Below are 141,471 nucleotides of genomic sequence, written 5' to 3'. Positions count from 1 at the left end.
CACACTAAAAGTTGTTAATAAAGACTCTCTTGGCTGGGTGTGGTGGTGTACACATGTAATCCCACCTACTCAGGAGGCTGAGGCAACCAGCCTCAGCAACTTAGCAAGACCTCATCTCAAAATAAACACAAACTAAAAAGGGCTAGATATTCAGCTCAGTGGTAGAGTGCCCCTGGATTCAACCCCAAAAAGAAAGAAAGAAGAGAGGGAGGGAGGGAGACTGATTTAAATCATGAGATTAGAAGTGATTGTGATTTTCTTTTTACCTTCTATTGCTTTGAAATGATACTATAAACATCTTTTTCTTTACAAAAATGTCCTTAATGTAAATGCTCTCATAATTTTGTTCTACTACTAAATGGATAGGAGAGTTTCCAGTTAATACTTTAGTGTGTGTATGTGTGTGTGTGCGCACACGCGCTACTAAGGATTGAACATGGGTATTCTACCAATAAACTACATCTCCAGCCCTTTTAAAAAACTTTTTTGAGACAGTCTCACTAAATTGCCAAGGCTGGTCTCGAACTTGCAATCCTCCTGCCTCAGACTCCCAAATTGTTGGAATTATAGGCATGTGCCATCACTCCCAACTTCCAGTTAATTCCTATCTCCATAAAATAATCCAGAAGCAACTAGAAACCATACTTTCAACTTTACCTACTACGAGAGCCCAAACCCTGACAAGGCCACTACCATAGTACCTGGTACCAGAAAACAAGGTCTCAAGTTACTTCTAGCCACTAGCCACTATTGGTCATAGCAGACAACTTGGGATTCAGTTCTTCCAGAGTCTTTCAGACTCATTTATGACCAACATCTTTTTTTCCCAGCAAGCCCTCTTCACCTCTAGTCTGGCTTAGGTTTTCTTCCCACAAGCTCCCTTCAGAAGGCCCCTGTCCATTGCTGATGACAACTATGAACACAATCTTGGAAACTGCCTGATAACTTGTCAGTGCCCCTTCCTGGACTGGCTATGAGAGGACATTCTTGGCACTGGGCACAACCTGGCACAAACTGGTGGTTCTTAGCCTGTGTGTGATGGTCCTTGAGAGACTGTGATCCCACCTTTACAGACCCAATGCAAGTTTTGATGTAATATAATTGAGGATAAGACTTTGGAGTTACCTATCAGACAGTTGATCTGAGTAATCACTGAACCTGTGGCACACTTTCTTTTAACTACATGGTTGGATACTTAGTATGTAACATTGGGGTATGTGTATGCATGTGTGGTGGTGGTGGTGTTTTCTATTTAGGCAACACCAAAAAGCAACAAAGGGATTCATATACAGAAACTAGAGGTCCAAATTATCCCTTCTTCAAGGAAGCATAAAAGCCAAGAACCGGGCTGGGGATATGGTTCAAGCAATAGCGCGCTCGCCTGGCATGCGTGCGGCCCAAGTTCGATCCTCAGCACCACATACAAACAAAGATGTTGTGTCTGCTAAAAACTAAAAAATAAATATTAAAAAATTCTCTCTCTTTCTCTCACTCTCTCTTTAAAAAAATAAAATAAAATAAATGTGCACCACCATGCCTAATTCCTTAAAAAAAAAAAAAGCCAAGAACCATTTATTTTGAATTTGTCTTATTTTGGTTTGCTGTTTCAAACCATCAAAACACAAAACAAACCCAAATCTATTAACTTATAAAAGAACAACCTTCAAGTGCTACAATAAGAACAGGGAATCTGGCTGCCACCTAAACAAATTAAATGGCTCACTGTCAAAAGGAAACAAACTCTTCTGTTCTGCCCAAAGAACATATTGCATCATCTATACTCCAACTACTTAGCTCAAGGCTACGGGCAAACAGCCTGAAAGATAATGCGCAAGTTGGAAAAAAATCCAAAAAGAGGAGAGAGTTCTGAAGAGACTGCAGAACAAAACCCATGCCTGACATTTCACAAGAGGAGCAGCCTCAGTCCTGGGAGGGAGGTGCTGGACAATTATCAGTGGTGCTGTGTATTGAACCAAGGTCCCCTCACTGCTCTAGCAGCCTCTTCCTGTCCCACTGGCTTTGTTCCAGTGGCTCCATCTGTCCATTCCTTCTTCCTTCTATCCAGGTCTTATTCAAATGTCACCTGGGGATTCTTCCAGCCAACACCATTTGCTACCTCCTCTCACAGCAATCTGCAGCCTCTCCACCCATTTAACCTTAGCATATAGTCACATATTGTTCTTATTTCCATTTTTTTTCTTTTCCTCCTTCTCTAAGGGCCAGGACCCTATCTTCTTTGTCTTTTATTTATCCTGCTGAACTGATATGGGGGTGGCATATCTCAATCAGGGCAATAGATTTTGGCACCTAGGCATATGATTCCTTGTTGCAAAGCTCTGATCTATGCAGGAACTTCTCTATGCAGCCCTCCCACCTCTGGTTTGTGCCTGGTCCACCCTTCCTTCTCATTGTGTCATTAGTCCTATCAGCACATGAGAGTTTGAAGTCAGACTTCCTCCTAGCAGCTGTTGGCAGCTTTACTTTCATGATGGGGGATGGAGGGCACTCAGATAAGAATTCACCCTCAAAGCAGTCACTCTTACCAACATCCAGACATCCTGTGCAAAGAGTCAATGCCAAAGAAAATCCTGACCAGTATTTTCCCCATTATCACTGCCATGATCTTAGAAAATAACCAATTTCCTAGGCTAAAGAAAGCTTTGTATGGGCTGAGGGTTGAGAATTGGTTCTGAAAAAATTGGCATTTAATAGTTTGATCTGTTTGTTCATTTGGAGAGTCCAAGGAGCAGCCATGCTTCATTTGTACATTTAACTAACATACTAACAGCCTGGTAACATATGAACAGATTAGCAAAAGGTACTGAGGACTGTGACCCAGACAGACTCTTCACACAGATCACAGCCAGCTGGGAAGGAGAAGCCAGTAAATAGACCCATTGGGTTCCACAGGAGCCCCAACTCTCACCTGTAATAAAACAGGAATCATGAAAAGGATTATTTCAATCAAAGGAAAGTGCCTCAAGCATAAGGAACAAACTGTAATGAACACTTAAACCCAGAAAGGACTTGGTCCAATCTAGGAACTAAGATTCAATACAGTTGAAGACACAGTATTAAGGAAATGGTTGAGTCTTGAGTAAAGTACCAAGAGGGCAGGTCACAGAGGTGCCTGTAAACCTGTATAAGAACTTGGAAGAGCAATGGGAATTCTAAGAAGGGTAAAGGAATGGGGGGAAGAATCAGGTGATATGTGAGATTTCTGTTCTAAAACCACAGCTTTAGGTCCCTTGTACTGAACAACCTGCAGAGTATCAAGGAGGGATGCAAGGGATCAGTTGGGAGGATGAGGTAGTCCAGAGCAGCGATGGCGGCCTGAACCAGCTAGGGCAGCAGGATGGACTGGAAAAGTGACGTATCCAAAGAGAACTTTGGATGAATTCGATGTGGGTGGGTCAAGGAGTGGTGGAGAGAATTGCGCCCAAGTTTCTGGTCGGGACATCTGCGTGGAAAGCAATGCCACGGCCAGAGAACTAAAACAAGGAAAATCTGTTTCCCCAGCTTTCCCACTCCGTCTCGGTTCAGCCTAGCCAACCCCTGGGCCCACCAGGACCTGTGCGGGAACCAGGGCAGTCAGAGTAACGCCTCCGGTCCTCCTGCTTTCGGGCTGGCCAGAGACAGTGTCTATCCGTCACAGGTGGCCCCATAGTCAGGTCCTCCTCGGGCCCTCAGGGGCCAGGCAAGAGCGCGGAAATCGACCAGACCAAAGCTTCAAAGCCCGGGACAGAAACACAGGTTTCCGCAACAAGAGACAGGCCCTGCAAAGCGTCCAGAGATGGCACCGGAGCCAAGCCCCCCACTCAGCTACTCCTACCGTGATCCTAGGTCCCAGGTCCCGATCCCGCCCCGCTGCCGACGCCTGAGCGTCTCCCACTGATCTCCGACCAAGGGGTCAGGCCCTCGCCCCTCCCGGGTTCACTCACCCTCACTGAGCCCGCCGCAGACGCGAAGCCCTCCAGCGTGAGCCTAGCCAGCCCCCGTCCCGAGAACGCTCTCTTTCGGCCCGCCCCCGGCCAGCTTGCGCACGCGCGCTCCCTCCCACCCGTCTATTGCGCCACGGGCCACGCCCATGCGTCGGGCCACACCCCCTGTCCGCGGACAGCCGCGCGCACTGCTTACGTGAGTCCACGTGTGACTAACAGCGGACGCAGTGCTCTCGTCTTTTTGACGGCGACACCCAGCTCCAGCCCGATTGAGGCCTATGGGAGCTCCAGGTGACTGGCAAGTTGCAAATTAACCCCGAGAGCCCCCAGGAACCAGGTTCGGCGTGGGAACTAGGCTAGCGGATCTGGGCGCGACGCACTCTACAGCTGGCTCCCAACGCCAACACCTCATCTTTGGAATCCCCGGTTCCTCCGACTGCAAGTTGAAAAGAAAAATAATAGGAAACTTAATTCCTTTCCTAAGAATCGGCGAGAAGACGCTGGTGCCGGCCTTGAGTCCAGCGTTTCCCAGATTGGCCTACTTTCAGATTCTGCTTGCTATCCCACAAGCCGCGACAGCCTCAACACCAACTCACATGTCCCACCAAGACTTTATGGGCGACCCAGATCAAATGCCACCTTTCCAGTATAGTCCGTGAAATGAGCTGCTTTTATAATTCAAGAGAAGACAAAATACTTCGAGAAACGAATAGGTATTCCATGTGCAATCCTGCCCTTAACATCTTTGCTCCCATACAAGATTGTCTTCAGCGAATATCTATAGGCCAGATGGATAAAAGAATATAGACTTTCGCTTTTTAAAACCCTTCTCACACTTGTGCCCAGAAAGATACATAATCGGTTTTTCATAGGAGCCTGGATCCAAAATAGGAGAGACAAAAACAAATTAGATAGGTGGAAGATCCCATAACCCCCCTGCAGCCTGCTTTAATAGACCGATGCCTTGAAAGTTGGTCAACGCCAACTGTCACTGAATGCCTCATTCTTGCACGTTTATCTGAGAAACAAATCTGTCAACCTTATCCCAGAGAAAAATTCCAGGATCCTAAAGAGACCCTATTAGTGCCCCTTTTCCTTACTCTGAAGTTTGAGTTAGTTTGATCTAGTTTATTCCAGGTACCCTGCACATACCAGTCATCCATCCATCTATCATTCATCCACCCCTCCATTTACTCATTTATTGATTAATTCAATAACATGTCTGAGTATCTTCTAAGCACAAGGCACTGTCCTAGGAGCTACCAGAGGTACAAATAAGACACGACATTTTCCTTTAAGAAGTTCAGTATCTGGAGGGGAGAGGAAAGGGAACTGATGATAGCTAAATTATATTGTTATATTGTGTGCATATGTGAATATGTAACAACAAATCCCATCATTATATACAATTATAACGCACCAATAAAAATGTGAAAGTAAAAAAGAAGAAATTCATTATCTAATAGGTGTATAGGGTCCTCATTCCATTTAACCGATGCTTCCACTTTTTCTATGGGTATTATTATCCTGTCACTGCTCTTTTGATTCAACAAATAGTTCCTATCAGATCATTGCCATCCTCATAAAAGCTTGTTCTCTGGCTTCCTACCAGTCACTGAAATTGCAGTCTCCATGCAAATCTAGTGGTCTCTTCTTTGATCTCTGTTTTTATTTTTCTTGCCATTTCAATGCTATTGATCAGGCAGCCACTCCTACTCTGAAACACTTTCTTCTCTTTTTTCCTGACACCACACTCTCTTGGTCTTCCTCTTGTCTCACTGGCTATTCTCTCTCAGACTAGAGTTTGCTTGCTTCCCCTCTGCTCAACATATAAATATATATATAAATGCACAGGGTTCTTTACCTTTCTGTATCTACCCACTCTCCCTATTTAACATCTAGTCCTAAGCTTTATATACCATTTAAATACTGGTGACTCCAATATATATCTCTCTAGGGACAACTCCTCCCTGTAATTGCTAACTCTTCTAAATAACTGCCTACCTGACATCGAAAACTGGCATCTTAGACTTAACATAGTCCCCTCCCCAAATCTGAGTTTTCACCCTTGAACTTGTACCTCTGTCAGTCTCGTCCATTTTTAGTAAATGTCACTACTATTCACTCAGTTGTTTTTTTTTTTTAAAGAGTGAGAGAGAGGGAGAGAGAGAGAGAGAATTTTTAATATTTATTTTTTTTTTAGTATTTGGTGGACACAACATCTTTGTCTGTATGTGGTGCTGAGGATTGAACCCGGGCCGCACGCATGCCAGGCAAGTGCGCTACCGCTTGAGCCACATCCCCAGCCCCTCACTCAGTTGTTTAAGATAAAATTCTAGGAGCTCTTCTTGTTTTTTTTTTTTTTTAAATCCTCTTACCTTTATAATTAATCTTTCAGCAAATACATCCTAAGTCCTTTACTTCTTTCAACCTCTACTATCCTACTACTGTTCTATCCAAGGAACTACCTACCATCTGATATAGAACTACTTGAGATAGAACTTCCCAATCTCTCTGCTTCCATTCCTGCCCAAATCTGGTCTGGGAGTGAGAAGCCACCTTTAAGTCACTTAAGGGGTGGGGGGTGCTCTATAACTTGTAGCTGAACCCTTTCCTAATAAGCAAATAATTTGGTACCAGAAATACGGTGCTAAAAACAGCAACTAAAATGTGGAATTGGCTAATGGGAAGATAAGGTAGCCAATGGCAACTCTCTATTCCAAACTGCAAAATCAGTGACCCTTATTAATCAGTAGCGAAACTGTCAAATGGCTGTCACCTATTGGACCTTGGATACAGACCATATGCCAACCAAAGTTGTATTCTAGGAGAAATCTCAGGAACTATATAGAACATGAGTGATTGTTGGCTTTTTTTTTTTTTAGTAGCTTTCAGCAAACTCCTTCAAAAACATGGGAAATATACATTAGAAAAATGATTTGAAAGCACTGATTAAAGAAAGTAAAAGACTTGATAAAAGGGTTCTCTTTATCTGCAACCTACAATCCAAATTGTCCAAGATTCCCACGACTTGTGGCCTTGTTGGTTTGAAATGACCAATTTACTTTGCGTACCCAAGCTGAAACCAGAGCAAGTGGAGAGAGAAACAGCAGCTGTAGCAGGAAATAGGACGGAAGCCACAGGTAGCAAGATGGATTGTAGGTGACATCTTTTTTCTTCAGCTATTATTTGAATTGTTTAAAACAATGTTTTGCCTATATAGAAGATTCCAGGGTGAATTTCAGAACAGGGATTTCTGACAAGACTGAAAATTTATACGTTTTAGTATTGCTTTGATTATATGATAATATATTACTTATTTGGAAAAAAATAAGTTGGAAATAACTTAATAAAAACAACTTAAAAGACTCTTTAGATAAATTATTTGATTGCAATTCCTCATACATGGAATTGACCAGTTAACAAATGAGGAAATCCTGTGTCACCAACAGTCTGTTGCTCTTCAACCTATGACAATCCCTGGACCCCAAATTCCCTCTAATAAGCAGTGGGATGCAAAAGGTGTGCATTTTGCAAAACTGGAGGACAGAACAAGGGTGGGGCTTCCAAATGCTCCAACTTTGGATATGGTTTGCTGACCAGGATATAGCAGGTTTTTTGTTGTTGTTGTTCCCTGAATGGAAGTTCTTATTTTTCTTCACATTTTACATAAAATGTGTTTCCTTGTAGCTTACACACACCCATATTTTGTTAATGTATAATACACATAAAGAAAAGTGTATATGTAGAAAAGTATACAACTCAATAAATTTTCAGAATTGAACATGTCCATTTAACCAGCACCCAGATCAAGAACTGAAACATTACCAACACCCCAGGAGCTCCCCGTATTCTGCCTCACAAACATCACCTCAAAGGTATCTATCATCCTGACACCACAGAGCAATGTCTTTCTCAGGAGAACAGGTTAAGTTTTTTTGGAGGGGTACTGGGGATTGAACTCAGGGGCGCTAGACCACTGAGCCACATCCCCAGCCCTATTTTGTATTTATTTAGAGACAGGATCTCACTGAGTTGCTTAACATCTCGTTTTTGCTCATGCTGGCTTTGAACTCACTATCTTCAGCTTCCCAAGCTGCTGGGATTACAGGTGTGGGCCACAGTGCCTTGGCTGGATTCATTAACACAAAAGCTGGTATTATAAAAGTCACCTCTCATGTTATACTTCTTTCATATGTGCCTGCTTGTCCTCTGCTTTCTGCCATGAGTCAAAGCAATATGAGGCCCTTAGTGATAACAGACTCTTGGACTTTACATATAGGCTCCAGGACCAAACCAAAATAAGTCTCTTTCCTTTATAAATTACCATCTGGAGTATTTTGTTAGTAACAGAAAATGGACTACCAACACCCCAGGAGCTTCCTGTATTCTGCCTCACAAACAAGAGGCCTGCACACCACACAAAGTACTAAGACTCCTAATCGTATATAGGAATTGCTGAGATTTTAGGGTTATCTCCTTTGTGGGTGAGTTAGTACATTTCATGCAAATGTGTACATATAAAATAAAGATATATCTGAATTTCAGGAACTAAAGAGCTATATAAATCATATGCTGGTCATTATATTGGGTGGTACCCCAGTTTCCATTTTCAAGCCACTTCTCTCCTTTCCATCTCCAAAAATAAACAGAAGCTGAAAAAATGAAGCCCTCACTATTCAACTTATTTTGTGTATGCACCTAAATAGCCATGTGACACAGTTCTAGGCATGAGACATAGGAGAACTTGAGAAATTTTTTGCTTTTCTGATAAAAGGGTTAGTGACTGGTGCAGACTTTCCCTTCTGAATGGAGATGTAATAACAGTCAACCTCCAATGAAGGAAACTTTAGAGAATTTCATAAAGGTCGTCTCACTGCCATGGAGCTGCCAAGCTAGCAAGAGCAGCTGCTTACCTCTTGTCATGTGGGGAGAACTCCTATTTGTTTAAGCCACTCTAAAACAGTTACTTGCACTCCAAAGTATTCCTAAGTGACACAGAGGACAAGGAAGATGTGGACTCTAACATGAATTTAACTTATGAATCTGAGGTCATAGGGTGAGAGAGGGGGCTGAGAGAGCAGTTTATGTAGAGAGCCTGCATTGACTTTATAATCAGGAAAATAATGTTTCATCCTGACATAAATATTACCAAGTACAACAAGATGTTAAATTTGAAATTTTGATGAAAATGCTGAGATAGGATACTTTCTAAGTTATGAAAGTAAGGTATGAAGCAGACCACAAAAAAGGTAGATTTTTTCAAAGGAAAGTTTAGAAACCTGAATACCTGTCTCTTCATCTCATCAGGAAATCTCCCACCCAAACAGAGGAAATAAGACACACACACACACACACACATACACACACACACACACACACACCTGACCGACCATATGGTCTCTGTTGCTAGGCACACACACTAGTCTGGATCTGAGAAAAGTGAGCAGCCTTGGAAGAAAGAGACCCTGGGCATGAACTACTTGACTTTCTAAGTGCAGGCCAAGTGAGAGACATATACTGGGGACCAGATGAAGAGGGGGCCAACATGCACCACCTGTGGCCTGATCAAGATGGTGGGCTATGAGGACAAGATGATCCAGGGATAGAGGCTGGGTGGTGAGCACTGGCTCCTGCTGGGGAAAGAGGAGTACAATATAGGAGAGGGAGCTGAGTCGGAGGAGTTCCAAAAGAGAGGTGTGTGTGTGTGTGTGTGTGTGTGTGTTTGTTTCAGGACCCTACAAGACCCTCTATGCATCATCCTGGGGAACTAGAGGTCTTCAGGTGTAGGACCATAAAAACTATTTTACTAGGAATCTTTCTATCTCTCTTCCCTCTCCTCCTTGCCCCATATGTCAACGTTGTAGAAGAAGCAGGAAGATGAGGAGGAAGTAGAAAGAGAAGAGGCTGAACAGAGTCCCACATGGCAACCTTATCTTTGAATGGCGTTTTAAATATTGATTAATATATTAGACTGGACTCTTAATTAAGCTTGCATTTGGAACTTAAAGTTTACCTACAGGTGCCCCCCACCAAGTGCGGATGTGCTCGAAAGGATTTTGTATCCATGGCCAGAGAAAGGACCCATCATCCATATTCACACTGAAAGGGATTAAAAATCAATGGCAACTGGGCACAGTGGCGCATGCCTATAATCCTAGTGGCTGGGCTCAGGAGATTGATGAGGAGGACAGTGAGTTTAAAGCCAGCCTCAGCCATTTAGCAAGGCCCTAAGAACTTAGTGAGATCCTGTCTCAAAATAAAAAAATAGGGCTGGGGACATGGCTCAATGGTTCAATTGAACCTAGCACCCCTGGGTTCAATCCCTGGTATCAAAAAAAAAAAAAAATGTCAATGGAAGACACAACATGGCTTTTGTGGATACAACTCCCAAGTCTTATGTTCATCATACCAGTTATACAAAATTCCTTTCTTAGAAACCATTCTGCCTTGGGCTGGGGATGTGGTTCAGTGCTAGAGCACCTGGCCTACCATATGCCCATATGCCAGGTCCTGGGTTCAATCCCCAAAACTTAAGAAAGAAAACAGAAAGAAACCATTCTGTCAAGTTCCTAGATACTGTACAAAAGTATCACCCAGATGTCAACAAGGAGCCCCTCAATACCTGGAAGTTCAGGTATGATAGGATCAGACCTAGCCAATTCCACAGACTGGAAGTCTAAGCTTGTCCCATAATTTCTGCTCATTCCCAGTAATTAATCACTCTTCCACTCATCAACCTGGATAAAAAAAAATCAACGTCTCCAGCTAGGCACAGTGCCACATGCCTATAATCCCTATGACTCCTGAGGCTGATGCAGGAGGATCACAAGTTCAAGGTCAGCCTTAGCAATTTAGTGAGAGCCTGTTTCAAAATTAAAAAAACAGGGGCTGGGGATGTGGCTCAAGCGGTAGCGCGCTCGCCTGGCATGCGTGCGGCCCGGGTTCGATCCTCAGCACCACATACAAACAAAGATGTTGTGTCCGCCGAGAAATAAAAAATAAACATTAAAAATTCTCTCTCTCCCTCCCTCTCTCACTCTATCTTTAAAAAAAAAAAAAAACAAAATTAAAAAAACAAAAGGGCTAAAAAGGTAGCTCAGTGGCAAAGCATCCCTGGGTTCAATCCCCAGTACCCCACCCCCAAGCAACATAACATCTCTTAGCATTCTACTCACAGAAGACTCATGCTCACAGAAGACTCATCTCCCACTGAGCATATGTGAGCAATAGAGACTTTACTGAAGATTTATCATCTCAGACTGGGGCAGTGCTAGATGGCCAATGTAGCTCCGCAACATTTACTGAGTACCTGCTATTGCCCAGGTACTGTGTTAAACTCTTTTTGTTAAACTCTTTTTCCCAAGCACCTACAGAAAGCAATGGAGATAGAGTAAATGACATCTAAAATCCTCAAGGTTCTTATAGTGTAGTTGGGAAGAGAATGTAATATAACAGGTAAATGCTTGTTAAAGACCAGGTTGTGTGTGGGGGTGCTGGGGTTGTGGCTCAGTGATAGAGAGCTTGCCTAGCACGTAGGAGGCACTGGGTTAGATTCTCAGCACCACATAAAAAAATAAAATAAAATAAAGGTTATTGTGTCCACCAACAACTAAAACAAATATTAAAAAAGAAAAATACCAGGGTGCCATGGGAACACACAGGACATTGAACCTGTGGTGAGGATGAAGGGGTCAAAGAAGATTTCCCCTCTGTGATAAACTAGAGGAGTGCATAGATGAGTTTTCTCCTGAACAATGGTCCAGTTTCAATTTGCCTGGGTTGTACAGAAAACCTCAAGCCCTGATTTTTAGAATAAGGTGATATATGATTGCTAGAGTTCCTAAGCACCTACAAAAAGCAGTGGTTGAAATCCTCACCGAGGAAGATAAAATCATCCTAAGTTTCAAATGATTTTTTTTTGGGGGGGGGGTACCAGGGACTCGACCACTGAGACACATCATCAGCCCCATTTTGTATTTTATTTAGAGACAAGGTCTCACTGAGTTGCTTAGTGCCTCACCGTTGCTGAGGCTGGCTTTGAACTCTGATCCTCCTGCCTCAGCTTCCCAATCCGCTGGGATTCTAGGTGTGTGTCACCGAGCCTGGCTTCAAATGATTTCTAAAATAATTTTTGAAATGCAATGTCTTATGCAATCAAAGACAACTGGACAAAAGGAAAAGAGAGAGCATGGAAAAAACTAGAAGAAAGAACAATTAATAGATTGCAGCTTGAGAAACAATTATCAGACAGTTTATGAAAACAAATTCTGCTTATTATCTTCAAAAAAAAAGCCAGGTTTGAAAATTTTGACAAGTAGCTAAAAATTATAAAAGGTAACATAGTATATTAAAAAAAGGAGTCAAGTTGAAATTTGTGAACAGAAAAATATAATAAGATGTTAAAAACTCAAGGGATGGATTTAACAACAATTTAGGCATATAAAAGGTGAGAATCAGTGAATTTGAAAATATGACAAAAAAAACTATCTAGAATGAAGTCAAGAGAGACATAGAAAAGTGAGGGTGAGAGTCACAGAGAATAGAGTCAGAAGGCCCCACTAATGTTGGAGTCTTTCGAGGACAGGAAAGAAGGGATAGACAGTATTTGAAGAGATACTGGCTAGGAATAAGCCCCCAATCAAGAAGAGGGACAAATACTAAGCAAAGTTAATTAAAAGAAATCTCTTAGCTGGGATTGTGGCTCAGTGATGGAGCGCTTTCCTCACATGTGTGAGAGGCCCTGGGTTTGATTCTCAGCACCTCATATAAGTAAATGAATAAAATAAAGGTCCATTAACAACTAAAAAAAAATTTTTTTTAAAAAGAAATCTTCGCTAGGCACATTTATTTAAAATAAATCTGTAGAGATCTGTAGAGAATCAAAGAAAAAGAAAACTATTAAAAATGGGAGGGAGAATTTTCAAAGATGTAATAATAGCTGACTTCTTCATAGTAACAACGGAAGTCAGAAAACAGTGTAATATAGTCAAAGTATAAAAGAAAACTGCCGGCTTAAAAAACTATGTCCTGCTAAAATATATTTCAAGAATAAACATAAGTTTTTATTTTGTTTTGGGTTTTTTTTTGTTGTTGTTTTTGTTTTTTTGGTAAAACCCATGGGTCCATCATTGAGCTTCATTTCCAGAGTTTTTATTTCTTATTTTGAGACAAGGTCTCACAAAATTGCTGAGATTGACCTTGAACTTGTAATCCTCCTGCTCAGTTTCCTGAGTAGTTGGGATTATAAGAATAGGCCACCATGCTGGGCCATGAGATATCATTAGATAAACTAAATTTGAGAGATTTGTCTACCAGCAGAAACACTTGATTAATTTTCTGTTTCTGCATAATAAATTACTACAAAGTAAATGGTTTAAGCCAACACTCATTTATTATCTGATGGTTCTATAGATTGAAACTACAGGTAGGGATCAACTAGGTTCTCTGTGCAGTGTATCACAAGTTGAAATCAAGGTGCTAACTGGGGTTGGGGTCTCATCTGAGGCTCAATGTCCCCTTCCAAGATCATGTGGTTGAATGAAGTATCTAAAAAATAGTTAAGGTTTGAAACCAGACAAAGTATATTTTCTGTACAATGCAACTACATTAGGAAAAAAAAACATCTAAAAACCTCTGAATTTATTATGAAATTAAGAAACACTCTAAATAACACATCAAATAATATATCACAAAGGGAAATTTAACTTTCCTGAGCCAGGCATGGTGACATACATCTATAATACCAGCTACTCAGGAGGCTGAGGCAGGCAGATCACAAGTTTAAGGCCAGGCTTTGAGACCCTGTCTCAAAAGAAAAATTAAAAAGTTTGAGGGCTGGCCATAGTGGCGCATAACCTGTAATCCCAGCGGCTCAGGAGGAGGAGGCAGGAGAATCATGAGTTCAAAGCCAGCCTCAGCAAAAAGCAAGGCGCTAAACAACTCAGTGTATAACCTGTCTCTAAATAAAATACAAAAAATAGGGCTGGGAATGTGGCTCAGGGTAGAATGACCCTGAATTTAATCCCCAGTACCCCCTGCCCCCAAAAAAGTTTGAGGACATAATTCAGTGGTAGCATATTCAAGGCCCTAGATTCAATCCCCAGTACTGTGAAAATAAAAAAAACATTTTGAATTGAATGTTAGCAAAAAATGTATATGTATTAATAATTATGGGATATAACTAGTAAGAAATTTAGAGGCTTAAATAAATATATTTTAAAAATAAAGTTTGAAAATTGGGGCTGGGGATGTGGCTCAAGTTGTAGCGTGCTTTCCTGGCATGCATGCGGCCTGGGTTCGATCCTCAGCACCACATACAAACAAAGATGTTGTGTCCGCTGAAAACTAAAAATAAATATTAAAATTTCTTCTCTCTCTCTTTCTCTTTTAAAAAAAAAAGAAAGTTTGAAAATTAATGAGCTAAGATACAATTTCAAAGAATTAGTAAAAGATCTGGGTTATTATTTTTTAGTCACAAAGATTCACTGCCAATCTCTGAGTATTGGAATTAGACTTAGTCATATTTCTTGGTTTGGTCAATGGACTATGCACAGAAGTACTGGGTCACTAGGCAGAAATTTTAAGAGTCAAAATATATTAAACCATACAATTTCTTTTCCCTCTGTCATAATGAATATCCATGTTCTAGACAATGGCCACTTTATTATGAGTTTGAGCCATAGAGTGAAGAAAATTTGGAGAACCAGCCAAACTGGGTACCACAGGTAGCAAGGGTGAGAAATAAACTATATTGTTGAAAACCCGAGACATGGGGGGATTGTTTGTTACTGCAGCATAACCTATCCTTTCCTGTTACAGAAACACAGAAGAAACTCAAACACAATAAAATAAACAAAATAAAGATATCAGAAAAAATAATGAAATGGAAAATAACATATGCTAGAGAAGATCAACAAAAACAAAATTTGAGGTGCATTGGTGCACACCTGTAATCCCAGTGGCTCGAGAGGCTGAGGCAGAAGGATTACAAGTTCAAAGCCAGCCTTTGCAACTTAACAAGACCCCAAGCAACTCAATAAGACCCTGTCTCTAAATAAAATACAAAAAAAGGGCTGGGGATGTGGCTCAGTGGTTAAGTGCCTCTGGGTTCAATTCCCAGTACCAAAAAAAAAAAAAAAAAAAAAAGAAATGGTTCTTTGGAAAGACCAATAAAATTGATAAATCCCTGCTAAGTTATCATGAAAAATTTAAAGAGAAAAGCAAAATAACATCAGAAATGAAAATTCAGATAGAACTACCAATTCTATAAGCATTAAAAAAAATAATAAGAGGATAGTATTAACTTCATATCTAAAATGTGAAAAGCAGATGCAATGGATCTATGCCTAAAAAATATACAACTTACCAAAAAAAAAAAAAAAACTGACCAAGGAAGAAATAAAAAATTGAAGTTCTATAATTCTTAAAGAAATTTAATAAATATTTTAAAAATTTAAAATTAAAAAAAATTCCGTAAAGGGAAAATAATGCTTACCACATACAAACTCTTCAAAGAATGGGGGGGGTATACTATCTATTTAAAAAGCTAGCATGAGGGGTTGGGGATGTGGCTCAAGTGGTAGCGTGCTCACCTGGCATGCTTGCGGCCCAGGTTCGATCCTCAGCACCACATACAAAGATGTTGTGTCCACCGAAAAAAGATTATCATTAAAAAAAAAAAAGCTAGCATGAATTTGATATCAAAGTCCAATAAGCTGGGGGTAGAGTTCTTGCCTAGCACATGGAAGGCACTGAGTTCAATCCTCAGCACCACATAAAATAAACAAACAAACAAATAAAGGTATTATGTCCATCTATAACTTAAAAAAGTTTGATCAGTCTGTCCCAGATGAGAAAATTTAGCAATGTCTTATTCATGGACAAAAATTCTAAACAAAATATTGTATGGGCGAATCAAATCAAACAAACATATAAAAGAAAAATACAGTGTGACTACTGTGACAAATGGAATAAAGCCTCCAAAGATGTTCATGTCCTAAGTACTAAAATTTTTGAATATTATTTTATATGGAAAAGGAACTTTGAAGAGGTGATGAGCTTAAGGACCTTGACATGGGGCAATTATCCTGGATTTTCCCAATGAACCCAGTTACAGAGACCCCAAGAAGCAGAAGGAAAGGGATGGTGAGAAGGTCAAGTTCATGTTGCGAAGTGTTGGGAATGATAGGTTATGCTGCAGTAACAAACAATCCCTCCAAATCTCTGGAGTGGATAGGGATAAAAGACTCCAGATCAGGGCTGGGGATGTGGCTCAAGTGGTAGCGCGCTTGCCTGGCATGCGTGCCGCCCGGGTTCAATCCTCAGCACCATGTACAAACAAAGATGTTGTGTCCGCTGAAAACTAAAAAATAAAATATTAAAAAAGTTTCTCTCTCTTTATTATTTTTTTAAAGAGAGAGAGAGACTTTTTTATTATCATTTTTTTTTAAAAGAAAGACTCCAGAGCTCTTATCTCCCAGGCTTGAGAAAACCTACAAAAATTCTCAGCTTCTAAAAGTAACATAACAAATAACTTACTGAGTGCCCCCTCTGCACAAACACAAATAATCCACGATTTTGAAGCTTTTCTGTATAGGACTTTATCACTCAGTCAAATGATTACACGCAGTTTTCCTGGCACTTGTCAAAGCAAAAGGCTGACCATCCAACCAGACCCTGGTAGAGTTTTAATGTCAACATTTGAAAAGGCTGATTCAGTACTAATAAGTAAGGAAAAACTATGAAACACCACAGGTAAGAAATACTATAGTCACTAATCATGGTAATCCATAAGAATTGGTTTCCAAATGTAAGCATTGCAGCCCATGCATCTAGATTGGAAAGGCAGTTTGTCATTCTATGTTATATCACATGTACTGATGATCTATCTGAGTGGATGAAATGACTGTTGACCCTAGTTACTGTTTGGGTATGAAGCATCCCTGAAAAACTCATGTGTTGGAAACATGATGTCCTATGTAGCAATGTTTAAAGGTGAAATGATTATATTATGAGAGCTGTAACCTCATCAGTGGATTAATCCATTTGGTGGATTGTTGAGAGCCACAGCCAAAGGGGCCCCAGCAAACTTCCAGCTGCCAGCAAACTTCCAGCTGCCGGCTGATGATTGGCTCACAGCGGCCCCAGCAACATCTAGCTGATTGGCTCCTCGGCCCCAGCAACATCTAGCTGATTGGCTCCTCTGCGGTGATGCTCATTGGACTGTTTCCCTGCCCTTTCAGACCACAGAGCTGCTCATTGGGGGACTTTTTTTGGCTCCGCCCACGTGACCCAGCCAATCGGCCTCAAGAGCAGGAGGATTGTGGGAGGTGGAGAGAGGCTTGTGTGGGAGAGAGAGGCTTGTGGAAAGCCGGTGGTGGCAGTTGAGGCTCTGAGGATTTTTCCTGAGAGGCTGTTTTGTTTGGCGTGTGTGGTTCTAAAAATAAAGTTAGTTTCTTTTGACAAGTGGCTCCTGATTGTGCCCAGCCAGACTGCGGCAGTGGATTAATATTTGAATGGCCCACTAGGTGGTAACTGTAGGCAGATGGGGTATGGCTGGAGGAAGAAGGTCATTGTTGACCTTGGCCTCTGCCCCAAACCTCTGCTTTCTAGCTTCCATGAGTGAGCAGCTTTCCTCTGCCACGCTCTTCTACCATGATGTTCTGCTCACCTCAAGCCCAGAGCAATGGAGCCAGCTAACCATGCACTGAACCTCTGAGACCATGGGCCCCAAATAAAGTTTTCCACCTCTCAGTTGTTCTTGTCAGAGTGATGAAAAGTTAAACTAACCCAACCATGAAGAAAGGCGAAAATCACATACAAATTTGGAATTTTTAGGGTGACAGCAAGGCAGGGTATCATGAAAAGCAGAGTAGTGGTCAGAAATCTAGTGTGTGCTGAAAACACAGATTTCTGCAGGATCCCAAATGACAAATATGATGGCTCCAAATGACAAGTAGGAAAGAAGAGGCCAGGGTAGAAGGTAGGGAAGACAACTCCTCAGTGTTATTGTTCTATTTCTGAGTGTTTGGGAACATCTGGTGGCCTTCAGCCTAACTATTCACAGCCACCATGACCTCTAGTGTAAGGGTGGTTTGCATCTGGTACAGCGGCTCATGTCTCTAATCTCAGAGACTCAGGAGGCAGAGGCAGGAGGATCACAAGTTCAAGGCCAGCCTCAACAATTTAGGGAGACCATCAGCAATTTAGTGAGATCCTGTCTCAAAATTAAAAAGTAAAATAAAAGGCCTGGGGGTGTAGCTCAATGGTTAAGTGCCCCTGGGTTCAATCCCCAGTACCTCCCCCACAAAAAAAGTGTTTTGATGTGGGCAGGGAAAATATTGAAATACTCATACATAAAAAAAATCTAATCTTTAGGTTGCTACACGAGAAGAACAGAAACTGTCTACACCCAAACAGCTTACTGTTGACATTGACATAGTTTTACTATTACAGGAAACCCTTGCCCAGAATGATGAAAGTTGTAAATTTTATTGTTTTCTGTACAAGTTTCAAAATGAAACCATTTAAATGAACCTTGCAATTTTTCAATAGATAGCATCCAACCATGGCTTATTCTTTGGAAGCCTCCTCTCAAAGCCCTTGCCTTGCCCTGTCCGACAATCCTAAACTATTGTATCATGATTCTTGCTCAATCCTAATCAACCCCCCTCTTTGGAAGAGCTGCCTTAAAATAGTCCCAATACATTGTAAATATCCCAGTTTTGTCCTCCCCTTTCTAGAAGCTGCTGACTGTCTCAGCAAACTCAGCTTTGAATTATTATTACAAAGTTATCTTGATGGTATTTTCAGGGAGCCAACATTCAATTACTGAGGAGCAATTATTGATATCCAATTAAAGACCTCTTGGCCACTGCAGTCTGGGTTCCCTGATTCAAAGACAAAGTGCCCCTCTGAGGTCCTTGAGAGCCTCCTGCCTGGGGCTTTTTATGAGAACTTTGCTTAGACTTGTTTGGAGCGGCTCTCCAAACTCTCCTGCTGGGAACTCCAAGTTCATCAAGGTTATAGTTGAAAAGAGTCAAACTGCAAAGCTGGGGCCCCTGAGCCATAGGAGGCGCAAGTAATTCTCACCTCTTCATTCCCAGGCTCTCAAGGGCTTGTCTCAGTATAAGCCACAGGCTGGATTTCTGCTTCTTACATGGGCTATTTGGATATAGATCCAACCCTCCACAGCTTTCTAAGTAGCATCATTCCGGGATCCAATAGTTTTAAGATTGTATTTTAGAATTATTGTGGCCACTATGAGGAATTTTTGATATGAACAAAATTGTTCATTTGAGAGGTATTTTAGAACAAAGAGGGAACAGAATTCCAAACATCCAAGGGTCTTCATTTTTTTGTTAGCATGAGAAAGCATCCAAAAGAAATCTGATTCAAAGTTACATCCTTAACAGATCCCTTGGCCAAAGCAAAATAAAAATGTGAACAACTTGCTCAAACCTCTTCCCCCATCCAATATATTTCCATTTCTCTCTGCCTCACCTCTCCCCCTGGCCCATGCCCTTTTCTTTCTGGACTGACAGATACGTCACTTACCCCTGCCCCCCCACTTTCGGATATTGCGGATTGAACCTAAAAGCACTTTACCATTTAGCTACATCCCCAGACCTCATTTTTTATTTTGAGACAGGGTCTCACTAAGTTGCCCAGGTTGGCTTCAAACTTGTGATTGTCCTGCCTCAGCCTCCAAGTCACTGGAATTGAAGTGGCACCCCCTTTCTCCACAGAAAAGCCCTCTTCACCATGGCTGATTTTAGGACTGTCAGCAAAAGAGTCTGCGCAAGAGTCCAATGTAGATAAACTTCCTATTTTCGTGTTGCCCTGTTTACTTGGCCACTGGCCGAGAAGATACCAGCACTCCAGGTGCTGGACACCCCCTAGTTTTTCACAAACATATCCAGTATAGTACTTTGTAGAAATGTGCAAACAAGGCCTCTGGCCTTGAGCTGGGGCTTTACAGAGAAGTCTACATTTTTAAGATAAGTTACAAATGGGCTCCATGGTAACAGCTGGCAGGGGGAGGGAAGAGAGGGGAGAAGCAGCTCTCCCCTTCTCAGGTGTTGTCCTTGAAGGGTTAACTTGCCCAAAACAGTGAAAGAAAAAGCTGCTTCTATGTGAACTTCTGCAGACTGTGAACTTTTGAGCCCCTCCCCTTACATGCTGGGTATAAAACTCTGAAACTCCCTGAACTCGGGGTTCAGGGGATTAATTGATTATAGCAAAAGCTGTGCCCTCTGAACCTGGCTGCAGCCAAATAAAACTGTTTCCTGCTGTCTTCGGTGCCTTGCCTGGTTTGTCTCTACAATAGCATGACCCATCATGTCCGGCTTGCTTATCTCTGCTAAATCTCATTCAGAAAAAAATCATCTATAGTGGATTTTAAGCCCTAGTTTCATTCTCAGCTGAAAATTATTGTCTAAGACTCTTTGAGGTCTACATAAGGAAGATTACCACAGAGAATCTGAAATTGTTTTAGGAACCTATATTCCAGAGCAACAGATATGACAATTGATTCATATGCTAATAGGAGCCTCAGATTCAAAAAGTTCAGTGAAAAAGTCAGAATAGGAAGACACTCAACAGTGACTGAAAAGATCTTTGAATGCATAGGAAACCAAAGGGGTTTAGAAAAGTACATGTGTTGGTCAAGGTCTTGAGGAGGTATTCTCAGTCTTCCCTGATTCAGTTTGTATAGATCATAGTCGGACCCACACTTTGGTACTAGGCAGTTTAGTACCTAGTGACAGTGTTCAGTAGTATTTGATCCTGAAGCAGATGTGCCAGGCTCTCTTCTCTTTTTTTGTGAATGGCCTTAAGCTAGAAACAGGGGATTTAATACTAGATAGAGTTCTAAATAATAATAGCTAGAGTTCTAAAACCTGGCCAAATATTTTGAAAGAGCCCTAGAACTAAGAAACTAAAGAAAAAAATAAGTGAAAAGCAAATCCCCAGTGAAAATGTTCAACTTCCCATTCTACCCACAAACCCACAAGGGGGGGGCTGGGGTGTGGCTCAGCAGTAGAGCGTTCGCCTAGCACATGCGAGGCCTTGGGTTTGATCCTCAGCACCACATAAAAATAAATAAATAAAGATATTGTGTCTAACAACAACAACAAAAAAACAACCCACAAGGGAATATTTCTCTAGAAGTTAAAGGACAACCTTACAAATTTCTGATTGATATGGGTACAATAATATCAATATTATCAATAATATCAACAGTAATAATAATAATAATAATAATAATAATAATAATAATATCAATAGTCATTCTTTCTCCTTCTCCTGAGTACCAAACTTAAATACTATTCTATGCTTGGGGTCTCAGTGTTTAACAATTAATAAATCTGTGAGGCACTTTCTTTGGTGTCTTTTTGGATCAAACTAATCAATACACTTATTTGACTTCTCTAAGGAAGTCAACAATCTACATGGCTGCTGTGCTTTGGAGTTCAGTAAGGACTGAGGTGTACTCCTACTTTTCTTTTTTTTGGTACTAGGGACTGAACCCAGGGGCACCTAACCACTGAGCCACATCCTCACCCCCTCCTTTTTTTTCTGTTTGTTTTTTAATTTTGAGACAACGTTTTTCTAAGTTTATGAGGGCCTCCCTAAGTTGCTAAGGCTGGTTTTGAACTTGCAATCCTCCTGCCTCAGCCTTCCTACTTTCTACAAGTACTCAACCAGGACCCCAAAGGCCGTTAAGTGCCTTATTCTTATTCAACATCTGCATGACTTTTTCCTGTGTCCCACAGAAAAAGTTCCCACAGTGTGGTGAACTCCAAGACTGATACATCCACCTGCTTACTCTTTTAGCTCAGAGGGGGCCTAAAAATTCCATGGACAAGTTATCAACTTGTCAAAGGAAAAAAAATTATCCCATGGAGGTATGTCCCTTACTCTAGACAATCACATGTGCAAAATGTTCCCAGCAATAAAGACAAGCATGAGGATTTCTGGGTCTCATTGGCCACTGTAGTCACTGTGCCCCCAACTTTTCTGAAATTTCCATGTCATTGCTTGATTTAACCGAGACCTTGGTAACCTTATCCCTGAAATGTGAATAGGCTAATCTTGAGCTAAAATTTGCTCTTCAATACTGTGTTTTTCTGGGCCTACCTACATATTATAAACTTTTCAACCTATAAGTATATTTGAGAGCTCACCAAGCCCTTAACATGAGAATCATCAAGATCAATAGCTTACCATATCCTTTCTCATGGTCCTATGATAAAAACCTCTCCAACTTGTCTTCTGCTGACTTGATTTTTAGGGTCTGCTTTAAACCAGATGGTGTGTCATGCCGTACAGTGGTTGTTGCTTGCTAAAAATACACATTTCTCAGCAGCTGCATTTGTCTTCTGTGAATTTCATTATGTTCTCGGAGACATTACAAAAAAAAAAAAAAAACCTATCATGGCCAAGATCCTTCATCTCTGTTGTAAGCAATAAATTGAGTTTGGTTCTCACCACACAGCTTTGGTAGCACCTTCAGTGATCTGGTAGTAGCAATCTTCATCAGAATTCGTCCTAAGCACTCATCTGAGAAGACTTCAGATTATTAAACAATAACAACCATAGTTTTTATTTGTACCCACCCCCCGCAACTAAGATTGAACCCAGGGAGGTCTACTACTAGGCTACATCCTCAGCCTTTTTTTTTTAATATTTATTTTTCAGTTTTAGGTGGACACAATATCTTTACTTTTCATTTATGTGGTGCTGAGGATCGAACCCAGTGCCTCACGCATGCCAGGTGAGCGCACTACCACTGAGCCACAACCCCAGCCCCAATCCTCAGCTCTTTTTACATCTTATTTGGAGACAGGGTCTTGCTGAATTGCCCAAGCTGCCCTGGAATTTATCATCCTCCTGCCTCAGCCTCTCCAGTAGCTGGGATTACAGGCTAGTGCTACTGTGCCAGTTCTATTTGCCTTTTTATATTAGCAAATGTATGGATGCAATCACAGCTGCTGTTTGTTCTTTTCCTAAAATCTCTCACTCCCCTGAAAAATGTTGGTCACTATAGAACCAGGGTCTTGTCCCTCCTGGAAAAAAAGCTGAGAAGGGATCAAGTATGCTGAGGAACAGCTTGTTATAAATCTAAAGCAGGAAGGCTGGGTGATGCAGTCAAAGAAACAGGCAGTGATTTCCTTTGCAGTCAGTTCCCTGGTGTTCTGTAATATGGGAAGGGTCTGGCAAAGGAGTGGGGAGAAAAGAGAAGAGGTTTAAAGTTAACTCTCTTTTATCAAACCGGTGATTCATTCCTGCTCCAGGACTGACTCCCAGGAATGCCAGGCCAGGGGCAAATCACAGTGTGTTCTCAGGCTACTCTAATCCAACCTCTCTCCAAGTGAAATTCAGTTCTGGTGACCATCAGGGGCAGCCAAAGGGTAACAAAAAACCAGCTTGACAGGAGTAGGCCAAGAGGGGTTTATGAGCTGATTGAGTAAATTGTCTCTAAATTCCAACTGCCAGAGCTGTCCCAATTTTCTTCCATCTATCTCCTGGCTCCTAGGGGTTGAGAGCAGGGCCTAGGATTAGGAAATTCTGCTCCCCAAGCAAGGAATGGAGCTGAACTTGGAACCCTGAGAACAGGGGTTCCTATAGGGTATCTATAGGGGAGCTGGGGCTATAGGTAGGGACAGGAAGACTGTCACCAACTGACAACTCTCTAGAAGCAAAGGGCCCTGTGGTGCTAGATACCAGGAGTCTGGGCTCCTCTTGACAGAACCACCTTCCCACTGTTACAGTTGTCCGGAAACAGCGAAAGTTTTCTGGTGTTGGAATGTACTCCCAAGGGAGGTGTGGTGAAGATTTCCAAGTGGGGTAGGAAACGGTCACTTTCTAAGTCCTTGGAGGCTGAGCTCAAAAGCTTGCCGTGACTTGTCTTGTGGACACTTCAGAATGGGTCATACAACGTGTGATTTAAGTACAGGTATTTGGGTTCTTTGGGTCCTGCTGTGGTTACTTGATTGATGTCCTCCATCCCTGTGCTAGACTGTGAGCCTTGGGCGCAAGGTAACCAGTCAGTGTTCTTTAGTAATCCTTTGAATTTCCGGGCTCTCCTGGTCGCCGGGCTAAGCCCTGCTAAGGGTTCCACGCAGCTTTGACCACAGTCTTTCGACACCACCATGAAGAATTAAGTAAATATCAGGTTGGAGAAATCCAGGGCAACAGAGATTCAAGGCAGTCTGCTAGTGTAGTGTAGTTCAATCGGAAAAGAGGAACTCCGCAGTTAAAAAAGAAAAAAACTCTCGGGGGTCAGAACCGGCCCACTTGCTCCTGAGCACCACCCGAGCTGNCGCAGCCACCAGGTCCCCCGCTGCCACCAGGGCCCCGGCTGCCTTCAGCGCCTCCGTCGACCCCGCCGTCGTGTGCGCCCCAGCCGGGACGCCGCCCTCGGCCGGGTCTCCACTTTTCAGCCGCACCTTCCATGACAGCGCCCGCGCGAAGATGGCTGCGAAGGGCGCGCACGGCACCCACCTGAAGGTGGAGAGCGAACTGGACCGCTGCCGCGCTGAGGGCCACTGGGACCGCATGCCTGACCTGGTCCGGCAGCTGCAGACGCTGGGCATGCCTGGCGGCAGCGGAACCAACCGACGATCCAGCCCGAGCTCCAGGATCGGCTCTCTGGACACGGGTGAGTGAGGGAAAGGACTGGTTAGAACCAGCAGCAAGCGCGCGAAAAGCACCGCCTCCTCCAGGAAGAGCGCCTTGACTGTCCCGGCAAGCAGCCAGGCAGTTAGGAAGGTTCTGGTACCCCAGGAGAAAAATCACATGCATATTAGGTGTTTGGAGAGAAGGGAGATAAACGGCTTTTGCTCTCTGCCCTTTAGGATCGGCGAGTAGTTCTGTCTACAATGAATGGTGGTAGCTGCACACATCCTGTCAGTGCGTGGACAGGACTCTAGTCTCCCCAAACTCTTATCAGGTGAAGGCTGTGTCTGCCCCTCTTTGCCCTCCCTTTAAGCACAGCTCGCTCCACAGCAGACAGGAGTGGAGGCTTATTGAGCACCAGTAGTTTTGTGAAGTGAGGAAGAGGCTGGCGAACCTCAGTTTCCTCATCTGCGGTGAACTCGGACCCTATCCAGCCCGGGCAGTTGGTGGCTTTAGCAGTAGGGCTGGTTTGACTGGGCTGGGCTCTCGTGCTGGGGCGGGAAAGCACCCTGATGGGGTGGCGGGAACACCCCGCCCAGTATCTAACCCTAGATCCTGTTCCCTCTCAGGCCGAGAGCTCTCCCTGAGTCCCCTTCGTGTGCGCAGCCACCTGGGAGCTTTTGTTGAAGGAGACAGAGAGTAAATATAGATATAAAGAGTTTTTAAAGATTGCCCAGCCTGGAGAAGTTTCTGTGGAGGAGACAGGATGATAATAATAATGGTTAACATTGATGTGATGCTGTGTGCCAGCCGCTGACCTAAAGACTTTTCAGTCAAATCATTACTTTTCAAGGCAACCCCAGGAGACGTTACTCCTGTTTGCCCCACTTTACAGATGAAGAAACTGAGGTCCAGAGAAGTTAAATAACTCGATCATCCAGCCACTAAGTGAAGGGAACAAGATTTGAACCCAGGTTCAAAGTACAACCTAATCATTTGCATTATCACCTCAAAAATACATAATGCAGAATTCCTACCCTCAAAGAACTTCCAAAGTGGATGGGAATCAAGGAAGTGATTGGAGGGTGATTGTGTGTTGGATTGTAGAGCTCAGAGGAGGGTAGATGGTTTTAAGGAAGCAGCAGAACTTTTACTGGCCCATGTGTTTGGGAAGGGAAGGGTGTGTTTGCCCAAGGAGGAAGGATGGGAGGGTCCTGAAGAGCTTAGTGACAATCTGTTTGAGGCTTTGAAGTTGGTTTAAACCTACTTACTCATGAAACTGAGGGGTGGTGGGCAGAGCTGCAGATGTGCTTTAGGAGAAGCTGGTAAGCTCCCCCCTCCAGGGCAGAGTGGATAAGTTGCAGGGGCCTCTATCCCCTCTATGAGGCCTTGACTCCTGGGTGAGGTGTGTGAATCTGAGTGAGGGTGGCACCCCAGAGAAATGTGTAGGGCCCAAGACAGGACCTGAGGCCTCCTTGCATTCACATGGGCCAGTATTTCTAAGCTGTTCCTTAGAGGTCTCAATGAGGTTGCATAGTTTGTTAATTGGTATCCCACAAGAAAAGGGTTTAGGGAGCCAACAAGCTGAGAAATTGGAAGAAAATAATTCAATGATGGGGCTGGGATTGTGGCTCAGCCGTAGAGCATTTGCCTAACACGGGCGGGACCTGGGTTCGATCCTCAGCACCACATAAAAATAAAGACATTGTGTTGTGTCCATCTACACCTAAAAAATAAATATTAAAAAAAAATCAATGATGTTAAACAGAGAAAAAAAACAAACAAAAACTCAGCAACAACTGCAGAACCTTAATGTGTCCACCTGCATGTGATGTGAAAGACAAGGCTAGAGGATAAACATATTTCTCAATCTTCAGTTGACCATATTCTATGGATCATCATTGGGAAACACTGGTACAACATAAGCAGTAGATAATATGGTATAAAGAGCTGTCTCTGTTTTTAAAATTCTTGTAAACCACTGGGCATGGTGGCGCATACCTGTAATCCTAGTGCTCCGGAGGCTGAGGCAGGAGGTTTGCAAGTGCAAAGCCAGCTTAAGCAATTTAGTGGGAGTCTGTCTCAAAATAAATAAAAAGGGCCGGGATGTGGCTCAATGGTTAATCACCTCAGAGTTCAATCTTTGCTACCAAAACAACACAAAACAAAACAAAATTCTTGGAAACAGCCCTATGAGGAGGGCTAAGATTTGTCTCTGTCTTAGATGTAGGAACAACAAGGCCCAAAAGTCACAGAGTGTCTGTGTGGTAAAGACTGTGCCCACACCTGAGTTTCTGCCAGCAGACCTACAGGTGGCAGAGGCAGAGAGTGGAACCTGGGCTGGTGTCACTGTGAGAACGGACCAGTTTAAGGAGGGAAACGGAGGGGCAGTTTCTCCTCCCAACTTCTGGGTTTGGTTCTGAGTGACTTTTCTCGCACTGTTAAACCCAGATGCACAATCCCCAGCACATGTGCACGCACGTACACATGTGCACACATGCAGGTCCACACACACGTGAATGTGAGGAATGAAAACAAATGACTCCCAAAGCCCACGCACAGAGCATTTTTAGGTTGACAGGTATTTGGTTCTCTCTCAGGGTTTCTTGGCCACTCAAGATAATGTGAGCCTATTCTTTTTGGGGGTGTTGGCACTGTCCAGAAGGGAGATTCTTAAAGTCCTTCCTGACCTGTTGGACTTTGTCAGTGGCCTGAAGCTTCAACGGTGTGGGAGGGGCAGAAGGCCCAGAGGGGGAGAGCTGACTCCCACGGAGCCCAGGTCCTGTTAGAGGTTTCTACAGAAACTAAAAGCAGCTTCCAGAACATAGATTCCACTCCAGGGAGGAGGAGAGAATGGAGCCTGGGGGGCCCTGTCGATTGGTATAAAAAATATGAGGAGACAATGAAACAGAACAGGCGCCCCCCCATCCTTTTCCTATCTGAGGAGCAGCTCCTCACCACCATCCTGGGAGAGGGGAGTTACTACTCTTTTGCAGTTTCTTCAAACTCACATCCCATTTAGATTTGGTTCGGTTGGGGCAGGGGAACCCCCAAAATGTGGCTGGTGGTTCTGGGGTTTGTTCACATAAAAACAAAGAGCCCATCTAAGTGTTTTTTTTTTTTTTTAACTTTATTATTATAAACAATTGCCAAAACATTTTAAAGAAGATTGAATCCCACGCATCATCAACCAGCTTTAGTGATCACGAACTCAGACACAATCTTGTTTGAGCAAAACCTCAGCCCATTTCTCTCCTACACGTCAATATTTCAGTGTGTATTTATTAAATAAGAACTCTTTTAAAAAAATCCACCATGCCATTGCTACCTCTCCAAAAACTCTAGCAATGACATTTCCCAGTCTGTTAGGGTCCAAGGAAGGCCACACATTGTGTGTGGCTGTTGGATTGTCCCTTCCTCCCAGGATTTTGAAACATACAGCAAAGGTCAAAATTTTGCAGGGAACACTTGCAACCCCCCCCCCCACCTGGATTCTGTCATTAACCTTTCACAGCTTGGTTTGTCATGTCTGCTCCTCTTGTTACCTCATCTGTAGTCACCCCATATTTTTGTTTCGTTTTTTTAGCTGGATGATCTCTTTCTCCTCCTCCTCCCCCTCCTTCTTAAACTGGAGATTGTTCTGAACATTTTTGTAGTTGAAGTTGGGAGAGGTGTTGGGGGCAGGTGGCCTCTCTTGAGTTTCTGCCTTTTCCTCCCCTGGTTGTGGTTGGAAGGCCCCAGCCCTGTGTGGGGAGCAGCTGCCGAAACCACCATGCTCTGTTTAAACGAAGGGGAAGGGCCTGATCTGAACCCTCCTTCCTGGATGGACCCACATTTCCTAACTACAGATTGGCAGGCTTTGTGGGGGAAGACAGTGTGTTTTAAATGAGGTCTGAGCAGGAGACAGGTGGTCTTCAAGTTGGTCCTGTGACCTGGCACCCTGAGAGAGGCTGCAAGGGGCTGGGAGCTGAGAGGACTTAAGGAAAGTAGCTGCCAGAAGCTTCAAAAGGAGAGTGAGGAAATGGGTGGCCATGAGATCAGACCCCCTCTAGGCTTCTGCTGGAGCCCTTGACCCACACCCAGCAGGGAGTAGGTCTCAGACTGAAAGGATGTTCCAAAACAACTCCCTTAGCTTTGGGGAGACAAGGATTCCTTTATCCATCTGGATTCTTATTTTAACAACTGAAATTTAGAATGTTTAATTCCAAAATATCTTTTTGTTCCACTGAGGGGCAAATGCAATGGAAAGAAGAGGGGAAAGGGAGCGAGGGGTGGGGCAGGGAGAAGGAGAAATGAGCAAGGGGACAAAAGTGAATTTCTGATACCCACTGAGAGTCTGCTAAACAAAAAACAAGACTGAGTGGGGAGAATGCAGAGAGGGCACAGACTCCCGGAGAAGGACCTGAAGTGTTCATAAACAAATATTCCGACACTCACAGGTGCATGAAAGTGAGAACAATTCTTATCCCTGCCCTAGAATTTACTATTAGTTTTTAACCAACTCTTTGCAGCTTGGAGACTGTTATTTATTTTTAAATTACCAGAAGCTCTGCTCTGATTGGGATGCAGGACAGATGATTTTTTGCTTGTGTTATATTATTATCGATAGTGACCCTAAGGATATTGTTATCTTTATCATCATCTACAAAGTGGAAATAATATCTACCTCTTAGGGTTGTACAGGTTAAATAAAACTATAATAAAGTGCCTGGCACTTAGTAAGCCTTCATCAAATATTAGTTCCTCTTTTGCAGTAGAAGACACTCTTATGGTTTAGAGCAGTGCTTCTCAAATGGTTTGTGGTGAGCGATTAATATTGTTTAAATCTCCAATCTGCTGTGCTCTGATACTTTTCATAAAATACAGTATAAATAAAAATACAAGAAGAAAAATACATAAAGTACCCCCCTCAATTTTTTTTAGCATTAGATTCAACAAACTCAAAATGACTCTGTCAGATTTCCACACATGCACTCTATGTTTTGCACCTGTCTGATGCCACCCGGGTTGTATTACAAGCAATAAGCCTGCACCAGCCCAGGGCCTTAAGGGGTGTGCTGGGAGGGGAGCAGATTTCTCTTGGCTTGAAAGCACTGAGCTAAGGGGCTCTGGGAGTGCTGGGTCTGGCAGGTGAGTGGCGGGCAGGGTGGCCTGGTTGCTGAGCCTGTGCAGAGGCTCCTCAGGGCTGAGGGGCGTGGACACGCCCAGGGGTGGAGCCTGGGGAGGAGCGTATTTCTCTCCAGTTTTGCCAAAGCGAAGCCTATTGGATGGGGCGAGCCACTTGCCCAGAGGCGCTCAGCTCAGGATGCCACTGGAGACTGGCACTTGCCACACACTTATGGGTAGCCCTCCCTCCTCCTGGCTGAGATTTGGAAATGAAGATTGGCTTTTAGTCCTGGGTTGACTGAAAATTTACTTTTGACTACGTAATATATTCATATACTACAACATTCCCAAAGTACCAGCAAGCGAAGAACAGAAAAACTTCGCCGCGTCTTTGCACCCTGTCGTCAGCCAGCAAGGTTTTCAGAGTGTGTGTGTGTGTGTCCTGTCACCAATTTGTATGCGTAAACACACAGTAGCATACGACAGGCACTCCTGTTCACTCTGTTTTCTTACCAATTTATCTTGCAGTTCATTCCATAACAGCATGCAGAGCATCCTCGTGTCTTTGGCTGTATGGTGTCCCTTGTGGACATAATCATACTTTAGCCTCCTGTTTGGATATAAAAGCTGTCTCTACTTTTCTGCTAGTATAAGTAATGCTGCAGGAATTATCTTATGCATAGTTCATTTTATACGTGTGCAAGGGCGTCTCTAAGAGTGGAATTGCTGGTGCAATGGGGTTATACAAAAATGATTTTGATATATTACCAAAATGGTTCTTTATAGAGTTTTCCACCAACCTGGGCCCCCTCACGTGGATGACTGTTTGAGCCAAATACTTTTTTGGCCATTTCCTCAAAATAGTAATTTAAAAAAAAATCATGAGGTAGGTAGCAAAGGATCCAGTAGCAGGTGTACCCAGAGCAAAAGTCTCCCGGGATTTTGGGTCTGAGACTACTCTCTACAAGGAGTTATCCCTTAGGAAGGGAGACTCCTCTCTAGAGCCTGTAATTGTGGACTTGTGGCTTTGAGACTGAGCAAACAACAGGAGTGATCCTGAGAGTGAGGAGGGAGTGGGTCCCCTGGGTAGGTCCAAAGACATCATCATGGCAACAGAAAGAGGACTCCAAAAAGATGGGACTGAGAGCATGCATTCCTAAAGACATTTGTTGGGTTGGCACTTAACTCCCAGAGCCTGATGGCTTCTTCTCTGGGAAGTTGAGAGAATGTGATTGACAGGTATTTATTATACACTGACATTGAGTGGCAGGTCTAGTCCTTTCTCTGGGAGAGGGACACTGAGCATAGCTAGCTACTTTAGGTTGCAGTGAAACTCAAACGCTCTGCAGGGTGAATGTATATATACCTGGCTTTCATGCCCAAGTCATCTCTGCTGCAGGTAGTGGGAATATGGTGGTCACAAGACTGGAGTTTCCAGTGTGGTAGGGAGAGACAGCAAATTCAACCAAGCAGTGTGAGCCACCTGCCCAGTGGTCAGGTATGCAAATGAGCTACCCTATGAGTGACAACTCCTGAAAATGCAAGTATTAAGCATAAGGATTTGCCTTGCTACACAAGTAAATGTGCTTCCCACTTGAACTCTGCCTTGACTGCTAGGTTATCCCTAGGCCATATTAAAATACCTTAAAAATGGAGAAAACCAATTATGATTACACAGAAATTAGAAGCATGTGAAAATGAGTTATTAAGCCACCTCACATAATTTTCTTCTTCAGTCCTTTGAGATGATTCCTACTTGATTTAAGAATTTTAGTACCACATCAGGGCGTGATTTTAGCCTTCATTTTAAATTCTGAAATTCTGAAAATTTGCCTGCAAGTCTTGGGAACTCTGCTGCCTTCTCAACCGCTTAAACCTGGCAGGAAATAAACCCAAAAGGGAGATTTGTGTTGTGATCGTGGTAGAATGCACCCCACCACCGCCGCCGCCGTCTTAAAGTCTGTTTAAGTTTTTTTTTTTTTTTTTAATTTTCGGCGGACACAACATCTTTATTTGTACGTGGTGCTGAGGATCGAACCCAGGGCCGTGCACATGCCAGGCGAGCACGCTACTGCTTGAGCCACATCCCCAGCCCAAAGTCTGTTTAAGTTTATGGCAAATGTGTCTTTATTCTCTCAGACCTGAGCTGTTCCTGTGCTGGGTGGTGTCCTTGGGTGGGTGGGTGGGGGGTTGTCCAGGAGTATGTACCATAGCCACATCTGCTTTGTTTAAGGGGTGCGGCCCTCACTACCCACTCTGATCCCTGCCTTGTTTTTCAGATGACTTTGGGAAATTGCTGCTGGCAGAGGCCCTCCTGGAGCAATGTTTGAAGGATAATCACACCAAAATAAAAGACTCCATCCCTTTGTTAGAAAAGACTGATAGCAGAATGAATGAAGCCAAAGATTACCTGAGCAGCATCCTTAACCACGGGAAGCTGCCGGTGAGTTGTCAACCACAAGCTTGGGCCTCCTTGCCTGGCCTGTTCTTTCTTGTCTCCCATCTGCTGTCCAGACTCCCTGAGTCATTGGGTCACCTGAATAGCAAGTCTGTCTTGAGGTTTCAGTACAAGGGTCACAAGCCACATGTGATCTTGAGCACTTGCGATGTGACTTGTCTAGACTGAGATGTGTGTAAGTGTAGAACACGTACTGGATGTCCATTACATAGTACTAAACAAGGAATATAAAAGAGGTCACTTACTTTTTATATTAATTAATTGCTTACATGTTCAAATGAGAATCTTAGACATATTAGGTTAAAGAAAACATTAAAATTAATTTTACTTGTTACTACCTTTTAACATGTGAATGAAAATTTTACTAGAAATTTTTGAATTACACATACAGCTCACACTTGTGACTTAAGTTATATTTCAATTGGACAGTACTTGGTTGATCTAATATGTGCCTGGCTGTTTGGGCTTCTTAAAGGCTTCTTGGGGAAAAAATATCTCAGCCTGTGATCTACTTAGAAACAGCAAATAGGCAGAGCTGACTAGCAAGAGAAGGCTTCAGAGTAGAGCAAGCCAGATTAAGTCTATGTGCATTTATGAGTGCCTAATATATGCAAGGCACTGAAGAAAGGTGGCCGAGGGGGTCATAACTTTTTATAGACCTTTGCTTTTCAAAGTGTGATCCACCCACCAGCAATGTGGGTATCATTGGGGAAATGGCTGGAAATGCAAAATGTGAATTAGAATCTGTGTTGTTAAGAGTTCTCAATGATTCACATATACATCGAAGTTTGAGACTGTTTCTAGATTAATATGTATCCTAAGTTATAATAGGGTTATGCATATGTCATTAGACTTAAAGAAGAAGTGATTTTTCAAGAGATATTCCAAAGTAATATATTTACTTTCTTAAGCATTTATTGCGGTGTGCTATGTACAATGTGTTATGCATGCTGAGGGCAATCCAGAAGAATCTAGCATGGACCTTCAAGAAAGTTTCAGGTCTATGGGGAAAATAAGTCTTATGGGTAAATAAATAGCTTTTGTCCTAGGTGGACCATGATATATGCTACAGGAGTGCTATACATGAAGAGACAAGTGTAAGGAGGACTCCTCCCTGGTATGAGGTAGAGAGCAGATTTCAGATGATGGTGGTACTAGAATTGGACCTTCCTAGAAGCTGATCTGGAATAGGAGTCTGGGGTATGGATAAATAGAGATAGGGCTGAGCATTTTAGCCTAAGGAAACAATTTGTAATTAAAGAGTTCCTATTATAAAGAATCTCATCAAAGTTGTGAGTTTAGCAAAAATGAAGAGGCATGGTGGGTAATTAGATTGTAAAGGTATATCCAGGATGGAGAGGTTACTAGAGCATCAACTAAGACGTGTGGGGCTTATTTTGTAAGCAGTAGAGGGCTGGGGGTGGAGGGAGATGGGAGACTGTTGGAAGTCCCCAGTTTCTGCTTCTAGGCAGTAGGAGGTTTGCACTAGGTTAATATAATTTCTTGACCCTGAACTTATCCCTTGATCCAGTGGGTCTTCCATTTCCCCATCTGCCTATCAAAAGGTTGGACCCAAGTGGTGAGTTTCAAGCTTCTTCCACTAAAACCTCTCTCTCTCTCTCTTTTTTTTTTGTTCCTCAGCTGCTTCCACTAAAACCTCTTTTATTATTATTTTTTTTTGTTTTGTTCTAGTAGACTTCATTAAAATGTAATCAATAAACAAGTAATTTGAATGATAAATTAAGGTCCTTCAGCGCTATCCCCCTCTCTGCCTACTGCCATCTATGGACTGGACACTCCTCACTGTTGCATTCTTTCTTTATTTATATACAAACTCACAAACTAGAGCTTTCCATAGGGCTATAGAATATGTGTTTGACAAGTTGCTTTTTCTTGCCAAGAGCTTTCAGTTGGAGCTTTCTCTGTGCCTGAACCCCATTTTATATTGACTAAATATTATCCACATGAATTTTTGTACAAATGGTTTCATCTAAATTCTATTTTTGTTGTTGGTACTGTTTTAAAAATAGCTTTTTATTTTTTTTAAAAAGTTAATATGTGCATTACAGGAAAAATAAAAACACAAGCAAAGAACAAAATTATCCAGTCAAGCAACCTAGTTGGACATGCCCCTCTAGGTCATGCATTTACATACACAACATCCCATTTATTAAATGCAAATCTAACTGTGTTTTATTAAACAAAGACATACATAGGCACCAGTAATATGGAGGAATTTTCTGTTTTTCAGGCCAAAGCCAAAAACTTGATATTGATTAAGTAAACTAAAATATTACAAGCAGCCTGTGGGGAGAGAGGAGGAAGATAGTGGAATGAGATGGACATTATTATCCCTATGTATGAGTATGATTGCTCGAATGGTGTGACTCTACATCATGTTCAGCCAGAGAAATGAAAAGTTGGGTTCCATTTGTGTATAAATTTTTTTTTTCAAAAAATTGGGCTGGAGTTGTAGCTAAGTGGTAGGGTACTTACCCAGCAAATGTGAGGCACTGGGTTTGATCCTCAGCATCACATAAAAAAAATAAGTAAAATAAAGGTATCATGTCCATCTACAACTAAAAAAATTTTTTTTAATTAATTTTTTAAAAAGCAGTTTGGGGAATCTCTGTCTTTTCCCAAAGATAAGGTATAGCTGGGGTGATCTCTCCATGTGGATTTCCTTGCACCCCAAATAGCTGTGATGAATGAGAAGCGGGGGTGGTCCTGAGGCACCTCCACTCTGGATCATCTTTAAGATCCTGTCCAGCGGGCACCGTGGTGCGCACCTGTAATCTCAACAGCTCAGGAGACTGAGGCAGGAGGATTGCAAATTCAAAGCCAGCCTCAGCAACAGCAAGGAGCTAAGCAATTCAATGAGACCCTGTCTCTAAATAAAATACAAAACAGGGCTGGGGATGTGGCTTAGTGGATGAGTGCCCCTGAGTTCAATCCTCAGTTACCCCACTCCCCTCGCTCCGTGTGCCCCCCAAAAAGATCCTGTTCAGCTCATTTGTATCCAAGTAGGTGAAAACATGCCACTTGCTAGATTTCTGTTACCCACTGAGCTCCAGGCATTGTGGCATCCCATTGAGGCTTCCCGATCACCTTCTGCAATGGTATTTACTTTTGCCCCAGCTCTGAGCCCCAGGAAAGGTGATCCCTACACCAAGGACCACACTAGCCTAGTAGGTACAGGACTGGAACCGAGGCCCATCTGTTCTGTCTCTGCATCCCAAGCTCCAGTGCTCTCTGTGCCTCCTTGGTGCTGCCTCCCAAAGTATTGGAATAGAAATAAAATAATTACTGAGGAACTTGGATTAATTTAAGTATGATGATAGCCCTCCTGCTTTAATAGGTCCCATGTTAGGAACTATTTCCTCATCTGTTCTTTCCCCCTGTGTTGCTGTCTCCATGAAGTCATTCTTCCCTTCATATGGACAGGGACGATGAGGCACAAATAGAATAGGTGACTGATGATCCATCACACAGCAAGGGACCCCCCCGCCCCCCGCAAGCTGAGCACTTGCTGATGGCTGCCTAGCCTCCTTCCACTGGACTAGGTTTATAATTTAGTAGCTTTTTTGTGGGGGAATGGGGGGAGCAGTAAGGAGATTGAACTCAGAGGCGCTTGACCACTAAAGCCAGTGTCCCAGCCCTATTTTGTATTTTATTTGCTTAGCGCCTTGCTGTTGCTGAGGCTGGCTTTGAACTCTTGATCCTCCTGCCTCAGCCTCCCGAGCCGCTGGGATTACAGGCATGCGTCACTGTGCCCGGCTAAGAGTAGCTTTTTAAGTAGCACACGATCAGCTTTATGAAACAGTCACTGCATCGCTCCTAATTTTCCCCCAGCTTGGTGGAAGCTCTATTGTAAACTGTCATTGGTTCCACTAGGAGCCACCACTAGGCACACCCCGTCATCATGCCCTGAAATGTGTCCTTGTGAGCCTTGCTGTCCCTTCCTCATCTTCAACAGAAGTGGGTAATCATAATAATTACTCATACTCTGTATTTATCTAGCTCCTTTCTCAGGAACAGTTCAAAGTCTTCTGGACTTTGCCGTATTAATGCTCTTAGCATGGCTGCCATGGGGGTGTGGGGAGTGGGTGCCCTTGCCTCTCCCTCAACAGTGAGGACAGTTAGGACTGAGCAAGGAGGAAATGAGCCCGTGGCTCGAGACCAGTACACAGAATGGCAGAGTCATCGCCTGGCTCAGAAGTGCTGTAGGCTGCACCCTTCTGGTGATGTGTCATCTGTGGCCCTGGCCCAGGAAGTGGGTGGCCTCTTTGGGAAATACATTCTATGTCAAATGCCCTTGAAAAATTCAGCCTTTGAGAGTTAGCCAGGAGTCAGGGCAGACCAGGTGAGCAGGGGCTGATTGAGCCTAACCTGAAGAAGTGTAGTAGGGGTTCAGCAGAAGGGTATCCCCTGGTGCTTATGTAAGCTTCCCAGAGGGGGTGGGCCTGAGCAAGGCCCAAAGATGGAAGAGGATCTGGGCAGGCTGAGAGGAAGGAGTCCTGAGTGAGCAAAAGCAACAGAGGAATATGTTTACAAAAACCAGAAACCAATAAGGGAAGGAGACTTCGGCCTCCCTGGGGCTGGCTCTGACTCCGTTTTGCTTCTCTTAGTTGGCTTCTTGGAGGCAGTAGATGATGGGAAGTGCTCGAGGCTCCCCCTGGGGCCACAGGTACCCCAGCTCTTAACTCCTCATAGGGAAACAAGGGAAGTACCTTCCTACCAGTGACAGAGGCCAGGGGTTGGGGCCAGAGCTGTATCTCCAGGGAGCTTAGTGGACAGATTGGTGCCCTTGTGGCAGGGATACTGGCCAGAGCCTAACCCAAAGGGATTATGGGTTGGCTGAGCAGAGGGATAGAGGGAGGGGCTGCAGCAGATGGCCTCACGAGGTGGGGGACCTCGGAGTGGGACTGGGCCCATGGCCAAAGCCAGAACCCAGAGCCAGAAGTGGTCCAGCTCCAGGCTGGCTCAGCCTCCCTCAGCCAGCAGCACTGGGCGCTCTGGCTGTGAACACAGTCTGCACAAGGGAAGTTGTAGTCGAGGCAGACCAGACTTCCTTGAGAAAGTTTGAGAAAGAAAGCAGGTTTGAATTCAGGCACTTTGGGCCTCCTGGGCTCTGCACTTTGTTCCACTTCTGATAACATGAGGACAGCAACCTGGCAGGCCCTCTCCTGTCTTCTGTCCCACACTGCTGATATGGCTGTTCCTCCCCTAGAAGGTCCTGCAGCTGTGGATGTAGGTGTCAGCTTCAGGGTCCTCGTGGCTCTTTCTGAGGCCTTTTCACCCAATTATACACTTGCATATGCATTTGTATATGTATATAAAGAGGACCCCCAAAATTATAAGCTTCAGGCCCCACAAAACTTGGCTCAGTCTCTGTGCGTTCCCCCTGCCCCACTTGTATTCAGGATAAGTGCCTGGATCCCTTAGTGCCAGATCTGGGCTGGAACCTTTGGGTGCTTCAGAAGAGAGAGGACAGAGCCCTGTCTACAGTTGCCTGGAGTCTAGACACACACGTGAAGCAATAGGGAATCATAATCATTTCCTTTAGAGCCCATTGTGCACAGTGGCTCACAGGTCTGGTCATCAGGGAAGGCTCCCTGGAGGAGTGGGAAGTTCTGAGCAGAGCATGAGGCTATACCTCAATGGAGAATCTTCATCCTAGGGTACCTGGGGTGGGGAGGGGTGGAAGTTTGGGGGCAGAGCCTGCTAACATGTCCTTGTCCTTACAGCCACAGTACATGAGTGAGGCCATGCTGATCCTGGGCAAGCTGCATTATGTGGAGGGCTCCTACCGAGATGCCATCAGCATGTATGCTCGGGCTGGGATCGATGATATGTCCGTGGAGAACAAGCCCCTGTATCAGATGCGACTGCTGTCGGAGGCATTTGTCATCAAAGGTAGCTCTGAGCACTGGCTTGGGCTCCCCACCACCATGCCCAGCCCATTCCACTCTGACCCCCAGGTGTCTGGAGCAGGTGGCAGCTCTAGGGCAGTGGCTACAGTCTCAAGGGTAGGCCTGTGGGGCACTTTCCAGGTACTGACCCCTGGGTAATGCCCAGACACTGCTGTCCAGGCTGGGCACTGCTGATGGCAGCCTGCTGTCCAAGTGGGACATCAGGGGACTCAGGTTCTCGTCCTGCGTCCATTGACAACCAGTTACCCTGCTGTGTGCCCTTGGGCAAACCGCCTCTTGATCTTTCTTGGCCTCAGTTTATCTGTCTGTAAGACAGGTTGATGATACCTGCCTCCCAGGGTTCCTGTGACCAGGAGGAGTCAACTGAGTTGTGCAACCAGGTTCAGAAAGGCTTAAAAAGTGTGCCATCATGTATCAGGCTGGCTTTAGTGACTGACACTGGCTATACATGAGTGCTCAAGAGTGTAGAGGAGTCTCGTTCTTCGGGTGTTGGACATCTGTTAGGAGCCACCCAGGGAGGGGTTGCTGGGATCCCGTGATAAACAGTTCCTGCTCTGGAGGTGCTCATAATTTTCCCAGGGCAAAGGGCAGCCTGAAGGGAACTTAGGGACACCAGGTCGATAATACAGGAATTTCATGAGAGGGATTGTGGACAGCCCAGTCAGGGAAGTCATGCCGTTGAACTGGCTTGAATGTGCTAAAACTTGCCTGCCTTCAACTTCTAGCCTCCTTCTTCCCCAGATCCTTAAGTCCTGGGTTGGGCGTGAAGGTGGGCCTTGGTGACTGTGAGGTCTTAGGAGCCTCACTGTCTAGATTATTGTCAGGAATCTTAGAGGTTTGATTATCCCCCTATTTCAGCACAAACCAATCCCCAGAGAAAAGTCTAAAAAACCCCACCAGTGGTCCTGTGGGGATTTGGGACCTGGCATTGGTAGAGCATGTGTTACCCTCTTTCTATCGTAGGTAGAAACATGTTTTCTATCTTCAGAGGAAAGCTGAGGCCCAGAGAGGATATGTACTTTGCCCAAAGGTACCCAGATTTATGGTGGAGCCAGGACTGGAACCTGCATTCTCTGATGCTGGCTTTGGAATATGTGCACCCTGTCTCTGCCCCAACACACCCATTCACTTGTCTCCGTTGGGTCCCAGTAGGCGTGACAGTGACATCTGTGGAGGACACATCCTCCTAGAGGGGCTTTCCTGAAGGTTGTTTGTCCACCCTGGGTGCCTCTGTCCCTTCCCCCCTGAGTCCACACTGTCCCAGGAAACCTGTCGAGTCAGTCCTGTGGGCAGACCCAGCACCAGCTTGTGGGAGGGAAGGGGCCCTTCCGGGAGGGCCCAGCCTATGGGGGTCTTCTCCCTTTGCTCACCCATCCCCCTCGCTGTGCCTCTGGCACAGGCCAGTCTTGGGGATGATCTTCTGTTGGCATTTGGGTCCTTTGGTCTCTTGGAAACCACTTCTTCCATGGACACCCTGAAGTGAAACCCTCCCTTGGGTGTCCCTTGGTCCTTCCTCCTGTCAACCTGGCTCAGTACATATGGCTCCCTGTCTCCTGCTCTCTACTCTTTCTAGCATGCCTCCAGCTTCTTGGGGGAACACAGTCCTGGTGGTCAGAGGTCCTGCCGGGGAGGTAAGGAGCCGGCGCTGCTGGCAGGGGCTGCTGGATGGCGGGCTGTGCTGACTTCCATCCCTCAGTGACTGCACGTGGCCCCCTTGCCTGCCTCCTCTCTGCCTGTCCTCCCTGTCCTGTTGCAGTGACTGCCCCTGCTGCTTGGCATGCTAAGGCTCACCTGACCCTGCGTGTGCCTGAGACCATGCACCAGGCCACCAGGGTGTGCATGACGTTGACTTTCCTGGGTTTGGGAGGGTCTGGTGGGTGTCTCCATGAAGAGAGTGAAAGGCTGCACGCAAAAGGGGATGAGGAGAACTGGTCATCGGACTGGCTTTGTTTGAGAGCAAGAGGGCAGTGACAGTAGGAGGTTCCTAAGCTCAGGAATAATATCCATTAGGCCCTCACTCCAGGCCAGGTGTGCCCCCACTGAATCCCCACAGTGACCCATTGAGTCGGTGTCACCTGTATTCCATGCCACAGTAGGGATAGGTGGCTCTGGTGACATCTCATGGGAACACTGGAAGTGGCAGAGCCCGTATTTAAATCTAGGCAGCCAGAGCTCATAGACATCCTGTGGTGCTGCTGCTCAGAATTCTAGGCCGAAGGGATTAAGAAGTGATGTCGGCCCCCTCAGGGTACAGAGGAAGAAACCAAGGCTGGTGAAGTGCGACTTACCTGGGACATGGATTGGCTTGCTTTTGGACTGGAATCCTCAGGTCCAGGCAGCCTCTTAGTGATGGCTGTGGATGGCCTCCACAGGAGCCTCCCTGGCCTCCCAGCGCTCCTGGTCTGGCCATTATAACACAGTTTTGAGACCATTTTGTGTTAGGTTCTGTTCATGGTTCCATTTGATGCCACCCAGAGGGGTGAAGAGCTTGGGTTTGGGACACACCTGGATGGAGGGAGAAGACAGGGCCCATGTGCCCTGGGAGAGCATGAGCGGGCCAGGTGGGGAGGCTCTGTGGGGCCCAAATATGGGCGTCTCCAACTTGGAGTTGTTGTTCTTGTTCCAGGAAATCAGGATCAGGCTCTGCATACCTGCCCCACCTTCAAAAGACACCCTCACCCTCTATCCCCTTTAGAGCAGACAGACTTGGCAGTGTGACCCTCTAAGCATCACTGATAAGGACTCAGTCTTTTTGGGCAGTGGGGAGTGATGCGCATCCTTGTGTTAGATCCAAGAAGCTCTCTGACTCTTTGGGAGGCTTCGGATGCCAACCAGGGAGCTTGAGCACTGCAGCAGTCTTGAGATGTACATGTGTAGGTCTGTGGGCTGGAGAGCACACAGTGGGTAGGTTGAGTCCACCCGGTGAAAGGAGTTAGTGTCCATATCACGTTTGTTCAGAAACAACAGAAAACCACGTTTCCCCCAGTAAGATAGAAAAAATAAAATGCCTTTGTGGGAAGACCTGTCATTTCCACATCTGAGTGGTCTGTGTTTAGCACCCACCCCCATTCCCTGTCCCCAAGATTTTAGTCACACCTGTGCTCAGAATGACCAGTTCCTGCCAGGAGTAGAAGACTAGGTTAGGGCCTCTCTGTGGTCCCTGGAGGTTGACTGGGCCCTGTCAGAGGCTTTGGCTTTGGAGGAAACCTGGCTCTTTTCTAGGTCCTGCCTCTAGTACTTCCTAGCTGCTAAGTAGTCTGTCACTTAATGATGGGTCCATCCTGTAGCCTGGTTCATAAGTCACCTGCAGGTCTGGGACAGAACGGAGGCCCCTCTACTGCCTGTCACCATGCCATGTTCAATCCTTCACTCCCCAAGTACCAATTTCCCAAGTCCCTTGGGTCTACCTGATCTTTGGTGGCATTTCCTCCCACTGGAAGGAACCTCGGGATGTGCCTGGGGGTGGGTTACCAGGGACAGGATTAGTACATGTGCTCCACCAAGGAGCATGTTAGAAATGTAGACTGTCAGCCCCACTCAGACATACCAAATGAGAACCCGTACTTTCACATACCTTCACACCATCCTGGGTGATGTTCATGCACATATGGTTGGGAAACACCACCCGAGACAGGTTTAATGAATGCTTGTGGACTAACCTTCATCCCCACTGTGAGACGAGAGGTGGTTGTTGTGCCCTTTATGGACGGAGACACTGAGGCTTGCCCAAGCTCATACAGCCTGTAAGTAGTATTGGTGGACAGAGCTGTGTGCTGCGTGTAACACAGGAGCCCACCAGCGGATGATAGGAGAAGATTGCAGTTTCCTCCTAAATAGGCTTGTGCCAATGAGGACCTTCTCTTCTCTGCACCTTCTTCAGCCCCCGGGGGGGAGCAGGAACTGAAGAGATGAAACCCTGTACCACTTCCCCAGGGTCTGCTTTCCTGAGGGGTGTGTGCTGGTGGGTAAGTTATTCAGAAAAATCTCCTTTTCTGTTCCAATGTAACTCCCGCCATCTTGGGCCAGTGTGGAAGCTTCCCGCCTCCTGCCCCATTCCTCAGACCCTGCTGTGGTCCCATTGTTACTTCTGCCACTCCATTGTCCCCTCACCAAATATGTCAGACCAGGAGAAGGCCCTGGGAAAGAAAGTATCTCTGGGCTAATTCCAGGAATGGGTTACAGGAACATATTTTGGATGGAGCAGCCCTACTGCGGTCCTGGTGTGTTTGGGGACAGGGAACATCTTTCATTTACTCTGAAATAGTTGGGGTTCAGGGCCCTTTCAGGAGAGCCTGTTGGCAGCGCACCTAATTCTTGTGAAGCCCTTGACTGAGCCCTGGGTTCTCAGTTGCAAGTGCCCATAACTGTCAGCCCTGAATTCCACTGAATTCCTTGAGGACAGCTAGTCATTTCTGCACCCTCAACCAATCTCCTCTCTCCCTTCTCCCCTCCTGGAGCCCCACATGTCCCCCAGACGAGATCTGCTCCTGGTTCCCAACATGATCTGTGGGGTCTTGGCCCTTCTTTTTGTCTTGAGCCATTGTCCTTGATGATCCCATCCTTTTTAAATTTTGCTCTGCACTGAATCATGATGTCCCAACTTCCAGTTCAGACCCCTGTGCACCAGCAGCTCCCCCTTACCCCTTCCATAGCATCTCTCCCTCCTCCAAGCTCACTTGGACCCCGGTACGGTATGCGCATCCCTGTTCTTCTCAGTCAGGGGTCAGTGGGCTTCTTCTTCCAGAGGTCTGGCTTCTTGTGTTCTTTCCCACGAGGTCCCTGGCCCAGTTCCCATGGAGAGAGTACAGTTCGCAAACAGTCAATTCAGCAAACACCTTCTGGGATGCCAAGATGAACAGTTAGGGTCCCTTCCGTTGAAGGAACAGTAGGCAGGTGACCAAAACCTGTCGCTTTGTGGAGTTGCTCCGAGAGAAGCAGCCCTTTGGTTGGAGGAGCTAAGCATGTAGCAACTGTGGGCAGAACTTGTGTGACACACAAACTTTCTGGTGTTGGGGCTGGGGATGTGGCTCAAGTGGTAGTGCGCTCGCCTGGCATGCGTGCGGCCCGGGTTCGATCCTCAGCACCACAGGCAAACAAAGATGTTGTGTCCGCCGAAAACAAACTAAAAAATAAATATTAAAAAATTCTCTTTTTCTCTCTCTCTCTCTCTATCTTTCTTTAAAAAAAAAAAAAACTTTCTGGTGCCACTCTTTCCAATCCAGTCCTTGCATCGATGGACAGGTCTTAGCATCAGTGAGGTCTGTTGTTTGGAAAAAGCTGGAAAATGAAACACCTGAGTGTGTTGCTTTTTAGCATATTACCGTGGCCTGCTGGGCAGGATGTAGCTGTGCTGGTTGGCTGCTGGCTGCTCCCAGTTCGCTCCATTGCAGGCTCTCAGCGTTTTGTCCACCTGACAGGGGCATTTGTGAAGAGTTCCCTGTGGGCTGCTGCTCCTGGGCAGCCCACCTCTTAGTGGAAGTAGACCACTGGAGATGACTTTAGGAGTTGAACAGTTCAAGGCCCTGTTTGTAGCTCCCAAGAGCTCCTAGCTGTAGGCCTTTGGGAGCTGAAGACTATTACTCAAAATCCTTGGCTCTAGATCCAGACCTGAGCATTCTGCCCTCAGTGGGAGGCCTTTTGCCTCCTCTCTGTCTCCAGCCCCCCATTTAATGGGTAGGCCACTGGCTGGGCTGGTGGGGCTGGGGGCACATGCCCTTTCCCTGAGAGCTGCATTTTGTTCCTGCCACACAGTGAGAGCCACAGCAGGAGGTCCTTATCAGGTCCTGGGGAGGTGGTCAGGCCTTCCCCAGGCCCAGCCTATCTCCTGTTAGGGTCCTGTCTCTCTGTCTCTCTGGCACTGCCTCTAGCAGGGTCAGGGGATTTCCAGTTCCAAAGATCTGACTTGACCTTCAACCACCTTGGATTGTTGCACCTGGGCGAAAGGGCTCCTAATCCACATCAGCAGGCTTTTTAATTTTTTATTTTGAGACAGGGTCTCCCTAAGTTGCTTAGGGGTTTTGCTAAGTTGCTGAAGCTGGCTTTGAACTGCAGTCCTCCTGCCTCGGCCTCCTGAGCCTCTGGGATCACAGGCATGTGCCACCTCACCTGGCTCTCAGGTGTCCTTTGACTGGTGTCCTAAAAGTTTGGCCCCCATTTGCTTCCCCATGAAGTGTTGCACAGCCCGTTTCTTGCTCAAATAGGGCTCACCTGGTTGTCAACATGTCTTAGGATCTGGGCCCTAGACAAGGCTAAGCAACAAATTATCCTCTTTGTTTTGGTGAGAGCACCAGGGGATATCCCAGCTTTGACAGGCATCCAGGATGCTGCAAGGCCTGCTTTTTCAACATGGCGAACCTAAACTGGTTCAGTCCCAGAAAGCCATGGTGCTACTGTCCACCTCAGAGGCTGTTCCATAGCAAACGGCTTCCTTCCCCTCCTCTCAGGCCTGTGTCCCTTCTGCTTCTCTGACACTTGCTTAGTATGCTGACAATCCGGAGAATGACCTCCACTTCTCCCCACAAGTTCCGCTGTGAGCCTTTCAGGCCTTAGTCATCAATGCCTAGTTTGGGGCTTACTGTGGCTCCACAAATGGGCTGTGGGTTCCTTGGGAAGCAGCCATGCCCCGATTCAGCCTTAGCCAGCCCTCTCACACTCAGTGCCAGGGAGGCCACAGCCCATGCTCTGGGCAGACTTGCTGAATAGCTGTGAAGAAACACGACCCCAGGTCACAAAAAGTACCGCAAGGAATGCTGGGTGGTGGAACTGCTGTGCACCGTGATGGTGATAAAAGCCAAGTGCTCAGCCGCAGTGGGGATTGTCATGTGCAAATTCTTTTCTCCTCACCCTTCAAGGCTTTTTTGTTGTTTTATTGTTACTCTGTTCTCTCTTGGTCAGTGCAACCCTAAGGTATTCTGTTCTCACCTGGGATTTTATGGCTTATTGAGATTTTTAAAAATAAGAACACCAGGCTGCTCCCAGGGCAGGAGGGTGGTGTATTTGGATTCCGTTTTATTTTGTTTTGTTTTTTAAGCCCTGGTATGACAGGAATGAGCTGTTGATTTTGGCCTCCTTCTCAAGGGGTACAGACTGTCTGCCTTGTCGTGAAAGGGTGAAGCCTTGGTGTTGCTGCCCTGGCCCCAGAGGCACTGGCCTGCAGCTGGAGAAAGGAGTGGGTCAAAGTTGGGGCAGCTCAGGAGGAGGCTGGGTGTGTTCGTGTGTGCTCACCAGCCTTCACTGGGTGTCTTCCTGGGCTGAGGGTTACCAAACAGGACAAGATGCATCTTCTACCAGCCGGGCACTGGAGGCAAGGTGGTAAACAGAGCCGCAGGAGGGAGGTCATGGGGCTGGACAGGCAGAGGGTGTGTGGTCTCCCTGCCTCTTGTGCTGGCAGCCCTCACCTCCGTTGTTGGAGGCTACACGAAAGTGCAGGGGAAGTGAAGGGTGCACAGGGTTTTGAGGAACACATCAGAGAAGCCAGCACCAAGGTGGACTGGGGATGTAGCTCAGAGGTAGAGTGCTCCTGGGTTCAATGCCCCAGTATCATAGAAATAAATAAATAAATAAAGGCATCATTTCCATTGTTTTCAGATGAGTTTTCATACAGTGAGATGTGTGCAAATCTTAAGTATATAATTTGATGAGTTGGACTAGCGTAGAAACCCAGAGTCCACAGTCTAATAAGGATGTAGGACATTTCTGTCACCCTAGAAAGTTCCCTGAGGCCCCTTTCACCACCTCCACCCCCCACCCCAATCACTGATTATTTTCCAATAATATATGTTAATTTGCCTTTTTTTGAAGGTCTTGTAAATGAAATTACACAGTATGTACTTTTTACATCTTGCTTCTTTTGTACAATTTCTCAGGAATCCATCCATTTTATGTGTGTATAAGACACACTTATATGCTGCTTTTTAAAAAAAAAACTCTGAGTATATAGCCTGGCACAGTGGCACACACCTGTAATCCCAGCGACTCCGGGGGCTGAGACAGGAGGATCACAAGTTCAAAGCCAGCCTCAGCAATGGTGAGGTACTGAGCAACTCAGTGAGACCCTGTCTCTAAATAAAATACAAAATAGGGCTGGGGATATGGCTCAATGGTCGAGGGCCCCTGAGATAAAATTCCTGGTACCAAAAATAAATAAATAAATAATTCTGAGTATAATTCTATTGTGTAAATACACCCCACTGTGTGACTTCTCTAAGAACTGCTTTTTAAGGAGAGAGAGGAACTCCACTGGGTTCTACACTCAAGCGTGCCCAAATCTGCCCATTCATCTGGGTTTTTATCCTGCCCTTCCTGAACATCCAGTGGTAGAGCACTTGCCTGGTGGGCACCAGGCCCTGGGTTCAATCGGCAGCACTGGGAAGAAGAAAAATGGGCATGTAGGAGATGCAGCTAATGTGTTCTGCTGCATCGGAGGCAGGGAAACTTAACCAGGGAGGGCTTCAGAGAGGAGGTGGTTTTGCTCTGAGCTTTCCGGAAGAGCGGGCTTAGAATTCTTGGAGATGCATCTTAGTAATCCCCAGCAGAGTGGAAGGAACAGTTGAAGTACAAGGAAGGCGAGGCCCACAGGCTGGTGTTCCTGAGCTCACCACTTCACAGCAGCAGCTGGAACCTGCCGGTAGCCTGCATTATCTATCCCCGTGCTGGGCCCAGAGGTGGGGCAGGAAGGAACCCAGCCACAGCACCTCTTTCTGAGGACCACCGGACTACTGTGTTAAGCACATGCACTTTACACCTCTTGGAATCAGTTGTGTCCTGCCACCTGCAATTGGTCCAGGCCAGGCCTCCCTATAGGTTGTGTAGGCCTCATGTCTGGAGGGGAGGCACTGGGACAGCCCTAGAAGAGAGCAAGAGGGGACTGACCTCCTCCTTGCCTTCTCTGTTCCTCCTCCCTGTTGAGTCCTCTGGAGTGAGGAGCTTTTCCCTCCTGGTTGTGAGTCACTTGGCAGCGGGCACGTGGACACTCAGTGACCCAGGTAGCTGAGTCCTTGGGTTGAGCAATGGCCTTCACATTTTGTACCTCCCTTTGCCCAGGCCAAGGTGCCCTGACCTTTGGACTTAGTCACACCCCAGCCTGGCCAAGGGCAAGGTCACTAAATCTGTATGAGTTGAAATGGAGCCAAGAAAAGCAGTGATAATTCCTTCCCTGTGTTTGCAGAGCACTTTGTACTTTGTCAGACATGATCAAGCTTGGTTTTTGTTTTTTGTTTTTTTTAATCCAACCAGTGAATATTGTCCAGTGCCCACTATGTGCCTGGTGGGAGAAGGGTAAACACCATAAGACCGATGCTTTGAAGGAGCCTGCAGTCTGGTTGAGGAGACATGTGAATAATAAGTGTAAGAACTAGTGAGACAGGAATATGTACAGACCAGGGATCACAGGAGGGAATCGTTGGTTGTACCAGGGTGAATCAGGAAGGGCTTCATAGAGGAGGTATCATTCAGTGGGTCAGAAGGTGAGCAGTACTTTTGGGTGAACTTGGTGGATAGTGCATTTTAGGCAGAAGGAGCAACTGGAGCAAGTCAGGAAGCCATTTCTCAACCCAGCAGTTGGGAGCAGGAAGTTGGATGTGGATGTGGCTGGCAGGGTGAGAAATTAGGATGGAAAGGTGACAAGTCTTAGAAGGCCTGGTATGGAGCATCAGGAGTTTGGACCTCATAGATAGCAGTATGGAGACTTCTACAAAGACCCCCCTGGGGAGCAGTGTGCAGGATGGGTTAGACTGGAGTGAGACTGGAGTCAGGGAGGTCAGTTAGGAGGCCAGTATGGTTATCCACTCTAGAGATACTGCCTAAAATGAGGCAGTAGGAGAAAAGGGGAGGGGAGATTGAAAATGTTAATGACTTGGATTGACAGTTGGCTCTTGGGACTGGTAGGGCAGGAAATAATGGAGGATTGCATTTTTAGCATTCCTTTATTAAGTTATCTTGAATGTCTATTACGTGTAAGGTAGTGAGTGTGTGGGGCACAGAGATGAGAAAGACATGGGTTCTGCCCATTGGGAAGTGATAGTCCTGGAAGCATTTTCTAGTCAGGCCTCCATTAACTTCAAGCGACAGAAACAATTCAAATTAACAAAAAGAAAACAAAAAAAGTTGGGGGTGGGGAGCAGTATTGCCTCATATACCGGAAAGTTCAGCAGGCTTTCTCTAACATTTCCAAGCTGACCTCAGGTATCAGCTCAACAACCCCAGTGGAAAAGAGTAGCAGTTCCACAATGGATTCTTATTGGTCCCGACTGGGCCATGTGCTTACTCTTAGCTAGTCATTGTGTCCCTCATCTTTGGCTTAGACCACAGGAGGGGTGGTCGGAGGGAAAGCAAGTGTCATCAGTGAAAGATGGGATGTGGATGTCTGTGAGGTACAAAAAGAGCAGGCGTCCACTACAAGCAGATAGGAGCTGGACACAGGGAACCTGTGCAAGGTAGAGACATGGGAAGGGCACATGCAGAGGGCTGCATGACCTGAGCACCTGCTCGTGGGTGGGGATCGTGGTGGTCTAGGAAGACTTCAGTTTGCCCACACAGGGCTTTCAGCTAGTGGGGGAGGACAGAGCTGGCCATGGTGACCACTGTACAGTGTAGAAAGATCGGAGCGTCTGCAGGGTGGTGGTTTTCTTCTATTCACTGGAAGGAGGGACAGGAGTGGCTTCCTGGGGAGTCGACCTGCAAGGATGGACAGGAGTTGGACTGAGGGTGACAGTGTGAGTCCCCATGCTGGGCCTGGGAGCCTTCTTGGCCCGTTGCTTGCTCCTTGCTGCTGCTAATACCACCATGGCTTTAGCTTCTCTCCCCACCTCCACCTCCCACTGGCTGCTCCAGAGCATATGTCCCCTCGGGCGAGCCCAGCCTGGGCCCGTGGAAGAGGCAGGTCTCAGGTGCTCTCTTCCTCCCGCAGGCCTCTCCCTGGAACGCCTGCCCAACTCCATCGCCTCCCACTACCGCCTGACCGAGCGGGAGGAGGAAGTGGTCGCCTGTTTCGAGAGAGCCTCCCGGGTGGCTCAGGTGTTCCTGCAGGAACTGGAGAAGGTGAGCTGGGGGTCACAGCACCAGGCAGTAGCTGCTCTCTGTGGAGCCCCTCTATCTGCAGGCCCACGCTAAGCCCATAGGTCACCCTGTGCGAATGAGAACAAAGTACCTCCCTGCCCCTCAGGACTGTCAGCCACCTCGGTTGGAAAATGTAGCATCAAACTTCTATTAGAATGAGACTCTTGACCGCCATAAAGTAGGTTGAATAAATAAATGGGTCTCTGTCATCTGTAAGAGAACTCTATGGCAAACTCAATTTTTAGGAGCAAATCTACTTTATCTGGTTCACCCCCTATGAAGAGGTCTTCTATTAATCCCTGTTTAGTGGATGAGGTTTAGAGATAAATCAATTGCTTGCTACTGTCCCCTTGGAAGGAGCAGTGTCAGGTTAGTTCTTGCAGTTAGATGTCCTTCCCTGCTCTTGGGTGTTGAGAATCACCTTGCCCATCCATGGAACTGACCCAAGGCTTTCAAGAGGTGGGCAAAGAGCTGACCAGCAGGGTGCTGGCAGTCCACAGGCCCTGGGTCCCCAGCTCCCCCGTGGTGGGCCTGTCTTGACTGTCTGCAGGTGGTGCATTCCAGCTGATGGAGCACCCAACCCTTCCCCTGCTGAGGGGCTCTGGTTTTGGTCGGTGGAGGAGTGGGGGCAGGCAGGGAAGAGAGACCCTGCTAACTTACACCTGCTTTGGTGTCCACCACTCCTGAGGTCATAACACGCATTCCTTAATTTGACCCTCATACTGACTGGATGAAGTAGGTACTGCTGTTATTCCCATTTTTCAGATGAGGAAAATAAAGCTTCTGAAAGTTCATGCAGTGAGTGAGTGGCATTGGCAGGAAACGTTGGGGCACGTGGCTCTGACACCTGGGAGAGGGGTGGGGTATGCTGGGCCCTCTGCCTCCCGGAGACCTAGATGGTAGATGGCAGATGCTCTGCAGGGTAGGTTAGGATTGGTACCCCGGAGGAGGAGGTGGTCCTGAGCCGAGAGACACCTGAGCCCCCTCTGCTGTGATGAATGGCAGGAGAGCCCAAGGGTTTTGGTGATGGTCCTTGGAGGAGTCCACCTCAGGCCAGACTTCCCCATAGCACTGCTGGGCCCATCCCTTGCTATGGGGGCTACCCTGTGTGTTGTAGGGTCTGGCAGCATCCCTGGCCTCTACCACCAGGTGTCAGCAGCACACACCCCCAATTGTGACAACCGGAATGTCTCTGAAGACTGCTAAATGTCCTCCGAGGGTCAGCTCACCCTCTGTTGAGAGCCACTGGCCTGGTTCCCTGCCTGATTGGACTTCAGGAGGAAAAGAGAGGTGGCTGCACATACAGGCCCCTGCATCAGCAGAGGCCACTTGAAGACTGAGCCTCCATGTGACCTCCTTAAGGTCATCGGGTCACCACTAGACAGCAGTGTTTTAGGGGCTCTTTACATTTGCATGTGTTTCCAAGGACACTTTCATGAAAAAGATGTATTGCCTTCAGCTGGAAGCCCAGGCTTTGGTCTTTTTAAAGTTGGTGAGCTATGCAGCTGTCTAGGGCTGAAGTCACCACCTGGTGACAGGGGATGGACAAGCAGGCCCCAATAATTGGTATCTCAATTTCACAGAGGGCCATAGAACTGTGCTTCTCAGAAATGCCTCCTGTCTTCCCGAGACCCAGTCCTGACTTCTGAGATATTAAGGAACGCTCTTAAATCTACTTTGATTTCTGAGAGCTAAGTTAAAGAAGGGCTTGTTTTCTTTTTTTAAGTTATAGATCAAGAAAGGTGGCATACTGAAGGCCTGTCTCGGCAGGACTGGGTCACCCTGTCAGAGCTGAGTCTTGAGTGACACTCAGTTAATAATGTCATTAATCCTGAACCAGGGTCTCAGCCCTGGGATGCGCTGGCATGTCATGGTGTATAGCAGGGATGGTGCAGTGCCAGGCAGGTGGCAGGCACTCCTATGTGAGATGAATTAACCAATAAGAAATAAGTGGCCTGAACTCTGTAGCTGGCCAGATTTGAGTTTGAAGTCCAGTCTCACACAGCTGTGTGACCACGGGCACTTTCTCAGCCTGGGTTTCCTCATCTAGTGAAGCACACAGAGCCATCCATGAAGGACTATCATAAGGCTTAAGCGAGGCTTGTGGTGGCTGTTCTCCTAGTTTCCTTTTCCCCTCTTTTTTTACTTGGGGCTCAGGAGACAACCCCTGAAGAGCACGGTCCCAGGTGAAGCAACCTCTCTACCTCTGCCCAGGCAGTGGTGCTTGCTCTCTGTGGAAGGGGGACATCTCTGCAGCCAGGAACAGATAGGGGTATCTGCGAGTAGTGAGAGGAAAAGTGTGGGGTCTGAGCCTGACTGCCTGGCTCTGCCACCCACAGGCCGAGTGACTGGGCAGGAGGAGCATCACATCATGCCTCAATGTTCTCACCTTTGAAATGGGACCGAGACCCACAGTTCCGACCCTTGAGCGTGGCTCTGAAGATGAAACGAGTTAATGAATTTAAAGCTCTGTGACTGTTGAACAAATCATGTTAAACATGGGGCTTGCGGCTTCCAGCATATGGATGAGGGGAGGAAACTTGAGACATGTTGGTTTTGTATTTTTGTGGTGTCGGGGATTAAACCCAGGGCCTTGCACGTGCTCAGCAAGTGCTCGACCAATGAGCTGCATTCCCAGCCCTTAGACGCACTTTAAATCTAAGTGAGCTGGGTTGAGTTTTATCTGAGCATTGCATAATGTGCCCTGTAGGCAGCTGGGACTGGGGTAGGGCCACTTCCTCCAGCTGGGCTGTCATTCCCCAGACCCTTCTGCCTCTGAACTTTAAAACAGCGGCTCTCCCTCTCTGTTCTCTTAGACCACAAACAACAGCACGTCACGGCATCTGAAAGGCTCTCACCCGGTTGACTATGAGCTCACCTACTTTCTGGAAGCTGCCCTCCAGAGCGCCTATGTGAAAAACCTGAAGAAGGGGTAGGTCGTCGCTGCGGCCGAGCAGAACCTGGACCTTTCTCCTTGGCCATTGCTTTTGATGCTGCCTCAGCTCTGGTCTGGCCTCTGTGTGTGTGTGTGTGTGTGTGTGTGTGTGTGTGTGTATGCATGCACACTCTCCAGAGAGGATGGAGCCGGGCTGGCACATGTCACATCTTGTCAGACAAGGCTGTGCAGAAGGGCCGAGCTTCAGAAGGCTGCACGCCTCGGGGGACGCCACTGAGAAGGAGGGCAGGAGTGACTGTCTTCAGAAGGGGGAGGGGAGCCAGGCCTAGAAGGTGGTGTTGAGGGCACAGAGGGAGGGAGTAGCTTGGCACTGGCCTGCTATCATCCCTTGTCACCGAGGTATAGGCAAAGCCATTTTACTTCTCTGATCTCAGGTTCCCCAGAAACCAATTGGGAAGGCTGATTCTTGCTCATTCTAGCTTCCAGAGAACAGCAAGGGGAATCATGGTGAAAATACAAGCCTGGCATCATTTTGGGGTGCCACTGTGAGTGAAGGAGCAGGAAGCTCGCTGCCTGTGTGGTGTAGTAAGGGCCCCTCGTTCTTCCCGGCCCCAGTTCCATGGTGCCTGGGATACCTGCCTTGGTAGTTTGCTGCTGGGTGAAGCAGGAACCCCTCAGTGAATAGCGAGGGGGTGGCTGGAGTCGGGTGCCAGGCTGGGAGTGGTGGTGTGTGGTGTGTGTGGGGTGGCAGTGGCGAGGGAGGGAGAAGCTCCAGAATCAGGAGGGTGCATTGTAGGCAGGCATATCTCTGAGGCCACCCTGCCTGCTGCAAGTTCTCTCTCCCGGCAGGCCAGGGGCTCCTGTCTGTCCCTGCTGCAGGGATTTGCATCCTCCACAGACACTGTGAGCCGGGGCTGGAGGGTGTCACTGGCAAGAGGGGAGACATGCTGAACGTGCCTGTCTCCCTGGGAGGATAAACTTGTCATAGGCCTGAGCTCTCGTCATTCAGCCCTCATTCGCAGGGAGGCAGGGTGACCAGGAGGTAGGATGACCCTGGACATCTGCAATGTCCTTTTCACTGACTGCTTGGAGGTCTTAGAAACCTGGTGGTCATTTTGTTAAATTTCACTTGATCCATTCTTATTTAACCTGCTTTTGAATAGGCGATTCTTATACATGGTTATCTGTGTAATTGGAAAAAAAAGAAACTTACTATTTTCTCCTACTCTGTATTCTCAACAGGCCCCTCTGTGGCCTGTGGGTTCCCTCTCACCCACAACCTGTTCTCCAGCACCAGCTAGGAGGGGTCCCTACAATTCAGTTTAGTTCCTTCACCAACCAGCATTAGCTCAGGTCCCACCGGCTGTCCCACCCGACTGCCTCCCCTACTTCCGATGCCAGTTGCCAGGAGCAGGTTACAACCCATGACTTCTGTTGGACTTGGCTACAAATTAGAGGTTTCCACAACTCCTTCTCAGACTCCCTAATTTGCTAGACCAGTTTACAGAACGAGGAAAACAGTTCCCTTCTGAGGTCACTGGGTTCTTATAGACGGTCACAGCTCAGGAACAGCCAGGTGGAAGGCACACATAGCATGCAGGAAGGGGCGCGGAGCTTCCTAGCCACCCTCCCCGAGTTCAGCTAGAAGCCGGAAGCTCTCCAGACCTCGCGCGGTGCAGTTTTTATGGAGGCTCCATTAGGTAGACTTGGTTGATTGAACCATTGGCCAGCAGTGACCAGCTCAGCCTTCAGCCCCTCTCCGGCTCTCTCTTCTGGATAATCATTATTACCACTTTGATGTTTCTCTTTCATATTTCTTGTCTAGTTTTTATTTTTTCCAAAAAACAACAACGCCCCTCTCCTCTCGTGCTGTGCGCCTCTGGTGACCCTGCCTACTCCATTTCCCCTGAAGTTGCCCGATGGAAGCAGGAGGACCTGAGCTCACTCCTGAAAGCCATCAGAGGGCTGGCTGGGCCCAGACACACAATAGAAGGTCAAGTTTGAGCTGGGCTCTGGTGTGGTGAGCCACAGGAATCAGGGAGGGGCAGAGGAGGTGGGTGAGGCCCAGGCATCTAGGTGGGCTGGGATCTGCAGGAGGGGAGGGCCCCTGTCCAAAGAAGCTTGGGAAGCAGGGGGTTGATGTCTGACTCCTTAGACAGTAACCTGTGAGTGAGGGAAGGTAGCGGATCTCCAGGAGGAACAGGGGCTTGGTGTTTGCTAGACTTTGACCTCCTTTGGGGGTGTTTCTAGATGGGCAGTTGCTCTGAGCACAGCAGTCCGACTAGAACCAGGGGTGAGCATTTCCATCCAGTGGGCACCCTGTCCCACCCAGCAGCCTACCCATCAGAGCTGCATCCCTTTTGAGCTGTTGGGGGACACAGAGTTTAAGCCTTCAGCTCCCTGGAAGAGAAGGAAGTGGAGTGCCTTGCCTGGAATTTGGAGCAAACTGTGGTGAGGCCACTCTGGGAGGCAGAGGAGGCTGCAGTGCTGTGGGCAGGCAGGTGGCCGCAGGCCCTGGTGGGCCTGTGCGCTATTCATCTCTCTGTTTCTCTAACAGCCCTTATTAGAGGAGGGCTGGAAGGTGTGGGGCATGGCACCAGCTCTGGATCTTCCAGAGGCCAGGCATGGTGGCACACCCCTGTAATGCCAGGGGCTCAGGAGGCTGAGGCAGGAGGATCGTGAGTTCAAAGCTGGTCTCAGCAACTTAGGGAGACTCTGTCTCAAAAAATAAAAAGGGCTGGGGATGTGGCTCAGTGGTTAAGCACCCTGGGTCCAATCCCTGGTACCATAATAATAATAATAGTGTGAGAGGGCCCGACCCTGAAGCAGGCTGCCTTTGCACTCCCCTCCTACCTGGCCAATGAAGAGAGGGAGAAGTGCAGCTCCGGAGCCACCTCTGAGGGTGAATCCCAGTTCTGCTACTGGAGCCCAAGTCACTGTGGGCAAGTCCCTTGAACTCTGAACGCAGTACCCTCAACTGTGAAGTGGGGCAAGGCCTACTTGGATTGAATCACATGTGAACACCCACCAGAGCACCTGATATGTCATAACTGCTGAGAACATCAGAACCAGTGGTACTGTCATTTGTTTCTATTATTCTCATGCAGTCCATGACTGGGCAGACTACAGGCCCAGACACGAACTTTATACCTTTTGCTTTTTTTTTTTTTTTTTTTTAATTAAGTGTGATGCCGGGGAATGTTGGTATCCTTGTTTAGGACCAACGGATTCAGGGGCCCGGGTAGCCAAGATGGATAGGACTGGCCACAGTCGTGGGCTCCTCAGACCACCTACAACTGTGGAAGGACTTGGGGCCCAAGGAGCCCAGCTGCCTCTGCCCACATCCAACAAAGCAGGTGATCCTTGTTTAGTTACTGAGTCCCCGTTTCAGACACAGTGGCCCAGCAAAAACAGGATTTCTATTTTTACTGCCCAGGCAGCTCTAGCTGGAATTGTCATTGCCCTCATCGTGATGTGCCCAGGCGGGAACCCCTCTGTCTGCCAGTTGTGAGCTCCCAGGGATGAGTCTGGGGAACACAGATGTGGCCCTCAGCTCCCGCTCTGCAGAGGTTTGGAGGAAGAACCAGGCTGGACCCTGTGAGGCTGTCAGTGCCCTTGGAAACCCACTGTGACCTCTACAAGCTGAACTTGAGCAGTAGGCTTGGCTGCCCTTGTTTTTGTAAATAAACCTTTATTAGAACACAGTCACACCCATTTACTCACAGATTGTCTTATGGTAGAGTTGAGTGGTTGCAATTGGGATCTTATGGCAAAACCTATAGTATTTGGTCTCTTTATTTTCCCTTTATGGAAAACAGTTTGCTGACCCCTGCACTATAGAGCTTAGAAGTCCTCCCTCCCCAGAAAGCACTAGGGGGTGACCATGTATATGGGAACCTTGTGGAGGAGTGTTCATGGGGAGGGGACCGTTCTAATTTCAATGCTCTGTCCATGCATCTAATGACTATTTCATATAATAATTCATGCTAAATGAAGTATTACTAAATACAAGACACTTGTGAAGTGTTTGCTTGTGTTAGTCCTCCCTGTGAGGTAGGTGGAAAACTGAGGCATAGAGAACAGATGTGAACTGGCCTGGGTGGAGCCAGGATTATGCATGCAGGGCCTGGTTGGCTTTTGGAGGTGGTGCTAAACACTGGGCAGCACTGCCCACAGCAGAAGTCCTCTTAGAAGATCTTGCTCTACCCTTGAGGTGCACCCAGCTTAGGCCAGCTTCCTCAAATGTGCTTGTGCTTGGTAGGTGCTTGGTAGATGCTCCTAGCTTCTGGTATGAAAAATTGGGTAGGTGCCCCTTCACAGCTAGAGGAAGACAGGGCAGGGCCTTGGAGTTGGAGGCTACTCTGTGACCCTGAGCAAATTCCTCCTCTACAACACTAGCCCTATCCTGTACCAGTCCTGCATGGTGGGGGTCCTGGAGGTGCGGGGTGGGTCCAGTGAGAGTAAAGGGATGGAAGTCAGCCTGGGAAGGTACTTCTGTTAACCACCCCCTCTGCTGAAGGTGTCCCCCCTTCCACCTGTTCCATGTTCTGCAGGTGTAGTGAGGTTAAGGTGAACATCAAGGTCAGCCAGGAGGGAAGGAAGGAGTGGCATGGTGGGTTATCAGGTACCTGCTGGGCACCAGGCTGAACCAGTGCACAGTGCTCTGTGAAGAAGGTCATGTGGTCCTGCTTCACTCACCAGGGGACAGAGAGGTTTGAAGAGTCATCTCTGGCCCAAGCTCACCCACCCTGGCTCCAGCTGTAGGTCTGGACAGCCTTGAAATCCTTTCCAACGTTTTGGGTGTGGAAGGGAAGTTTGGCCAGCCTGAGGGGTGTGTGGGGAGAGACAGGGCCCTGGTGGTGGCTGGGGCCTATGAATGGATCTTTGGGACACAGGCTCCATTCTCTCTTTGTCTCTGCGACCCTGAGTCACCATTTTCAAAGGATGGCTCCTCTGCCTGCCCTCCCTCCTAGACACCGCCTGTTTCCTCTTGATTCATTCTGTACACTCAGGCTGTGTGGGAAAGCTGGGAGTCTCACACACACACACACACACTTGAGGTGCCAGCTGTGGGCAGGGGCATTAACCAATGCCCCTATAAAAGCCTAAGTAATTTCAGTTGCTTTTCTGTTCCTATGACTCTGCCCCGCCCCTTCATCCTTTTTCTTCCTCAAGCACACATTTCAGTCTTGAAAGCCAAGAAACCGGCTCCACCCCACCCACCACAACCGCAGCACATACAGAGGAATGGAAATTAATCATCATTTCTTTCCAAGTAAACAGCCCAAACATTTAAAGTCTCTGAATTTGAGTGGCATTCCCCAGGACACGTGGCAGTTATTCAGCCCTTCTGTCTGTTTCCTGTGGTCCACAGGTGGGCCCAGAATGTGACAGATATATAAAACAGGGGTTGCAATGCCCTGTGCTGCCTGGTGATGCTGTAAATAGTTTCTCTGAACCCTTTCCTCATAATAGCAGCTAATGTTTGTGGAGTACTTTCTGCAGTGCTTTTCTAGGTAATTCTATGAGGCAGGATCTGATACAGTCCCTATTTGACCGAGGAAAGGAGAAGTGGAGTAATTTACTCAAAATCGCAGAGCCAGGGAGCCAGGGAGCCAGGCACTGGATTTGGGTTTGTCCAGCCCTGTGACCCAAGGCCTTGCTCACCACGTAGACCTGGCCCAGCCTACTACCTGCTCCCAGTAGGGCTACATCAGTGAGCTCTTGTAATGGCATGTTATTGTCCTGTGGTGAAAGTTATATATTCCCAGTGGAATCACCAGTTCTGGTATTTTTCTTACACATTTGTTGTTACTAGGAAGTTAAAAAATAATATGAAGTCTCCTTAGACCGGAGCTTCTCAGCCTCAGCACTGTTGGTATTTCGAGCCTGATAACTCTTCATGTGGGACTGTCCTAGCCACTGGAGGTTCTATCAACATCTCTGTCCCTCATCCGTCAGATGCCAGAGTACCCTGACCTCCAAGCATGATAACCAAAAATGTCTCCAGACACTGACAAATGTCCTGGCATCAGAGGGACTGCACTGTCTCAGCTTCTAGAAGCAGACATTGAGGGGTAGTCTGGGTCCCAGATACCTGACCTCTCCAGGGCAGCCGTGGCAAGACTTTTAAAGGCTGTGGTGTCACTTCCTGCGGGTTCAATTGCACCCCTGCCCATCTGAGCTCTTGGGGTATTTGAGAAGGTGAAAGAAAGCCTCCTGCAGTGGGGAGCTTACAGCCCCGTGGGAGATGAGGACTGAAGGGAGAAAGGCCAGAGGACAGCCGAGCAGTTCGCTCCCTAGCAGCCCCAAGTGCCCGCCTTGTGCCCAGCCCCGACCCTTACTTGTGGTGGAGCTTTGAACAGGATAGGTCCCAGGGGGACCTACAGCAAAGAAGTTCAGATAGGGGAAGAAAAGAAGGCAGGGAGCGGGAGGTGTACCTGGGACTGGGTGGGCCCCAGAGGTGACTTGGATTCACCTGAGGAGCCAGACAAGGTGGAGATGGGGCTAAGGTGCTGCTAAGGGAAGGGAGATGGTGGAGCCTCAGCTCATTCCCCAGGTGTCTGGTGGGCCCAGGGTGGGGCCTGCAGGCCACCAGCAGTGTCTGCCCCAGCATCCAGCCATGGCCCTCCTGTGGAGGATTTGACAGAATTTCAAGAGCATGGTCTTGTCCCTCGTGCAGAGTGAGTGGCATGTGCCTGAGCCACACAGCTTCCCTTGTAGTCTGAGCTCCCCTCACGCTGGCTAAGTCAGGTGCTGCTGCCCCGTAGCTCAGTCAGTGTGACTGAGGGCTATTAATTTCTTCCAGGGGCCTTGCCCTATCGATCCAGCAGTTAATTTCCGCAGATGACTCCTACCCACTACTCTGTGGGTGATGACAGGGTTCCTAACTGAGTTAAATCCCAAAGCGCTGACCTGAAGGGACAGTCAGGAATTGAGAGGCCCTCATGCAAAGGGTGGGGGTTGGGACACCTGGAGGGTTCACTTTCCCTTGCTGCCACTAGAGGGCAGCCATGGACTCCGGTTGGAACCTCACTCCAGGCAGTTCTGTGGGCAGGACTGACAGGAGGGAGCACCCTTCTGTTGTGTCTCCAGGCAGGGGGACACGGGGGTAATGGCAGCTGGACCCATCTTGGTTCACCTGCATAAATCAGCTCCAGGGGAGGGGCAGCAGGGGGCTGGGAGGGGAAGGAGGGATGTGCCATAGTGAAATGACAGGGAAGTAGTTTGTCCTGTCTGTGACTCTGACCTCACTAGGACTGAATGCCTGGGCATCTGCCAAGAACAGGGCCGTGAGCTGACTCTGCTCCTTCACCCATCCTAGGCAAAGGGCCCTTTCTCTTCATTTTTTCCCCTCCCTCCTGCCTACACCCATTCTCTGCAGGGTTGTGGTGCGCGTGGGCCGTGGGCCTTGAACCAGGTAGGCAATATGTTTTATGCTTGTTCTTTAAAAAAAAAAAAAAAAAAAAACTTTTTTTTTTTTTTAATTAGTAAAGCAACATGTGCTCACTGTACCCAAACCAAACAACAGAGAAGGGAGTGAATGTGTTTTCTAAGGCAGCTTCCTGGGACTAGCAGTTGTACATTCTTCTTTTCCCTGTTTTGTATGTGTGTGTGTGTGTCTGTGTGTGCACGCACGCGTGCATGAGCTTGTACCTTCTGCACTTGGCAATGAGTGGGAAAGTGTGGAAGTGTCTTTGGAAACCCAGCCTGCTGTTTGGTGGACCCCCGTGAGAGTGTGTTCAATAAGCATTAATTTTGTCTTATTCTCAGCAGCCACCAGTGCATGCAGGGCCAGGGGAGGGCAGGAGATGGATTGTTCTCAGGGGAGTTAAGGACAAGAATCACCCAACAGTGAAACCTGTGCTGAGTCCCTGTGTTCTGTACCGTGCTTAGGGTCGTAGGGAGACCTCCAGGGCTCATCCCAGCCTCTCTTAATGCACACTCTTTACTTATGGTTTGCACCCACCTGACCCTAACTGTTGCCCATCCCCCACCTCACTGGGAAGGAAGAGCCCATTGCCTGGGCCTCCTCAGTCCTGGGCATCCTCCGTCCTGGGCTCATCCTGAGCACAGCCTTATTCTAGGGCTAGAGCTGAAGAATTTTAGTTTTTGAAAAAAGTGATTTAGATCTCTGGCAGAAATGTACAACTTGCTAACCATTGAACTTCACCTAACCTTGTCTCGAAGTTCAATCCTCCAGCTTTTGGGAACTGCCAACTGGCTATGCTCACTCTTCTGGGTCTTTGACCAAAAACCTCTTACACATGATCCAGTCCTGAAATGCTAACTTCTGGTAGGGGCTTCTGGTTGGGGTCATGTACACCAGCATCTGTTTAGATTCCTTTCAGTGATTAATTCCATGTCATTTCTCCTCAGTTTCAAATCAAAGCAATCCCCTTCAGCAAAACTTCATCAGGCACTCACTGTGTGCAAAACCCTTTGCTGAGCTCCAGGTAAATCAGGAGCATGGCCAACTTAACAAGGCTGTGGGCTGCTGGCATGCAAGGCCACACACAAGATATTCATCCACTCGTTCAGTCTCTTAATTTATTCCACAAGTATTTACTGACTGCCTCTTGCCAACGGGGCTGATGAACAGCTACTGGGTATGCAGTGGGCACTTTTTAAAGACTTTGTAAATTAAGTTAAGTCCCAGGAGTTCTGGAGTTCAATAGCCAGGAAAGGAGAGTGGAAGTGTTCCAGGTGGAAACACGTTTCAGGGGTTTCCAGGTTGAAAAGAAGGAAAATCTGAGCCCTTGGTGGCTGCTGTAAGCCCGTCACTGCCATTGCCAAAGGTGGTGACCTGTGAAGGAGGCACCGTCCAGGCTTCACTTTCCCTACTGGGAGAGGGGATTTATTTATTCAGCCACAATTTCTTGGAGGCCTTCTTTATACCAAAACCTTTTGCACTTGTGCTGGGATAATGGGGCCTGCTGGCCTCTCTCACTTCATCAGAAACCACAAAGACTGAACCAAGGGGAAGGGCTTTGGAAAATGCACACCACCACCTGCTGCTGGCCACAGGACTGGAGGAGTGGGCCACCCCCTTGCAGTCCCACCTGAAAGTCTCCCTGAACTGTTGTCCTTGATCCATCACCGCATACACCTATCTCTCTCTCTCTCTCTCTGCTCTGAGCAGTCGGGCTTTACTTTAGTTGGAATAAACGGCTTCCTGGCTTCTCCCCACGCAACCTGTTTCTGGGCCAGGATTTGTTTGAGGCCCTGTTTGGATATTGTTAAAAGTGGGCAGCTTGGCTCAGAAAGGTCAGCGGGAGAGACAAGAACAAAGAGATCTTTCAAGCTGCCCTCTCACAAAGCAGCCAGAAATGCTCGGAAAAGCCCCGGCTCCACCTGGCACAGGCAGCTTTAGGCCTGGGCTGGGATTGCTCAGGCTGGGGGCCATCTGGGGTGCTTGAGAAGCCCCTTCTGGTTTCTTGTTTCTCAGAAGGGTAAGCTGAGGCAGGGCGCATTCCCAGTGTTGCAGAACAGGGCAGTGTGGGCTGGGATCTCAAAACTCCCCCATGCGGCCCTGGCCACTGGAACCTATGTGTGTGTGTGTGTGTGTGTGTGTGTTTTCTCTTTAAGGCTATTCAACAGAAACTGGGATTTGCTCAAAACATGCCCCAGGGTGATGGTTTGCTTTGCTGTAGAATTCCTGGGAGCTTATTTAGATGCCAGAGTCCCTTGTAAGTTTAAAAATAATGAGACGCAACTTTTGGGAAACAGGATCTTGTGCATTTTGAGGGGGAGTCAGCGTCCCCTCCCTCAGCCCCCAGGTGGTGCCAGTCTGCTGGTACCGGGGTGAGGCTGGTGTAAGGACTAAGGCTGGGATCTCCTGGTAGTGGCAGCGAGAGGCTGGTCCTTGCAGTGGAGTGGGAAGAAGAGGCTGTAGTCACCCTTGGCTCCAGCCTCCGGTAGCAGCCTGGGCCAGGCTGCCAAGGAGGAGGCTGGCAAGTAGCCCACAGAGTGGAAAATCACCCGAGGGCCAGGGAACTGCCGGCGTCTTCTGGACCACAGGGCCCTGGGCAGCCTCGGGGACAGTCCGCCTCAGCCCGTGGCTGTTTGACCCAGTTGCCCGGCGTTGCTATCCTGTGGACTGGGTTCCCATGACCAGCCGTTTTCCCTCTTGGCTGGGAGCTTCTGCAATCTATGTCTTTATTCTTTCCCCTTGTGGTGGCTAGTGCCACCCTGTCCCTACAGCTGACTAGGCCTGCCTGTGGCCTACTGTCCATCTCTGGCTTCTGGGACTGATGGCCTCCATGGGGTTGAAGGACCTCTACTGCCAACTTGTCCTCTTCAGGCTTGTGGGGGCCCCCAGGCCTGTCCCTGCTCTTGGTTCATCTACCAGGGAATCCTCTTATGTCCCCTATGGGGCCAGGACTAGTAGGAGACAGATGGACACACAGCTGGGGGATTCCCTCAGGAACCAGGCACTTCCCCACCCCCATGGCAGTCATTAGCTTCTGAGCTTCCAGGAAAAATAATAAAAGTTAAAACATCCATAATATAATATTTAAAATACAAATTAGGAGAAAGGAAAATAATATTTAGTGAGCCCCTCCCACATGCTTGGGGGCACTGGGGCTTTGCATTCATCATCTTCCTGACATTTTTCTATGAGGAGATGGGGAATCCTCCTACAGACAGGATCTAGGACTCAGAGAAGCCACCTCATGTCTCTAAGAGTGTAGATGTAGCATCTGGCTGCAAAGCTCGGGTTTCCCATCAGATTGTCCCTTCGGAAAACTGGCTTCTTAGACAAGGAGAACTAGAGGACGCTGGGAATCATCTAAGCCAGTGGTTCTCAAGCTTGAGTGTCCCATCAGAACCCCCTGGAGACTTGATAGACCCCAAGTTGCTTTTCCAACAAGTTCCTGGGACATTACTAGTGTTGTTAGTCCAGGGACCATACTTTGAGAACCTCTTATGTAAATTTTCTCAGAGTGTGGGACAGGTACCTCTGATGATTTTAACTGATAGACACTAACTTTTAAAAAACAACTCTGTAGGGTCGGGGATGTAAGTTAGTGGTAGAGCCCTTGCTTAGAATGCATGAGGCCCTGGGTTCGAACCCCAGTAATTTCTGTATTGTAATATCTATTGGTGAAATTTAAAATAAATAAATAAAAACCAGTACAACAAAGTCATGATTTCAGGTATTTTTGGTTAAGGTGAAATATATATACTGAAGTAAAAAGAAAGAAAGTATAAACTATTACATAAATGATACGAGTGATGAACAGATAATGGGAAAATTATGACTGTGGAGGCATGCAATCAGCAGAAGTCCTTGTTTTCTAGACAAGGAGACTGAAGCCTCCAGACGCCGACCCGCTCCCTGGGCCACACAGCTGTCTATAGCATCATGTGGTCATGAGCTGTTTCTAAGGTTAATGTCCCCTTTCCTGCTCACCTCTCCTGGTTCTTCAGAGTACAGGGCAGTTTGGGTAAGATCATGACCCTGCCCCTGCCCCAGGGATCATCGTATCCATTCTCAGTCCTAAAAATAAGGCTGAGAATAGAGACACTTATCATGTTAGTCATTTGCATATTTTTTTCTTGTCTGAAGCCAGAGCTTCCCTGAAGGCAAAGGGCTTGGATCTTCAAACTTACACTTCTATAGTTCCTAGACCCCAAGCCCCTCAGGAACCTGAGAGAGTTGAGGGGCTCACCCCAACTGTGACCAGCTTTGGCTCTGTGATCTTCCCTGTGTTTGCTGGACTGGCAGCCCCTGCTTTCCCTTTGTGGTGTGATCAGGGAACCCTCTGAGCAGATGAGCAGGGTCATGCTTCTCCCACCTGAGCACAGGCTGCGAGCAGGAGTTCTGACAGAGCTGGACTTCAGGACCTCATGGGACCCGAACGCCACCCTCAGGAGCCACAGTGTGCCAGGGTCGGACCTGCAATGACCTCAGGGTTCTGTAGTTACTTCAGAAGAGGAATTAACAGCCAGGCGAGGCAGGCTTGGGGAGCGACCTGGGAGGCCTTGGTAGGAGGAAGTGATTCTGGAATTATTTCTGAAGGCTCATGGGGAGGAAAGGCTGTGGAAGGCAGTGGAGGACACTTGCCAATACTTGACGTTGAGAACTGCCATGTTCAGAAAGAGCTTGCCTGAGTGGTGGGAGCTGAGGCGAGAAGATGGGAGGGGTGCCCTGACAGTCCCAGGAGGCTGTGTTGAAGGCCTAGACTGGGGACTGTAGGGGAGGCTGGCCAGAGGAGGAGGCAGATGGCCTCTGTGTACCATCCAGATACTCCAAGAGGTGCTCCGGAGGTGTTTTCAAACTGCAGGACACAACACGTTGGTGGTTTGCAAGGTGGACAGGTGTGGACTGCAGCCAACAGTTTAAAAAGCAGAGTGGGGGGTGGGGGTAAAATAGAAGATATCACAGTCGACTGCGCATAGCGGAGATAGGTATGGTGCCGAGGAACTTCAGTGTCAAGCAAGGAAAGCCTTGGGAACACAGGACTGCTATGTGAGGTGTCCTTCTCACTGTGGGTCACACTGTTATAACTCTAAAAACCATGTCAGGGCACAGAGGGCTGACCAGAGGGAGTGCCCTGGCTGGCGTGGCTATCAGGCCCAAGGTGAGGTGGGCCAGCCTGGGCCTGGTGATGGAGATGTAGAAGTGAAGACAGATTCTAGCGTGGACAAGATACAGCAGGTAGAGGTGCAGAATTGAAGCTACTCAAGTCTGACAATCCAAAGGTGCTTGGGCCAAGGTGACATCTTGTTTGCAGTACTCAGCCTTGGTATCCTTTTGGTGGTGAACTAGAACCCTGAGTTGCTGGGGGCTTTGGGAGAGAAGGAACCTCTTTCCTCTTTGCTTGTTGATGTCCAAGGCCTCCTAGAGTTCCAACTCTGACCTTTCATGCCAGTAACTGGAGCTACTCAAAGGGAACTCAAGCAGGCAGGCTCCTCCCTGGATCTATAGGCTTGATGAGAATATCCGAGAGACCAAGGCTGGTAATGCCCCTGCTTCTTCTCCCTCTCTCCAGGAACATCGTGAAGGGCATGAGGGAACTCCGGGAGGTTCTGCGGACTGTGGAGACCAAAGCAACGCAGAACTTCAAAGTGGTAACGTGGCTGCTGGCTCTGGCTGTTTTTTTCAGGGGTCAGTTTCAGTGGAAGACAACAGAAGTGCTAGCAGGCAGCCCCTGAACCAGGGATGGCAGTGTGTCATGTGCAGGTGCTACATGCCCCTGCTCATGGCAGACATTATTAATCAATCTCATCCTCTTCCCACTGAGCCCGAGAAGCACCTTCCTATCCTTCTCACCAGAGCCAGGTGATAGCCCGAGCACTGAATGAGAGTTAAAATCCAGTGCCATGCCACTCCCCCGCAAAACTGTCCTAGCAAGGCCATATTAGTAATTCTTAGGAATTTGTTTCCTAACAAATGTCCTTGACTCTGCTTTCTTGCCCTGACTCAGGCCTGCCTTCTTTGGCCTTAATTCCTCTGAAGTCATAACCACAGCTGCTCCACTAAAATTTTTGATCACCTGTCAGAATCTCAGCCTGGCTTCTAGTAAAGAGGCTGCCTGAACTTGTGGCCTCCTGTCCTTCTCCACCTCTTGTAAGGGCTTCCAGGGTGCTCAGAGCTGCGCTGGGCTCCCTGGGGTCAGGAGAAGGAGAAAACGAACACCTAGTCTAGGAGAGGAGAGAAAAGATGCAGGAGAGCTACCCAAAGCCAAAGGAAGGGGTGGAGACAGCCTCAGTACTGGAGGGACTGACCCAAGCCAGGGGGCCCCTGAGGAGTGGAGGGGCAGTGCACTGCAAGTCGGGCAGATTGGCTGGATGGTGGGCGGAGGGCCATCGAGGTGAGCCAGGGGAGAACCCATGTGCCCAGGTCTGAGTTCCTTCCTTTCTGCCAGATGGCGGCCAAGCACCTGGCGGGGGTCTTGCTGCACTCCCTGAGTGAGGAGTGCTACTGGAGCCCCCTGTCCCACCCTCTGCCTGAGTTCATGAGCAAGGAGGAGAATTCCTTCGTCACACAGACCCTGCGGAAACCTCACCTCTATGAAGGGGACAAGTGAGTTCCACTCCCCTGCTGGACCACACCACTCTCCCTCTGTGCACAGGATCTGTTTGCGCTGGCAACTCCTCACTCTGCCCTGCTCCCTCCCAGCCTCTCCCCTGCACAGGGCCAGGCAGGCTCTTTAGAGACATGGGTGGATGCAGGGAGAATCTAGAAGGCCCAGAAGCCAAATACATGATCTGCCTTCCTGATACTCTTGCTTTTGACACATTGCCTTTCTTATTTGTGCCAATATAGGATGGGGTCTGGGGCCAATAGGAAGAGCTTCTTCCTTGCCCAGCTGCTTCAGGTGGTGCCGGGGGCTGGAAGGGCCAGGTCTCCTGTGGTCTTTCAGATCCATAACTGGGGCATGTTAAAGAGCTGCACATGGTATCTGGTTCCTGTGAATTATGCAGGAGAGGGTCACCTTACCAGGCTGGTGCTCACTCAGGGCAGAAGGTTGCATGGTGGGCCAGACCATTGGTGAGGGCTGGGCTGGAGCCAGGACTGCTGTTTATCTTTCAGCCTCTACTGCCCCAAGGATAACATCGAGGAGGCCCTCCTGTTGCTGCTCATCAGTGAGTCCATGGTAAGCCCCGGGCACCTCTTGGGGCCTCTGATCCTGGGGTGGGCCTCGTGGAGCTTAGGCACAGCCACCCATGACCTGGCCAAGCTCTGCCTCCCAGGGATGCACCTATGAGGGAGCGTCTTGGCTCTGCTCCCCCGTAAGGAATGTGAGTCTAGCTTCTTTCTTAGGCTTAGGTTTGGCTGCACAGGCTGCATTGGGAGGCCTGTCGCCAAAGGGGTAGGGACTAAGTGCACTTCCCCTCCTCTGGGGTTGCAAAAGGTGATTATTACACTCAGCAGGGCACTGAGTGCTGTGACAGACACAGGAGCGCTGCAGGCGGGAGCAGGAGGAGCATGTGCCTTGGAGGCAGGAAGCCTGGGTTCAGGTTCCAGCTCTGTCCTTGTTAACTGAGGGCCAGGGGCAAATCTCTCTGTCTCTTTCTCAGCCTCTTCCCTATAAGATAGATGACAGTAACTCAGAGGTAAGTGTGGCCTTAACTCAAGTGTTCATGCAACAATTCTTGATTACTTGCCTTGTGCCTAGATACCAGAGTTGTTGCAACAACCAAAAGAGAGAAAAGTCAGTGCCCCTGTGGGAACTTACGTTTTAATGACAGGGAGAAGACAGAAGTTAATAATTCCAGCATCCAGGGTATCTGTGTATGCATGCTCTGGAAAAATAAGTCAGTGCTTGCAGGGCTTCACAAAGGAAAGTGCATCATAGTTGGATGATTAGGAAGTGGTGAGATGAAGGATGGACTGGACAGGTCTAAGGAGAATTGGAAAGAGTGAAACAGGGATCCCAAAAGCCAAATATAGAGATGTATGTCCCCATGGCTGGCTGGAGTCAAGTCCTCCAACTGGGTCTATCAGAGCTGGTGAGGCAGGACCACCAGATTGAGGAATAGGTCTTCTAAGACAATACATCTGAAAGCAGTGTGCAGAAATGGAAGTTAAGTCGGGCTCAGTGGCACACACCTGTAATCCCAGCAGCTTTGGAGGCTGAGATAGGAGGCTCACGAGTTCAAAGCCAGCCTCAGCAACTTAGCCAGGCCCTAAGCAACTTAGTGAGACCCTGTCTCAAAATAAAAAATAAAAAAGGGCTGGGGATGTGGCTCAGTGGGCATCCCTGGGTTCAATCCCTGGTACCAAAAAAAGAGAGGTGGAGGTTAAGAAGCCAAGACCCCTTGATCTGGGTCCCTGAACAACCAGAAATTAATGTTCCTTTGGACATCCGGGAGGGGCGATGACAGGGCTTGTTTAGGAAACTTGGATGATGAGTTGTGTCTGGTTCCACAGCTCTCCTGGCAGGTAGGTGGCAGGAGGGTTGATGGACCATGGGGCAAAGACACTCCTTCCTCTACCAGGCTGGTCCACTTTGGGTATAGAAGTCCCCATGTAGGGGCATTTTTTGGGTATTTGATGTGGAGTGTCAGCTGGCCAGGCATCCTGTAGGGTATGCTGGAGGTGTGCTTGTGAGGTGGGTAGGTGCTGCTTAGGGGAGGGAACCTCGCTGGTTAGCCAGATATGAAGGAATGGAGTTGCCAAGTGCCAGGTCTGATGTTCACAGGAGAGCAGTGTGCCCTTCACAGGAAACATTCAGTTTAATACCAATATGTTCCCATTTTACAGATGAAAAAAGTAAGTGCCTGGGCAGGTATATTTCTTGGTCAAGGTCACATATTAATAAGCTTGTGGTCATGATCCAAACCACATCCATCTCCCTAAATGCCTTCTAAAAGTGCAGGTCCTGAGTGAGCTCCTGGATTTCGATCTTGATTCTGTCTCTTGCTACCTGCTCTGATCCTTGGTTTTTTCATCTTTCAAAAAATTTAATTTTGAAGATTGAATGCATCGAGTCTTTAGTGAGGACTTTATAAACAGGGGACATGCCATTGTCAGTGTAACCATGGCTATCATTTCTCCAAGGCAAGGCTCTGTCGCAATGATCCACTTTCTATAGATTTGACTTGATCAGGGCTCCCAGGACCAGATCCCTTAAGGTTATTTTGCCCCCTTACCTAAAGCTGCTTCAATTTTCCCAAGTGTAGAGCGGCCTTATTGGTAAAATACAGCCCACACTTGAAGCCAGGTGAATGCTTCTGAATAGCTGCTTCCCTCCAAGCAGCTCTTTTCCAGTATTGCAATAGGGAACATGTCTGGCCGAGCTGGCCAGGAGACTCAGGGGTCGCAGCTGGTGCTGTCCTGGGAAATGGCTGAAGCAGTTTGCAGGGTGATGGGAGGAGGCACTGCCACAGGGTTGTCTGGTTGTTTCCTCTGGCCCACACCCAGCCTGTCAGACATGTGGAATTTGGGGGCAGAGCATTGTCAATGGACTTAGCTTTAGTATCTCCCCTACAAAAGCCTTTCTTCTGTTCTAAATCTGGCATCTATGGCCCAGAGCTGTTTCTCAGAGACCAGACTTGCCTTCCCTCCTGCCTTTGTTTAACATCATCCTTCCTTCCAGTCTCATTCTTGATCAGCCAGAGAGCTAGGTGTGGGTTCCACTCCAACAGCCCCCTCCCCAGGCTCCTGCGCTGACCACCCCGCACCTGTGCTCCTTGCACCTTCAGTCTGGCCTCATGTGGCCTGTGGGATTTTCCTCATCTCTCTTTGATGCTGGCTAGGTTTGGTTGCAGATGACAGGCTTGGGGAGAAACCTCTAGAAAAGCAGTTGGCATCCTTGGCTGCTACTTGGGTTCTGCCAATGATGCAGAATTCCTTTCACTGCAGTGAAAGCTGTTCCCGCAGAGCCAGCCCATAATTGTCATCACTTCCCCACTTCCAGGATGACCAGAGCAGCTGCTCCAGGGGAGGGTGTTTGTAGGCTTCTTGGGCAAGCACCCTAGTTTGTGGTTTGGGACTCAGAGGAGTAACTGTGTGGGATATGGACGTAGGTCTGGTGCCTTGGATATGGTTTTTGTTACGCATAAATATGTGATCAGAATGAATGAGGAAGCTCTTGAGAGACAAAATAAATAGAAACTACAAATGTAGTGGCAGTAATCCCAGCAGCTTGGGAAACTGAGGCAGGGGAGCACAAGCTCAAAGCCAGCCTCAGCAACTTAGCAAGGCCCTAAGCAACTTAGCCAGACCCTATTCCTAAATAAAATATATTTTTTAAGGGGGCTGGGGATGTGGTTTAGTGGTTGAGTGCTCCTGGGTTCAATAACTAGTACCAAAAAAAAAAAAAAAAAAAAAAAAAAACTGCAAATGCTTTCACAGAAGTGCAGGGATATGAGTTATAACTGATGCAAGGTTTGTGTTTTGGACTTAGTTTTGTGATTTGGGGGCCAGAAGAACATTTTAAAATTCATTTACCCACTATTCATTCATCTACCGTTCTACCCACTCATCTATACATACATATATGCATATGTACACACATATGTACACACATATACCCACCCACCATTCATCTATCCATCCACCCACCCACCCATTCGCCATTTATCCATCTTTAAGCAGCTATAACAACCTGAACCATGCTCAGCACTATAGATAACAATGATGATCCATTCTTGGTCCTGTACCCAGGATCTTCCCGTCTAGTGCAGACTAGAATTACCCCATCAGCTAAAACCCAAATGCAAATGATGGTGGTTTTTTGTTTATTTTTGTAATACTGGGGACTGAACACAGAGCCTCACTCATGGTAGGCAAGTGCTGTTCCACTGAATTACATCCCTAACCCTTTTTATTTTTATTTTATTTGGACAGGGTCTTGCTAAGTTGCTCAGGCTGGCCCTAACTTTCAATCCTTCTGCCTCAGCCTCCTGAGTAACTAGGATTATAGACATGCACCACCATGCCCAGTTTTTGCAAGAACTATATATCAAACCAGTCTGATTTTCTTTTAATAATTTTTTTAGTTATACATGGACACAATATCTTTATTTTGTTTATTTATTTTTATGTGCTGCTGAGGATCGAACCCAGGGTCTCTCACACATGCGAGGTGAGTGCTCTACTGCTGAGCTACAACCCCAGCCCCAAACCAGTCTGATTTTCTTGGACAGTTGGAGAACCAGGAGATAGGGCAACCTTTGTCTTTTCCAAAATACTGATTCAGAGCTTAAAAATATGTGCTGAAGCAAACTGAATCCTTGGTCCCTTGTTTTCATTCAGCTGGGGAAGAAGTCACTGCTTGTTTGCTCTCTCCGAAACAGAAAGGGCACAGAGGCCTGGCATGGAGTGAGGGTGGGTAGATAGATACAGCCCTGGGGACTGGGACTCTGCCAGGCTTTATGCCATACCCATTGCTGGGTGTCTGTCTGTTTGATCTTGAATTTGTCATTCATATCCTATGCAGCCTGGGAAAGTTCCTTACCTCCCTGAATTTCAGTTTTCTCATTGATAAAGGGGAGCTAACCAGCCTCTCTATCAGGAGTTTGGTAGGATCAAGTTAGAAAATGAAAACAAAGGTGCCTGGTCCATACATACGTACACATTGTTTGATATGTGTATTTGTCCTAAAAAGTACTTGATTCCAATTTAGTTATTTTTTTAGAACATGTATGTTCTGATATGGTTGAAATACTGAGGATTCCATCCAATTTGTGGAATTTTCTTTATTTGTGGGATTTTCTTTATTTGTGGGATTTTCTTTTGTGTGTGTGTGTGTGTGTGTGTGCACGCGGAGTTTGGGATCAAACCCAGGACCTTGCACATCTAGCCAAGTGCACTACCACTGAGCTATCCCCCTAGCCTCTGTGTGTGTGTGTGTGTGTGTGTGTGTGTGTTTAAGGACTTCCTGGGCTTGGTTCCATTTGGGACTCAGAAGATGAGACAGATTGTTCCAAGTGTTGGCGTCTGGTCTGCTGTAACACAGGCCTTGCTCTGCTGAAGGCTGCGATGGTGAAGGGGCTGATTCAGTAGCAGTGGGAGAGCCTTGATTCCATAGCAGTGGGAGAGTCTCTCATTGGCTGCCAGGAAGAGCTATGATTTCTGCCATGGGAGCCCGCTGCGGCAGGCACATGGGGGCTGGCATGGGCCTGGCCCAGGTCGCTGGGTAGATGGAACACGTCACAGAGCATGTTATTTCTTGGCCCTGTGAAAGCCGGTGGTTATTATGTCTGCTGGTGGGGGACAACAGCAGGAGCGGAACATGACAGCAACCTCCAAGGAAGGGAGGCACTGGGCACGGATGCTGCTGGGAGGCTTCTATCTAGGGTGATTGTTGGGCATGTCAGCAGGAGGTCCTGAGGCTCACTTCTTGCCTGTGGAGAGCTGTCTCTGAGAACAGGGTTGGGCAGGGCCTTCCACACACTGCCCCAGGAGCATCTTTTCAGAGAAGCAGCGCCTGAGGCCTGACTGGCGCCTTGCCCGCCTGTGTTTTGCTTTCATTCTTTCTCCACACGCTCCCCGAATACTGGTGAAGAATCTGGGGCCTTGCACAGGCCAGGCAAGCGTGCTACACGAAGCTACCTTCTCAGCCTTGCTTTTGTGCTTTCTTAAGCAGAGCCAGCCTGGTGACATGAGTGAAGCTATTGGACACCCAGAGACACCTGGTGGCAGGGAATGTCTGAGTTCTAATCTGGGTCACCACTACCTATCTGTGTGCATTGGTTGTTTTGAGAATGATAGGATGACATTTAGAAGGTTTTCCCCTGTCCTTCTCTTAGACGGGAGCCCTGTCTCAGTCTAGGATTAGAGAGGAGAAACAGAGCTGGGCAGAGGTGAAGGTCAGTGTCGTCTGAGCCCTGCAGCCAGCAGAGGGTAGGAACTGAGCTTACACCTTGCCAGGTCAGAAGGAACAGATGGAAGAGCAAGGGGCAGCTAGGGCTCAGGTAAGTAGCAGGTCTTGGACTGGCCATCAGAGATTGGAACTCAGCGTCCTCATCTGGGAATAGGGGACCTGTGGCTTTATTGCTAACCCTTTCATGGAATTACTGTGAGGCCAGATACGATGATGGGCATGAGAATTCAGCTTCTAATAGAGTAACACCTAACACAAGCCTAGGGACCGCTGTCTGAACTTGAGTGGCATATGCCTTAGGTTTCAGGTGGGCTGGCCTGGGGAAATGGAGATTCCCATATTTGTCCCATGGATACTTGTCCAAAGAGCAGATGTGCATCCAGGTGGCAGTGTAAGCTATTGGATCAAGGGGTTTGTGGGGAGGAGCATTGGCTTTCCCTCCTGGGGCCACCAGAAGCTGTAGGAGAGAGTTCTTCCCTGGGAGTCCTGTCAAAGGGACAAAGGCTAGGGGCAGGGACATCCGTGGAAGCCCTGCCTGGGGTTAACTGCACAGATTAAACTAGAGCATTCCCAGAGACAGGGAGCCTGGGTCTGGGCCCCGAGGTCGAGGCAGTCAGTGCCAGGTAGGGGAGGAGGCAGGGAGAAACCCCGAGAGCCATATGGAGGAAGGTGGTGGGAAGGCAGTTGAGTGGCCACTTTAAGGGTGCCAGGCGCACTCATGCGTGACTGCGTTTGATCTGGAGGATCTCCCAGTGCAAGCCGGAATCTGAGGCCTTGTGAATAAATGGTGGAAGGGAAGAACCGCAGGAGGAGGCGGGCACGCATTCTGTGCAGGCTGTTGCTGAAGCCTGAGGTCTGTGTGGCTTAAGGGCAGTGAGCCGAGGGAGGAGGAAGTGGGACAACTGGGGACTCTGAGGCCCTGGCAGCTGAGTCTTGCTCCGGGCTGCTGAGCTGCACATGAATTCCTACTCCTTGGTGGCTTCACCCATCAGCCCCCACAACTTCCTCCTTTCTGCCAGTTTCCCCCACCCCACCCTGTTACCATGGTTACATACACAGGCGCTGCCTGGCAACCACAGTGTTTCAAGGCAGCCCTGCCCCAAAGCCATAGTAACCTCCTGGCAAACCTCTGCTTCTGGCTGTCCCCTGGGGAAGCACGCTTCCCTCTTGGCACAGGTGCTGGTTTGCGTAAGATCTGAGGACTCCCAAGAGCCTGCCTTCCCTACTGGCCCCAGAAACCAGGAGGAGGATTTGCTCTGCTGTACTCCTCTTTTCTTTTCCTATTAGTCTGACCTAATTAATGCCCAGTTCTGCAAATCCACCCCTCCCTCCAGCAGCACGCCCTCAGCGGCCTGTTCTCCTCTAGGCCAAGGTCTAGGGTGGGTGGGGTTTGAATCTTCCTCCCTGGGGAGTTGCTCACTCTATGAAGGTATATTAGTGAGGTTTTGTGTCGGAGGCTGTGCTAGGGGCTCAGACTCGAGATGACACAGCCATGTCACAAGGACTGATGAACCAGTCAGGGATGCACAGGGCTCACCCCTGTGCTGGTGAGGGTGGGAGCCCTGGCTTCCGCGGCGAGATGCATTGACTGCAGGAAGGGGCCACCTTGATGGCGTTGTGAGGAACCAGAAGGCGTTCCAGTTGACAGGGAACTGCAGCGTGACTAAATTAGGGCCTTAGTGACGACAGGGAGCTTCAAGGAGCTTCCTGTGGCTGAAGAGGAGCTGCTGGGTGAGCAGTCACGGAAGGGCAGAGTGGTAGCTGGCTGCTCACAGTCCCCTGGACATGGCAGATCTGCAGAGGCGGATGCATAGGCTCTGGATGTTCCCAGCCAGGCTTCACACCCCCCACCCACCAAAAAAAGCCACCCCTAATCAGACACAGTCATGGTGCCTGTAATCCCAGCTCCTCAAGACACTGAGGCAGGAGGGTCACAAGTTCAAGACCAGCTTCAGCAACTTAGTAAAACCCTGTCTCAAAAGAAAATGAAAAATAGGGGGTGGGGCTGGGGATGTAGCTCAGTGGTAGAGTACTTACCTGGCATGTACTAGGCCCCAGGTTCAACCCTTAGTGCTGGGGATAAAACGAAAAAAACAAAACAAGAAAAGCAAAGCCAGGCACAGTGGCACAACCCTGTAATCCCAGCAGCTCAGGAGGGTGAGGCAGGAGGAACACAAGTTCCAAGGCAGCTTCAGCAGCTTAGTGAGGCTCTCAGTAACTTAGTGAGACCCTGTCTCTAAATAAAAGTACAAAAGAGGACTGGGGATGTGGCTCGGTGATTGAGCGGTGGTTGAGGCCCCTGGGTTCAATCCCCTGTACTAAAAAAAGAGAAAGAAAAGCAAAAAGCTACCCAGCCTCTCCCCTTCCATCCTGACTTCTCCATCCCACCAAAATTCTGGTCAGGTTGCACTCAGCATGTGCACGCGGTAGCCCCCTCCCTGGGTCTCCCTAGGGCACCGTCTGTTCCCNCTCCGCCCCAGCTGTGAGAGGAGCTGCTGGAGGAGGAGGAGCGGGAGGTCCATTGCTGGGGGTGAGAGGAGGGCTGTGTTTCTTTTTAGCTCCTGGAAAACCTCTCCCAGAATCCTTGTTGGTGGCTGCGTTGTGGTGTCACAGGGAGGGAGGGGGTTTCTTGGCCCTTTCCTTCCCCACCCTATCTCCTGATCAGTTCTTATTAACCGGGCTGGCTCCAGTGACCAGCCTGTCTGGGGAATTCCTGGCATTCCATACTCTCCTAGGCATTTTCTGCTGGGCCCCATGTCCCTGGGGAAATGGACAACTCTCACTGAATTTGGCTTGACGGGCAGCCGTCAGCACCCCTAGGCACTTGTCTGTCCCCCTGCTGGAAATGCCCCGGTGAATGAGCTGCCTCCTTGGGGATGGGACTTATGTTGGCTTCCAGGGGCCTCCAGGAGAGCACACTTCAGCCCAGCATGCCAGTCATGGCCGGAACCAGCAGGCCATGGGGTTTCTGTCTCCCCAGCCACTTGCTCCTGGGAGCCTCCGCTCTGGATCTGAAGGAGTGAGAGGCAGGACCACCTGGGGGTGGGAGGGCCCTGTGGATCTGATGAGGGAGGCCCCGGAGGAGGTTTCGGGGCCTGGAGCTTCTTCCTGTTCTGTCAGGAAGGTGAATCCTTGTTCTTGAGGTGGGGGTGGGGGGCAGACAATGGGAGGGAGATGCTGGACAGGACAGAGATCCCTTTGGCATAGAGGAGAGGGCCAGCGAAGAAGGCTGGGAGCAGCCTGCAGGAGCTTCTGGCCAGAGCTCAGCTTTGCATGCATGTGTCTGTGGTGGGGGACACGTGGGGTGGACGTCATTTCAGACCCCAGAATGTCCTCAGCCTAAGTCCGTGCCCTGTTGCTGCTCAGAGCCCCCAGTGACTGTGACTGTTTAGCTGCTCCCTTTCCACCCTCTCGTCTGCCCCTGGGTATGGAGGTGGGCAGGATGTGGGACCACATGCCCGAGACCACAGAAGAAGAATCCCCCCTCCTTGATGGGGTTTCAGGCCTGGTGACAAGGAATGCCTTCTGAATTCACTGAACCACGGATTCAAAACACACTTTCCCTCCTCCCCTCCTGGGCAGCCATCTGGCAATGCCAGGAGCCACTGAAATCTGCAGGCTGGAGGCCAGCAGCAGAGCCCTTGGTGTGGGGAAGCTCACTCTGGGGTGGGACCAGAGGAGCCAGGGGTCTTCTGGACTAGACACAGGAGAGATAGGAAGAGGTGGGGTTGGAGAGGGGAGAAGATGATATTGAGGGGCCACAGCCCCTAACTCTCCTCCCAGGAGGGGGAGCAGCAGAGCCCCCACACCCAAACTGGGTGGTCCCCATGTTATCTGAAGCTCATGCTATGATTGGGGAGAATTGCAAATTCTAGGCTCCATACTCATCAACGCCAGTGCCGTGAAAGAGAGGCTGAGGGACTCTTCCAGATGAAAGGAGGCTAATGGGCATGGCACCTGGGCATGGTCCAGGACTGGATCCTGAATTGAGAAGAAGTAAACTCGTACAAAGGACAGTGGCTAAGTGTAACAATGGGTGCATTGAGATGACAGCTGTATGGTTGTGGCACTTTTTTTTTTTTTTTATACTGGGGATTGAACCCAGGGGCGCTTAACCACTGATATATCCCCAACCCATTTTACTTGTTATTCAGAGACAGGGTCTCGCCACAGTGCTTTTGCTTGCTAATTTACTGAGGCTGGCTTTGAACTTGCGATCCACCTGCCTCAGCCTCCTGAGCTGCGGGATTACAGGCATGTGCCATCGCACCTGGCTATAGGTTTGAATTTTTGCAGAACTGCAGATTGCATCCCAGTCCCACCTGGGACTAAGGTGGCATTTCTCTATCTTTGGACCCCTTCATGGGAGTGGGACAAGGTCGCTTCTGGGAGTATGGCTATTTGCTTGGCCTGGGGTGGTGACAAAAGGTGATGGTGCTTGGGCCTGCAAGGTGGGGACCCTGTGGGGACAAGCACCTGCTTATCTTCTGTCCTTACTCATTCCCAAACCACATTCCATCCACAGGCAACTCGGGACGTGGTGCTGAGCCGGGCCCCTGAGCAGGCAGAGGACCGGATGGTGAGCCTACGGAATGCTGCGGCCATCTATGACCTCCTGAGCATCACGCTGGGCAGGAGGGGGCAGTACGACATGCTCTCTGAGGTACGGCTGCCCATGCAGCCCACTGCACTCCCGGAGTCAGACAGTACATCAGGAAATCTGATGATGCCACCGTTTATATCCACCCCACCCCCACTTGTCACTCTCCTGCCAGGCTGCTGTGCCATTTTTAGCCCTGTGACCTTGGCAAGTCCTATCAACCCCAGCTTCCTCATCTGTGAAATGGGGGTTGTTGGGGAGAATAAATGAGTTCCTGCATGTAAAAAGATATGAATACTGTCATACATAATAAAAACAGCTGTTATTTTTATTGAATGTATACATTTTGAAGGCATTTTTTGCAAATTTTATTTTATTTGCTCTTCATCATGGCCCTGTGAAATCATTCACAGGTTATGGAAATGGGAACCAAGGACCAGAGAGGTTGAGATACTTTGTAGGGTCACATAGCATGCCAGTTTCCCCTGGCTTTCCTACAGGAACCAAGTACAGGCCTCCTGCAGCCTCCCAAAGGCAGTGACCTTGAGTAGTGGTTACCCTGGAAGTGGGTGGAAAGGGGAGAGGACAGTGATGGAGAAATGCTGACCATCTCCCCCTCCCCAGTGCCTGGAACGAGCCATGAAGTTTGCGTTTGGAGAATTTCACCTTTGGTACCAAGTGGCCCTCTCCATGGTGGCTTGTGGGAAGGTAAGGCCCAGGGATGCTGGGCACTGCACAGGAGCTCTGTGTTCCTCTGGTCCCTGCCAGAGGTGGAGAGCTGGGGAGCTTCTCTGGAGCCAGGTGCACAGGGAGGAGGTGGGTGGTTGGGAACTGTTCTCCAGCAACTGTCTGAATCTCCAGGAGTGTGGGTGGGGAGGACAGATAAGGGCCCTGAGTGACTCCCACATCCACCTGCAAGTCACAGTGTGCCTCCTCTGCATGCAGGTGTGAGTCGGCTGCTTTTCTGAGTGTGGTGTGTGGGGGCATCGCGGCACTTGTGCTGGTGACTTGGGCATGACTGTGTGGGATGGGCGTGGGGTGTGGCTCCAGGTGAGGGGAACCGTTCCAGCCCACTGGGCGAGGCATCAGGAAAGGGCCTGCCTGCGAGTTGGGAACTTGCCTAGGAGAAAAGATGGGAGGGTGAGTGGAGCAGGGCCCCATAGGGAGCCCCGAGGGAGAAGTGTGTGGTCCATGTGGCCAGGAGAGCTGGTGGGCGGGGAGAGGCTGCCCGGAGCAAGGGGCACTGGGGCGGACACTCGGCCCCCCGTGCACCCAGCCCCCGTGCCAGCACTCCTCATTTTTCTTCCGATCAGAATTACACTTATATAAGCTTCTATTTTAAGCAGTGACATGAAAGGAAAACCTTTCCAGAGATGGGTGCTGAGGGTGTTGGGGCTGAGGATGCTACAAATGCAGGAAGTAAGGTGGCATGAGTCGCAGATGGTTCCAGGAGCTCTAAATATCCAGAGCCCTTTCATGGGGCTGAGGGAATCCCTCGCCCCCCGGCCCATCTGTGCCGTGTTCCATTTCTAGCCCCGTGGCTGTCTCCGAGGAGGGCCCTCCCAGCGTGCCAGCACCGCCTCCACCAATGGAGGGGTGCCAGGCATCTCTGGGCCTCAGGAGAGAGGCCGCCAGGACCTGGCAGGGAGGGGGAAGGAGACCAGGCGCCACGGCCTGGCGCACGGGGTGAGGCTGGAGGCACAGCCCAGGTCAGTGCTGGATGTCATCCTCCTAGCCCTCCCCACAGGGGCCAGAGCATCTTGAAGTCACGTGATCTCTTGGCTGTGGCTTAGCAGGAAGTATTCAGAGCACAGACAAGTCACAGCCACATGAGTCGAGGTAGGGGGACTGGAAAGATGAGCCCTGTGTCTGGGGGGCTCTGGAGGTCCCCCAGGCTCAGGGAAAGTTTCATGATGGCCTTGGAGATAAGGGGCTTCCTACCTTCCTCTGGAGAAGCAGCTGGGCACAGGGAGGTCCAGACACAGCCTGGCACCCTCCCAGCACCCAGAGCTGTTTTCCCAGCCCGGCCCCTTCATGAACCAGCAGGTGGGCACAGGAAGGAATGAGCTTACAGGCGGGGACTTGGGGTGACCAGTTATTCTCCTCATGAGGGAGACTCCACTGGCTAGAGACACGAAGCTGTCCCCACCCATCTCTCAGGGCAGCGGGAGATTGTTCTGGAAGGCATTCTCTACCCCCTTGGGAATCCTGGATACCAAATCAGTCAGCCCAACTGTCCCAGGCAGCTTTCAGAGGAGTGACCCGAACTTGCCTTTGCCAAGGGCCCCAGGTGGGAATCCAGGTTCTGTACCTTCCAGAAGGTGAGACTGGGCAGATATAAATATACCTGGCATTTGAACCCGCAGGAATAACAGATGAGTTGCGTGGCATGATTTAGGTCCTTCCTTCTCTGGGTCTCCATACGGCAATTGCATTGGCTGTGTTGCTAGGTAACCAGCATGACAAAAAAAAAGAAAGAAAGAAAAAGAGCCAAGAGCCGGCTGCAGCCTCGGATGGCTCCTTAAATAGCAGCGTTTTCTGGTCTGCGTGGGGGTGGGGTGAGAAGGGGTGGGGTGGAATGTGGAGGGTCAGTGTTAGAGAGTCCTACATTTCAAAGACCCAAAGGTCAGCCACCCAGAGGAGGCTGAGCAGCAGCCTCAGGCTGGCCTGGCGCTCGGGGTGAGGCTGGAGGCAGAAGGGACCTTGGTAAGGGGCTTGGAGTGGCATTCCTAGGAGAGGGTCTTGCAGAGGAGGTGGGGCCTGAAGCTCCTTCAAGCCCCTCCCACCGCCTCCCTTGCTGCAGCCCACACTGGTTCCCAGTCTGCTGGAGCCAGTCATTTGTCAGTACCTTCTTGAGCTTGGCCTCCTACACTCTTGTCTCTGAGAGACCAATAGTGGAGGGTAGCATTTTTCTTCTTGCCCTCCCTCTGCCTTTTTGTGAGCTCATTAGAGGCAAGAGCCATTTGTATCCCTTCTCACAGTGACTCCACAACCCCTAGCCTAGCACTGGACCCAAGGTAGGCCCTCAACAAAGGCACTGCAATTGACCCTAAAAGTCTGAGTGTATGAATCTGTTTTCTGTTACTGTAATGAAATACCTGAGGCTGGTAAAAATGAAAACAAAAGAGGTTTTTTTAGCTCTTCATTTTGGAGCTCAAGGACATGAAGCCAGCATAGGCTCAGCTCTGGTAAGGACCTCATAGTAGATTATCATCATGGCAGGAATGTGTGTATGTGGGAAAAATCACATGGCAAGACAGGAAGCTTGACAGAGGGGAGGGACCAGCCTTGCTCTTTTTATAACTACCTTCTCCTGAGAACTAACTAGGATTCTAGCCCTAGCCACTCCTACTCAGCCCCACCTCTTAAAGGTCCCACCATCTCAGTGCCGCCACCTGAAGGACCCAATCCCTCCAGCACATAAGCCCTTTGGGAACACACTCCAGCCATATCCAAGCCGTAGCACTTAAGCCAGAGCCCAGGGAAATCTGTGACAGCTGAGCGGAGAAAAGCTCTTCCTTTGTTAAGTGGTGGGAGGTGGGGGGTCTGGGGTGAGCAAGGCCAGTTTGGACCCAGCTAGGCATCTGCTAGTCGGCCACACTGTGCTCTGAGCAGGTCAGTCTCCCAGAACACTTTCTTCAGTGGCATCCCCAGAGTTGCTTGGAATGGAGAGAAGCTAAGTAACAGTGGATAGCTTGGCCACAGTCGTACTTGGCCCCAGCATATGGGAATTGTCCTTGTCACCCACACAGGCACCACCTACCTGAGGTCACATATGTACAGGGGTGTACACACCAGGAGGGTAACTGCTGAGCTCCCTGGAGAAGTGTTGGACTCAGAAAGTTCCAGCTCTGAAGGGGAGAGAGAGAGAGAGGGAGAGAGAGAGAGAGAGATTGTATATTAGGGAAGCAGGCTTCCTCTCTGGTCTGTAGTGGCCATCTGAGTCGTCTGAGGTCATCACCATAGAACCTGCATGAGGTTGTAGTTAAGAGAATTTAGAGCCAATCTTCTTGCCAGGTGCGGTAGTGCACACCTGTAATCCCCGCGGCTCAGGAGGCTGAGGCAGGAGGATTGCAAGTTCAAAGCCAGCCTCAGCAATGGCAAGGTGCTGGGCAACTCAGTGAGACCCTGTCTCTAAACAAAATACAAAATAGGGCTGGGGATGTGGCTTAATGATCGAGTGCTCCTGAGTACAATCCCCAGTAACCCCCCCCCCCCCAAAAAAAAAAAAGAATTTGGAGCCAGACTGTGTGTAAACCCCAGCTCAGTCACAGGCTGTGTGGCTTGAATCAAGCTCTTTACCGTCTCAGCATTTCACTTTTGACAATTGGTCATAGTTCTTGCCTCATAGGACTATTGTGAAAATTAAATGGCTTCATATGTATAAAGCACATAAAAAAGGGTGTCAGCAAACTTTTTCTGTAAAGGGTCAGGTAGGGCCATTTTTTACTTCGCAGGCCAATCTCTCACAAGTATCTCATTTTGCCATTGTATTATGCAAATAGCCACACACACAGTACATAATGCGCAGGCATGACTGAGTTCCAATTCAACTTTATTTACAAAAATAGGCAGAGGGGCCAGAGTTGGCCTGTGGGCTGTGACTTCTGAGCCCTGACAATGCCTGGCCCAGAGTAAGATCTGGAGAAGTATTAGCTGCTGTTTCTATTGGTAACATCCTGCTCTCCCCTCCTGGCCCTCCCTCCACATGTGGCCACCGTCAGCAGGTCCAGGCTGCATCCCTGGATCCCTGGGGAATCCCAGATTCCTGCCTGAAGGTTGTCTCCAGCCCTGTTGGCTTGGCTTCTCCCCTTCTTCCTGCCAGCCTCTGTGTCTCCCTAATCCTGCCACCCACCCTTCTTCCAGCTGCCCATTTAGGAAGCCCTTTTCTACCTCTGAAATTTCTGGGGTTCAGATTTGAATTCCTTTTGCTGTGTTTCCATCTGTTGTCATGTTAGCTCTTGACCCCCAAGGGCAAGGTCGTCCTCACCTCCATTTTTCAGATGAGGAAACTAAGGCCCAGGGACTTGCCTGGCAGCAGCACCACCAGGCCCCCCTCTGGACCCTCTGCCTGGCTCTTGGGAGGAAAGGAGGTACTGGTTGTCTGGGGTGGGAGACACCCTATCTGTGGAGACCCATGTGGCCAGTGATGATGTCCCCTGCTCTTGCTCCTGCAGTCAGCCTACGCCGTGTCCCTGCTACGGGAGTGTATGAAGCTGCGGCCCTCGGACCCCACTGTGCCCCTGATGGCTGCCAAGGTCTGCATCGGGCCCCTTCACTGGGTAAGTGAGCTTGGGTCTCGGGCAGGCAGGGCCCAGGTCCCTTGGCATGGAAGGGAGGGTGTGGAGCTGGAGGAAGACGCGTGAGGACCCATGAGCTTCAGGTTTCGACAGCAGTCCCCTCCTCAGGATGGGGTTTTGTTTGCGGTTGAGCCTTGAAATGTGGTCAAGATCCAGTGGAGGGAAAGAAGAGGTGCCCCCCAACCTGCCCAGCAGTGGGGGTGATGGGCGAGACCCTGGAGTTGCCTGGATCCACTTGTCAGTTTAGAAGCCTTGGATGACCTCACATCCAGCATGAAAGGGCGTATGTGATGCTGAGGATCAGAGTCAGTCCTAGCCCTTGGCAGAGGGGAGGGCAGCCCCTCTGCAGCCGCTCTCCTTCCTCGGCTCCAGCCCTTGGGCCCAGCCTGGGCTCTGCTGCCTGCTCTCTGCCCTCTGCTGAAGCAGCTCAGCTGCTAGGAGGCTGCAGCTCAAGGGGTGCCCTCTCCCCAGCTGGTGGCCTTTACCACAGTCTCCTGGAAACCAGAGCATTAGCAGCTTGGAGCAGTGGGAGAGTACAGGGCCAGGAGCCCGGAGCCCCAGTCCAGGGCTGCTTGTCTCTAGGGCCAGGGCCGCTGGCCCAGGGTGGGGTGCCTCTGCGAGGATGTCTGCTCTCTCTGGGAGCTCACTTCCAGACGCTCTTGGCATTCGTAAGTCCCATTTGGCCTCCTGATGTCAGGGGTGGTCCTGTTTCTACCCTCTGAGTGACAGAGCAAGTGTCTCATTCCTCCCACATGCTGGCTCCAGTCCCACCTCTCCTCCCTTTCAGAATAAGTGTCCCCAGTTCCTTCATCTGTTCTCCGGGCCCAGGGTCGGCCAAAATGGGTGCTCTGCCTGGGCACGGCCATCCCTGACTTCTGGTAGTCCTGACACCCCCCAACCCACCCCCTCACCGTCATGGGTCCAGTTTGTTCAAAGACAGCCGGGGCCAGCCGCCATGGGCCTCCCGCAGGTGCCAATAATTAGCACCCTGGACAACAGCCTCCTCCTGCCACTCTCCCCTCCTTGAGCATCCAGCAGACAAATCACTGGCCTTGCAAAAGGAGGTGATAAGCTCCCTGTGAATTCCACATCCTAACACTGTTCCAGTACAGGAAACTGGCCTTGGCCCTCCCTCGGGTCCCCACCTCACCATCCCCATGAGCTCTGCTTTCTCTCTGCTGCAAGGAGGGTGGACAGCAGGGGTGAGGGGACAAGGCAGCCCTTGCCCTTTTACTTTCCGGTGCTCAGATTCTTGTGTCTGAAATGCTGATGCTGGGCCGCACTGTGGGGAGAATGACATCAGAACCACCCTGTAATGGGTTTTAGGCTTTTAGAAGGCACAGAATGGTGAGGTGGTCAAGAGTTTTTGCTGCCCACCCATTGGGTGCTCTTGAGTAAGGCACGTAACCTTGCTGTGCCTCCATTTTCTCATCCATAAAATGGAAACGATAACAGTCTCTTCCTTGGGCGTTGACATAAATGACATAAAGTCTGGCGAGGGCTGGATGGGCTAGGGAGGCTTCATGGAGGAAGCGGCCTTGAATAGGACTTGGAGGGTAGGAGGATCCCGGCCAGCAGCAAGGCCTTCCACCACAATTTGCTTCCCCTGGCCCTGTGATTATCAGGGAACCCTCATGCTCCCCAGATCTTTTGGGGAAGGCTGTTGACATCTTGTTCCCTAGAGTTAGGGTACCCTGATGAGCAAGCACTTGGATATGGGTGGCAGAGATTTAGCAGGAGCTGAAGGGTGCAGAGCGAGTGGGCTCCTGACCACCAGTTCAGACCCCTGTTTGTTCCAGGGCTTCTGAGAGGGGCCTCAAACGTCCCTGCAATGAAGCCCAGAATACTCATGTCTCTGAGGGTGGGGCGGGGGAGGGCATCTGTGCTCCCGAAGGCTGCCAGCTCCAAGGGAGCTGTGGTCCACCCAGCCAATGGCACCCTTGCCAGGAAGCCCTAAATTTAGGTCTTCCCACCACAGAGGAGCTGTTTCCCTCTACAGCATAATTACAGTAATTATGTGCATTCAGATTACATGGTAATAAAATTAGGATCAAATCAGTCCAAATTGAAATCAGATGAGTTAGGAGCAAAGTAATCAATGACAACATAAATAGAAAAGCCCAGAAGGAAGCTTAAACACGCAGACTTGTCATTGGATCAGGGAGAAAGAAGGGCGAGCTGTTGAACCTGGGCTGAGCATGTTGAGCGTTGGGGCGGGTTGGAAGCTGGGTTTAAATCAGGCCCAGCCAGCACAAGACCCTGGTGGGCCAGGGGTGGGCCACTGGCAGCCTCCCTAGTCTGGAAGCCAACTCCTGTATCCCCCAAAACCTTGCTTGCACCTGCCTTGGACATGGATTGCACTGCATTGCGATCTGGTGTTTCTTGGGGCAGGACTGCCTCTCTCACTTCTGAAACGCCACCCACAGTTCAGTGGGTGGTGCTGGTGGGTGGACCCTCCTTGCCCATGAGCACAGCTGTCTCTTCACAAGGAATTCTGCCTTGGATGGCCCTTGTCTTCCCAATTAGATGGGGATCTTCTTTGCTCACGATGTTTTGCACTCTGAACCCCTCTCCCTGCAGAAAATTGTACGAATGGTGGGCGTTACTTCTAATTTATATCAGACTAAGCATGGCCCAGCTAGCCAGGAGGGGCCCAAGTGTTCTGCACTTGGCTCAGTGGTTTCTCCTGCCCTTTGGCTAGTTCTTGCTGCCTGGTTGGCACAGGGCAGGGAGCAGGCTGTGGGGTAGCCAAGGGCAGCCTGTTCTCCGAGGAAGCCAGGAGATGGGCAGCCTTGTGCTCTCTGTTCCCGAGGCTGCCGCAATGGAGGATGGGTCTGACGGCGGCAGGGGCCTAGTTGCATGAGACAGCACGCATCCTGAGACGCGACTGACGCCCCTCCGTCTCCTGCCTTCACAGTCTTCTGGCTCACGTCAGCCCCCAGCAGGCCCAGCCATTGTCCAGCCAAGCCCCAAGAGCAGGGGATAGAAATCTGGGGGTGGACCATTTGGCCTGGGTTGCAGGAAAGGAGGCTGAAACTGGGACATTAGGAAAACAAGTTGTGCTAGGCAGAACCAGCCTGGGTGGCCACATGCCCAAAGGGCGGAGCACCTGCTGTCCCCGCATCCTGTCCTCATGTCCAGAGCCAGTGTGGGATGCCCCAGGCCAAGTCTGGGTCTGAGAGCAAGGCTGCCCCCAGGTGGGGGCCAGAAGAGGGACTTGCATGGTCCTGTGCTGGTTGCTGGCTAACCCGGGACTTTGTGACGGGGTAGGAGTTGGCAGGGAGGACCCCACCCACCCGCCTGAGCCTGAGGCTCCTGAGGTGGGTGAGGACTTTCCTGGCACAAAACCAGAGAGGCCTGCATGGTAGCCTCTGCCTGGGCATGGCCAGCATCTTGCCAGGGACCCTGCTTTTAGAAAAGGAGGAGAAAGGGAGATGTAGATATTTTTTAGTATCCCTCCAAACACAAGTATTTAAAATCCATGTAATTTTAAAAGTTGAAACATTTGTAGGAGGCAAAGAGGACAGGGTGTGCGTGAGTGGTCTGTGTCACACAGACAGCAGAGGAGGCTGTGGAGTGGAAACGCGGGTGTGCTCACCTCAGGAAGGTATGCGATGCATCTCCCACAGGGGACACCCTGAGGGGCCGTGGGTGTGGCAGAAAGCGCTGGGGTTCGAGTCCCCGCCTACCCACACTTCACTAGCTTGTGGCTTTGAAGCAGTCATTTACTTCCCAGGGCCTCAGTTTCCTCATCTGTAATCTGAGAACTGTCACATCCGCTGTGACGGGGAGGCTGTGAACATGAGCGGAGACGGAGCCTGTCCCTGCCTCACGCTGCTGGTCCCTGGCAAATGCTCAGCCCCTTCAAGAGCAGGCACTCAGAAAGGATGCACCTTGACATTTTTGCCTTCATTTTTCAAATTTAGGGGTGGGCAGAGCCAGGAAGACGGATTAAGTGTTGACGAGGCAGGGAGAAGCGAGCACCAGCTCTCCTGCCACCACCTTATAGAAATGAGAAAGTGTCTTCTCCTCCCAGGAAGGAAAAAGTGGGTTTTCCACAGAGCAGTGACCAGTAGGCTCCGGGTCCTGTGGGAAGGAACTAAGAAGAAACTGGAGGTCTCTTTAAACAGAGCCCCGCAGGCCCAGAAATGGGCTTTGTCTAGTCCCCAGGAAGAGGGGAGACTCCCAGGGTGAAACCTCTTTGGCCTGCTGCAGAGAGAAGTCAGCCCAGGAAGAGCAAGGCGGTCAGCCAGGAGCGCTGGAGAGAGGAGAACTTGCAAGATCGCAGGGAACCTTTCCTTTACTCATGAAAGCAGAGTATCAAAGCATTAGACCCTTCAGTTCATTCTTTTTTCTAAAGTGTCAGGAGAAAAATAAAAAGCTACAGAAGGCAGCCGAGGTCAGGGGTCCTGCATGACCTAGGCTCTTTCCGTGCCTAGGTCATGCAGGCTCCCTGTGCCTCAGAACCTCCAGCTGTTCCAACAGGTGGCCATGGTGCTGTGACGTTGCAGGGTGGGGGTGGGGGGCTCGGTCTCCGTAGAACCACAGGACCTTCTCAAGGGTTTTTTTTTGACAAGGTTATGTGTCTGCCCTGGGTACAAGAGCATTGCATCATGGGGGAGGAAGGTTGGCAGGAACACTGGAGACTCCTCACCGGGAAGTATCATGACCAGCAGGCAGGACCCAGAGCCACGCCTGAGCTGTCGCAGAAGCAGTGTTCCCCACAGAGCTGACAGTTGTTAACTTTGGAGGCTGGGGGAGGAAGTGTCTGGAGTTTGGGAAGTACACCTGAGGCACCAAGCAGAGAAGACCAGGGCAGGTGGCAGAAGCTCAGGCACCTGGCAGCTCACACTGTAGGGTTAGAACAGCATTTTGCAGACCGCACAGGTGGGGAGACCTGTTCATGGGCTGTGGGCTAGAACACTTAAAAAATTAAAATAGACTCCCAGGATAGGATGGGAAATATTCCAGTGCATAATCCACGGAGGGGGTGAATTTTGTGACAATGACTGGGTCTACTGATTATGGAATGTGTGTCCTGGACCAGGGTGGGGTCAGAGAACTTGAACAACCTGGCAGAGCAGACTGAGCAGGGCTTCAGAGTCACCAGCTTATCCTTGTGTGGTCACTCCTCCAAACTAAGGGTCAGGCCAAGAGACTGTAATGTCCCCTCTCTGGATTCTAGAGGGCCTTTGATGTCACTTCCTAATTTGTCAGTGAGATCATGTGTATGTACAATATATATATATATATATATATATACACACACACACACACACATATATATATACACATATATACATATATACATGAATGCATAGTTGTATTCATATTTTGTGTGTGTGTGTTTGTGTGTAAATAATACTGGTTTGGGAATGTAGCCCATAGTAGAGCAGCCTAGCATGTATGAGGCGCTGGGTTTAATATCACACATACACACAATCAGTAAATAGATAGATAGATAAATAGATAGATAGGCAAATGAATGCTTACTACAAAATTGTATTTGCTATCTGGTCACATACTGCCCTGAGCATTACCATGTGACCCATTCGGTCCTCCCAGCAGCCCCCTGAGTGACACTGCTGTTATCTTCATTATACATAAGCGGGGAACTGAGGCACAGCAAGAGCAAGTGACCAAACCATGACTCAAGTCCTGACAGCATGGCCCCACTGCTTTGTCCTTGTCACCGGGCTGCCCTGCCTCTTTGCAGAAAGCTAATTGGCAAGTGAGCTGGCTTGGGGTTGAACGTAATTCTAGCAGGACAGAGCGAAAGTTGGCAGAGTCAGCGTCCAGGGATTCAGGACCCCACTCTTGCTAGTTGAAGGGACTTAAGTGTTATAAAGCATTTCATTTTTAGTTCTTGCTGCGACAGCATTGTACTCTTTGGCTAGCTAGTTAGAGCACCTACAGATGCGGTGTGCTGTTGAATTGTGTATTGTTTGTTTTAATAGAATTAATAATAATATTTTCCTTTATAAGCACTGCAGTGACTGCACATGCAGAAAGCCTGTTTTGTGGGGTGGCAGTAGAAATCACAATAGCATCGGCCGTGTAGGAACATGGTACATGGCAGCCTTGTGAATTTTATCTCCTTCCTTTCTGCACAATGGTCCCTCTGCTCTTTCAGGGGTGTTTGTTTTACTTTGGTTTTGATTTTTAGTTTTGCGCAGAGCTTACCAAAACTGTGCCCAACTCATCTCTCCGTGGCTAATGGTTTCTGTCTCAGGATCCTAATTCCAAACTCTAGGGACAGAGACTCCACCAGATGTGGCCAGTGGTTAAGCCACAGGACACAGAGCTGCCTCTCTTCTGCTGGGGCTGGACCTAAGCAGGGACAGGGCAGGGGCAGCTCTGGCTGTGGTGCCAAAAGCAGCTCAAAAAGTGTGAGTCTGGTCTCCCAGTTGGCTGACTTTGCAAGCCCCTGACTGGGGGAGACACCTGTGGTCAGGGGATGTTGACGTGGGTGGCACTAGAGGGCTTGGGTGTGATATGTTCTGCCCCTTGCTGTGGGCTGGCATGAATCTCAGGGACGGAGGGAGCATCTCTGCCCTCTCTGGAAGCTCATTTTCTCAGATATGGGAACACAGACATGCCGCTGTGGGAGCGAGGAAGTGTTTCTTGGAGGCGTGTAGGCAAGAGTGGGCATGCAGTAGCCCCTGGCTGTGATGTGCCCTGCCACCTCAGCCTCTGTTGTGGTGGGTGCCCCAGGGTGTCCATGAGGCCTGTCTCATGGACTCTCTCTTCATCTATGGGTATGTGATGGTCTGTGCATGTGTGACCCCTGCTAGTTGGTCCTTTTCCAACTTGAACAGTCCCCCTGCTGTGTGAGGGACAAAAACAGCCCTAGGCCTTTTTCCACTGCTCAGGGATGGAGCAGGCCCTGGACTTAGCCGGAGTGGCAGCCTGCCTGCCCTGTGGGGCTGCATGTCCAGCATGCCTAGCCCTGGCTCCCCTGTGTCTGCAGAGCAGGGCAGGCGCAGAGGCCACACAGGCAAGGAAGCAGCACTGACGGGCCTGCCTTGGGTTCCTGCTCCTGGCAGAGCAAGCTTTGGGGAGCCAGATCTCTGGGGCAAGGGAAGCTTCTCCCAGGGAGAGATGGCATCCTGTGACCTTGAGCACAAGCCCCCTTGGAGGGGGAACAGGTCCAGAGAGTCACTCTCCAGTAAAGGAAACCGCCAGTTCTTCTGCTCAATGCTTGTGTGGCCTGGACAAGCCTCCTGATCTCTAGTCATGGGGCCCATATGTGAGGAATCGCTGTTCTCGTCTGCACAGCAGCGTCCCAGGCTTGTGACTGTGTGTTGCCTGTCATGTCCAGAGCCCTCCCCTGACTCTACCTCTCCTCTCCACAGCTGGAGGAGGCCGAGCACTTTGCCAAGGTGGTGGTCAGCCTCGGTGAGGAAGCTGGGGATTTCCTCCCCAAGGGCTACCTGGCCCTGGGTCTCACCTACAGCCTGCAGGCCACTGACGGTGAGTGCCAGGCCCTGTGAGAGGACATCTCAGGCTTCCTAACTGCCTCCAAGGTGTGCTATCCCACCAGTACCCCCACTGCACCACTCCCCACAGACACTATTCACATTCTTCTGCATGGCACACGCACACGCGCACACACACACGTGCACAGATACACACCTCTCAGTTCCATTTCCACTCTTTGGTTCAGACCGCCTTCATACCCAGCTCTTCCCACACTCCAGTTCTTCCCACCTTTTAGGCCCTGCCCCAGCTCCAACAAAGCCCAGTCTGATCTCCGTGGAGCTTCTGGTACTTTCTATCTGTGGTGCCCGGTATCAGCCCTCCACCCCATGGTGCCTTCATTCTGGTTCTCACAGACTGCTGTGATCTTCTGAGGTCTTTTAAATCCCCCATCACATATGGCATGGTGCCAGGCATACATCAGGTGCTTCATAAGTACTCGTGCTTAGTTGATAGGTTCCACTCCTTCCTGCCCAGGCCTGGTGCTCTCTCCCTAGTGCCAACTTTCCCCCATTGATCAGGCAGCTACCCTCCTGTTCTTGCAGCATGAAGGGAAGGGAGTAACAGACCCCTCCCCAGGCCTAACCTGGACTGGGATCTACCTTCACCCACCTCTCCCTAGTGCCAGGCTGTGGGAACAGGGCTGTGCACACTTGACCTCAGAGGCCCTGCGCAGCCTGGCTTGTCCAAAGAAGAGAAGAAGCTGCCTACGAGAGCCTAGTGCAGAGCCAGCTCCTACTGCTCAAGGCATGTGGCTGCAATGTCTTCAGGCCTCTGTGCCCCCCGCATGGTCTAGAGGGATTCCTCAGTCCCTTGGTCACAGTAGGTTTTGATCAAAAGAGCTCCTAGCCTTCGACCCTGTCCTGGTAGGGACTGTTCCTGAAGCTTTCAAGGTGAGGAGCTCTGGTGGCTCTCAGTGCAGACCCTGGGATGGGGCCTGCACAGTCATGCTCACACCACACCAAGGCTCAGGACACCTGCCCTGCTGTGTGTAAAGTTGGATGCAGTTCACCAGAAAGGTGCTCAGCTTGGGGTTCCGTCAGCAGCGTGGTGGGCAGGGAAGCCCACCACAGGCAGTGACCTTTCTCAAGGCTTTTGAGAGTCAAGTTGGTCCAGGGGGCAGAGAAGCCAATGGAGTAGAAGGAACCTCTGTGCCAAGAAATGTGCTAGGAGGCCAGGGCAGCAGAGAGCATCATCAGGGCTGCTGGCCTTCGAGGCCCCTGATGTCTCAGAATCCATCTGTCTCCTACAGCCACCCTGAAGTCCAAGAAAGATGAATTGCACCGGAAGGCACTGCAGACGCTGGAGAGGTGAGGAGATGTCCGCTGGCCCCAGGGGCCCTTTGGGGTATTCTTCCCCTCCATGTTTACCTCTGAGGTGTTCACCCTTATGAAATGGAGGTTTCTATTTCCACTTTATGGATGAAGAAACTAAAACTCTGGGAGGTGACACAGCAAGCAGGGTCAGGCCATGGGGGGTTGAGTACGCAGCGAGCCCTGCCCTCAGCTCCAGGCCTCTGGCCTTCAGTGCTGGTGGAGCCCCGGGGTCAGCTAGGAGCTGGGACTATGGCAGCTACTAGGCTCAGCCCCTGGGGCTCGGGGCTCTAAAATGGAATAATAGCACACTGCTGGGTGACAGTTACACGAGATGAAGCAGGAAGTGCATCTGGTTGCCATCTCCTACCTTTATCAGAGAGTCAGGAATGGTGATCGTCTCCTTTCAGGCTCTCCCAGCCACCTCACGTCTGTGAGGACCTCCCATCTTCCCGCAGCCCTCGCAGAGATTTCCTAGCAGCCTGGGGTCAGGGGACAGAGACGACCCTCTCCCAGGAGCTCTGCTGCCTCAGGCCCACCCTTGCCCAGCCCCTCCTCTGCACCACAGCCCCACCCACCTGTCTCCCTCCTCCCTCCTTCCTCTGCCCTCTCCTGCATCTTCTCCCTCTGAGCCTCTGTGTATCCTGCTCCCTCCTGAGCACTGAGGTGGCTGTGTTGTTGGCTAGGGCCCTGCTGGGCCTCCACTTGCCAGCTTTGTTGGAACATCTGTCCCCCTCTGGGCAGATTATACCCCTACCCAGGGATGCAGCTCCAGGGGGTTCTGGAGCTCCAGGAATGGGAGACTCTTCCCCACCAGCTCTTCATTCTTGCCAGAGAGGCCATTCTAGGTCCTCCACCCTCAGGGAGCCTCTGTCCTTCTGAAGAGAGGTGGGAGGCTCTGGCCAGCTGACAGATGCTCAGAGGCGAAGGCCAGGCTGCTGGGTATGGATATACACACTCTCTCCCCTCCCTCTGTTCACTCAGGTCTGTCACCTCAGGGCCACATTGCAGATGGTCCCTACCTCAGCTAGTGCCAGCCCTCCAGAGCAGCTGTCCCTGCTTTGGGGACTTCTGCCTAAGCCATCATCTTCCGACTGGATGTGCCTCCAAGACAGGGCCTGGCCGAATCCCCCATCCCCACTGTGTTGGCCCACAGCGCTCGGCTTAGGGTTGGCAAGCTGGGGTCCGGCTCATATGCTATTGCTCAATCATTGATGACTGACTTGTCACTTCCTCTCCCCATACAGAGCCCTGGAGCTGGCACCTGGTGACCCCCAGGTCATCCTTTATGTCTCCCTGCAGCTGGCCCTCGTCCGACAGGTGGGTTGTCACAGTTCCTAGGCCCCAGATCCCTGGGGGGTGCTGATCCCTTCCTGGCCATTCTGCTTACTAGCTGTGTGACCCTCTGCAAGTGACTGGGCCTCTTTAAGCCTCTGTGTTCTTATCTGTTGTGAGCACCTTTGTGCCCCTCCTTGGAGAGTCCTAGTGAGGATGAAGTCAGTTAATGGGGTACAGCCCTGGCCCATGGGGAGCAGAGAGGAAGGGAGCATCTCTTGCCCTCACTTACCTTACAACATTTCAGTCTTCTGAGGTGATGAGTGATCACAATAGCATTTGCTTGTGTCCTGCCTCCCGCCAACCTTTCCCTGAGAGTCTGGGGGAATGTGGCACCTGGAGCAGTTTCCGGGTGGGCTTTCTATGTTACCCAAAGCCTTTCCCTGAGCCTCGGCCTTGGCTTCTGGGACCCTTAGGGGCCTCCTGTCAGCCAACTGCCTTCACCATGCTGGGAGCACCGCCACCACCTGCAGCTCTTCAGGTGGACCTACCTTTCCCCAAGCTAGCAGCTGAGCTGTGAGCTGTCAAGAGGACACTGGCTATCTAGGCACGTCCCCATCCCAAGCCCTGGAGAATCTCCCTTGCCTCACACACACTACAGACTGGTGCTCTGGGAACACATGTGGCCTCCAAAGCAGGACCTCTCTGGTGGCCTTGGCCTACTGCATATGGACCGTGACACCCACTGACTGCTCAGGCACCGCAGACAAGCCCGTTTTCCAACAGCTCTCGTCTCCTGTGCCTCCGGGAAGCAGGCCGAGCTCCAGACTGCTGGAGCGATGGACTCGGGTCTCCAGTACAAAGCTCTCCCTGCCCCAGTTAAGAAAACCGTGGTCCATCCAGGGATGGGCATGGCACCTCATTCCTGGCCAGGAGGCTGGTCTTGCTGTCGTGCCTGGACATCGGTAGTTGAGTGGGCTTTTTCTCCTACTCCAGGGTGGTGGGGTTCTGTACTGTCTGCCTGCATCACCCTCCCCTGGAATATGTGTTGGCCTGGCTCTTCTTGTCACTGCATGATGGTTCTCATTATTGGAATCTCTTCCTTCTCACCCCATGCCTGGACCCTTTTCTTGGGTCCAGTGACCTGTCACTGTCACTCTGAGTCCTTCTGTCTCCCTCTCTCTGTCCTTCTGTCTCAACCATTTTCTCCCCTCGGCCCTGCCGTCATTCCTGCTGTCCTCCGCTGCTTTTCTCGCTTCCTCTTTTATCCCCTCCCCCGTGACTCACCCCGTCCCTCCTCCACCTCCACTCTGTGCCCACGCTCCTGACTTCCAGGCCTTGAACCAGGCACTGGGTCCTTCTGTGTCTGTCTCCAAGAGCATCACTCTCCTCCCAGGAACACAGATGGAAAGATACCTGAGACTGCTTTATTTTTAGCCTTCTGTAAAAGAACCTGGTGCTTTTCTTGCCAATCAAGTTAATGATAAACCTTTGGTGATGCATTTTTTAATCTCCTTAATTATTCACTCATCTCAGATGAATAGGGCCCATCCTTCAAGAGAGATGGCCAGCCAGGCCATTGTGGCCTGGTGCCTAGTTTCCCTGGGGACTCCGGGTCTCATCAGCCTCAGGGGTTTGAGGGCCTCTGAGTGGACTCTAAGCCAGAGCCCTTACCCGCCTGATTCTCTGAGGCTTAGAGCCGTCCCATCCTGCCCAGAGCATGTCTTCCTGCTCCAACAGTGATGTTTAGGGACATGGGTGCCTAGCCCAGAGTAATGGGGTGTGTTGTGGCAGAATTACCTTGGCAGGAACAGCCTTGGGGAGGCACAGATAAGCCAAAGTGGTAGCCACAGTGATCAAGGGGGTAACAGAGCCTCATGCTAAGAGTTGCAACTGGATGAAGCAGCAGTTGGAGGCGGGGTAGAGGAGGTTTGTGTGTCCTGGGGAACTGGGCCAGGATGGAGGTACCGACATTTGGGAGGTGAGGAGGACATAGTAGTTAGCTGGATGCCTGCCACAACCCTGGTCCATCTGGCTGGCCTTGACCTGGGAAGAGCTGAGTGTGGGCCTTTGGCTCACCCAGCAGGGGCTTTAGCAGCTTGTTGGAGGCCCGGCTCTGTTGCTAAATAGCTCCACAGGGCTGGACCTCTTAGGGTGAGGACATTTGAAAAGATCAAGGGATGGAAGATAAACATGCATTTTCATTTGCAGAGTTAGTTCATTTAACCTTTCTGAAGTAAGGCATGTGCCTAACTTGCAGATAAGGAAACTGAATTCAGAGAGACCGGAGCTCCAGGATATGGCTAGAACCATTTTTCCCCCCAAATTCACAAATACTGCTCTTTCTGCAACACACCAACAAGCCCAAAAGAGCGTGATCAGTGGATTCAGATGGCACTGCCCCAGCCAGGACTGGAGCAGTAGGCTCGCATGTGTTTGCTAAGAAGGAGGAGATGGTGTAAGGGGCGCAGGTCACATGAAATTGTTCGAGAGCTGCCGCAGGCACCAGGATGATGGGCATCTTTTGAAGAAGACTGTTTACATTGGTGACTGCCAGAATTCTTTTTACTCCTTGATGTTTGTGGAAACTTTGCCCAGCCCCTGCCAAGGGTGTACAGGCCTGGCACGTGGGTGGGGGTTGGGAGGAGCTTTGCTCCCTGACTGAGCAGCAGATGGGTGCAGATACTAAGAGGTGGAATGGGATGCAGGAGATGAGCCTGCAGATGAACCTTGGAACCGACCTGGGGAGTGTTGTACTGAGAATGATTTCTTCAGGAGAGGGGAGTTCCCGGATCCAACCACATCCTCCCCAAGGCCAGCTAGAAGCAGGGATCCATCCTGGCAAGGCAGTGGCAGGCAGGCATATGGTCTTAGCCCTGCACAGTCTCCCTTTGGGTGTGCTAGGAAGTTAACCCCACGACCCTGTTGCTACTTGCAGATGGGGCATGACCACAGCTGCAAATCATGAGTCCCTCAGCAGCTAGATCTGGTAGGGTGTTAGGGTCCCACTCAGATAGGACAGTAGAAGTTGCCCTTCCCCGCTGTACCTGCCTCTCCTCACCAATAGGCCTCCCAGAGCCACCAGGGCCTGGCCTCTTTCACATAGAGCTCCAAGAAGAGAAGCAAATCATGGGAATCATGTGGCCCTGGGTGTCTCCACTGTCTTCCAGAAGACCATGGGCCGAGTTCACAGCATTCCTGGGGACATCTGCAAGGGGCTTCCCAGACCCTCCACGTGACTTTCTTCACCCTGCATGATCTGGCCTCCTTCAGTCTTACTTCTGTATAGAACCAGGCTTGATAATCATTTATTGAGTCATAAAACAAAACACAAGACTAGAATCTGGCTAGGCCCCCCCAATGCCCGCATTAGAAAGCAGTCTCCCTCTCTTCTCCCACTAACCTCAGCTGCATCCTTGCCTTAGGTCAGCTTTTCTCCTGTCTGGAACACCCCCTTTCTATCGCTTTATGCTGAGAACCCCGTTTCCATCGGCTGACCCCCGTTGTCAGAGCTCTAGGAAAGGGCTTCTGCACCTGATCAGGCTGCCTCTTCCTAGAACTTCCACACTTCCATTTAGGAAGTGCTTCCCAGTGTCTACCAAAATCCTTCATGCTGCACCATGAACCTGCTGCCCTCTACTCCCCACAGGGACAGCAGGTCCCTCCTTGATGGGCTATCTTGGGGACGTGTTTTCTTGTTGTACCATCCCCATCCCCCAAGGCCCAGGGCTCGCTCACTTCTTGGCTGACACCTGGCCCCCAGAGCCTTGGGGAAGGTCCCTAAGCTGGCCATTTGCTTTGGCAGATCTCTAGTGCCATGGAGCAGCTGCAGGAGGCGCTGCTGGTGTGCAGGGACAATGCCAACGCACTCCACCTGCTGGCACTGCTCTTCTCCGCCCAGAAGCACCACCAGCATGCCCTGGATGTCATCAACATGGCCATCACCGAGTACCCTGAGAACTTCAAGTGAGTTCCCTGGGGACCCTGTCTGGTGGGGGGTGACTGGCCACTGGCAAAGGCACCTGTGCACACACACACACATCCTTATTGCCAGCCACGCACATGGAGTAAGCTCCTATTGCATGCATGCTCCCAGGTGGAGACAGGGTGTAGGGCGGTCAGTGACCCTGGGGCTCTGTACTGGGGTGCCACACAGGGACTAGTGAGCCTGTGCTGCTGCTCAACTTTGGGGGGCAGGGACCGTGGACATGCAGAAGAGGGTGTGGCGCGTTGGACTGCAGGTGTACCGCTCAGGTGCTTCCACCCGCCCCACTCTGCATGAGCATCCTCGGGGCATGTGACTTAATCATGACCCTCATACAACCAGCCAAGGATGGGATTCTATCACTGGCAGAGCTGGCAGAGGCCAAAGGAGCCATTCCCCTGCCTCCAAGCAGCCATTCCACCAGCCATTCACTTGGCCCAGGCAGTGGTGGGTGGGGCAGGACTAGTTCTTCCTACCCTCACCTATAACACAGGAACTACTGCCACCAAACCAGAACATGGGAACAAAAGCCACTCAGCTGAGGCAGGAGCCTGGCTGCTCTGTGGGAGGAAACCAGGGAGAAGACATCTTTTGATTTCTGCTTTCTTCCCCTCAGGGACAGGTGACACAGGGTATAATAGTCTTTGTTTCTCTGAATCCTATAATCCCAGAATGAGGGGCCCCTGAGCTCCCTGACTCCCACCCTGTTCCACCTTGGGGACTGAAGGAAGGCCATTTAGAACCAACCTGAAGCTGTCCCACTGTAGACAGCCAGGAGGAAGCTGGGGTCCTGGTCACCCTGGTCACTGTGACTCATGCTGGCAGTATCAACGAGAATTGGCAATGTTATGGAGAATTAGGGAAAATCAGTGGAATCCTTGGGTACTTCAGTGGTTATGGGTGATAAGGGAAAACGCAGTGTCCCAGCCTGGGAGGTTCTCCTCACAGGGAGACCTGGGCTTCCACCTCTGTCCTATCAGAAACAGGGCTGACCACAGGGGTCATGCTTGGCCTTTCCAGCATCCCTGGCCTCCTTCTGAGAACACTGCAGGTGATTTCACTTGTGGCCTCTGCCAGGGTGCTGAGGACTGCTGTGGATGGGGTCCTCCTCACCAAGGCCTCTAAAGAGTGGTACCCGAGCCAAGCATCACAGTGGGCCTTGTGAAGAGGGGCCCACCATGAATGAGGCCCAGGGCTGTCAATGCCTTGCCAGTTAGCCTGCTCTTCAGTCTCAGGATCCTGGAGTCTTGCTCTGCCTACCCTCATCCAGATGGACCCCCACCTGCAGGACCCAGGTGGGTCCCAGCTGCTCACAGGTGTGAGTAGAGCATGTGGCCATCTCAACAAAGGCCCATCCTTGTGTTTAAGGGATGGCCCTGAGTCTGAGCCTTGACCCAGCTTTTGAGAAACTGGTAAAATTCTGATCACGTCACTTTATAAGGCAGGTCACTTAGGGGATTCTAAAACCCAGATAAATCCGTTTGGACAAGGGATTAGACACCTTATCTCAGTTAATGGCAAATATTATACAGCAATATAGGCTGATAACATTTATGGGTTTTTTAAAATTTATTTATAATGAAAATACACAAAGACAAAGTTTCTCCAATCCTAGTGCTGCTACCTTTCTCTTTCCAACTCCATCCTCACACCCGTCTACCAGGCCCTGACTCACTGTGGCTGGTGTGCATGTGATCCGTGTGCCTGTGCCTGTGTGTACCTGCACTAGCATGTGTATGTCTGTGTGTGCATTCACTCTTGTCAGTTAGGCCTCAGTGGAGACAGAAATGGCTAAGAAGATTTAGAATCCTCTTGGGGGGGTGGGGGGTGGAGGCAGCGTGGTGGCACACACCTGTAATCCCAGCAGCTCAGGAGGCTGGGGCAGGAGGATCACAAGTTCAAGGCCAGCCTTGGCAACTTAACAAGACTCTCTCTCAAAATAAAATTAAAAGAGCTGAGGGCGTAGCTCAGGGGCAGAGTGCTTGCTTGCCTAGCTTGTTCAAGGCCCTGGGTTCAATCCCCAGTATAAAAACAAAAACAAAACAAAATAAACAGAATCTTAGGGTGAGAAAGGGGAAGAGACTCCTCAGCAACCCCTGGGGCTGGGCCGTGTGCACCACAGATGCCAGGCAAGGCTCAAGGCAAACAATATTTTATCAGCAAGTCCTTTTCCAAGTGAATCTCACACGGAAACTGAGAATATGAAGCAGACAGCTCTCTGACAGGGCTTCAGGAAGACTCAGAGCTGGCCCAGGAGGCCTGCCTTGCACCCTAGTTCCAGCAAAGGAGGCCTTTCCATTCCAGCTGCAGGTGGGCAGGTGGCTCAGTGTGTCTTCCTAACTTCTGAATTGAGTGCTCCAGCAGGCACCCCCTCCCCGTCACGTGACCACCTCCCCGGGTTGAAAGTCTGAAGTCCAAGCTGTGTGAGGTGCAGCAGTGCATGGGGTCTCTCAGTGTGGGGACCATCCCTCTGCCCGCCCTCAGCGTCCCTGGCCCACCTCGGGCAGGTGCCTCCTGCAGGCACCACTTCCTCCACTTTCCTGGGCTCTGGGTTGGGCTGGGAAGGCTCGGCTTCCTCAGGGCAGGGTGGGAGCCCCGCTGCTGCCCTTCCCCAGCTGCATTCTTCACCACCTTCCTCCCACCCCACCAGGACACGCCCCCTCACTCTGAGTGTGTCTTCATGGGCAGAGGGTCCTGGCCTTGAGCTTGCTGCTTCCTGGGGACATGAGTGAGGGCTGCGCTTGCGTGCATGTGGGGAGATGGATTTCATCAGATTCTTAGAGGGGCCTTGCCACAGAAAGGTGGAGGAGCTCTGGTGCAGACAGATGGCTGCTGTCAGTGTGCAGCCCGAATCCTGGGCTTCCCCGCACCCCCAGCAGTGTGCCCGCTTGTGCAGGCGGGAGCCTTAAGGGGGCAGCCTCTGCCGTGGGAACAACTCACCCATACAGAGGACGCACTGTGACTGACTCAGGGGCATCAGGAACTCAGGGGGCCGAGACCCTGCATCCCCTTTCGTTCCCTGTAGTGTGCAGAGCAGCGTGCTGCAGGGCCGCCCCCGAGTTGCACCCCGCCTCTGCCCATCTGCTCAGGGGTCAGCAGGGGAGGAGAAGCCGTTTTTTATCTTGAGCCACTCGGAGCCCCTCCTCTGCCAGACCAGGAGGAGCTCTGTTTTCATCTGAGCCAGTCCTTAAAGGGTACAAAATAGGCTGAGGTGTAGCTCAGTGGTAGAGTGAGTGCTTGCTTTGTCATGTGTGAGGCCCTGGGTTCCATCCCCAGCACTGGAGAAAAAACTCTAACTGGAAAAAAATATATAGGGCTTTCCGGCCTCCAGAACTGTGAGAGAATAAACCTCTTCCATTAAAAAAAAAAATACATATATATATATGTGTTTTAAATATATGTACACGTGTATATGTGTGGCTGGGGAAGCTGCCTTCCTTCCACCTCTGTTGAGTGACCATAAGGTAATGACCATGTCACTTTGCAAATAAGTCATTCTGTTCCTCACAGCAGAAACCCCAGAGTACAGAAACCCAGGGATTAGCAGGAAATGTCATTGAGTCCATTACGGGTCAGGGATCTCTGCAAAATGTCATTGCTCCTGGATTGACACCGAGTCCTGCTCCTCCAGCTGCTCCCTGCACTGGGAACAAGCACAGTGGCTCCAGCTGTTGCCAAGATAGTTAATTAAACAACTGGTCCAGTAAAATATCACTCGGCAAAACAACATGAACCAAACCTCCTCAGCCCTGACCTCACTGTTGCCAACAAACTCTGTTTTCAGGGGACATTCACAGGCCTATGGTGGTCTCTCTTCTACCAAACACAGGCACAGCTGTCTGGGGGTTGACGCCTCCTAGAACTTGTCTTTCCTGCAGCAACCATCAGAGCAGCAGGTGCCAGAGCCTGCCCCAGGGAGGGGAGAAGTGGCAGGCCAGTGTTGGCATGGGCGCTTTGCCTGTCATTGTTTGAGAGAAGCCTGGTGCAGGGGAGGAAGCCAGTGGGTAGATGGACCCCCGTCCACTAGAGATTATCCTCGTGTGAGAGCCATAATGAGGTCCCTGCCCTTGAGTTAGCTCTGTCACTTGCCCATGCCACCTGCAGCAACTTGCTTTTTGAAAAGTCAGTCAACATCGGTCCTGGCTTCCTGGGGTCTGCTTTGAGACTCAAACTAAAGGAGGTCATGTAGCTGATGGACAGCCGTGCCTGAGGTGGCAGTGTGGAGGGTCGAGGGGCTGCCCACAGAGTCACACTGGTATCTGGGACCTGAGGGCAGCAGTGGGTGCAGGGACCAGGAGTTGGAGTAAGGAGGTGGTGCCCTGTGGGTCCTTCCCAGGAGGCCAGCTCTGGGAAGAGCGTTGTAATGTCACCCCCTCCCATACAGCCAGCGTCAACCTCCCAGAGCAAAACCTAGCTTTCGTAGAGTCGAACTTTAGAAAATCCTTCAGAATTCAGGGATTAGAAAGCGAAGCAAAGAGGATCTTTATTTCCATGCTGCGGGATGACCTTTAGTTAGTAGAGCTCAGGTTTAAAAAGGCAGGAACGTGACGAGGCAGAGACTGATGGCCCCTCAGGGACAGTGTGAACCTGGCACGATGGGAACCAGACACCCGGGGCGGCTTCCTGAAATCCTGTGGGCTTCCGACTAAGCCCTGGACACATGTGCTGGCCAGGCTGTCCCTGACCACCAGCCAGGAGGCCCAGGCCTTCAGGGGGCAGCAGTGTCCCTGTTTGGAATGTGAGAAGCTCCTGCCATCCCTGGAGATGCCTTTCTTCTAATTTGGGGTGGGGGAGGCAGCTGGGCGACTGGCCAGGGAGGGGCACGGATATGGGGTCAAGGGGAACAGGTCACTGATAAGCGTCCTTCCTAAAGCCATGGCACTGTCAGGCAATGGTTTTAGGTAACAGATTCTTTGCGCTTTAGTCAGACCCTTGTAGTGAAGGTCACCATAGCAACCAAACAAAGTTCCCGGACTAATGATGGGAGCTTTCCAATAACCAGCCTGTCAGTCACTGTTCCCACCCAGCCCTGGAAGCCTGCCAGGCCGGCTACGAAGGCCCAAGCCATACCTAGATCAGCAATGGAGCAAATGGTTTTTCTTCCCGCTCCACAAGGGGCAAAACCGCATCCTCCCACCCTCCAAGCCTCAGTTGGTCAGAGTAGGTCCTCCTAGGAGTTCCTGCTGGCCCAGACCCGGTCCTAAGGGAGTTGGAAAATCCTGGGGGAAGGTATGTCATAGCCCCAGAAGGCCCTTCCCATCAGGGGAACAATATGGCCCTCTCCACAAGCCTGAGCTCGCTTGGGGTAAACAAATGAACCGCCCAAGCCATCTGCCCCAGGAAACCTAGATTGTTTTGGAAAATGTTTGAGCTGATAACTAGGCATTAGCCAAGGCGGACCTCGCCTGGATCCAGTTCAGGCTGAAGCTGAGCTGAGCCTCTAGGGCACTTCTCTCATCCACCTGACCTGCCTCACCTATTTTCTCAGATTGCTGGCGACAAATTTCTTGTGGCGCATTCCACAGAGCAGAAAGGATCAGAGTCCTGGGGCTTCTGTTTTCTGCCTTAAACCCAGTGTGTTTGATTGTCCTTATTAAGGACTTGTAGTACATCAAAAGGATGCTTAAAATACCAACACTCCAGCGAGGGGGTTGGAATCAAAGGTATTAGTACAAACAGTTTATCACTTTTGCTGGGTTCATGAAACCTGTTTGGCTGCCCCAGCGGGCCTGAGGCGGACACCAGCCACGGGATGAACTTGCCGGCCAGGGGGGCTGAGGGAAGTGTTAAGCCAGGCGTAATCACTGGCAGCATGGGATCCTTCCCAAAGGTCAGTTCCTCCTCAGCTAAGCTAGGTTGACATTCAGCATTTCCCCTCATCAGTTGTCCCATGAGCACCTCTGATCTCACTTTGTGTCCCGCCTATGAATCGTAAGGTACAGCCCTGGGTCTCCAAGTAGTGGGCAGCTTACATTTGACCTTAGAAGATAGATGACATGGGTTGTTTTGTTTGTCTCGGGAAGAGAGGAAGGAAGACAGATATTTGCAGGTTTTTCTCAAAGGAATTCTACATTTGTCTTCAAAAAGGGGGTTTTAGCCCTTGGCTTCTGATGCTCGTTGATCTCCCTGTTATAGCCTGGGCCTAGGACACATGGTTGTCTGTAGCAGAGACAAAGTCTATCTGCCCCTGGAAGAGGGCCCTGCCCACAAAGCAGGGCTGATCTCCTCAGCAGGGAGAGGTCTTCAAGTACATGAAGGTCTCAATGAGTAGAAGTGACAGACGGAGAGCAAGGCCATACCTGCTGGGAACCTACCTTTGTTCTACATGAGGGCCTTTCTAGAAGGTCTTCTGCCCAGAATGGTTATGAAAAGGCTCTGTGTGGTTTACATTCAATCCTGCCAAGGTCATGAATTTATGTCTAGGGAGCATCTAGAAGTAACTGGAGGTGGTCCACAGCAGAGGGAAGCTGAGCCCAGAGGCCAAGGGGATCAGCCATCGGTCAGCACAGAACACAGCTGAGAATGGTGTGCCCAGGCTGGGGGCCACCCTCAGGGCAACCTGCTTGCTCACCAGGTAGAGGAGGCCTTTGAAGGAAGGAAGAGCTACTTCAGAAAGTAGATGTTTTTTCAGACCCTTGCTTTTTAAAGGGTCTCAGTCAGATCATGTTAAATGAATCAACTAAGAAGTGGAGAATCATCAGGAGCCTTCAAAGACTGAGGGACATGAGTCAGCGGGGCCCAGTGCCCACGTCTGTCATCCCATCTATATGAGAAGCTGAAGTAGAAGGATCACAAGTTCAAGGCCAGCCAAGGCAACTTGACAAGACCCTGCCTCAAACTAAAAAATAAAAAGATCTGGGATGTAACTCAGTGGTAGAGAGCCATTGGTTCACTCCCCAGTACCAAAAAAAGAAAGAAAGAAAAAATTAGGAGACATGGATCTGTGGAATCCTCCAATTCCCAGGGGAAAGGAATCTCTGCCTTAGGGTTCAGAGCTGCTAAAAGGGGTCCCTCCTGTGTTGGGGATCAGTCTCTGGGAAGGTAATTTAGCTGGAATGACCTTCCCTCTTTCAGGGAGGCCCCTGGTCCTGTTGAGAGTCCCTGTAAAAATCACACCCTTGAAAGAGCTGTGTGAGTTAAATTAGGCTCCCACCCTCGTGGAGTTTTTCCCAGAGCCAGGGAATTTGGAGGAATCTGGGAGACCTGTGTGGCTCAACGTGTCCCTGGCATCCTAGCCCACCCGCTGAGATCCAGGTGATCAGAAGCTGAAGGGGGCCAGGGGCAGGCTGGGGAGGGCTTGCTCCTCTCCTTCCCCCCACCATCCTGTCACATGGGTGGGGCCACTGTGCCGGGCCAGGTGACAGCATGTCCCCACTCCAAGCCTTTATCCTTGCCCTTCCAGTCCCCCTGACCCTGCCCAGGTGCCCTCCTCACCCCACTGCATCCAGATCTCGCTGGTTGTCTGGGACTCTCCCAGGCCCCACTTTGTTCTCAGAACCTTCGAGCTCCAAAGCCGAGCCACTCAATGGAGTGACCGATGTGTTTTGGTTTTTTGTTGTTGTTGTTTCCTAATTGCTTCTGATGAGTTTGAAAGCCCCTTTCAGGCAGGGACTGTGACCTCTCCTCTGTCGACTACCCCCACCACTGGGAACCCAGGGCTGGGCACCCTGCGCACCTCTGGAGACCCTCAGACTGGTAGACTAGGAGAGTTGTGTTGGGGTTTTTTTGGAAGGAAAGAGGGGAACACATGAGGATTTTGGCATCTCGCAGGCCTCCCCCTGTTTGTTGTGGTTTGGTTTGATGTCTCTTGGTTGGTCTGTACAATACTCCTGTTATAAAGGTGAGAAGCTAGTGGAAGAGCTGGGTGATATCTCAAAATCAAATGGCGGATGAGTGGCAGAGTAGGGACTAGAACCCAAGGAGCTGATGGCTGGACAGCCACCATCGTGAACCCTGAGCACCCGACTGCAGCAGGACACCCCGTGCTTGCTAAACAAAAACTCACTGTGAGTTCATGTGAATTCCCACATGGATTCACATGATCCTCTCAGGGGTAGGAACTATTGTTATTCCCATTTTACAGATGAGGAAACAGGTGCAGAAGGGCTAAGTTTGCAACTGTGTGTAATAGGAGCTGAGTAAATGAGAGTGACAGGACAGACAGGAGTCGGACCCTTCATGAAGTGCCAGCCTCTTGGCTGGGCCTTTTATGTGTGTGTTATTTTCACACAGCCATCTTCAGGCAAATAGAATCTGTCCTTCCCGTTTTACAAACAAGAACTTTAATAAGTTTAAGTGAGTGAAGTGCTAAGCCACTCAGTGAGACTCTGTCTCTAAATAATATACAAAATAGGGCTAGGGATGTGGCCCAGTGGTCCAGTGCCCCTGAATTCAATCCCTGGTGCCCCAAACCACCCCCACCCCCACCCCAAAAAAGAAGTAGTTAAGTGAGCCAGGCGTAATGGCGTATACCTATAATCCCAGCGGTTTAGGAGACTGAGGCAGGAGGATCATATCAATTTAGCAAGGCCCTAAGCGACTCAGTGAGACCCTGTCTCTAAATAAAATACAAAAAAGGACTGGGGATGTGGCTCAGTGGTTAAGCACCCCTGGGTTCAAGCCCCAGTAACAAAAAGGAGGGAAAAAAAAAAAAGTTCAAGTGACTTGTCCCAGGTAACATGGTTAGAAGAAGGGACACGTGCATCACCAGATGGGGGCCCCTTGCTGTGCACAGATACTGGCCTCCTGGCCAAAGAGTTATTTGCAGAGGCGTGGCCACCTGACTCAGAGAATAGCCTGCTTTTTCACTCAATTATGTGTTTTCTATAAAAATAGAACTCTTCATTAAAACAGCCCGGCTAAGCCATCAGTTGGAATTACTAATTACTGTCCTTTAAAGAGATAATACCCCCTTTTGTGCATTCACCACACCTGCCACCACCCTTGGCCTCATCTCAGAGGGCTCCCAGGATGGCCAGGAGCCAGGGGCAGCAGGAAGAGGCACCCAAGGCCCTGAGAGCACAGCTGGGGCCAGTGGGGCCAGGGAGAAGGGAGCATCCCCCAGCTGCTCTGCAGCACACTTCCTCATAGTTGCTCTAGTCCTGGGAACACCCACAGCTTTCCAGGCCTGCAGAAGTCCTCGTGACTCAGCTTCCTGCTTCCGTGCTTCAGCACTGGTTGAGTGGTGTGAAGGAAAGGCAGTGGGGATATAAAGATAGAATGACTTGGTCCCTGCCCAGACAAACACAGGACCTGCTAGGAAGACGGGTCTGAGAATGACAGCTACTTTTTCTCAAGGGGTAACTATATCCCGGACAATGGCCTCATAGGCTCTCCTTCCTCCCATTCTCCCAACGACCTCCTGGGCTATTTCGTTGCCCTCCCTGCTTTGCACGTGAAAATTATGTTCAGAGAGGTTGTGGCACTTTTAGCAAGTGGCAGAGCCTGGAAGTATATAGGATCTCAACATACGTCCTCCTGTTTAGCAGGGAGTGAGCTAGGGACCCGAGGTGGCTGCCGCAGGCCTGCCACAGTTACCAAGTTCGAGAGTTTATTGCACGTGCTGAGTAATCCTAGGGAGCTGCTTTCAGGATCCCCCCACCCACAAGAGTGGACAGCCATGATGAGCAGCTGGAAAGGGAACACAGGAAGGGGCACAGGATTGGAACCCCAGGTCAGGAGATGGAGACATTGACCTCTGACCCTAAGTCAGTGCTTGCTAAACCAGAAATGTCACAAAAATATCCCCTCTTTGTAAAATAATTTTTAAAAGCTTTTGGACTAACCGTGCTCATCCAAAAATCTTTTCTCTTTATGGCAGTGAAGGAAATTGTTTGCCTTTGCCTCAAATGGGAAGGGCTCCAAGCCTTAATCCTTTTGACAAATAATTAGCAGCTTGATCCTGCCCCAGGAGTGCAGGCCAGGGAGGGCCAGGGAGAGAGGGAGGATAGGAGGCGAATGCCAACATCCTCAGCCCCTGGCCAGAGCAGTTGAAAAGATGGGCAAAGCTAGTGACCGGTGATAATAACCAATTTATACCAGGGAGCAGAGACACTGACTTCTCCTGGGGAGGAGGACGGCGGAGACTGACTCGTCTGTGGGGCGGAGCCGTTTCACAGTTCAGCAGGGGCTGGCTCTGCTCAGGTCAGCTGAGCACCTGTCTGTGACCCCCACCCAGGAGCTAAAGGGTATGGGTGATGTGGCAGGTCCCTGTCCTCAAGCAGATCACAGTGGTAGCTGAGGGTGGCAGTTCAGCTAGTGTCAGAGGGAGTCTGAACCCCCCGCTTGGGAGATCTGGAGTGGGCCGCTGAGGGCTCTGGCAGACACTCAGGAGAAATGAGCTCTTTGACAGTGAGCAGGCTTCTCTCTGCACTGAGCCTCCCTGCTGGGATCAGGGCGCACTTGCCACAAGATTTAGACAGGGCCACAGAGTGGAGTGGCGGGAATGAGGAGACTCAGGACCCAGCAGCGGGACAGTGTGTTTACACTGGCCCTGGCTCCTTCCCTCCCCAGAGAGAACACTCACTTTCACATCAGCCTTCAGAGGCCGAGGGCATGGCAAGGGCCTGAGCCTTAAAAGACCTCAGTGTCCCTTCCACATGGTCTTCCTCCACTTTCATAAACAGGAAAGTGCTTGCAAGAGAGCATCACAGCCGAAAGCACTTTGCCCGGGACTTGGTCCTGGAGCCATGGGGAGGACCTCCTGCCCGACTGACCAGGTGGGAAGCTCAGGGGCTTTCTTTTTGTTTTTTTTAATATTCATATTTTTAGTTGTAGTTGGACACAATATCTTTATTTTATTTTATTTGTTTTTATGTGGTGCTGAGGATCGAACCCAGGGCCTCACACGTGCTAGGCAAGCGCTCTACCGCTGAGCCAAAACCCCAGTCCTCTGGGGCTTTCTTAAGCTTTCTGAGGCACCCGGCCTGGAACCCTGGTCTGCCAATGTGGGAGGCCTGCAGTTCAAAGCGGGCATCCCTTCCCAAGCATCGGGCAGGCCCATGTTGGAGAGTTGAGGGCTGCTGTGGGGTTTCTCCGCTGCTGCTCATAGGTGACCAAGGTTCAGCCTCATGGGGGCCTGTAGTCAGCTGCCTTCACTCCTGTTTTACAGATGTGGAACGTGTGACCTGCCCATCTGGGTGGCCGCAGAGCCAGGACTTTGGCATGGGTTTCTGACTCCTCAGCCAGTGTCTCTTCACTCTGAGTGACATTGCAGTGCAGGGTTTGAGGACAATAATGTAACTTTGGAGCTGTTACTGTGGGCTGCTTGGAGGCTTTTGACTTCTCTGTTGTAGACTTTGCTTCTAAAATTTCTCCTGGAATGGCTCTTGTCTGAGTGCCCGTATATTGGAGGGTCGCTAGATTACAGAATGCCCATCTTAGAGACCCTCCTTAGTTATACTTTTAGCCTCACTCTATGACTGTCTCTTGGGATAAAGATCTCTCTTCCAAGTAGGAGGAGACAGATCCCTGCACACCATCTCGGGAGCGTGCTATTCATCATAGGCCCTGTCTTGTGTGTAGTGAAACTTGGCTTGTGGACTGTTTGGATTGAAATTGGTGGTGCTCTGCGTCAGCTGTGTGAGTCCAGCCCACACTAAAACGTGAGGAGTCAAGTGATCAGACTCCAGCTCTAGGCAGACACTGGGTGCTCAGCACAGGGGCTGGGCACTGCAAAGCACCACAGATCCCTGTCCCACAGGTACGCACCCTCCAGGTGGGCATGCCTGGAAGACAATGAGAGAGAAAAATTAAGTGCTAACTGAATGCAGTCCCCAGGCTCTTAGAGAAAGGGAAGGTGGTCATTTGAGGCCTTCTAAGAGGACTGGGATTAAAATAGGGTTTTGGTTTTGGTTTTTAAATCTCAGAGTCCCTTGTTCAGGGTTGTCTTAGACTCCTTCTGTATTAAGACAGATAAGGAGGAGCTGCTGCTTGAAGAGGGTGGAGAGCCTGACTTGCCCACTCTGCCTCTGTCACCTGGGAAGCCCCGTGTTCTAATAAGACTATGGCCATAGCTCTAACTGCCTGGTGGGTGACTCTTAACTGTTTATTGGGTGACACCCAAAAGTGTCACCTACCAAACATCATGGCACTCCAGGGTGCTCTCTGGAAAACTGGGCCCAGAATATGTACGTGGATGGCAGCCACCCATCCCAGTGGATGGGAGGGGAAGGGAACTTGTGTCCCAAGGCTGGGTTTGGTTGTCTTAGAGCCAGAGTGGAATGGATTGCTGGTCCCTGTCCCCTACGGGACAAGAGCTCAGCAGTGAATTGGAAGCAAGCCAGCAGGTGTGCACACATCCAAGCCACACCCATAGTGAAGGCTGTCCTGGAGGCGGGGTCTACAGCCCCCAAGGGGATACACAAAGAAAGTCAGAGGGTACCATCTGGATAGGAGCTGGCCGGATGTCTGAGGGGGAAGGGTGACTCCCAGCAGAGGCCACGACGTGGAGCATAGCACACACAAGTCCCAGAGCCTGTGCCGAGGCTCAGGGAGCTGCTGACTCCCATGTGAGGAGTCCAAGGTCATTGTAGGAGGAGGGGCCAAAGGGAATGGAAGGTGGAGCCAAGCTGGAAGGCCTCGATGTGCCCTCAGAGAAGCTTAGGCTGGTGGCACAGACAGTGGCAGGGCTTGGTGAAGTAGGTCCCTTTGGCAGCTCAGCTACCAGACCAAGGAAGTCTCTTTGGAGCTAATCTGGAGCCTCAGTATGCGGGAGTGAAAAGCAGACGAGAGGGTGGCTGTTGGAGCCCGTGCCTGGCCCGGAGAGGATGTGGTTGGGTTGAGAAATTCCACTCGGGGTCACTCATGCTAATGGAATGTCAGCGGCGATTGGGGGTGCAGCCTGTGTTGATAGAAGCTGCCGCGCTGACAGCTCAGCTTTCCACCCCTTCTGTGCCAGGCACGTGGTGCAGACAGGTCTGCCAGGGACCCATCCTTCCCTCGGGTGCAGGAGCAGGCGTGGGAAGAGGGCTCTGGAAGAAAGAAGCTTCTAGGGAGATGTGTGGGTGGCGGAGAGTGCGGGAATGCTGCATGGCCTGTCTGCCCAGGAACTGTCCCAGCCTAGCCCAGGTCCTGTTGAAGTCACCTGCCCAGGGAAGTTGCTGTGGCTGCCCAAGGGGAGGTGTGGTCTGGGCCTGGGCCTGAGCCAGGGAGGGGCTTTCCCTCCTCAGCCTGTAGGACACAGAAGTCTGCTCCAACCTTCCCCTTCTTCCTCCTCACCCCAAACCTCTCTCCCCGACTCCAGCCACATCCCACCCCACCCTCCTTTTCATCCAACACCAGCTCCAGCAAGACCCCTTCTCTTTTCTTTTTCTGCGCTGAGTCTGAGCCAAAAATACAGCATCTGGTTCTCTGGACAGTTTGACATTTTTAGCACTGTAATTATTACCTTGAAGACAGAATTTGTGTCTTCTACTTCATATTTCCCAAAACAAAGGCACCTAGAGCGGGGCCCCTTGAAAGTCTGGGAAAGAAAAATGGGGCAGCAGGGTCAGTTCTCCCCAACAGCTGCCCACAGGATGCCAAGAGCTGTTCTTTGGGGATGTGCCCATAGGGAGGCTACAATATGAAAACCCCGGGTTCTGCCCTCAGGACCCCAGAGGCCAGTGGCTGGTCATGAGTTAATGTTCAGAAAGGGTACCAAAGATTGGGGAAAGTTTCAAAGTCAGACTTGGGAGGTGGATGAAAATGGAGAGGAGAGGCCATGTCGGGGACCCGTGTCCAGGGACAGGAAAAGCATCTTTGAGGAGAAGTGAGGAAAAAAATAATACATGCCAGAACCCCAAACTCTTCTTCCAAAAGGACAATGGGGAAACATTTCACCCCCGCTCCTTCTCTATCAACAACTCACAGTCTAAGATGAGGTGAGAAGAAAGGCTCAGAATGAGCCATGGAGCCCTGGCCTCATTGCAGAGGAAGAGGAGGCCAAGACCCCAATTGAGGGGGTGGGTGGGAGGGCCAGCACCCAGAGGGAGGCCAGCCTTCCCTGGTAGGGCTGCCCCTTCTGCAGCCTGGAGCTCTGGGGCGCAGGCGCTCCATGCACCACCGGGGTAGGGCTGTGCTTCTGCAGGGGTGTGATCAAATTCCAGCCTCACAGTCATGTGCTTCACTCAGCGGCCATGCTGTGGATAACGGGGCCTCCCTGCTGACCTCTGAGAACCAGGAGTGACAGCCTTGCCTGGGCCTCAGTGGCTCAGCCAGACTCTCCACAGGCTGCCCAGACAGTGGGTATGCGTCAGTACTGCTGGCTCTGCCGGTGGTAGAAGTATTGCTGGACTCCCTGTCTGGGTACCGCCTCCAGCACCCTCAGACTCCTCAACAATGGAAAGGCCGACACCTGCCAAGGCAGGGCCTCCAGGGCTCCTTCCAGCTCTTGGTGAGCAAGGAGTCTGATCGGTCTGGGTTCAGTGTTCTTGCTTTCCCTGCTGTGCCCAGGGCAGAGAGGAAGCTGTCCACCCCTCCTGCCCTCTCGCCATTCTAAGGGCTATATCCTTCGCTCATCTTGCCTCAGAGGACTTCAGCTTTTCAGGGAGAAAGTCTGAAAGCTGCTGCCATGATGCAGCAACTGTCCCTAAATAGTGGTTGAAAGGGGGGTTTCATGTCACTTTAATCCCATGTAAGGGGGTCTAGCTATCTTAGGAAATCCAAGGAAGAATTTTGTGATGCAGAGTCCCAGGACCTTCCCAGCATGTCCAGGGTCGGGAATCAGTTCCACTTAGTTCCCAGTTCCACTTAGAAGATGTTAATTGGGCAGCTGTTGTGTGCTGGCAAGGTAGAAGGCAGAACTGTGCCCTAAGGTGACCTTTGTTCCACCAGTTTCCTGCTTAGCCTCACTGAGTCATAGCTGCTTTCCCTTATCTAAGGCCCTATCCGGGGCCCCATAGGGCACAAAAGTCTAAAACATGTGTCAGTGGCATGCCGGGAACCGCTCAGCTGAGGATCTGGGGAGGCAGAGCAAACTGCCAGGCTGGGAATCATACCTAACAACACTTTAGAGCGTGGGCAAGATGGCTTGTAATCAGGGGACAGGCAGAAAGAGCACAACGGGCACTGACAGATGCAGAAGAGTGTCTCATGCTTTGACCACACACATGGGGAGAAACAGTCACAGAAAGAAAGAGGCCCAGGGGTACAGTGGAGGCTGCCACCCTCCCATGCATTCTGTCTCTTGTGGCTGGGAGGTGGGCAGATGGGGGCTGCCCTGGTGGGGCAGAAACCCATGGGGTCACACTCTTGTGGGAAAGCCTTGCGTGGGCCCTCTGACTGCCACTCTGTCTCTCTCTCTCCCTGCAGCCTGATGTTCACCAAGGTAAAGCTGGAGCAGGTACTAAAAGGCCCAGAGGAAGCCCTGGTGACCTGCAGACAAATGCTGCAGCTATGGCAGACACTATACAGCTTCTCCCAGCTGGGGTGAGTGGCTATCGTCATCCCTTGGGTTGCCAGAGGGTGGAGGGCCCAGTTGACAGGCAGTGGTTGCCAGGACAACGGTCCTCAGCTGAGTGTCTGCAGTGCCTGGATGAAAGTATGGAACTTAGCACTCACGGGACTTTGTACATCTGTGGTTCAGCTTTAACCTCCTGGTAGTCCTCGGTGACCTGCATAAAGACCCAGATTTTGAAATCAAAGCTGAGAGTGGTAAGAAAATAGAGAAACGAGTATTGAACACCTGAGCCAGGTGCTGGGCTTGCCACTTCATCGGACACCTCAGCTGCTTCTGTCCTACACATTATTTGATTTTATCCTCAGCCCAGCAAGGAAACTGACTCAGAGACTCTGAGTAATATGGGCCACTCACCTGGCTAGTGGTAGGGATGGGACTTGAACCTGGGCCTCCTGAGTCCCAGCCCGTGGAGTCTGTCACTTCTTTCCTGGGTCTTTTTGGTAGTTGGAAGAAGAGGAGGAGGAGGAAGCTCAGGCCAGAGAGCCACCCACACCTCCCCAGTCACCAACAGTCTCCATGCACCCTGTCTCCTGCAGTAGGCCCCAGCCTAGGCTCTGAGGTTTTCCAGGGCCACAGTAAGGCTCTCTTGACCTGGTTGAATCTGTGAAAGTCTTTGCTCAAACCCTCTGTCCAGCCTGCGCAGCCCAAAGGACTTCCTGTAGGGCAGGTGCACTGCCTCTTCCTGTTCCACTGGACCCCACCCTCCCCCTTCTCTGGAATGGTTCCCTGTGTCATTCCCCTAAGGACTCAAGGGACCCTACTCTGGAGGGTATTTGCATTTTCACAGGAATTCTGGGCCCCACAAGGCCTCCAAACTCCCCAGAGGAACCTCTCCTGGTGACATTTACAGAGGTGACCAGGTGGAGTGTAAAACCTCGGGCAGGGTCAGTCTTCCCTCCACAGGCCTTGTAGCCTAAGAGATGCCAGAGCAGAGCAAGACCAATGCATAGAACTGCCAGAAGGAGACTGTGGAGTGAGGGACTTAAGGAGAGGATTGGGAAGCCACCTGGAAGCCGGGTGATGTAAGGATGAGGGCCAGTCTCCTGTGCCGGGGACCTGGCATTCAGGGCTTCCTCCCTCTGGCGCTGTGGCAGCTGGGGCGGGTGCACAGCATGGCTCCTTTTCTGCAGAGGAGCTCCCTTTCCTTATCTGAGTCCTTATCTAGATGACTGGTTCCCTGCTCATTCAGGTGGCCAGTCTCATTGGGGCACTTCTGGTCGGCATCCTTGTCTTATTTAAGGCCCAACCTTCAATTTAAGGCCTGTACTTCCTTAAAGGGATACAGGATTGCTAAGTGCTGTCACAGGGGCCAGGGGTAGTAGGGTTTGCCTGAGGTCACCTCAAGTCACCACCCACAATGGAACTTGTCACAACAGGAAACCTCTAGGGAACCTCCCCCCAGACCCCCACCAAGGATAGGGCATGGCTTACCTAGGCCATCTGCCTGGACCAGGGGCCTGAATCCAGTACCTGTTTGGCTCTCCCAATCTGGGTGTGGAGTTCTTCAAGTTAGGGAGCATGATACACACGGCAAGGAGTTCCCAAATATGGAGCGATCTGCAGCCCTAGGAGAGGCCCCTTGGGATGGAAGAAACAGGAGACAGGAAACTGTTCCTGCAGATCAGGTACCTGTACAGGAAGCCAGAAATATGCAAGGCGCCTGCCGGGACTGTCTGATTTCCCCTCACAAAAGCCCCGTGAAGTGGATGTCGCCATGCTCGTTTCCAAGAGAGAAATTTCATGAGAAAGGTCAAGTAACTTCGCTGAGGGTCACACAACCAAGAAGGGGTGGCCCCATGGTTTTAACCTAGTGTCTCTGGCCTGCACTTGGATGCCCCCAGGGAACGGGAAGAGGGTGGGAGAAGACCGCCTGACCTGAACCACTCACTGTGCTATGAGGGGTGGGGCCCTCTAATACCCAATAAGATGATTGCATCCACAGGCCCAGATTGGGGCCAGCATGAGCCTGAGTTCGGATGGCAGAGACGCCTTGGATCCTGGCATTTTGCAGGACCATCGTCTAGGCGTCCCTTAGAAGGGAAGATACCTTCTGACCTTCTGGCCCAGGCTGGGCTGCTTCTCTCCAACCCTTTCTGCCGCAGATCTACTCTAAGTGTCCCCAGCCCACAGGTTCCAGGGTCGTGGGCTTCCTCAGCAGTGGGAAGGGGCTGGCTGGGCTGCACATGCCCCGGGAAGGGCCCACCAGGCTCATATACCTTTCTGAGCTGGCGGCTCCTTCCTGGCTTCCCCAACTGAGAAAACTGTACGGGAGCTGCAGGAACCTGGGGAATTGAGTGGGGGGCAAGAAAGGGTCACCATGCTTCTTTATATCCCCCCAGGGGCCCCCACTGGCTCTCCTGGGACCACCCTGGCAGCTGGAGGTAGGGGCTCCTATGGCAGGATTCACAGGATCAACTGGGCCCTCCTTCCCCAGGGCAGGCCGGGGCACTCCCGGTGCCTGTGAAGACCAGGCAGGCTTTCCTAGGAAGCCAGTCCGGGTTCCCTGCACTGAAGGAGGTAGGGTAGAAAAAGCCTCAAGTGACCTAGGGATTTCTAGCCCCCCTGCCTCAGAGGAGGGCGTAGGCAGTGTGGGAGGGTTTCCAGTCCTTGGCCTGTGTGATGTGGGACCCACGCTGAACCCTCTACGTCTCTGGTTGTCTTGGTCCTTCCCTATCTTTCCAGGGACTTGGGCTCTGTTTCTGGGACATGAGTTCTCAGTCCCAGAGCCTGTGCCGAAGTGAGTCCCCCCCCCCCCCGCCACCCCATGCTCCCAGCTAGCCCTGGGGGACACCAGCCTCTGCCTCACCAGGTCCTGCCCTCCCTTGCTTTCCAGAGGCCTGGAAAAGGATGGCAGCTTAGGTGAGGGCCACACGATAAAGAAGCAGAGTGGCATGCACCTGACCCTGCCTGATGCCCACGATGCAGATTCTGGTAAGAATGTGCCCTGTGGGCAGCTCTTCACATGGAACCAAAGCTCACTGTCCCAGCCTGAGAGGACCAAGGGAGGGGAGCATCTGCGCAGCCTGGCCAAACCCATCGCTGCTCCTTGCTGCTGCTTCCCAATGGTCTGGATGCTCAGGGGTGGCCCTCAGACACCTTTCAGGCTGATCTTGACTCAGGGTAGGACTGACTGCTGGCCCTGGGTGGGTAGTGGGCAGCTGAGTGGGCAGGGGTCAGGCCTTACCTCTGGGGTAGGTAAAGAGAGAGAAGACTCGGTTGGAAAGACAGCCTGGAGCAGAGACGACTTCCCCTAAGGCCAATGCCAGCCGCCAGCGGCTGCCTCATGCCCCGGTAGATGAGTCAAACAGAAAGGAATGAGCAGAGCTCTTCAATTCTACGCTCAAAGCTGACTCTTTTCCTGGAAAAACTCATCCTGAAACCCAGGCTTGTGATATTCAAATGAATTGGGAACTACAAACCTACCATGTTTAAGCTGAGGACCTGATTAAAGCAAAACACCTTCCTCAAAAACACAAGAAGAGTTAGTCATGGGAATGAAAGTGTGAGTGGAATTGTATTTAGTGGAATTGCTCATTTTTTTTTCACTTCTGTGAACTGGAGCCAAGGTGCAAGTGATGGGGTTGATTTCAGCAGCCTAACGTTGCACCTGAATTTAGGGCCCATCCCAGGGGTGCTTGGCTGCTTGTGGAGGGACTGGTTAAGGGGGTGGGGCAACTCCCATGCAATTAAAGAGGTAAGAACCATGCTCAGAGTTATTAGGACTCCTTGTACACTTGTCCCATAAACTGACATCATCTGTGGTGTGCCTGAGGTCTCCTGAGTTTATTGGAGCCTTTATTGCCTCTCTGAGAGGGAGAAAGTGCTCGCATTTCACCTGCATGGGAATTATAAATGTCAACAGCTTATATATCCTGAGCAGGGCCCGCACCACCCAGAACTGACACGGGAGAGGTTCTCTGAGGGCACAGGTCTGACTCAAGCTGCTCCCCAATTATTCCTCAGGTCTCAGCCATGAATGGGACTTTTACACATACGAAATGATAATGTGCACTTGTAAAAATAGCCAGAGGAGAAAGAGAAAAGTCATTTCTCATTTCACCACCCAGACTTCAATAAATAAATGGCCCTTCAGAATTTTTTCCATGTATGCCCATATTTATTTTTCAAAAATATGGTTATTTTCTTCTGTTCCTTGCTTTTTTTGCACCTAACTGTGTAATTAATATGTACCTCTTTTGGCATCCGTATCCACATGTATACATTGTTATTGTAATGACTACAGGCTTTGGTGATTATACCCTCACTTGTTTTTAATTATCCCTATTATTGAACATTTGAGTAGTTTCTGTTATTTTCAATATTACAGGCAGGAGTCGAATGAGCATCTTTGCTGACATTTATGATTGTTCTCCTCAGGGATAGATTCCCAATGGGATTTACGCCTAATTGTCCCTTAAAAATCTCCTCTTTCCATATGTGGCTGAGAGTAGGTGGTGGGCCCTCCCTAGTGGATCTGAGAGCTTGTCAGATTTCTGGCTGCCAGGCTGTGCCACCCTGCCCTGACCCAGGCGCCCTGTCTGCCCGTTGGAGCTGAGCTCTGACTGCCCCGGGGACCTGCAGCACGGGGCACCCTGACTCTGCTGCTCAGCCCTGTGCCCTCCTTCTCTGCAGGCTCTCGGCGGGCATCATCCATTGCAGCCTCAAGGCTTGAGGAGGCCATGTCAGAGCTGACCATGTCCACCTCGGTCCTGAAGCAGGGTCCCATGCGGCTGTGGACCACGCTGGAACAGATCTGGCTCCAGGCTGGTGAGTATCCCCAGTCCCAGCCTGGGAACTGGGGCTCAGGGATACTCCCAAACCTGGCTGAAGCCACCCAGATGTTCAGAGCCCTGCCCTGTCCTGGAGCGGGGAGGTAGAGGCTCTTGACGAGGCTCAAATGGGCTACAGAGTGCTCGCAGGTTCAGGAACCTGGTCTAGTTCCAGCTGTTTCCTCCTCGCTTGCCTCAAGCAAGTCACTTAATCTGTCTGGCTATGGGTTTCCTCTTAGCCCAATAGGAAGGGTGCCTGCCTCCCTACCTGGGAGAGGTTCTCTATGGCAGATCCAAATGAGAGAGGTTCTGAGGTCAGGAGAGGCCACATAAATGGATAGGCCAGAGGGCTGGTAAGGTGGAAATGCTGTCCAGTTGGCAGTCCCTCTGGGTCACCAGGCAGCACCATTGCCACTGAAGAGTCTGCAGACCAGTGAGTGCTGGGGAGGCAGCCTTCAGGGAGGCCCAGCTTCAGTCACACAGACCTGGGTTCTGATGCCAGCTCATAACTAGCCAGCCCTGGTCTCAAATGAGCTTATGTGTGAAGAAGTTACTGCAGCACATAGTAGGTGCTCAGCAAATGGTGTTTGGCTTCTGTTGTGCCAGTTACAGTTGTGACGGAGCCAGAAGCCACGTGGTGCCACAGACTGAGTCTCCTTGTGCTTGGGAATGCTGAGGAGGGACTCCATGGAAAGTATTTGACAACTTGACCTGACCGTGGTGCAGGAGGTGGATTAGAGTGAAGAGACAGGGAATCGAGGCCAGAGAGGACAAGTGACTGAATAGAATACAATGGCAGCGCAGAAGAATAGAGGAAGATGAGAGACGAGTGAAATCCTGAACCTGCCCCTGAACCTGCCCCGGGCCCAGCATGGCCTCAGTCCAGAACTGCCCGAGGGACACTGTGGGTGCAGGGACGCCTCCTCACCCTTGTTCTGCCTACCCTCCTCTCTGCTCTGACCCACTACAGGGATGGCGCTGCAGCCCCCAAGGAGACATGGAAAAGAAATCAACCAAAAGTAGATGATCAGTTACCAAGACATGCAGCTTTGGCAAGTCATCCTTAGAACGTGCTTGTTAGCTGAGAATCTAGGGTTTCCTGTGGCATGTTTTCCACATATGGACGCATTAGCATGCAGCACGCCTCCGCTGTCCCTATCATAGGTTCTGACTATGAAAAAAGAATTGGACCAGGATTCACAGAAAGGCTAAGAGATGGGAGCATTTTAATAATGCAAATATTGCCCCAGTTAGCATCTCAGGGTCCTTCGGATGCTAGGGATGTGGGAGGTGTGTTCCACAGCTGTTGGGTCTTAAATAGGAAGAGGAATGTTCAAGAATGCAGAGGAATAATACCAAGGCCTCCTCCTGAGCAAAGATCCTCCTGTCCTATTCTGAGACATGGAGCACCGTATCGCTCTCACAAAAGCTAGATGCTTATTTCTTATTTCTTTCTCACGTAACAATTCGGAGATGACAGCCTCAACTGGGATGGCAGCTTTGCTGTCCCTAGGGTGTGGCTCTCACCTATGTGGTCCAGGATGGTTCTCTGCTACAATTGACATTCCAAGGCATAAGATAAATGTGGAAGAGAGAAAGAAGACACCCCGTCCCCGTAAGGACACACCTGGAACTGGTACACATCACTGTTCCTCATGATCCATTGGCCTAAACTCCATGATTTGTCTAGCCCAACTGCAAGGGACTCTGCTCCATGGGGAATGATGCTTATTTCCTTTGGGGTCACCAAACTGTCCCCATGGCCGGGGGCTAGGCTAGCCAAGGTGGGTTCCTTTTAGGGTCTAATCTGTTTTCTTTCCCACCTCCAAGCCAACATGGTGTCCTCCTTTTCTTTCTCTTTTTTCTCTCTCCCTTTTCTGAGGTCTTGGGGCAGGTTCTCTGTAGGAAGCTCAGCTCACCTCTCCAGGTGAGGGCTCTCAGCACCCCGCTTCTCAGCACAACATCAACCTGAGGGTGTGGAAATGGGCCTGCGGCAGAGAGCCTGGGCTTCAGCAGGAAGATGGGAGCCAGCTCTAGGTGCAGGGTTAGACCAGGATGCCTCTGAAAAAAATAATAAAAGGGACTCTTGCAAAGCTCCAGGGAACAGATGTTTTCCATTTGTAGCCTGCGGAGAGAAAGCAAAGAAGAGGGGGTAGGGAGAGAGGGAGCAAAGAGGAAAAAAACCAACCAGAGACAGATGGGCAAGAGAGGAGGTCAAGAGGTAGACGGGGAGGATGATGAGACGGAAGGGACAGGAAGGAAGAAAGTCAAGTCGTTGAGGAGGTCCAGGGCGCCCTTTGACACTCAGAGAGCAGCAAGGCCCTGCTCACTGGGGTGACACATCAACAAGGAAAAGCTGTAACAGTGAGTGCTCATCCAGCCCCAGCCAGGGGAGGCCAGGATGGGTGTGGGCACCACAGGCCTGGAAGCCAGGCTGGGAGTGGGAGGAGCCAGGCTGTGGTGGGCACAGTGCCATGGGTCTCCTGCTGTAGCCTCTTCTGGCTGGCTGGCCGGCCGGCTGGCTGGGAGCACCATGTTTGGTAAAACAGTGAGCAGGAGCCAGGGGCATCTGCCTAGGGACACTGAGGCTAGGAAGAGGGGGGCACTGCAGCCCCCAGACCTGTGGGCCCGCCTGCCGGTCAGAAGCCCTGTCCTGGAGGCCCGGCCCATGAGGCTGTCTGCAGTGTGGCCTGAAGCCCTCGGGAGACCTCGCCTCCCCGGCCCTGTTCTGTGTCATCTGCTTTCCTGCCTAAGTGGTGATGAAGCCCATTGGAGTGAAGCAGCCAGACCCATTTTCAGGGCATGTTCCCTGATGTGTGGCCCACAACCAGGCCTGAGGCCTAGAAAACCCCAGGGCCCCAGCACTCCCTCTAAGTGAAATCTGTTGATGTGAACGCACTAAGAAGAGTTCCCAAGGGAGGGACCGGGGACAGCCTCCTGAGGGCTTGGGAGACAGGACCTCAAGTTGTAAACAGCTTAATGAGTCACGCTGGGGCCAAGTGGGCCCAACCTGGAGTGGGACTGCTGGGGAACGGGCTGGGCATGGAAGGCCAGACCCCTGGGCCCCCAGCTAAACTGAGCTTCAGGCCCCAACTTAAATATTACTTCCTCCAGAAGGACCTTCCTGACCACAGTGCTGACTTGATCCATCCTGAGTGTCTATGATACCCAGAATTGGCACTTATCACTTCACTGCCCTGAGTCTCTCAAGTTCTTAAGTGGCTCAGCTTCCCCACCCCACCCCTGTTTTTTCTCCTTCTCATGGGAAGACTGGGTATACAGTCAGTGCTCAATAGTTGTATATTAGAAACTCAGTTATAAAGGCAACCGGTTCAGAGGCCCTGGCAGTGGCTCAATAGCAGAGTGGAGAAGGAAAGCTGACACCGAGAGTCAAATCCCCAACCACTGGGCATCCCTCTCTGCAAGGCCCTGGGCACAAAGCCCCGTCTCCCAGCCTCACCTTCCTATGCTATGCCTTGGGAATCTCAGACGTCTCTGGGGACAGGAGCCTGCATCTCTCCCTTTTACTCTATCATGAGAACCTGGCTTCTTTGTGTTTACTTCTCTCATTCTCCCAGTTCTCTCTTCTCTAATCCAGAAAGAGTCCCCTTACTCCAGAGCCCTCTGTAACATTTCGCATGTGCAGCTGCTTGGATTGCACAATGAGCCTTACACAATGTTCATGCTGAGGACCCCAGTGCCGCGTGTTGCAGTTAAGGCCTTAGTTAGGTCTCCTTCCTGCTGCTTATGGGGTCAGGCAGGTGGGGAGCCTGATCCCAGTTTATCAACCTCTTTCTGGGAGTCCCCCACCCCAGACATGCTCTAAACCGGCGTAACCTCAGCTCCCAGCCCTTGCTAGGAAAAGCTCTTGGCAGAGTCACAAGCCAGACTCTGCTGGCCTCCCGCGCTCCCCATCTGTGTTGCCATCCTTCTGTGACTTCCACATGGGCACCAGCCCTAGGAGGGGGCAGCGGAGTCTGGGGGCTGCTTTGAAAGGAAGGCAGAGTGGGCTGTGGGGCCCGCCGACAGGCAGCGTTTCTAAAAGTGCCCGCCGGTGGGCGTGGGCCTGGGCCTCTGCTGCGTGGGACTGAAATGCGCATTTCTGTGGCAGGCCCAGGATTGGAGCAGTGGCCCCTTTTCCCACTGATCTGCTTCTGGGGCAGATCTGGTCCTGCCTGCTGCCAAAGTCTTCTCTAGAGGGAGGCCCAGGGGCTGCTGGGGAGGCTGGCCCTAGCTCTGCCCTTTCACACAGAGTGGGGCAGGATCATGATGGAGATCCTGATGGTACCCACCTCCCTCCAAGACTGGCTGTGAGAATTATGGAGAAAGAATGTTTTGTGGAGATGCGGCTTGGCCCACAGTCAGCTCCCAGAAGTGCAGGTGGTGGCTTTTGTCACTGTTGTCACCACCACTTCTCCCTCTTTCTTCCACCCCCATCCTTAGTGGGACTCTTTGGCTCCCCCTTGGGCTCTGAGCCCGGGCCCACCAAGTCCTGAGCACAGTGGGGCAGTTAACTTCAGCCAGCCCCCAGGTGCGGCCTCCAGGAGCTGCTTCCGTCCTGTCTGTCCAGCTGCACAATGCATCCGTGAAGTGAAGGGACCCTGAAACGGAAAGCGGAGCTACCCGGGCAAGCACTCAGGGGACTCCATTTGTGTTCCCATTGCCAGCTGTGCAATCACACAACCCAACCAAAAGCCTGGCTTCGTCCCATGGCCTTGGGCAATGCCTTAACCTCTCTGTGCCCAGGTTCCTCATCTCTAAAGTGGGGTGACGAAGCACTGGTCCCCGGGGTTTTGTGAGCATTGACTGAGATGATCTGTGGAGCACCTAGCGTTACCCCTGCATCCCACAGTAAGTTCTCCCCGTGCTGTGACTTGGTGGGCAGTGTCCAGCTCCCCTGCTCTGGGGATGCGGGTGCCACCTGCATCTTGTGTGTCTTCCCACCACTCACACCTCTCACGGCCCCTCTGGTTTCACAGCCGAGCTGTTCATGGAGCAGAGACACCTCAAGGAAGCAGGTTTTTGCATCCAGGAGGCAGCCGGCCTCTTTCCCACCTCGCACTCGGTGCTCTACATGCGGGGTCGCCTGGCCGAGGCGAAGGGCGACCTGGAGGAGGCCAAGCAGCTGTACCAAGAGGCGCTCACGGTGAACCCCGATGGCGTGGACATCATGCACAGCCTGGTGAGCCAGCATCCCCTCCTGCCACCTCCCTCCGGAGGCCTCAGGCTTTCTCCCCACTGTCCCTCCTAACCCCCCCACTGTGTGCCAGCACCTCATACTGCTGGTCCCTGGCATCTGGGGGAGGTGCTTGCTCCCTGTTAGGAGCAGCGGCGGTGTGTTTCTTGTAGGTAGGGGCTCTGCTCCCGTCAGGGTCTGCATTCATGAAAAAAAACCTAGAAGGGGCTGGTTGATATTTTTTGGTGACTTCCTTTTTGCCATCAGGTGATCTAACCCCAAAGAGCTTTTGTTGTTGTTGATTTGGTCCTTGTCCTGGAGGCCAGTTCAGACTCTAGGCAGTTCCCAGAATGTTCTTCCCTCTGCGGGACTCCAGACCTTCCCTAGCCATTGGGCTTCCTTCTCCACGTCTCTGTGTCTCCTGGGTGGGATGCAGTGGGCTCCCTGGGGTGGGCTGTTATGTTGGGCCTGATGGGAACACACATTTAGAATGGCCTGAGGTAGTAAGAGGGTTCAGCATCCCCCTTCCCAGGGCACAGACTTGGGACTCAGGTGCCCAGGTACCTGGGCCTCCCGGTGGGAAGGTTTGAAGACTGGGAAGCAGAACCCAGGTGCTCTTGGTCTCCCTCTTGGGTGACGATGGGCAAGTGAACCGCCTTCTCTGAACAGTGATTCTACTCATTCATCCAGTGGGGCTTCTCATCCAGGAAACATTTATTGAGTAGCTGCTCTGACAGATGATACAGTAGGTCCTGGAGGTGGCCATTTTTCCCCTGCCTTCCTTAGCTCCTTCCAGAGAGCAGTTTTCAGGACAAATATAGCGTTCTGAAAGTGAATGAGCCTGCAGATGCCCTGGTGTCTGTGAAGGATTATTTGAGGAACCACAGTTAGCAACAGTCTTTCCCGGTGGAGGTCTTAGATGTCCCCCTGTGAGAGCACTCCGAGAATGGCCGTTAGGATATCCCTGACATCTGCCACGTGAAGATCACAGAAGGATCAGGAGAAAGGCTCCAGATGGCTGAAGGGTTCTCATTGCCAGAATGGGTCTGGCTGGCCCATGAGTCCAAGCTGCAAGGAATTGGATTGCAAGTTATCACTTAGAGTAGTCTGGGCGCATACTCCAGAATCATCTCATGAGGATGTTGCTGAGAGAACAGAAACCTTACTGGGGCTTGGGGGAGCAGTGGCCAGACCAAGCCATCTTTACAAGGTCCTTTCTGACCCCTAGAGTCCTTAAAAATGGAATAGAACAGATATCCCCAGCTCAGCTCAGCTCGTATTCCTGCTGCCTGATGTCTCGAAGATTTCTAGCTTAGCCTGTGTGAGTGTTCAGCCCTGTGCCACCAAATCACTCCTCACTGTGCTCTTTCAAATGGATTCCTGTCGCCCTCCAGTCATCAGCAAATGTTTGTTCTGTTTATTTTTATTTATTTATTTACTTTTTTTTTACAAAGCGCATCCTCCTTCCTTTCAAAATTCAGACATTAGCGTCTCTGATAAATGCCTCACCGGAGGTCACATCCAGAAATCTGATTAGAGAGTCAGGAGGGAGGATGTGGGCAAGCATTAGGCCTGCAGCCAGGCAGAGACATCTGCCTTCCACTGCGTTTGTGGATCTGAGCCTGCAGTCACAGCCCCTAAGACCCGACAGAATCCAATAACAAGTACAATTTTGAAGTAACGGTGTACCATTTTTCATTTATGCTTATTATTGTTTGTAGCTATTTTCCTGAAATTGAAGCAGTTTCCAAGGGTCGGTTTCCATGGAAACCGAATAGCTGTCCAGAGTGGCTCCCTGCAGATGTGACAAAAATGGTCCTTTTTCTCTTCCTGGGGTGCCTCGCTGATTTGATGAAATTGGAGCAAGTCAGAGAGCTAGACCTGCCCCCTTTTAAAGTTCCCAGCAACCAGAGGGGCAGTCGACTTCTGTGTGGGCAGCCCATCCCCTTTCCACACACTCTGTTCCTGCCAGCTTCCCACACATATGCATAAAGAATAGCAAATTGCAAGCCTGGAGAAGATTTACCAAGCATATTTGCCTAAAGACATGGGAACACTTTGGCATGTTGATCTCAAAGTGTTCCCCAGTCTCAGTGCCTTCCCCATATTGGGGGACTGATGTCCTTGGCACTCAGGACATCTGGGATCCAATCCTGACTCTGGCTCTGATTCACTTGGGCCACTTGGGGAAAGTCTTAACTTTCATCCTCCTGATGTAAGTAGATAATAATCTTCATTGTTCCTAGACCATGCCGTGTTGTTCTAATCCAATGAGGTGTGCACATGAAAGTCTCCAGTGCAAGTCTCAAAGAAGACACACAGCATACAGGCCACTATCCTCCCTTCCCTCCCCAGTGACAGACATGGCTAGTCAATCACAGCACTTTTTCCCAGTAAGACAGTACTTTTTCCCCACTGAGCATGGGGCCTTGCAGTCTTTTCCAACATGATAAACGGTCAATCTAAGTCAGCCTGACATTTACGTAAGGCAGTCATCGTAAAATAGTAGAGAAGAAGAGAGACACATCAGTTGTCAGTCCTTCATGAAACTGAAGGTTGGTCCATCCTTGGAGAATTATCCAGGGAGAGGCACATAGTGGAGAATGGGTATCCCCTCATGGAATCTTTGCCAAGGCAGTGTCCCAGGTAGGACATCTTGGCTTTCCCATACCACTGAGGCTTTTTGAGCACATTGACCTCTGATAGGTTTAAGGGGAAAGAGAACCCCTTCTCCCCTGGGAGCCTGGCCACTCAAAACCCTGGGCTGGAAGAGCTCCCCTCTCACTAGCCCTTTGAGGTCATGGGTGAGTCCCGCTCCCTGGGATCTGGAAAGAAGAGGGTGAGAGATTCCTGCCATGCTGCGTGGATACCAGGTTTGACCCTATAGTCCATGGGGTGGAGTGGCAAACACCCGGATGCTGAGGAAAGCCCACTGGGAGCGGAAGCTTTGCTTTCAGGAGCCAAGCTTCAGGCATTTCTGAGAATATAAACTTTGGCCCAGGAGTGGGTTCTCTGCCCTACTGCCCCCCCTGGCCCCAGATACAATGGGAGAGATGTTTTCCAAGTTCTGGCTCCTGGCTCCTCCCTGGGTGCAGCTTAGGCTTTTCCACCAGACCAGGCGAGGAGGAGTCATCTCCTTGGCAGTTCCCTGCCAGGGAAGACTGTCCACTGTGCCCACAGTAGTGTCCAGAGAAGGTTGTCCATTGATGCTCAATGGCTGGGGACCTTCTGGAGACTGGAGTAGAAGCAGGCATGGTCTCTGCAGAAAAGGCCAATCACAGGAGGAGGTCCGGACAGTGTCTGCCAGTCACGCCTGGCCCTCACTCCAGGCACCAGAAAGTCCCCTTCAGCCGGGGTACCCGGGTCTCAGCTCCCCAGCAGAAGAATCTAGTTAAGAAGGGGAAGCAGGGTCCTTCCCAAGGTGAGCAGTGGTGTCTTCCTGATAACTGCTCTTCAGAGAAGGCTCCGGGGCTTGTTCAAAAAAGGGACCCCAGGCAGCCCACACGCCTCTGTCTGAGGCTTTCGGCCTCAGAGGCCAGGACCCCTTTAATACCAGCCACCTCCAAGTGGCAAGTCAGGGAACTCGACAAGGACTACGGCTGAACAGGTTGCTGAGAGGTAGGGTGTTCCTATGAGGTCACCTGAACACGGTGGAGGGGTGTCACAGGGGTGTCACAGGCTGAGATGAGAACCCCATGGGATCGCTGGCTTGACTCGGTTTCCTAGTGTAAGGAAAGAAGAAATACTTGTCCCTCTTCTTTTCTGTGTCCTTGACCAGGACCCCTGTAACAAAAGATAGATAAACAAGAGGAAATCAAGTGTTTCTGTGTGGCAGCCTCATGGACAAAGGCCAGATGGTGAGGCCACCTGTATAGATTGATTCCTCTGTTGCTGTCCCTGGGCTGCTAAGATCTAAGAGTCTAATGTTGACCTCTGTGGGCCACCTTTGTCCTCCTTGGTGGGGGAGAGAGGAAGGACACCTTTGTAAATTTATTTCCTACTTTTGGGCAGATTGGGGCAGGCAGAGAGCTTTTCTTGTACCTGCTTTATTTAGTTTCCTTTGCCTCAACACAGTGGTGTGTTTCGGGGTGACGTTGTCTGCTACCCTTTAGCTCCACAGAAGGAAGCCTGAGTCCTGGCTGCAGACAGGCCCACCCCTGCTGCCCTCGGCTTGGCCAGAGCACGTGGCTGCGTTGGGGTGGCTGGTCTGCACTGCAGGAGATGGCCTGGAACCCTCCCCCATGAGGCCAGGAGTGGGCAGGAGAGGGTTTGTGGGTGGCACCTGCCCTCCTTCCAGTGGCAGGCTCCAGAGGGACAGTTTTGTGTTTTCTTCTTGAAGACAGAGCTGCAGACTCTCTCAGAGCCTCTTCTCTGGCATCCCTGGCTGCAGCAGGGGACTGCTGCGAGAGCTTTGCCTCTTGTGATATAATTCCTGAGAAGGCCATTTCTGAAGCTTAGGGCTCCTCCCACATGCCTGGAAGGGCAGGGAGTCAGCTTTAGTTACTTTCTCCTCTTGATGACAGTGTGGTGATGAACCATTCCCCTTCATCATCTCCTTCTCCTTCCCAGCCTGAAATGGCTGCCTTGTTCTTTAAGTGGGTCTAGGGGACCATAGCATGGCTACAGACCTAGAACCTCCCAGCGCGTTCCCTGAAGCTCCTGTGCCACAGTACCCTGCTCTTCCACAGGGTCCTGGACTGGGCCTGTCAGGTGCTCTGGGGATCTACCAGGACAGCCCTGGTCCCTAAGGCCAACAAGGTGGAGCCTAGCAGCAGGGCCTTGTCCTGCACCCCACCCAGCCCTCACCAGTCCTAGAGGGAGGGACAAAGGGTGACAAACCTCAGTCAGCCCTGCTTGCCCTCAAGTTATAGGGCTCTTGGGCATTACATCTCTTACTGGGCTTGTTTTTTCTTCTTTCATGTGGGATCATTTAGGCCCTTGTGACCTCAAAGAAAAGTTTTAGGGCTTAGATGAGCTGAAAGCTATAAAAAGAAAAGTCACTGTTGGGCAATTTTGTTGCCTTTTACGAGAAAACGTGGTGACAAGTGGCGTGAACCCAAGTTCTACCTTTGACCAGGTGGTTTCCTTGGGCCATACTCTGAGGTGAGGATCTGCAGCCCACCCCACCTTGTGCTTACAGGGTGGCCAGTGCATTCAGTAGTAGGTGGTGAGGGACAGGGAAGAGATGCTGGACAGGGACAGGGACCTGAGGGCTGCCTTAGGGTGTGTTGTCCATGGTGATTTTTAAGACCCAGGTATCAGAGCTGGCACTGGGGGGGGTGGTGTGTGCTGACCTGCACTTGAGTCCCGTGTTGCCTTTACTCCCTGTTTAACCTTGGCCAAGTTCCCTAGGCTCTCAGAAGCTCAGTGTTCTGTCTATAAACTGGGGATTGCTATGCCAGGCGGCTAGGGCTACTGTTAGAATTAGGCTAAATAATTTTGTGAGCTAATCGGCTAGTAGTAGGAGTTATTTTGCCTTCTTCACTTTGAAGTGTGGCTCCCAGGCCAAGTCAGAGGCTCATGGTTTATAGAGGGAAGTGGAAGCCAAGCCCCAGAGGCTCACTGCGGCAAAGCCGCCCAGGCCTCCCCGAGTCAGCCAGACGTGCAAGATGCAGACCCCAGCTGCCTGGTGGACAGGTCTGGAGTGTACACTGCACAGGGCCAGGCTGACCTTAGAGTGGGGGAGGGGAGGGCAGCCTGCTAGGCAGGTGGTGTGGAGCAGGGGTCTGAGTGGACGGAGGAGGGATCTGAGACTTGTCTTGCATCTCTTGTGTTGGTTAATCCGGGGCAGCCAGGGAGGTTGTGGTGGCAGGCTCAGGGGCCGTGTTCTGCTGGCCTGTGGTCACGCCAAGCTGCTTCACCGTCTGCTTCCCGCCTGTAAGGAGGAAAGGCATCCTGAGCATCTGAGAAGTGAAACTCAGTGCCTGGCATTCTGAGGCTCCCTGATGCTGGATGGGGCTCAATACCGAGCAAAAGGTCTCTGGTTCCTGGGCCCAAAGGCTGTGACATGACCCTCCCCCATGTCTCAGGGTCCAGTGGCTGCTCCACCTCTAGGCTGCTCCCACCCTGTTTATTTGCTGAGCTATAGAGGGGTCCAGGCAGCCTGAGGGAGTAGGAGGACCCAGAAGCCTTGCCGTGTGTGTGTGTGTGTGTGTGTGTGTGTGTGTGTGTGTGTGAGAGAGAGAGAGAGAGAGGTGTTCCTGAGCACCTGCTCCAGCAGACCTGGGATATTGCTTCTGTTTGGCAGCTAGTTCAAAAGGAGTGTCGTGGCCATTTGACCTCGTACTGAGGTCAGCTCTCTTCCAACACTACCTAAGGTAATCCTGCCTCAGGCCACATTCCCAGTGCCACCTGGAGGTGCAGGAGGTGGTGGAGGGTTCTGTAGGCTGGAGGTGGGGGCTGAGACTTGTCCCCCAGGATCCAGTATTGGTCTGGCTGAGTCCAGAGGCCCCTCCCTACCTCACCTTACCGCTGGGCTGGCACTACCCCCAGTGTGCACCCAGAGCCCTGGCCCTGGACCTGGCCCTGGCTCCGGTCTCCTGGGAAACCTCAGCCTGCTGTGTGAGCTTGTGACGTCCATCTACTCTGCTGAGGAAGTGGAGGGGGTGCTGTTTGTAAGCCTGTCATAGGTTCAGATCAGAATGATAGTTGAGCACTGTGGCTTAATTTAGCTCCAGAATCCATTTTGTCACCAAAGTAGTGGGATCTCTGTATGTAGAGTGTCTTGGCTGTTTGATCTCTTTCTGAGGTCAGCTCACGGTATACAGAAGGTGCTGTAGAGTGTGGCCATTCAGCCCCTTGTTCAGTAGGCCACCCAACCCCCAAACTTTAATCACTGCCCTCTAGACTCAGCCTCCTGCCCAGAGAGGGGAGTTTCAGGACCAGGGCCACCTCGTCACTCCCCAGCACGGGAGGTTCCCTTCTAGAACCCAGAATCCTGAGGCCCAGCTAACCTCAAGGGTCCAAAGCCAGCTCCACCCAAACCAGACCCAAGCCCGAGGGATAAAAGTCCAGCCCTGCCTGGAAGTGGGCTGGCAAAGGAGCCCCCTTCCTGGTGGGTTCGCAGGCTCTGCAGATCCCGAGGATGTGACCGTCCTCTGGTCAAGCTGGTACTTCAGCCTCTCAGCCCAGCTCCTGGCCCTTAGACGCCCCAGCAGAGAGGCCGGCTGGTATTCTTGGCCATCTCACCTCTCTAGGACCCAGGATAAGGAAGGGACAGGCATGGGCACAGCAGCATAGACAGCATGGCCCCCTGTCCCAGGAGACTCCCAGGCTGGGCTCCCATGAGTCTGGGGCCTTCTCAGCAGAGGCCTCTTTGGGAGCCTGGTGAACTTAGGGGTACTCATGTTAGTCAGGACTAGATGGATTTGTGCCCCTTCCCCCAACTAGGAAGTAGGACCAGCCTGTGGCCTGCTGGGAGGGATGTGTGATGGGGGCGGGGAAGGAGGTCCCCAGGCTGGTTGGACAGGTTGACACACCTCAGAGAACGGAGAGAGCCTGGTCTCTGCAGTGCTCCAGGGTGTGGGGGAGGCAGCCTTGCTGCAGAGGGGCTTCTCTTCCCAGCCCCAGGGTCCCCAAAGGTTGGGAGGGGCAGGGCTCAAGGGACCAGAAGGCTGCAGAGGTCTCCAGCTGATTCCCAGCTTCCCAGCTGGAAAGGCTGTTACAGAATCCCAGGAATGTGCCTTGAGCTCAGAAAGAAAATTCCCAAAATAACTTCTATAAATACTTGAGGGCGGGTGGGGAGGAGAGCTCAGCCTGGCCTGCAGCTGGCCTAGCTCTAGGGCTGCTCCCCACAAAAGAGGGAAAAGGCACACGTACCCCCAGACCTTCCTGCTGTCCCCCCTCTCTGGGGAACCTCACCTTCTCCCTCATCCCGGCTTATAGTCGCTGATCCCACCCTGCACCTCCAGAGAGCCTGGCTCCTGACAGGGAGGTTTCCCACTCAGAGTCTCCACGCAGTCTTGGGGATCAAATCCCAACAGGATCTGGGCCCCTCAGGCTGCCCGCCTTTGTCGCTGTGGGAGACAGGGTTTGCTGAACCGCCAGGGACAGCATGCCTACCAGCAAATCCAAGTCAGGAAGCACGGAAATACCTCTGGTGTCCCTAGCTTTGTGTCCAGGACTCTTGCACCCCAGCCCTGTTGATCTGTTGCCCTGTGGGGTACAGAAGGAAAGGCAGGAGACAGAGGCCCTCACCCTCACAGCCTGGGAGGCAGGACAGGGTTGGCGTACAAGAGCCCCCTGGGTAAATAAGGGCACCCTTGAGGTGGTTGTGTGGGCAAGGGACTGTGTCCTCAGGGAAAGCTTCCTGGGAGTCCAGGCCCCTGCAGATGAGATGGGCCAGACCCCTCTTCCCTAAAATCCAGGAAGGGAGGGAAGAAGGCATGGAGGGACGTGGAATGTCTGGGGACCTACCTCATGGTTTTGTCTTTGCCTGAAACCATGTTGGTGGCTATAGCCAGGCCATGTGTCCCTTTGGAGGTACAATGCTCAGTGACCATAAACAACTTGCACATTGCCATCTAATCCCTGAGGGTGGGCAGCCTGGCTCTGGCATCTCCCAGGGGAGGCTCAACAGCTGGGAGCCTCTGCAGATTTGGTTTCCTGAGTGGATGAGGAACAGGGAGCGTTCAGAGGGGACATTTAGGTGGAACCAAGATTCCAGTTCTGTATTCGCACCATCTCCCTGAAGACCTCTTCTCCGGGCAGGTGGCGTTCCAGGAGGGTGTCAGTGAACCCTGGGCTAGCGATGGGCTGGGGGCAGAGCAGATGAGACCTCCCATCTCCCTGGGGCTGGGTCCAGGCTGGGTCCCACCCAGTTGTCAGGCAGCAAACAACTCCGAGTTGCTACCAAACACTAATGCGGCTGGTGTCAGGGGCAGGTGGCAGGGGATTCTGTTACAGGCCCTGGGCTTCTGGGCCCCAGCCTGACCCGGGCCTTGGTGTCTCCTTTCAGGCTCTAAGGTCAGCGCCCCAGGGTGCAGGAATGTGAGCCAACCCCACCACAGCCCATAGTCCTCCTCTGGCATAGAACTACTGAACCGTCTCCAGCTTCTAGAAAAATCAGTGATGCCACCTGTCCCTACCCTGAAAGACCCTCAGCTCATCTTAGGGATGCTGCATTTGCCACCTAGTGCCCTGGATGTACTTTTCCAGATTCATCCTAGTGCCCTGGATGTACTTTTTCAGAATCCTGACAAGGATGGACTCTCCCGTCCCCTGGTTTACAGATAAGGAAACCTCAGAGGAGGTCCGCTACTTGCCAGTGGTCACAGTCCTTGTCAGTGGCAGAGCTGGGATTCCAACCCAACCAGAGCTTCTGGCTGACCTTTTTGCTCTACCCAGGCGTGCGGAGGAGCCCAGACTGAGAGCAGGACTCACACACACGCTGTTCGGCCTGCAGGCACCTCTGGCCCCTTCCCAGACACCCCCACACTCCAGGAGATCAGGGGTTTTCAGACTCCTTTGCAGCCTTGGAGCCCTTCTTTCCAACAAAATCTCTGTGGAAGGAAGCTCCATAAGGAAAACTTAGAGTGCAGAAGGCACCCTGGGCCACCCTCCCTGGGAGGCCCTGCCAGCCACTCTGTCCTCTGTTGCTCCCTTGGGCAGGCTCATGGACCTCAAACCTTCCATTTTTGGTGCTTAATTTTGGTGTCTGGCGGCTGGCGGCTCGCCTTCCTTCCCTCCTCCCTGAGGGCCCGGTTCCACTGTGAGCTGCTTGGGGACTGGCGTCCCAGCCCTGTGGGCAGGACAGCTTGGCCTGGAGCCCTACTGGCCAGATGGACACTGCCCTAGTCCCAGGCAGCCCTGAGTCAGCAGCACTTGCATCTGGCCAGAGCTGGGGCCCTGCCCGAGACTCCACCCTGCCCACGGCAACCTGCCCTGCCCCAAGCTCCACAGCCTCAGCCACGTGTGGTTCCTTGGGTGTGGCTGTGCCCTGGGTGGATCTGGGGCACTGTGAGTACAGTTCCACTCCCCCACCCCCTGCCACAGGGCCTCAAGCAAGTGCTTCCGGGGAGGGGAGCTTTTCCTGGGCTTCCTGAGCACCCGTCTATCTCTCTTGCCTAATTGGTCGTGTTCCAGGCTCTTGGAGGACTTTATGAAATCAGGCATATGCATCTTTCCCAGTGTCTCCATAGCAACAGAAGGCCTAACTCTGGGGAATTCATGGAGAAGGAAAATGATCCAGCTAAAAATGTACGTGGCTGTCAGTGGGTGGAGAGGGGGCTCCAGGCACAGACGGCAGCGCGCACACGCACGCACGCACACACACACACACACACACACACACACCAGCAATACCTAGGGAGTTGATATTAGAGCTTTCCCTCCTATCTTAGAACAAGAAAAAGACCCCCTGACACCCACCGCCTTCTCGTGGTATCTTCTAGGGCTGAAACACACAACAGTCGGACGGCGCGAAGCAGCCTTTCTGGGACCTGGGTCTCTCCTCCTTTCTACCTTGTCCCCCTGCTCCCTTCCAAGTGTGGGTGGAAGAGGATGTGGAGGGTATACCATGCCAATTTCACTTCCCAGCCCCTTTTTTTGTGGGACAATTCCCGTCACTTCCTCTAACTGTCTGGCAAGAGTGTTTCAGCCAAACTGCAGGGACATTTCCTGCCTGCTCCTGGCAGACACCCCAGGGCCTTGCCTCCCTGAGCCCATCCAGCCTTTCCCCTGGACCACCCCCGCCTGGTCCTTTCCCTGCCCTCTGACTGTCTCCCATGACCCTCACCTGCCAGGTTGGGTCAGCAGCGGACCCCAGGGCACCAAGCTGCTTGACACAGGCAAAGGAGTGGCACCCTCTGACCCTTCCTCCCTCCTACAAGCGTGAGTTTTTCCGGATGCAGTTCCCGTAATGGACAATGGACATCCCCCCTCCATCTTGATGCTGCAGGCAGCAAGGACTAGAAAATGAGTCCCCTTTAGCAGGGGCTCACTTGTGCCAGGAACTCCTCGCCTGCGTCACATTGGCTGACTCATTTCACCTTCGGGGCAACCCTAGGGGAGGTTGCTGTGATTTATCGTTTGCAGAGGAGGAAACAGGGCTGGAGGACTCACCCAGGACCCCCAGATGGCCTGACCCTGGGGACTAAAAGGGACAGAGCTGCTGCACAGGCTGGTCCAGGACCTGAGGTTGAAGCCGGGAGGACTTGGGTGGGAACAGGTAGGTTTTCAGGCATCAAGGGCAAGGTCACCTGACGGTGCCCAACCCGGGCACAGAATCTTCTCTGACTGGTGACCGACAAGTGAGCTGCTCCTGCCTTTTGTCCCGATTGCCAAGATGCCCCTCCCCCAGGTGCCCTCACTCACTATCCCCTCTGCTTGGTCTCCAGGGTCTGATGCTGAGTCGGCTGGGCCACAAGAGCCTGGCCCAGAAGGTACTGCGGGACGCTGTGGAGAGGCAGAGCACCTGCCACGAGGCGTGGCAGGGCCTGGGCGAGGTGCTGCAGGCCCAGGGCCAGAACGAGGCTGCCGTCGACTGCTTCCTCACCGCCCTGGAGTTGGAGGCCAGCAGCCCCGTGTTGCCCTTCTCCATCATCCCCAGGGAACTCTGAGCGGCACTGCAGCAGCGGGGGACTGCCAGCACAGGCCCAGGGAGGCGGGGGCAGGCAGGGACAGGCAGGGAGCTGGGGTCAGGGAGGGATGCTGGCATTCAAGTGTGGGGCTTAGGGAATACATCGCTAGTGAACATTTCCGCAGGCTGCAGCCCCAGTTCTGGCCCACGCCTCCCCGCTCCCCTCCGGGGCCAGCTGGGGCTGGAGCCAGGTGGACAGGATTTGCATTGGAAGCAAATCCCTTGCTCCCTGGGACTCAGACATGTTATGAGCAGGGAGCTGGGTGGCATCTCCACAAGGCCCCTCCCTCTGTGCCTGTGCATCATCTGAAGATGCCCGAAGGGTGTCAAGCCCCCATCCTTAGAAATTCCTGACAGCTGTACTTTTTGACTTTGGACAAACTTTAGTCTCAAGCCTCTGCACCACCAGAGAGGAGCCCCCAGAGCTGCCTCTGGCTGGGCCAGGCTGTCCTGGATTCCTTTCTCAGTGCCTTGGGAGACAGACTGGCTTGAACTTTAAGTGACTTTGCAGAGTGTGGTGACCTGACAACTCAAGAGTGGGGAGCCTCACAGCTGTGCCTTACCCCTACCCATGCCTCTGCCTTGGGGTCTGGGGTCCCCACTCACTGAATCTTGCTCCCCCTGTCTCAGGACAGGGCAGGTTTCTGGGTGGCTCAGGTCTTGCCCTGGTAGTCCCAGCTTGACTCTGCGGGCTGGGTGAGCACGACAGCACTTCTGGGTTCCTCTCTCAGATGTTAGCAGAGGATGCCTAGCATTGTCCTTCTTTGTCCAAGGGGATCAAATGGGCCCTTCATGCTCTTCCTCTCTGCCACCAAGTGCCTTTGGGCCTCTGGTGTATGGACCTGAACAGCGGCCCTAACTAACCCTTACATTTCTACCCATCTCTCTGGAAACGTGCCCTAGCCTAAGTGGCCCCTAGAGCGGACCTTAGGGACAAAAATATGGCTCTGGACCCAGCTGTTTCTAATACCCTGAGTCAACACATTCCTGCAAGCCTTTCCCTGGGATGCAGGTCCCTCCAGGGCTACTAATATAGAGGGGGACAGCCTCTAGGACTGTCTCCAGTATGCCTCATCACCTATAGCCCTCGGGCTTTCTTGGGTGACCCAAACCCCACCCTGGGACTCCAGGTGCTATGGTTGGAGATGGAGGAGACCAAGCCTGCCCCTCCTTTCCATGATGAAGCAGGCCTCCATGTCCAGGACACACCCTGTCTGCAGGGTCGGGAGTTGCTGGGCAGATGTCTCCTCCCTGTTGGCTCCGTGGTCTGCTGCTTCCACCCTCAGAACCCTTCCCCAGGAAGTCATTCCCAGGGCCAGGGCAGGCAGAGTTCCTCCCTGATCTGCCACAGGTTCCAGTAGTAATCGTCCCCTGGGCACAGCTCCCATTTTGAGATTCATGGGAAGGTTGGTGAGGGCCACCCTGGTGTGTCATAGCTGCAACTTTCCCCAAGGGGGACAGCTCAGCACTGCAGAGAATGGGGGCCTCCTGGTCACCTGCACCAGACCAAGGGGCACCTCAAAGGACACGTGATCCTTTGCCTCTTGGTTGAAGGATCTCTCTGTATGTGTATGTATGTATGTATATAAATATAGATATATATATATATATGATAGAGATCTATTTTTTGCTGGAATTCTATTAGAAAAAAATAAGCAAATGCCACTGATGTGCCTTGGGGTGTGCAAGGATATTGGTAGTCACCTTTTGGTAGTAGGAAATGGCATCAAATGCATTCTGACAAGCGTGCCCTCTCTGGAAGCCACAGAGAGCTGGGCCAAGTTGCTGACAGTGACTTTGGAAATTGAATAAAGAGACTCTTGAAGGGGAAGCTGGATTGCCTTGTGTTCATTCAGTGTGTTCATTCCCCCATGAGCCGAGCCCTGGAGAGAAGGGAGGCAGATGGAGAGGAGGGTGGCCACCTGAGAAGGTCGGGGTATCATCTGGAGAATGTTGCCAGGTGGGAGTGGGCGAGAGGAGAGGCTTGGGGAGTATGCACAGACGGAGCTGAGGCAGGTAAGAGAGGCAGAAGAGTCCATCGGGCGGGCTCTGGCCTCTGACCTGTCCTTTCAGTGAACCCTGAGCTGCCTCCAGGGCACAGTTGCATCTGAGCAGGAGACACTGGCCCCAGAGCACCTTCAGCTGTGGAGGAGGAGCATCAGGATGGGGGTTGACCCAAGCCACATTCGGATTAGCCACCTCTGCTGAGAAGCCCATACCAGTGCATCTGAAGAGAGCGGTTACTCCTCATACCTGTGCACTGTGCCTATTAGAAGACATGCACCTTGTATTTTAAAGAATGATATAAATTTACACAGAAGTTCTACTCTTGGGGTAGAGGGGATAGCAGGGATTGGGCCTCACAAACGTTAGACACACGCTCTGTCACTGAGCTTCATCCCCTGCCCTTTTAATTTTGAGACAGGGTCTCACTAAGTTGCTCAGGCCAGCCTTGAACTTGTGATCCTCCTGCCTCAGCCTCCCGAGTCACTGGGATTATGTATGTGATCTACCCAGCCAAAATTTCTATTTTTTCTTCTTCACGAACCCCAAAGGATCACCTGCTGTACCCACAACTATAGCCACCCAAATGTGCAAAGAGCCACCCTGAGTCTCCCCCTGGAACTCAGGGTCCATCTAGATGGAGCCTCGTGCTTCCTGTGTTTCCCTGTGGCTGAGCGGCCTCCATCGCCGTGGTCATCTAGTACTGGCCATTGCTGGCACAGAGGGGCAGGGCTTCACTTGAAGCCAGTAGCACTCTGCTTTGCTTTTGCTATGATCCTTTTTTCAGGTCACACACTTTAGTGATTGATGACTGGTATCAAACTCTGCTGGCTCTGGCCCTGAGCTCGTGGCTCCTGGGGGGAGTTAAAGGCCACCTCAAGCCACAGGTAGTGTTATGGTATCTGCCAGCCTGAGAGACAGAGAAAGAAAGCTCATTCTCCAGGGAAGAGGATGGGATGACTGTGGAGGCCCAGCCTCCCTGTTCACGTTGAGGGTGTTGCCAGGCTGCCCTTGAGCTGGTCAGATGGTGGAAAGGCGGGTGGAGGATACCCGATGGGCCCAAGAACTTCCCGACACCCATTCCAGTGGCAGATCTTGTGTTCACACATGGACCCTCATCAGAGAGCAAGGAAGCCACGTTTAAACCAACCATGCCAGAACAAGGGCTTGAGCCTGGGGACAAGACCTGCGGCTGCCCGGTCATCCCCGCGGACCTCCAGCCCACCCACCACTGTCCAGGACCTAGCCCCGCAGCCTTGTGCACCCCGGTATTAATAGGGTTTATCTGCAGGCACAAATATGAAGGGAATTTCAGCCACCACCACCCGGACTCCTTGCTGATAGCACAGTGCTCCTTGTTGTGCTGGCCCCCCAACCGGAGGCTCAGATGTCGTCACTGTGCAAATATTCCTTAGCTTTGAGAAGTCTCCAGCTAAACAAGCCTCCCCATTTTCCCAGGCCATGCTGCCGGTTCACGATGACAGCCTCCAATCAGGGCGCCTCCCATGTGAGCAGCTAGTGGAACCAACCCCATGTCAGGGAGCCAAGGACCCTATTGGCCGGAAAGGGCTAGCCTGGGAAGTACCCACTGTCCCCTGCCAGAGATCCCTTCGAATTTTTATCAGAAACCCTCTAAAGGTAACACAAGAGATAAGAGAGCCCCTTGGAGCCCTAGGGTAGGAACTGTACCACACAGGCCTGGGGCCAAAGCAGCCACACAGCCATTGACCTGACCTGATGGATTTAGCAGGGGTGACTGTGCGGTTACCACCCAAGCTGGAAGACACAGCTTTATCATTGGAGGTGTGGCCTTAAGCAAGGTGCTTAACCTCTCTGTTCCTGTTTCCTCGTTTTTAAAATAATAGTAGAATAGTGTCTGCTTTATGGACGATGATAGTTATGTGAAAAAAAAAAAAAAAACGTGCCGAGAGCCTAGAACAGTGCCTGGCCTGTGGTAAATGCTCTACACGTGTGCACAATTCTTTTCTCTTTTTCTACCTGTCCCGTTTTCCTCTCCCTTCTGGTTTTCCTTGCTTGCTCAAAGGTGCTGCTGTCCTGGGATTCTGGTTGACACTACCTTGACCCTCCAGCATCACCCCCATTTGACCTACCACCTACAGAGCTGTGGCCACTCCCCTCTGAACAACTGATTGTTGAACAAAAGGATCTACTTGGTCTCTGTTTTTTGCAGGGCCCTTGGGCAGCCTGTAGACTGCCCTTTCCTTGGGGTGGTATCCTGCCCCATCCGGTCAGCTGTGACCAGAAGGCAGGGACCTCAGAACATGAAATAGGGCCACTTACTCACCATTACTTGGCACACGGCAGGACCTGAGAACACAGGGCCTTGCCTACAGGACCCGTCTACTGCCACCCTCTGAGGACGCTGCACAGTGCCAGCTCCCCAACTCTGGGGACAGTCGAGATGTTTCTCATCATCACAACCTAGGGACCCACTGGGCTCCGTGAACTTGCACAGCTGGAGAGCTTCCCGGGGGAGGTCACACGGAGCCAGAGGCCTCTTGCTTGGGCGCCCTCGGCCACCAGCTGGGGTGAAGGGGAGGGGATGGCACTCCGTGCTGCCCAGCACCCAGCCTTTCTGCAGCTGCAGTGGAGGTTCCTTAAGCGGAGGCCACTCAAGACCCCGAGAGTCCCCAGATAGCAGTGGTTTTCAGGAGATGCTCAGCAGCCAGAAGCCCAGGCAGGAAGCATGGAGCTGTGTTGGGTTGCAGTGCTCCAGGGCCTCCACCACCTGCTGACTGGCCCAGGATGACCCCCAGAACCAGCTGTGTCCTCCATGCTCTGGCTTATAGCCTAGGGACAGTGCGGTACCCTATGCAGGGGCGTCCTTACAGGGGTTGAGGGGACTGTCCTTGTTTGCTATTGTTCTAGCTCAGTCTCCATCTCTCTCTCTTCCTCTCTTAACTATGACTTTGGAATTTGGCAAGAAGTTAAGTAAGTCATTATGGATTTCTTTCTTTTTTTCTCTGGAGTGCTGGGGATCTAATTCAGGATCTCACACATTCTACCACTGAGCTGCCATCCGAGTCCTTTTTATTTTGGCTAAGTTGCCAAGGCTGGCCTCAAACTTATGATCCTCCTGCCTCAGCCCGCCCCCCACCCCCAGCTGGGATTGTAGGGGCGTGCCGCCGAGCCTGGCCTTCAGTAGCTTTTCACCAAGAACTAAAGTTGTTCTGTTTCCCAACCACAGCACTGTCAGCAGACGGGGACTGTAACCTTGACACAGCGCTCTCAGCTGATCTTCCACCCACCCCTCCAACTTTGTCACTAACGTTTGTAGCACCAGTTTCCTGCGACCAGGGTCCCACATTCCATTTAGTTGCCGTATCTCTCTAGTCTCCTTTATTCTGGAGAGTTCTTCCTTCTCTCTGCTTTTCATAGCGTGGACATTGCCAGAGGCTGCAGAGGTCTTGCCTCCCAGTGTGATGGTGAGACAGACAGAGAGCTGGGGCTGAGAACAGAGGGCAAAAAGCAGCCCAAGCTGAGGGCCAGAGAGAACAGCCAATTAGATGGAGCTGCAAGATAAAAGCAAAAATGGCCAAGGTAGCTGGGCATGGTTGAGCACACCTGTCATCCCAGCAGCTTGGAAGGCGAAGACAGGAGGATTGCAAGTCTGAGACTAGCCTTAGCAATTTAGTAGGGATCTAAGCAACTTAATGAGTCCCTGTCTCAAAAAGTAAAAAGGGCTGGAGATGTGGCTCAGTGTTAAAGCACCTCTGTGCTCAATCCCTAGTACCAAAAATAAAAAAAGAAATGACCAGTCTGGCACATGCCTATAATCCCAGCTATTCCAGAGGCTGAGGCTGGAGGATTGAAAGTTTAAGGTCAGCCTGAGCAATTTAGCAAGACCCTATTTCAGAAAAGGTGGGAGTAGCAGAGGGAACCTGGTACCAGCATGGGCCCGGTAGTGGCTAGCCTAGCATACGTGAGTCTCTAGGTTCAATCCCCAGTACCACAAAAACAATAGAAAGAGAGAGTGAAGAACAGGTGAATTTCAGCAAGGCAGAGCTTCCAAATCCAGAGAATCGACTGCCCACTTTCAAAGGCAGCAAGGTGACAGGCGCTCTAGAGCTCCATTCTGTCCTGATGACCTCTCCCACTCCAGCAGCCTGCTGTGGGTCCAACTACTTAATCCTAATTTAATCCCAACCACTAAGAAGGCTGAGGCAGGAGGATGCAAGTTCAAGGGCAGCCTCAGCAACTTAGCAAGACCCTGTCTTAAAAAAAAAAAAAAATTTTTTTAAAGGACTAGGGATATATCTCAGTGGTAAAGCACCCCTGGGTTCAATTCCTAGTATAAACAAAATCAACTCAATGTGGGTCAAAGACTTCAATGTAAGCTCTAAAATAATAAAACCCTTAGAAGAAACATAGGCCCGAAGCTTTAGGACATTTGAGTTGGCAGTGATTTCTTGGGTGTGATAACAAAGGCACCAGCAACAAAAGAAAAATAAAGAAACTGGACTTCATGAATATTTTAAAATTGTATGCAGCAGAAGATGCTGTCCACAGTAAAAAAAAGACAGCCCAGGGGCTGGGGTTGAGGCTCAGTGGTGGGTGCTTGCCTAGCAGGTGCGAGGCACTGGGCTCCATTCTCAGCACCACATACAAATAAACAAAAGTCCATTGACAACTAAAAAGAAAAGAAAAAGAAAAATTTTAAAAAGGCAGCCCACAGAATCAGAGAAAATACAAAAACCTTATGTCTGATGAGAAATTAATATCCAGAATATATTGAGAACTAGAAATCAACAACAATAATAAATACCACTGGATTAAAAAACAGGCAAAGGACTTGAACAGACGCTCTTCACAGTGTTTGTTTCGCCCTCACAGTCTGTTTCATTGGGCCAAAAAGTGCATGAAAAGGTTCTTAGCATCACTAACTATCCGGGAAACACAAATCCAAACTATAAGGCACCACCTTTCACCCATTATGACAGCTCCTGCCCAGAAAACAGAAGTGGTGTTGGCAAGCAGTGGAGAGACTGGGGCCCCTGGGTGCCGTTGGTGGGAAAACAGTGTGGTGGTTTCTCAAAAAAATCAAAACCAGACCATTCTGGAAAGCAGTCTGGAGATTCCTCAGAAAACTTGGAATGGAACCACCATTTCATCCCACAAACCTTGGTTTATACCCATAGGACTTAAAATCAGCATACTATAGTGATGCGACCACATCAATGTTTATAGCAGCTCAACTCACAGTAGCTATGCTATGGAACCAACCTAGTTACCCTTCAACAGATGAATGGATAAAGAAAATGTGGTATGTATACACAGTGGGATATTACTCAGCCTTAAAGAAGAATGAAATTATGGCATTTGCCAGTAAAGGGATGGAATTGGAGACTATCATGTTAAGTGAAATAAACCAATCTCAAAAACCCAAGGGCCGAATGTTCTCTCTGATATGTGGATGCTAACATACAATAAGAAGAGGGGAGGCAAGAATAGAATTTCATTGGATTAGACAAAGGGGAATGAAGGGAAGGGAGAGGGGTTGAGAATAGGAAAGACAGTAGAATGAACCGGACATAACTTTCCTGGGTTCATATATGAATACACCACCAATGTAACTCTACATCGTGTACAACCACAAGAATGGGAAGTTGTACTCCATGTATGTACAATATGTCAAAATGACTCTACTGTCATGTATTTCTAAAAAGAACAAATAATTTTTTTTAAATGAAAAACAGAGCCACCCCATGATCCTGCAATTCTATAGGCTATATGTCCAAAAGAACTGAAAGCAGGGTCCTGGAGAGACATTTGGACACATACAGCCACAGAAGTATTGTTCACAGTAGCTAAAACACAGATGCCACCCAACGTCTCCATCGTGAGATCCTTGGATGAAGCCAAATGCAGTGGAAACATACAATGGGGTATTTATTCACCCTCAGAAAGGAAGGAAGTTCAAACGCATGCTGTAGCACGGCAGATCTCGAGGACAGTGCTAAATGAAATACGCCACTCACCAAAAGACAAATACCGTCTGCTTCCACTTACACCGGGTACTTAGAGGAGTCCAAATCATGGAGACGGGGAGCAGGATGATACTTGCCAGAGATGGAGGAGCTGTTGTTTAATGGGTGCAGAGTTTCAGTTTTGCAAGAGGAAAAGAGCTGTGATCGTTGCATCTAACACCACTGGACTGTATACTTTAAAATGGTCACAACTGCACACTCATAGTATTTGTATTTTATCACAATAAAAAAGTAAGAAAAAGGAACCACTGA

The 141,471-nt window shown here is 50.5% G+C and overlaps 2 protein-coding genes across 15 annotated transcripts in view; one reads left to right on the top strand and one right to left on the bottom strand.

Moving 5' to 3' along the window:
- Positions 1-4,091, bottom strand: part of Mcfd2 (multiple coagulation factor deficiency 2, ER cargo receptor complex subunit) — a 9,515-nt gene extending 5,424 nt beyond the window's left edge. Inside the window, exon 1 of one of the 2 annotated variants that reach the window (XM_015479696.2) lies at positions 3,942-4,091. The gene's annotated coding sequence lies outside the window, so the exon portion shown is untranslated. Of the gene's footprint in view, positions 1-3,832; positions 3,851-3,941 lie in introns of those variants that run through there. The other variant, XM_015479697.1, reaches the window with a different exon arrangement.
- A 20,157-nt stretch (positions 4,092-24,248) lies between these two features.
- Ttc7a (tetratricopeptide repeat domain 7A) lies at positions 24,249-135,038 on the top strand. Of its 13 annotated transcripts, none has more exons than XM_048804429.1 (22): positions 24,249-24,606; positions 31,949-32,112; positions 37,875-38,043; positions 48,967-49,097; positions 51,932-52,047; positions 65,010-65,088; positions 65,886-66,043; positions 66,554-66,617; positions 76,819-76,956; positions 77,518-77,601; positions 81,897-81,986; positions 82,071-82,175; positions 89,549-89,666; positions 90,925-90,982; positions 92,233-92,305; positions 96,066-96,226; positions 111,537-111,653; positions 114,494-114,615; positions 116,317-116,451; positions 121,433-121,635; positions 131,713-131,826; positions 132,966-135,038. In XM_048804429.1, the coding sequence occupies exons 1-22, from the start codon at positions 24,420-24,422 to the stop codon at positions 133,185-133,187; spliced, it is 2,808 nt and encodes a 935-aa protein (XP_048660386.1). In that variant the 5' UTR covers positions 24,249-24,419; the 3' UTR covers positions 133,188-135,038. The 13 variants fall into 13 exon arrangements, 12 of the variants coding, with proteins under 12 accessions (XP_048660386.1, XP_048660390.1, XP_048660389.1 ...); XM_015479691.2 differs by having other exon boundaries at positions 24,250-24,606; positions 114,518-114,615; XM_048804434.1 differs by lacking the exon at positions 24,249-24,606 and adding an exon at positions 39,634-39,691.
- The last annotated feature ends 6,433 nt before the right edge of the window (positions 135,039-141,471 follow it).

Source organism: Marmota marmota, unplaced genomic scaffold (genome assembly GCF_001458135.2).
Source record: "Marmota marmota marmota unplaced genomic scaffold, marMar, whole genome shotgun sequence".
NCBI lineage: Eukaryota > Metazoa > Chordata > Mammalia > Rodentia > Sciuridae > Marmota > Marmota marmota.
Note: the sequence above shows the minus strand (reverse complement) of the source record. Positions and strands in the feature narration are given on the sequence as shown.

Excerpts from the sequence above, each read along its gene's own strand:
- Ttc7a (XM_048804429.1), top strand. The coding sequence starts at position 24,420 with ATGGCTGCGAAGGGCGCGCACGGCACCCACCTGAAGGTGGAGAGCGAA. Across the intron at positions 49,098-51,931 it reads TCCTGCAGGAACTGGAGAAG|ACCACAAACAACAGCACGTC; the intron begins GTGAGCTGGGGG and ends CTGTTCTCTTAG. Across the intron at positions 90,983-92,232 it reads GCACTGCAGACGCTGGAGAG|AGCCCTGGAGCTGGCACCTG; the intron begins GTGAGGAGATGT and ends CTCCCCATACAG.